This window comes from Crotalus tigris, unplaced genomic scaffold, assembly GCF_016545835.1.
Source record: "Crotalus tigris isolate CLP2741 ecotype Arizona unplaced genomic scaffold, ASM1654583v1 scf7180000017764.6130737, whole genome shotgun sequence".
Lineage (NCBI taxonomy): Eukaryota > Metazoa > Chordata > Lepidosauria > Squamata > Viperidae > Crotalus > Crotalus tigris.
In genome coordinates, this window is record NW_024096618.1 from 2,195,854 (window position 1) to 2,321,034 (window position 125,181).

At 38.8% G+C, this 125,181-nt stretch overlaps 13 protein-coding genes and 1 pseudogene across 23 annotated transcripts; 9 read left to right on the forward strand and 5 right to left on the reverse strand.

Annotated features, from left to right (window-relative positions):
• Positions 1-6,274: 6,274 nt before the first annotated feature.
• On the reverse strand, positions 6,275-8,739 carry LOC120307093 (olfactory receptor 1019-like). The gene is made up of 2 exons (XM_039341380.1): positions 8,266-8,739; positions 6,275-7,235 (listed from the first exon to the last, which is right to left on the reverse strand). Exons 1-2 carry the CDS (start codon positions 8,271-8,273, stop codon positions 6,275-6,277), a joined length of 969 nt encoding a protein of 322 aa, XP_039197314.1. The 5' UTR covers positions 8,274-8,739.
• A 4,277-nt stretch (positions 8,740-13,016) lies between these two features.
• LOC120306997 (olfactory receptor 1019-like) lies at positions 13,017-14,324 on the reverse strand. The gene has a single exon (XM_039341130.1). The coding sequence runs from the start codon at positions 14,319-14,321 to the stop codon at positions 13,299-13,301; it is 1,023 nt and encodes a 340-aa protein (XP_039197064.1). The 5' UTR covers positions 14,322-14,324; the 3' UTR covers positions 13,017-13,298.
• A 6,226-nt stretch (positions 14,325-20,550) lies between these two features.
• Positions 20,551-24,702, reverse strand: LOC120307094 (olfactory receptor 1038-like). The gene is made up of 3 exons (XM_039341381.1): positions 24,692-24,702; positions 20,920-21,807; positions 20,551-20,611 (listed from the first exon to the last, which is right to left on the reverse strand). The coding sequence occupies exons 1-3, from the start codon at positions 24,700-24,702 to the stop codon at positions 20,551-20,553; spliced, it is 960 nt and encodes a 319-aa protein (XP_039197315.1).
• LOC120306992 (olfactory receptor 1020-like) lies at positions 22,710-28,108 on the forward strand. 6 transcript variants are annotated; one of them, XM_039341114.1, is made up of 4 exons: positions 22,710-22,771; positions 23,769-23,864; positions 25,537-25,694; positions 26,376-28,108. In XM_039341114.1, exons 3-4 carry the CDS (start codon positions 25,577-25,579, stop codon positions 27,308-27,310), a joined length of 1,053 nt encoding a protein of 350 aa, XP_039197048.1. In that variant the 5' UTR covers positions 22,710-22,771; positions 23,769-23,864; positions 25,537-25,576; the 3' UTR covers positions 27,311-28,108. The 6 variants fall into 6 exon arrangements, with proteins under 6 accessions (XP_039197048.1, XP_039197050.1, XP_039197051.1 ...); XM_039341116.1 differs by lacking the exon at positions 25,537-25,694 and having other exon boundaries at positions 23,769-25,504; XM_039341117.1 differs by lacking the exon at positions 25,537-25,694 and having other exon boundaries at positions 23,769-25,504; positions 26,379-28,108.
• Positions 28,109-38,318: 10,210 nt separating this feature from the next.
• LOC120306995 (olfactory receptor 1102-like) lies at positions 38,319-43,326 on the forward strand. 2 transcript variants are annotated; one of them, XM_039341127.1, is made up of 3 exons: positions 38,319-38,740; positions 41,828-42,272; positions 43,013-43,326. In XM_039341127.1, exons 2-3 carry the CDS (start codon positions 41,850-41,852, stop codon positions 43,268-43,270), a joined length of 681 nt encoding a protein of 226 aa, XP_039197061.1. In that variant the 5' UTR covers positions 38,319-38,740; positions 41,828-41,849; the 3' UTR covers positions 43,271-43,326. The 2 variants fall into 2 exon arrangements, with proteins under 2 accessions (XP_039197061.1, XP_039197060.1); XM_039341126.1 differs by having other exon boundaries at positions 41,828-43,135.
• A 3,285-nt stretch (positions 43,327-46,611) lies between these two features.
• LOC120306993 (olfactory receptor 1019-like) lies at positions 46,612-50,160 on the forward strand. 2 transcript variants are annotated; one of them, XM_039341121.1, is made up of 3 exons: positions 46,612-47,296; positions 47,399-47,428; positions 48,305-50,160. In XM_039341121.1, the coding sequence occupies exons 1-3, from the start codon at positions 47,289-47,291 to the stop codon at positions 49,263-49,265; spliced, it is 999 nt and encodes a 332-aa protein (XP_039197055.1). In that variant the 5' UTR covers positions 46,612-47,288; the 3' UTR covers positions 49,266-50,160. The 2 variants fall into 2 exon arrangements, with proteins under 2 accessions (XP_039197055.1, XP_039197056.1); XM_039341122.1 differs by lacking the exon at positions 47,399-47,428.
• Positions 50,161-55,236: 5,076 nt separating this feature from the next.
• On the reverse strand, positions 55,237-56,172 carry LOC120307095 (olfactory receptor 1020-like). The gene has a single exon (XM_039341382.1). The coding sequence runs from the start codon at positions 56,170-56,172 to the stop codon at positions 55,237-55,239; it is 936 nt and encodes a 311-aa protein (XP_039197316.1).
• A 4,092-nt stretch (positions 56,173-60,264) lies between these two features.
• Positions 60,265-66,544, reverse strand: LOC120306998 (olfactory receptor 1020-like). 4 transcript variants are annotated; one of them, XM_039341134.1, is made up of 3 exons: positions 66,437-66,544; positions 63,775-63,863; positions 60,265-62,897 (listed from the first exon to the last, which is right to left on the reverse strand). In XM_039341134.1, the coding sequence occupies exon 3, from the start codon at positions 62,887-62,889 to the stop codon at positions 61,966-61,968; it is 924 nt and encodes a 307-aa protein (XP_039197068.1). In that variant the 5' UTR covers positions 62,890-62,897; positions 63,775-63,863; positions 66,437-66,544; the 3' UTR covers positions 60,265-61,965. The 4 variants fall into 4 exon arrangements, with proteins under 4 accessions (XP_039197068.1, XP_039197067.1, XP_039197066.1 ...); XM_039341133.1 differs by having other exon boundaries at positions 60,265-62,900; XM_039341132.1 differs by having other exon boundaries at positions 63,581-63,863.
• Positions 66,545-67,355: 811 nt separating this feature from the next.
• Positions 67,356-68,647, forward strand: LOC120307096 (olfactory receptor 1038-like). The gene is made up of 2 exons (XM_039341383.1): positions 67,356-68,278; positions 68,587-68,647. Exons 1-2 carry the CDS (start codon positions 67,365-67,367, stop codon positions 68,645-68,647), a joined length of 975 nt encoding a protein of 324 aa, XP_039197317.1. The 5' UTR covers positions 67,356-67,364.
• A 10,972-nt stretch (positions 68,648-79,619) lies between these two features.
• LOC120306999 (olfactory receptor 1019-like) lies at positions 79,620-87,131 on the forward strand. The gene is made up of 3 exons (XM_039341135.1): positions 79,620-79,741; positions 84,173-84,342; positions 84,868-87,131. Exon 3 carries the CDS (start codon positions 85,087-85,089, stop codon positions 86,032-86,034), a length of 948 nt encoding a protein of 315 aa, XP_039197069.1. The 5' UTR covers positions 79,620-79,741; positions 84,173-84,342; positions 84,868-85,086; the 3' UTR covers positions 86,035-87,131.
• LOC120307097 lies at positions 81,324-84,936 on the forward strand (annotated as a pseudogene).
• Positions 87,132-90,337: 3,206 nt separating the features above from the next.
• Positions 90,338-95,092, forward strand: LOC120307002 (olfactory receptor 1013-like). Its single transcript, XM_039341139.1, has 2 exons — positions 90,338-90,509; positions 93,094-95,092. Exon 2 carries the CDS (start codon positions 93,110-93,112, stop codon positions 94,043-94,045), a length of 936 nt encoding a protein of 311 aa, XP_039197073.1. The 5' UTR covers positions 90,338-90,509; positions 93,094-93,109; the 3' UTR covers positions 94,046-95,092.
• A 4,923-nt stretch (positions 95,093-100,015) lies between these two features.
• Positions 100,016-102,149, forward strand: LOC120307000 (olfactory receptor 1052-like). Its single transcript, XM_039341137.1, has 2 exons — positions 100,016-100,212; positions 100,896-102,149. The coding sequence occupies exon 2, from the start codon at positions 100,920-100,922 to the stop codon at positions 101,868-101,870; it is 951 nt and encodes a 316-aa protein (XP_039197071.1). The 5' UTR covers positions 100,016-100,212; positions 100,896-100,919; the 3' UTR covers positions 101,871-102,149.
• Positions 102,150-114,470: 12,321 nt separating this feature from the next.
• On the forward strand, positions 114,471-117,387 carry LOC120307001 (olfactory receptor 1052-like). The gene is made up of 2 exons (XM_039341138.1): positions 114,471-114,601; positions 114,981-117,387. Exon 2 carries the CDS (start codon positions 114,986-114,988, stop codon positions 115,922-115,924), a length of 939 nt encoding a protein of 312 aa, XP_039197072.1. The 5' UTR covers positions 114,471-114,601; positions 114,981-114,985; the 3' UTR covers positions 115,925-117,387.
• Positions 117,388-125,181: the final 7,794 nt, after the last annotated feature.

Genomic DNA, 125,181 nt, shown 5'->3' on the forward strand with positions numbered 1-125,181 from the left:
TTGATGGTCCTGGCAGTAGTAGTGGAGGAAACAGGAACAACCTCTAGCCACTTGGAATATTTGTCAGCGAGAAGAAGGAAGAATTGCCCCTGAAAGGGCACAGCATAATCTATATGCACCCATGACCATGGGGTTTGAATTTCCTCCCACCTATGCACTGGGGCCTGAGGCATTTCAGGCCATTACTGTTGGAACGCTTGGCACCCATACACCTGAGCCTCGATGGCTTTATTGAGCCCAGGCCACCAAAGATGGCTGTGCGCAAGCGCTTTCATCCTTACTATACCTGGATGTCCCTCATGCAGAGAGAACAAGATTCTAGACCTCAATGAGGCTGGGATCACTACCCTACTACCCCATAACAGGCACCCCTTGAAAGTGGAAAGTTCATGCTTCCTTCGCCAGAAGCTTTGAAACTCTGTATCTGGACACATGTCAGGCCATCCTGACAACACCCAGGTCAGCATGCACGTGAGCATTTGATCAGTGGCAGTTTCTGCAGCCACATCCCTAGCATTTAGGGGAGATTCAGGCAACTCCTGAATGGAAAGAACATTAATAGCAGGAGCAGGAGCAGCCTCTATCTGTTTAAGAGGTAATCTGCTGAGGCCATCTGCATGGCCCATCTCTTTTCCAGGTTTGTGAATTAGAATGTAGTCATATTCTGACAGGAAAATGGACTATCTCAGCATACGTGGAGAAATAATATGTGGTGTCTGTTTGTTAGTGATAAATAAACCAAGCAGAGGCTTATGGTCTGTGTAGACCGTGAAGTGGTGGCCATATAAGAAATCATGGAATTTCTTTATGCCAGCCACTATGGCCAAGGGTGCAGCCAAGGCTTCTCTGTCAATCTGAGCGTAATTCCGCTCTGCAGATGACAGAGTCCTTGAGTAGTAGGCCACGGGGACTTGTGTCCCATCAGCCTTCAGATGGCTAAGTACTGCTCCCACCCCATAAGGAGATGCATTGCATGGGATGCATAAAGGCAGTTGCTCATTGAAATGTGCTAACACAGATTTAAAGAGAGCAAGGCCTTAACCTCATTGAAACTCCTGACATGGACTTTAGTCCACTGCCATGGAGCCTGCTTGTTTAAGAGCAGGTGTAATGGCTCAGCCACTGCAGCCTTATGTGGAAGGAATGCGTGATAGAAATTTAAGAGCCCCAAGAAGGCTTGCAGCTCACTTTTGGATCTGGGCCTTGGGGCCTGCTGAATAGCTTGCAGCTTGGATTCAGCAAGGTGAATGCCTGAACCCTAAGAAGTCAGTGAAAATGACTCCTATCTTGCATTTATCCTGCTTCAATTTAAGGCCTGCTTTGCAGAAATGCAGCAAGACAGCCCTTAATCTTTCTGCTAAATTTTGAGATGACTCCCCATCATCGAAGTAGGGACAGATCCCAGGAATACCATGAAGTATGCGTTCCATGACACTTTGGAATATGCCAGGGGCTACATTTACCCCAAATTGCAGTCTCTTGAACTTAAACCACCCCCTGTGTGTTACAATCATCTGGACCTCTGCAGATGCCTCATCAACAGGTAGTTGTTGATAGGCCTGTGCCAGATCAAGTTTCGCAAAAATGCACCCTCCTTTGAGGGAAGCCAGAATGTGGCTTACAACAGGCACTGGATATGCATGCTGTTGCAACACTTTATTCAGTGTGCACTTATAGTCTGCACATATGCAGACTTCCCCATTAGCCTTTAGAGGTGTTACTATGGGGGTTTCCCATGGACTAGAGTCCACGGGTTCTAAGATGGCCTGCTAGAGCAATTTGTCCAACTCTGCACCTATCTTGCTTTTGAGGGCAAAAGGCACCCTTCTAGGCTTGACCCTGATGGGCGTGATAGTTGGGTCTAAACGTAATGCAATGGGAGGTCCCTTGTAGGATCCTAGCTCTGAACTAAACACATCAGCAAACTCCTTGCAGACTTCTGCAAGGCCCAATGTTTGCAAGTTGTGCAGCCCAGTCACTTAGATTCCCAGGGCCTCGAACCAATCGTGTCCAATAAGACTCGTGCATTCACCCCCAACAACCACCACATCTAGGAAACCCTCAAAATCCTTACGCTGCACTTTGAGCATGGCCTCCCTCTTTACACTGACCTTGGAATTTTGAAAATCAGTGAGTATTAGATTCAATGGCCTGAGTTTAACTCGAAGGCCACTACTGCTGCAAATCCTTTCGAAGGTGTCAAGTGAAATGATTGATAGAGCGGACACTGTGTCCAGCTCCATCAATAAGGGAACCCCTTGCAACTTCACATTAATGCAAAGTTTTTTCTTAAGGGACTTGTGTGTCCCTGTCCTCAGAATACTCCTGCGCGATGCGCAGAAACCCACCCTGTGTTGGCTGGGGACCCTGGTACCTTTCTGAAGCAATTCTTCCCTAGGGTGGACCTTCTGGTGACTCAGACAGACAGAGGCAATGTGGCCTTGCCTGCCACATGCCCGGCAAATGGCGGAGCGAAATCTGCTCACTTGTAGCGTCCTCCGCACCCGAAGCACTGAAGAGATGCTGGGGCCTTGCCCGGACGTCCCTTTGGCCTTCTTTCAGCTGGCTGGTGAAGTCTGTCCACCTCCTCTTCAGGATCCGCTTCTGATTCTTCTTGAGCATCCTCTTGATAGATGGTAGCAGCAGCTAGAGGGTTCCGGGTGAGCTGCAAAGCCTTCACAGCACTGCCTGCTGCTTCCTCAGCTGCCACCTCTCTTAACACGTCTTGGAATGAGACCTTTTCTTTCACAAAGATCTTCTGTTGTAGGTCTCTACTTCTTAAGCCACACACAAAGTGATCGCGCAGCCTCTCTTCCAGATCCTTGAACTCACAAGGCCTGGCCGCTTGTCTTAAAGCAGCAATAAAGTCCGCAGCAGATTCACCCGGCCTATGGTCTCTCTGCTCGAACGTGTGCCTCCTAGTGATGACAGATAATTTAGGCTGAAAATGTTCCTTCAGCATCTTCTTCAAGTCAGCGTACGTTACTGACTCTACAAGTGCAGGGGCCACCAGATTTTCCGTGATGTCAAAAGCTTCCTGTCCACAGGCACACAGAAGAGTTGCTGCCTTCAGGCCGTCTTCTCTGATTTGATTTACTCTAAAGTAGTTCTCCACCCTTGCTATGTATGAATTCCATCTCTCTGGGTGGGAGACATCAAAATCAGTCAAGCGGCCAATCTTCGACATCATAAGCTTTACGGCCTTCGCTAATTGCCTCCTCTGCAAGCTAATAGTTGGGAAAGGGTCCCTTTGCCGAGTTCACCTCCAGTGACGCTGTACTGGCAGGATGAGTCACGAATGCAGGATGCTGTCTTCCCAATCATCTGGACTTCTGGGTGAGTCCTAGTTCTTTTTCTTGCTTGCAGGGATCCCACCTTCGTCGCCAGTGTTGTGTTTTCCGTTAGTTGGCAATTGACAAAGACACATGGTGAAAACAACAAGCTCTTTATTACTCTTCTCCTACAACCAAGCAAACAGCAAAAGGCATGCAGGCCTTTTATAGGGCCTGAAACCCAGACAGTGTGAACCAATAGGAATTGACCATTTTCATGCCTTGCGCATGCGCACAAGGTTGGCGTCATCCTGTCTGGTCATGGGCAGCTTTTGGATTGCCCGGGACCATTTGCAACAATTCTGAGCCTGCTTTCAGCTCTTGCAGGCTCAGGACACAGCAGTTCCAGTCAGCATAAACCTAGTTAGCATATTTCCTTTAATCACAGCTTTCAATTTAGCCATGTCAGCTAGTTCCATAATCTTCACCCTCTATTCCTCCATTGTGAGTAATGTCAAATCTTTCCACCATTGTGCAACTCTCCTTCCTTCCTTCCTTCCTTCCTTCCTTCCTTCCTTCCTTCCTTCCTTCCTTCCTTCCTTCCTTCCTTCCTTTCTTTCTTTCTTTCTTTCTTTCTTTCTTTCTCTATGCCATGCATCTCACTGATGCAGCTGCTCTGGGTAGCTTATGATATAATAAAAGTAAAAAAGAACTAGAAAACATTTAATAAATATTCTCACTGCAGTTATCATATATGAAAACAAAATTCCATTGCTTTTTCTCACTATCCAAAAGAACTACTTCTGGCTTCAATTGTATATGAATCTGTAAAATTTTCTAAATCAATGTATGTAACTGAATCCATTTTTAAGCATCTAATAAGTATGGTAGAAACTCCCTCTTGTTGTTTACATTTCCAGTCTAAATTTGAAATACCTTTATAAATTTTACAATACATCTTTTTATAAAAATTATCTTTAAGGTTGTAACAAAACTTGGAAATTTCTTCACATTACATCCAGAACAATCTCCCATTATTCCCTTTGTATATTGTAACCAATTTCAGCCCATTTTATCAAACATACTGACCCTTGTTTGTTGTCTGTTCCTTGTTTATTTGCACTGTTATTTCAGTAAAAATCACAATAACATGTTCATCATTTGTGCACAGTTCTGTTTCATATTCAATCTTTCAATATTCAAAACTAAAAATTCTTTTATCTTCATTAAATTTCTCTAGTACATAGGAAAACCACTAACAAGTATGTTCTTCTAGGCCAAATCTTCTTTTCACATCATTTTGCATTCTCCTTGAGAAAATTCTAATATGTCACCAAAAATTAACCATTTGTGTTTAGTTATCAATTATCTTCTGTAATATGCTTCTTGTGCTGAAGCTTCAAATGTATTTTCCAACTTAGCCTAAATTTACATCTATTTCATATACTCATGTTTGCTTTATCATACCATAAATAACTGATATTGATATAAGCTATTATTTGCAATAAAACATTAAATAATACCATTTCATTTCATTTTATTTTACTAAAACCTAGGTTTGGTTGACATTTTGAGGTTTTTCAGCCAAATATGGATTGCCTCTGTGGGAAGTCAGCCCCCCCAGAGAAGGAAATGTTAAAAGGACAGAATATTATATTTCCTCAAAGGATGTTAAAGAGGCAGAAAAGCATGCCCAATTTTTCTTAATAGCCCCAAGTCTCCCTCCCCCAAGCAGAAACCAGCTCTGTAGAAATGCAGATGTAAATAATTCATTCAAGAAGGTTGGAGCCCTCCAGCTAGAAGCTTAGGAAGACAAAGACACCTAAAATCTACATACCCCACCCAAACTCTAAGACAGGACATAATAGGATTAACCCACAAATGCCAAAGGGGCACACTCAGACTCAGTTCAAAGTACATGACACAGGAAATACAAAGCCTCAAACAGGAACAGGAAACAACTTCAAGAGCCCCAGAGGGTATAAAAAACCACTTCCTACATGTGCTCTCTCTCTTTTCTTCCAGAGCCATCTTTCTGTCTGGCTCTTCTCTTCAATAAACTGCAACCTTCCTTTGAAAGCAGTCACCATGTTGTTTATTCCTGGCTTGGACTGAACCTTAATGAAGACTTTTCCTTCAACATCTCAAATCTGAGATGAAGCTGCTGGGATTCCCTTTTTTCTCAATCACTCAGTCTTTGGTGGGAGGGGCCAAAGGTTGTTGTGATTGGCATGGCCAGCAAACTCTGCTGCCTCTGCTCCACTTTTTCCTGCCTTCAATCACCCATTGCATTTTGCACCCTGGCTCCAATCATCTCACCAAGTTACCTTTGTCTTGCTGTTACTTTCCTTTTCTCATGCTTGCAGCCTTCATTTTTCTTGCTCTCCAACACACAAATACAGTTTCTTCTCTTGATACACATACACCCACCAGAAGGTATTATCCCTTTGTAGCTGAAATGCTGCTGTGGTTCAGCTAATCTAATTATTGGAAATCTAAGAGGGGGGGGGAATCTAAAAGGAGAGGAACAGGAACCTTGTACTGACCCCTGGAAGACTTTCTTTCTCAAAAAAACCTAGGTGCAAATCTTCCATGAGGTACAGAAGCTCAGTATGTGACTTCAGAGCAGACAGGGTCTTTCAGCCCAACCTACCTCACAGAAAGGTATTGAGAACATTTATTTCTTTATTTGGGGGGAAATTGCTTATAGTTTAATTACAACAGAATGCCTTCCCCCTCCCCAAAAAATCAGGAAAAAGCCAGTTTGGTGTAGTGGTTAGGATGCTGGCCTAGAAATCAGGAGACTCTGAGTGCCAGTCCCACCTTAGGCCTGAAAGCCCACTGGTTGACTTTTGGCCACTTATTGTCCCTCATAAGATAGTTGTGGGCAAAAGAGGAGGGATGTATATTCACCACCTTGAATTACTTATAAAATAATAAAAGTGGGATAAAAATCTGATGAATAAATAAAGCTGTTGGTTTTTTTAAAAAAAGATATGTATTTATTGTGTCCATGCTCTTTTCCAAGAGCATCTGAAGGCATCCTTCACCTCCTTGTTTCTCAGACTGTAAATCAAAGGGTTCAGCAACGGAATGATAATAGTGTAGAAGATGGCAAGAATTTTGTCACTCACATCTTGGATGGGAGATCTACTACTTGATTTTGGTCGGAAATGTAAAATAAGGATTGCTCCGTGGAAGATGGTAACTGCAATTAGGTGCGAAGTGCAAGTGGAGAAGGCTTTCAACCTGCCTGAAGCTGAGCTGATCCTCACAATGTTGGCAAGAATATACATATATGAAACAAAAACACTTAGCACGGTAGTTGCTTCTACAAGTCCAGCCACATAAAAAATCAGAAGTTCATTTAGGCGAGTGTCAGTACAGGAGAGCAATAGAAGGGCTGTGATGTCACAATATACATGGTTGATCTCAGATTGACAGAAGGACAATGTGAAAGTGAAAACAGTATGGAGAAGGGAATGCAAAAAGCCCAGGAGATAGGAACTTGCCATCAGAAGAATGCAGACTCTGGGTGACATGAGGAGTGGGTACAACAAGGGTTTGCAGATAGCCACGTATCGGTCATAGGCCATTGCAGCAAGGAGAAAGCACTCTGCACTTCCCAGGCCTATGACAAAGTACATCTGCATAGCACACCCAATAAAGGAAATGGATTTTTTATCTTCCAGAAGATTTGCCAAAGACTTACAGGCAACCACAGAGGAGAATAATGAATCTATAAAGGACAGGTTGCTGAGAAAGAAGTACATTGGAGTGTGAAGTTGGGGGCTGGCCCTTATTAAAGCAATCATTCCTATATTGCCCACCAATGTAGCCATATAAAAGATCAGGAACACTAAAAATAGAGTGATCTTCAAGACAGGCTTGTTTGTGAAATTTATAAAGACAAAATCATTGATTTTTGTGGTGCTGTTTTCCTCTGTCATTTTCCTTCCAGACCTGCAAGGTAAAAAAAAAAAAAAAAATGTGGAAGATGAAGAAAAGCAAACATTTTTGAATAATTCATATGAGTGATTCAGAGAATTTGTGGATTCCAAATCTATGGATGACCACGAGTTTGAGTTATATAGAAGTGCAAGGAAATTTATGAAGAATATAGAATGAATTTTACTCAAAATGTAACTTGCATTCTTCTTAAGAGTCTATTTAGAAAATTAGATGGAAAAAGTCACAACAAATTGAGATCTCTTTTTGAGTTCACCAAAAACATTCTTCCAAACAGCAAGTGAAACTTAAACTTTTCTGCCTCATTTTCTTGCTGCCCAATATGCTGGGATATATTTTCTACCTTTCCACCACTTACATTGGTAGGATGGTTGTGGGTAGTGGGAACAATAGTCAAAACATGCAAAAGGCATAAGGCTTTGCATCAAAACATGCAAAGATTGGAGTAGATGGAGAGTTTATGTAAGCTTAGTTGGAAGACGTAGTTTGACCAGATACATGTTTAAACTAAATATATGTTTGGAAGCAGATTTTTAAATATACTGGGGACAGTGAAAAAAAAATACCCATAGTGGGAAATTCATTGTTACTTTTCATATATCATTAATTATTCAACTGTATGAATATAATTGTGTTTTTAAACAGGAAAGAAGGAAGGAAGGAAGGAAGGAAGGAAGGAAGGAAGGAAGGAAGGAAGGAAGGAAGGAAGGAAGGAAGGAATTAATTTAGCCCTTCCAATTATTTGTCTCTGAATTCAAGTTCAAAACTTTCTCCACATTTTTACAATTCAATCTACATGATCAAGCTATTTAGTTTATTTAATAAACACGTGTCGTAATAGGCATTTAAATGCTACTGTTGGGGCTATTAAAAATTCATTCATAAATATTACCTTTGTAATGTTCTCTTTTCTCTCCACTTCCTAAAATTAATAGAGATGAGACTTTCGGTAATGCAAGGGATTAAATGAAGTATTGATTTAATCTGAGAAACAGTGTAATACATATTCCAGAAAATTAAATACCTGATCATTTTAATGAGAATGGAGACTCCTGGGGATCCCGGTCTGATTTGGGCCACTGTTAGCTTTTTGTAGAATAAACAGAAAAGAAGCCCCTGCACAGTCCATATGAAATCCAAGTTTAGTTTAGCTCTAGCTCCTGGCAGGCTCTTTTTTATAGACAGAATTCCTACTCTGCCATTTTGAATTCACTATACAGAACCCTGCTTGTTAGATGACTGAGCCACTGGGAAGCATCATCTCTTCTCCTTTCAAAGCTCTTCAGAACAAAGGCTTTTCTTAGAAATACCCTAAGCCTCAACAATAGGGATGCTGTATCACTATACAAAATGTGTATAAAATCAATGGACACAGGGATGAGCAGACTGCCAAGAACCTCAGAGGGTCAAAACAATTCCAGAATTCAAGGTCCATAGAAGAGTTAAGGCCAGTGAGGGAGACAGCCATCACACCATTACATCATTTCCCAACGCAAAAACATTCTTACCCTGAAGCTCCCTATCAAATATATGAACTGGTGTCATAAAAGGTCTGGTTTATATGCATATCCAAGCAGAAGTGTCTTTCCCCACAGGACAAACCTCATCTCTCCAGGTTCTGGGTGCTTGGAGAACATCTTAGCATCCTTCACAGTCTCTAGAGAGGCTGTGATATTCTTCAGACTTAAAAGTGTCTTAGACTACTTAAGCTAAACTAGAGTTTAGTTAAGCAATCAGTTCTATGTGAGGAAAGAAAAAACACAGAATATATATATATGATAATTTTATTTATTTTATCCCACCTTTATATATATATATGTGTGTGTGTGTGTGTGTGTGTGTGATAATTTTATTTATTTTATCCCACCTTTATTATTTTTATAAATAATTCAAGGTAGAAAACATATATAATAATCTTTCCTTCTCTTATTTCCCCCAAGAACCCTGCTATCTTTTAATAATTTATCATTTTTTTCTTATTTTTTTATTTTTGTTGTATAACACTCAGAGTTAATAGAATGAACGGAGTGGCCTTATAAATTATTGAAACAAAGAAATGTTTACAATGAAGTTTTTGGTGTCCATGCAGTTCAAGCCTGGTAAGAAGGTCAATGTAGATAATAATAATAATAATAATGATAATGATAAAGTTGGAAGGGACCTTGGAGGTCATCTAGTCCAACCCCCTGCTCAGGCAGGAAACCCTATACCATTTCGGACAAACGGCTGTCCAGTTTCTTCTTAAAAACTTCCAGCGTTGGAGCATTCACCGCTTCTGGAGACAGGTTGTTCCACTGATTAATTGTTCTAACTGTCAGGAAATTTCTCCTTAGTTCTAGGTTGCTTCTCTTTTTGGTTAGTTTCCACCCATTGCTTCTTGTCCTGCCTTCAGGTGCTTTGGAAAATAGCTTGATTCCCTCTTCTTTCTGGCAGCCCCTGAGATATTGGAACACTGCTATCATGTCCCCCCTCGTCCTTCTCTTAGTTAAACTAGACATACCCAATTCCAGCAACCATTCCTTATATGTTTTAGCCTCCAGTCCCCTAATCATCTTTGATGCTCTTCTCTGTACTCTTTCTAGAGTCTCAACATCTTTTTTACATCATAGTGAGTAAAACTGGATGCAGTATTCCAAGTGTGGCCTTACCAAGGCATTGTAAAGTGGTATTAATACTTCATGTGATCTTGATTCTATCCCTCTGTTAATGCAGCCTAGCATTGGGTTGGCTTTTTTGGCAGCTGCAGCACACTGCTGGCTCACATTTAAATGATTGTCCACTAGGACTCCGAGATCCCTCTCACAGTTTCTACTATTGAGCAAGGTACTCCCTATACTATACCTGTACATTTGTTTTTTCTTGCCTAAATGTAGAACCTTACTTTTTTCACCATTGAATTTCATTTTGTTAGATAGCGCCCAGTGTTCAAGTCTGTCCAGATCCTCCTGTATCCTAAGCCTGTCTTCTGGAGTGTTGGCTATTCCTGCCAGCTTGGTGTTGTCTGCAAATTTGATGAGTTCCCCATCTATCCCCTTGTCCAGATCGTTGATGAAGATGTTGAAGAGCACTGGGCCTAGAACAGAGCCCTGGGACACCCCACTACACACTTCTATCATAACTTGTTCATTTCTGGGCTGATTGTGGTACCATCTATGGATAATTCAATATACACCTGGCAGAATGCCCATCAGACTATGAGAACACAGGGGAGAGAGCAAGATAGTTAAGGGGGAAAACAGACAATGGAAAAATGGGATAGGAAAGAGTATAGAGGGAATAAAGGGGGGGGGGAATAAAAAGAAACAAAAAGCAATTATTTCTGACTGTTATATTAAGAAAAAACTTTAATATATATTGTGTATATTATTATATTTAATTTTAATATATATTATGTATGCTATATATGTAATATTAAATATGATGCAATATAATTATTATATTTAATATTAATATTAAACATTTATATATTAAATATTTATGTCTCTGTGTGTTTGTGTTTCACATATATATAATACAGGTAGTCTTCAACATACAACCATTCGTTATAATTTGTGACTTATGATGGTTTCTCACACTTATCATCATTGCAGCATCCCCATCGTCCCGGGATCAAAATTCAGACCTTCACAAGCGACTCATGTTTATGACAGTTGCAGTATACCTGGGGTCATGTAATCATCTTTTACGACCTTCTGACAAGCAAAGTCAATGAGAAAGCCAGATTCACTTAACAACCATATTACTAACTTAACAACTGTAGTGATTCACTTAACAATTGTGACAAGAAAGGTTGTAAAATGGGGCAAAACTCACTTAACAAATGTCTCCCTTAGCAACAGAAATTTTGGGCTCAGTTGTGGTCGTACGTCGAGGACTATATATAATGTATATGTAATGGGAAACAGGTCTGCTACAAAAGGATTCTTGAGTCCACTGGGGAAACAACAGAAAGAGATTCTGAGTAACTACATTTAATTTACCCCAGTTGTGAGTTGAGCTGGAGAATTGCTTTGCTCGATTTCTAAGAGTCTGTTACACTACCTTAGAGCGATGATGATCTTCCCAGGAATACAAATGGTTCACACTTTCTGCCTTTTCCAGCTTTGCAGCACATCACAGCAGGTGTTCAGCTCCTTCACATATACCTACCAGAATGTGTTCTTCCTTTGTAGCTGGAATGCTGGTGTCCTCCAGCTAATCCAGCTACTGGAAAGCCCATAGGGGAAACCAAGTAAAAGGAGAGGAAGGAGAGCCTTGTACTGACACCTAGAAGATTCTCTTTTGCATAAGACACAGGTACTAATCTGCCATGAGCTGTGGAAACTTGACTTTAGAGCAGTCCATATTTTTTAGCCTAACCTATCTCACAGAAAAGTATTGAGAAAAATACTTTCCTTGACAGCGGGGAGCAGAGAGAGAGAGAGAGAGAGAGAGAGAGAGAGAGAGAGAGAGAGAGAGAGAGAGTGCAAGTGCCTCTCTCTGTCTCTATCTCTTTCTGCAAATGGCAGAGGAAGCTAGGAGCCGCAGGAGAAGGCTCAAAGAGCCAGATGCTGCTCCAGAGCTGTGGGTTGCTGACCTGTGACCTAGGGGGATGCTGCTTCCAGAGCCTAATAAAGCAAGACGAGGTTGTGTTCAGTTCCTCGAGTTCAGTAATCTAATGGGGCTATACTGCAAATTCAACTTCAGAAATGGCTTGATAGCTGAACTTAGTATTACGGTTATACAAACCCAAAGAGTTACAATTTGAGCAGTAGGGAGAAGGTAAGAAACTAGATCAAATTTTCTGCTCATTCATTGGATGATAAATGAGAAACAAGCCCTCAATTATCTTCTATTTACATGTTTCATAGTTTATCCAGCCCCATCATGACAAAACAACAAAATTCTCACATCACAGAACACTAACAAGGATATCTTTATCACCCCATTTAGAATTAGGTGGTTTTAAAGCCCAAGAAGAAAAGATATTTTTATTTCCCCCTTTCCAAAAATGTATTCCTAGGAAAAATCTACAAGGAGCACACCTGCCAAAGCTGACTTGCTTTCTTCATTGCCTGCATCAACTTCCAGCTTGCAGTTTGTCAAACAGAAATGGGCGGGGGGGGGAGGGGGAGGTGTTGGTAAATTCCTAGGGTGGGGGGAGGCTAAGGAATGCATGAGAGCCTTCTGCTGCCAGAGAGGAGATACCCACCAAGGCCAAGTTCTCAGAGCTACCACCTAGAGTAGAATGTTTTCCCAAAATAAAAGCATTGAGTGTAATTGGTGGACATTGAACTGTGGGCAGCTCAGAGGTGAAAAGGGGGTTTTACCCATGTGGGTTTTCACAGAAAAACCTCAGAGTTGACTTTGCTTAAGCTGTGCCTAAATGGACTTTTCCATAAAGCTTTACTCTTGGTAATTCCTAGGTGTCAGGAGTTTCTTTTCTTGGATGTGCCAAATGGGACAGTTGACAACATGTGTCACGTAGAATGGAAATGCATGAAGAATGTTAGAGGATCCACCAATTGATTTCACAGCTCAGAGTGAAGATATACATAGATTGATTTTTAAGGCTCCCTCCTAATCAAATGACTCTGCATAGGACTAAAAATATCAAAATAACAAATCCATAAAAATCATTTTTATTTTATATTAGCAATTAGACAATTAACTATAAAACACTCATAAACTTGGTGGCACAGTGGTTAGAATGCAATATTGTAGGTTGACTTTTCCCACTGCCAGGAGTTTGATCCTGACTGGCTCAAGGTTGACACAGCCTTCCATCCTTTGGAGGTCAGTAAAATGAGGGGCCCAGATAGTTGGGAGCAATATGCTGACTCTATAAACCACACAGAGAAGGCTGTAAAGCACTGTGAAGTGGTATATAAGTCTACATGCTATTGCTAAACATGAACCCATGATCTCTTGGCCTTGTGCCTAGAGAGAAAAGAGATCTTCAGAGGAGAGCCTAACACTTTGTCATCAAGTACACGGAAAGAAGAATAGTTGAGAATACAGTGAATCATTTATAGCAAAGAACATTCCACTTTTATATTTCAGAAAAAAAATTACAGATTAACTACAAAACCATGGCTCTTCTAAATTAGGAAAGCTGTTGCTTTTTTTAAACAAAAAAAATCTAGTTATTTTGACCCAGGTTCTTCTCCAAGAACTTCTTAAGGCATCCTTGACCTCTTTGTTTCTAAGGCTATAAATCAAAGGGTTCAGTAAGGGGATAACAATTGTGCAGAAAACAGCAAGAATTTTGTCACTCATATCTTGATGAGGTGATCTGTTGCTAGATTTTGGTTGGAAGTGTAAAATAAGGACTGCCCCATGGAAGATGGTGACTACAGTGAGGTGTGAAGTGCAAGTGGAGAAAGCTTTGATCCTGCCTGTGGCAGAGTGAATTCCTATTACAATGTTGGTGAGAATGTATACATAAGAAATTGCTACACTCAGGATGGTGGTTATTTCTACAAGCCCAGCTACATAAAAGATCAGAAGTTCATTGATGTAAGTATCAGAACACGAAAGTGATAGCAGTGCAGTGATGTCACAAAAAAAGTGATTGATAACTGAACCATAAAATGAGAGTTGGAAAGTAAAAATAGTATGTATAAGAGAATGAAAAAGACCAAAAACATAGGAACTTGCCACCAGAAGAATACAGACCTTGGGAGACATGAGGACAGGATACAGCAAGGGTTTGCAGATAGCTACATACCGGTCATAAGCCATTGCAGCAAGGAGAAAGCACTCTGCACTCCCTAGACCTATAAAAAAGTACATCTGTATTGCACATTCAGTATAGGAAATTGAGTTTTTATCTGCCAAAAAGTTCACTAACATCTTTGGAGCAAACACAGAAGAGAAGCATGCATCCAGAATGGATAAGCTGCTGAGAAAGAAATACATAGGGGTATGGAGACAGGCACTGGTTCCTATTAAAGCAACTATTCCTAGATTTTCAATCAAAGTAGTTACATAAATGAGAAAGAATATTAAAAAGAGGATGATCTGCATTTTAGGAATTCTTGTTAAACCTACAAATATGAAGTTCTTGACGACTGTGGTGGTGTTTTCTTCAAACATCATGTCCAGATTTTTTTCCCCATATCTGCAAAAATCCAAAGCATAGATAAGGAAAAGCAACTTTTGTTTTTGTACAACACAAAATGAATGTACAGAGTTTATTGCCATCAGTGAGTAAAGATAATTGAATAACATGATAGAAATCTTTTGGCAATAAATCTTCCCAAATGAATAACTATGTTAGTTTACTGCTTGCAGGCAGCAAAACCAATAAGTAATTTTGAACTAGCTTAAGAATTTAACAATTGTAACCTTCTTGGTATATACTGCTATAAATATTTGTACAACCTCCAGTTATTCAATACTGTGTCACCTGGGTCTCCCTCCTTATCTGCTCCTTCTTCTTCCATCTAACTATCTTTTAACCGTATTCTCTTTTCAGCCAATCATAAAAAGTTCTCCAGATTTCATAGTAGTCTGACTCTGTCTTATCTTTAATTGTCATTGTTAGTCTATTCATTTCTGCACATTCCAGTATTTTCCCAATCACCTCTCCCTCGGAGGGGGGGGGGGGCTTTCAGTGCTTTCCAATTTTGTGCAAACACAATCCTGGCTGCCGTAATTATATGAATAATTAAATATGTTTTCTCTTTATTGTATTTCCCTGGTAGAATACCCAACAGGAATGTTTCTGGTCTTAGTTCTATACGTTGTTGTATCATCGTTTCTATCCATGTTCTAATTATATTCCAATATGTTTTAGCTTCTACACACGTCCACCACATATGGTAGAAGGAACCTGGTATCTGGTGACATTTCCAACATTTCATAGACCTGTCCTTAAACATTTTAGCTAATCTTTCTAGAGACATGTGCCATCTGTAAAACATTTTATACATATTTTCTTTATACGCAGTCACCATTGTCAATTTATAGTTTCTTTCCCATAGTTGCTGCCATCTATCTAATTCAATTGTGTATCCAAAATTCCTTGTCTATTTTATCATTGTCTCTTTCACTTGTTCCTCCTCTAACTCCATATGTAATAGATAACTGTACATTTGTTAATCCATTTTTCTTCCGTTCCTGTGAGTATTTCACCTAACTCTGTTGTCCTCAAATTAACACCATCTACTTTAACATCTTTTTCATATCTAGATTGTATTTGCGTTCTCATGTACCAATCCATCTTTATTCCTTGTTCTTCTAATTGTTGTTTGGTTTTCAACTCCCCCATATCTGCTAGTAAGTCTTTATATCTTATAATGTTTCCCATGTTAAACATATTGGGGTGTATTAGCGCCTCCATAGTTGAGAGCCAATTTGGAATCTTCAAATAATGCTTTCTCTTTACTTTCTCCCAGACCACAAATAAAGAATTCCTTATAAGGTGTCTCTGGAAATAGTTATGTATTCTGTTTTTTCCATACGATATGAAAGCATGCCATCCCAACTGTAAATCATGTCCCTCTAATGTCAGTAATCTTGTATTCCTCAGTAAGATCCATTCTCTCATCCATGATAATGCTGCAGCCTGATAAATAGAAGTATTAATGTAAGAGAAAATTAATCTTATTGTATATAATACAGATAGGGAATTTTGGAGAGAGGAATTGCTCGGACATTACCCCTGAATTTTATCTGAAGAGGGATGAGAGGGAAGAAAGGAGAGGAGAGAGAAAAGAGTAAAGGAGGGGAGAAGGAAGTAGGAAGGTTGGAGGAGAAGAGGAGAAGTGGGGAGAAAGGGGAGGAGAGTGATGAAGGAAAGAGAAGAGGAGAGGAAGAAGAGGGAAGTAGGGAAGAGAAGAAAGGGAGAAAGAAGGTAGAGAAGAAGGAGTGTAGATACAGTGAAAGGGGAAATGGTCGAGCAACACCAAAAGTCATGTGTATGTATTTATTTCATTTTATTAAAAGTATCTTATATGCGAATGTAAAAAGAATGTATGTTAACATCTGATAAATATCATGATATATGTATGGGGGAGAGTTTGGAAAAATAAAAAAAATATTTTAAAAAAAAGAATTTAACAATTGTATTTAATGTACAACCTGATCTGCCTCAGAATTAAATACTCCTGGAGCAAATTTATATTATATAATTGAATAAATATACAGGATTGTTCGTTAATGCTTAAAAACAATTCTGGACTATTATTGGCATGATGCTATCCCTTAAGTTTATGGCGCTGTATTCATCCTGCTATTTAATACAAAACCAACCCTAACCCTAATACAACACTATCTATAGTTTTGGAAAGAGAAGCAAAATCTCCATGCTTGACAGCTATTCAGAACACGTGCTGGATTGAAAACAGAATGAAAAACAAGGGCAAAGGGGAAGACCCTGACTGGAAATGGAAAGGGAAGAAAATGGATATTTTAAATGAAGTAGTTCTGGGAAAAATCAATGGAACTGGATTGTACATAGTCTAACTAATCATTTTAACCTCCCCATATCATACTGTTGTAAAACAAGATGACTTGCTGTATAATAGTTATTTAAAGTTGTTCTACCCCTTTAAGTAATTTCTTTCAGGTTAACAGCTAAAATAACCAAAACTAACATAGTATAAATAAGGTGACCAACTTTTTTACAGTGAAAAGGCGGACACAAATAAATTGAAGAAAAAAATATTGTAAATAAAAGAAACATTTTATTTATTGCAACAATAATACAGAATACACTATAATATGATAAATGCATAATAAAAAACATTTCTAACAATAAGATTTTATATTGTAATTATGCTTACATGCTGCACCCCCACCTGCAGCCTCCCCGCCAGCACTGCTGCCCCGCCGTGTAGAGCGGGTCCCATGGCTTCTAAATCACCAGCTGTGCCAGCTCCAGCCCCGGGGGGCAGCCCGCCGTCAACACATCCCGCCTGCAGTCACCCCGCCTGCAGCTGCCCTGCCAGCATCATCACCCACCCTGCACAGCCCCGTGTAGAGCAGCCCTGTAGCTCCCACAGCATGGGGGGCAGCCGGCCACTGCCGCCCCTCACACCCCTGCCCGCAGCAGCCCCACTGCCCCTGCCTCTTGCGCCTGCAGCCATTATTGCCCTAGCAGGGCCAAAGATCAAGAGAAAGTTACCGTGGTGTCGCCACTCCAGTCTCCTCCAGGTATCTTCAGGACAAACTAGGAGATGGTGTAGTTGGGTAGCAGGGAGGGGTGCAAAGTTCCTGCCAATTCGCCTTCGCTGCAGACAACTTACATGTGCAAAGTTTGCCGGTCGGGTGTTTTGGCACGCTCAGCAGCAATTCCTATTGGCTTTTGAAAACCAATAGGGGGAGTAGCACGGCTCATGCAAAAGTTGAAAAAAAAACCATCAAAAAAGGTGCTGTAACGCCGTTCTGAGCGTTCTATGAGAAGAAAAAAAAGCCCTGCAGATTAGTCTTTAAATATCGAAAAGGAGAATATGTAGGAGGACACTTTTTGAGGGAGGACAGAACTCACAAAAAGAGGACTGTCCTCCCTAAAGGAGGACGGTTGATTCTTAGTTTCTATAATCTATCCTATCTAATCATCAAGGCCATAAATCATAAATTCAATTTTTTTTTGTTTTATGCTAAAAATCCATAAATGGTTTTTAATCAGCAATAAACATAGATATTGTCTTTTCTCCGATCAAAGAATTTAGCCATCTCAGCAAGCTCCATTATCTTTATCAACCAATCCTCCATTGTGGGTATTGCTAAATGATTCCATCTTTGTGCACACAATAATCTCGCTGCAGTTATCATATATAAAAACAAAGCTCCATTACTTTTTTTCCAACTGTATGTCCATCAATCCCAAAAGAAAAACTTCTGGTCTCAATTATATATTAATCTTTAAAATCCTCTGATCAGTGTCCTTTCCAACTTCCTCATTGGCTCAAGGAGGCGATTCGTTCAAAAAGGTTAAGAATCACTGTCCTAGATCACTTTTAAAGTGAAGATCCCTTCGTTCTTGCTCTTTCTACTTGGTAAGATTGTGTTGATCCAACAGATTCCCTTTTGTAATTTCCAATGATTTTTTTTTCTCCAGAACTCTGGCATTAACTTATATTTCTTGCTCTTTCCTCATCACTCCCAACATGCTATATAGCTTTCTTTACAGAGTGAGCAGCAGTTTAAGAAAGCTTACAATAAGGATATACCTCTACACACTCAGGTCCTCCAGTACCTGGAAAAAAATAATCTGTATTCCTTATTATATTTTTGAATAAAACACAGTATTCAATTTAGAACCTTGCACTGATTGAATGGTAGTATGCAGGAGCTGCTGCAAATGAGAGTCTGCTGAGATCTTGTCTTTAAGATTTTTTTTTTATATTTAACTTACACCTATGATAATATGTTTAAAGTACGGGGACAGAGTTTATAGAATGAAGCCAGATGATAGATAGATAGATAGATAGATAGATAGATAGATAGATAGATAGATAGATAGATAGATAGATAGATAGATAGATGGATGGATGGATGGATGGATGGATGGATGGATGGATGGATGGATGGATGGACGGACGGACACAGAAACAGAGATCAAGGCACTATTTTAATCTGAATAAAAGTCAATTTTTGCAACAGAAACATTGCTAAAAGCATCATCAATACCAGACTGCAAATCTGTTTTCCCAGACCACACCTTTTAGACCAGGAATTGAACTACCTTATCTACTGATTCATAAACCATCTTGCCAGAGGAACACTTAATTTGCTAATCCCCATGCAGGACATCTGTGCACTTATCCAACAATTCAGAGCTTCCACAACCTTCTTGGTATTAGTTGAAATAGAAAGACAAAATTGACTATCAACATATTGAAGAGAGCATTTTTCAATATCAAATTGTACAAACAGAGAAGCTCCCAGTTGCTTTATGTCTGGATGGATGATTTACCTGCTAATATAATGACAGATGATCAGACCAAAACAAAGCTGACTCCAATTTCAATTTTATCACTAAAAATAGGTTGACATTGTTAAGAAACATGGCCATCTCGGTGTTTATACCTAGTTGTTAATCATTTACAAACATCTTCAAAGCATTTAGTCCAACACCAAACTCTGGAGCATCCATCTTGCTAGTATGAAAATGATCCATGTATTCCTCCTATATGGTTTTCATAAATTCCTCCTATATGATTATTATAAATTCATCTCTCACTTGACAGTTTGTCCATGATGTCTGTCCTATTCCTCAACCATGAAGATAGAAGCAAAGAATGCATTCAGTTCCTCTGCTATTTTCTTAACCTCTTTTAGCACACCTTGAATACCTCAATCATAACCATTTAGGGCAGTGATGGCGAACCTTTTAGAGACCGAGTGCCCAAATTGCAACCCAAAACCCAATTATGCATCATCAAGTGCTGGGTGGGTGTGGCCCATTGGGTAGACATGGCTGCAGTGGTAATGGCAGACTGGGTGGGACTAAAAAGTTCAATCAATCAATTCCAACTTTGCAAGATCCTTTTTTTCCCCGTGAGAAGTTGAAATTGACTGATTGATTGAACCTTTTTTTTTGTACACGGCGGCAGAGGCCTAAAGTGAAAAGGTTTTATAAAACCCAGCTGAAGGCCTAGGACTGGGGCGACGGTGTGCGTGCCCATAGAGAGGGATCTGAGTGCCGCCTCTGGCACCCGTGCCATAGGTTCGCCACCACTGATTTAGGGTATCTAGATACAAATAATTTACTTCTATAAATTATAAATGTTTATAACTGAACTCTTTACTTTGCAAAATTCCTTTTTCTTCACCAGTCTTCATCAATCCTCTCCAGGAAAACCACAACACCACACTATTATATAAAATTATGCTAATTTAATGGTCAAATTGAGTGCTGTTGTTAGTGACCTGGCAACTGTGAGGTATGACCATTTTGGCAATTTATTTTTATGGTAATGCAGAATACAGATAAATTTATGTGCTCAGGTTGAAGCTTGGAATGAAGCGCCAAGAACTGACCAGTTTAATATCCTATCTAAGAACCTACATACAGAGCTAATTGTACAGGCTATTCAAGTCACCCTGGAAGCTTAATCCAAAGTGGTGTGATTACAGACAGGTGACTCTAATGAAAGAAACTGAGGCAGAAATATGGAGTGAAGAGGTCTTAAAACAGTAGGTAGTATGAGAAACATATCAAATAGATGACAGCAGCTTTTGCCTTTGTAACATAATCATATAGGTGATTTTTTTTGAAAGCTAAAACCCAGTTGGAAGACCTTTATCATGTACCATATAGTTATGTGTGGGTATTTGCATATTCCTAGCTGAAGAATGGGTAAAGACAGAATAACATTCAAAGGAAAAGGATGAGGGAATTAATAATATGGATTGACATGAACATCTCAGCTAGCATTTGATTCCCTGGTATGCTCTCTTTGAAATCGTCTGTCTTCCTAACATCAGAGCCTGGGCTATGGGCTGCTGCAAATCAACAACTAACGTTTATTCCATACTTAGAATGGAATGGATGGGGGTAGTGGTGGGATTCAAATATGTGAACAACTGGTTCTCTGTGTGGATGCTGCTTCTGGAAGTCCATTCTGGGCCTTGGCAACAAAATATTAGCTACCGGTTCTACTGAAGTGGTGTGAACTAGCTGAATCCCACTACTAATGGGGAGGTAACCATTCTTTAACAAAGAACCAGAATTCTCTCTCTTCTTCTCTTCAGGGCCTCTTTCACTTCCTTGTTTCTCAGGCTGTAGATCATAGGATTCAACACGGGAATCACAAGTGTGTAGAAAACTGAAGCTATTTTATCGGTACCTAGGGAATGATTTGTGCTTGGCTGCAAATACATAAAGATCAAAGTTCCATAGAAGATGGTGACAGTTGTCAAGTGAGAAACACAGGTAGAGAAAGCTTTGTGTCGTCCTTGAGCAGAGCTGATTCTTAGGATGGCAGACAGAATAAACACATAAGAGATAAGAACAATAAGAAGGGAAAATATCATATTAAAGCCAGCAAAAACATAGATCAGTATTTGTTTGGTGCTGGTATCAGAACAGGAGAGGGCCAAGAGTGGGAGATCATCACAATAGAAATGGTTAATCACATTTGAAGAACAGAATGACAGTTGGAATGTAACTATGGTGTGGAACAGGGCAACGAAAAAGCTATATATGTAAGGTGCAGCTACTAACTGGACGCAGACTCTCTGGGACATGATGGATCGATAAAGCAGCGGATTACAGATGGCAACGTAGCGGTCATATGCCATCACTGCCAGCAGGAAGCACTCTGTGATCATGAAAGTCAAGAAAGAGCCCAGCTGGGCTGCACAAGCATGGAATGAAATGGTTTTCTTAACTGCTAACAGGTTTGCCAGCATTTTGGGGGCAATAACAGAGGAATAGCAGAGATCAACAAATGCCAAGTGGGTGAGGAAGAAATACATAGGGGTATGTAGCTGTCTGTCAGTCTGAATCAAAATGATTATGCCCAGATTTCCCATTAGAGTGATGCTGTAATTCAAAAGGAAGATGGCGAAGAGGGGCATCTGCAGCTCAGGATGATCGGTGATTCCAAATAAAACAAATTCCTTCACTGTACTCACAGTTGAATTGATATCTGCCATTTATTCCATCACTTCAATTAAGTTCTGCTCAGGAAATGGGTTCAGAAGGAACACACTTTCTTCTTTAATGTTCAGTCAGTTCAGATGACTCTCATACTCAGAGATGATAATTTTTTTTTGTTCTACCTCATTTATTCTACTGATACAGATATCCTAATATCATTTTATCTGCACCATCTGAAATGATTTTAGAGCCATACCATGAATATTTGTTCCCATTATAAAAGCGCATTATATTTCATAAAGCACTTGGATGCCACAGCAATATCAGGAAAATAGCTTATGTGCAATAAGCTATGTTTCCTGTTTGAATAGCTGGAAAAATGTTAGGTTCCATCTATCAATCCATGATGAACATTGGCACTTTATCTTAGCAAGCAAACATCAACACATACACAATAAGATGGACCAGGAAAGCTAAACCACGCTTATATCAGATGTACTAAAAAGTCCAGAATTGGGCTCAAGACTCAACTAGCTGTCTGATAAAGTTTTACATACACATTATAGAATCTTGATCGTTTCTCTCAGGTTGCTTGTTTCTGTACAGAAAAAAGGCACATATTTAGAAAAATTATAAGCCACATGCAAGATTTTTATTTCATCATATGGCTTTTCAGAAGATCTTCTAAGAAAGCAAGGCCACACAAACAATTGATACCTATGAGATTTTCACCTTCAATTTGAACCTCATCCATTTAACATCTCATTGAAAGTTGCTTAGTCAGCAGAATTTGATATAGAACTTAGCTATATGTAATGAAGGCTACTCAGGGTATTTCATCTTGATATTATGAACTGACTCACTTAGCACTATCTGAAACTCACTGCTGTTAGAAAGAAGTATTGGCAATTATCTCATTGAAACAGATCACTCTCAAGGGGGAGGAGCCAAGATGGTGGACAGGCAGCAAAGGCTGTAAAGAGCTCCTCCAAAAGTAAAAGCTTTATTTTATTTTTATTTTAACTTTTTAACCCTTTTTAACATTGCATTTAACCTACTTTTAACCCATTTTAACCTATTTTTAAATCAGTTTTAACCCTTGTTTGACTTTTTATAATAGTCAAAGACTTTTTATAAAGGATATATACTGATATTATGAACTGTCCTGGCTTGTGTTTTGAAAATGAGATACACATTGGGATGTAACTGATTTTGGATGTTGATTTCTCCACATTTTGCATTATACCTTTTTTGAAATTTTGATGGAGCAAAAGAGATTTAGAAAATTGTATTTTAAGAAAAAGGGCATTGAGAAATGGATTTTTTTCTGAGGAAAAATAAATGTTCAGAAATGCATGTTAAAAAAGTTTCAGTACTATTTTTTTTTTTAAAAAAATCCATTTCAATACATAGTGAACATTTTCTTGATTATTATTTTTTTTAAAAAAAAAAAAAAACTTGAAAAAACTTTGTTTTCCAGAAGGCAAGTCTTGGAGAATTTGTGAGCTATTCCAGTTTGAGACTGATGTCTAAAAAACAAACAAACAAACAAACCAATGAATTACTAGGTTATTCCCAGACAAATGCACATTATTTACGCTGAGATTCTCCCCATCTAAATGTGATTGCAAAGGACTAAGAGGCACTTTTTAGCTTGGTGTTTTTCCCAGCCTACCTGTGTCTGCACATTCTCTTCCATCTATTGTTTGCAGATGCTTGTCCTCATCAGGTATCTGCCTAGGTATGAGTGCCTTTGCCTCTCTAATAATCTGCTTTCAGAGGTTTCTCAAGATCTTCTGCTCCTCAGAGATTTTCCTTCTGAGACTTGACTCCTCAGGGAGAGGAGCTGAGCTTGTAAATAATAGATCTATAATGATGGTGAGATGAAGAAAATATAAATTCAAAATGCACATTCTAGATTCTCAAGTGTCAGTGAATTTCTGTAAGCAATTTCTCAACTATTCAAGTGATTATCTACCATATTATTCTAGGTTGATGGTACAAGTATTGATGCCTTAATGTCCCATGAAAAGCTGAGATGAAGACAAACAGAAAGCAAAGCAATTGAGCTTCATGAGCTATCACCGGTCTGTTATACTATAAATCTTTCAACAAATGCCAAGGAAGAGCAAATGTAGGGTATGAAATAGGAATCAGCAAAGTCTTGAAACAATAAAAGAGAGAGTTTTTGCCATGCAAATTATTCCAGTGGTGCAAGGCTACTTACTCAGAGAGTGTTTCTCAACCTTGACTACTTTACAATGTGTAGACTTCAACTCTCAGAATTCCCCAAGCTAACTGGTCTAAGATACTGAAAACTATTACTATTTTACTACTGAAATTATGCATGTTTTCCTCCTACATTAAGAAAAAGGCCACAATTATGACTTCAGCCAAAACTCCGAGTGACAATCAAGACCAAGCAGGACCTTTTAGAAGTAGTAGCTAGCCAACTCCCCATCAGATATTTTACAATGGACAGAGAGGTGGCATTCTTGGTGGGAGATTGTGGCACAGTGCAAGTGCAACTGGGGCTGTACAACACAGAAGCATAGAATGATGCTATTATTTGGCAGCAGTAGATGGGGAGAAGTTGTCCTGGAACACTAGGCAGTATTACGTGACCTCTTCAATATTGAACGTAAATGTCATAACTTGATAAGCAGTTTGAGGTAAAATAAACTACATCTCTTATTTTAAAATGAGGTTGATAACACAAAATGACATTGCTTCATGCCCTTTAGATGCTTCAAAAGAGTTCAGTAAGGATTGGTTGCAATTGCCTTGGTGGGGGAGATGTAATTTCAGAGTCGAAACATAAACTCATGTCCAGATTTGTCCTATTAATGGCCACATTTTGGACTAACTCACAGAGCTGTTAATATAACTTGTAGACTGTATATTAAAAATGCACAGGTTCTTCATGTCTAAATCTTGTCTACGTCAATGAAGACCTCAAGAACTCTAAATCTTGTCTACATCAATGAAGACCTCAAGTACATTTTGAGAATGTACTGTAGACAAACTAAAAATTATTATGCAACACTAGAAAAAGAAAACAGCATTGGATTTGTTGATTTCTGTTGTGATTTGAACTATTTTTTTATTTTTGACAAAGGGACAAAAAAGGTGACTTTCAAATAGAATCAACAATGTTTCACAGTTGTCCTACTTTGTAATATATAAACCTTTAGGACAAAAGTGTCTCTAATTGGGTTCAACAGACAGACATAAATTACTCACAGACACCCCCCCACCCATTTTCATTATTCCGCTCTGCATCAACAAGCATAAAAACAAATGTCACAAGAGAATGAGAACCTTCAGGGAAATTTTAAATCAGAGTTTAAATAAATGGAGCCCTTATCCACTCAGCAATCTCTGCAATGCTGTCACTATTTCATTCCCAAGTAAGCTGTATATTCTGAGAACAGTGTTAACAGAAAGAGGTCTTGGAAATTTTGGCTAGAAGCTCTAGCTTACAGATTACCTGTGTGGGTCCCTCAGAACACAGAAATGGATGCATTGAAATTATAATTATTTCTTCTCCCACTGGAAGCAATAGAAGAAATTCAGGGGGGAAAATCCTATTAAAGATAAGTATTGGAAAAAGTAACTTCCTATTCTTTCTGATAATAATTTAGGAAGTCTTGGTTCCTATCAAACAGTCAATATATTTGGAAAAACCATCATACCCAAAGTTCTGGTATTCTTTCGAAAATAGGGGGTAAGTACATGTCTCCTTCTGTTTATTTACAGAGAATAGATTCTGCTCTGTCATTGGCTACCCTCAGAATAAATGAAGATAAAAGGTTTTTCCAACTATCCGCTGATTATTAACCATGGTGTCCCTGTCCTGATAAACAGCTTGTCTGAATTAACTTGCCAGAGCACCAAGACAATGTTATCAACCAATGGTAATTGTGTACTTAAACTGATCCCTCGCAAGTCACCTTCCAAATGGCAACTAAATGTGATAGAATGCTTTCAGGGACAAATGCAATGTGAGACTCAAGAAGGAGACAGAAAACTATGTTTTCCTGGCCATCTGCTGGGGCATAGCGAAGTGTTACACAGCAAAGATTATGAAAATCTGTATTTATAGTGAGCAGGAAAAGGTAGAGAATAGAAGTAAATCATAGTAGAATAGTAAGGAAGACCATACTCTAGCATGTAGTATCTCATCCTGATGATATTTATGAGATCTCAAGCTGGATATTGTGCTCTAATTTAGTGTTATTAAAAGGAACAATGAGTCTTCTTGATTTGAAAGGAGGGCATAGCCTTAGAGATTGAGTTAAACTCGTCTCTTATACATTTTTTCTCTGTCTTAACACATCTTTACACCACCACATGTTTAAGTGATGGCACTGTATCCAAGGCTAGAAGATATATAAACTTGCATTAGGTTACATTGAAATTTGAAGGAAAAAAATCACATACCCTACAGATTTCAAAATAATGTAGTCTCATTTAAATAATGCACACACTCTATGGGAAAGGCAGAAATTTTATCAGTCCCAATGTTTTAGTTACAAGTAGTAAATTCCAATCTTTGTCTAATTGCATTTTTTTCTCCCAACAATTAATGTACAAAGAAGACATTTCTATGTGGAATCACACACGGGTCTCCAACTTCATTCTCCTGGGCATCACAGATCAAAAGGAGCTACAATTGCCTCTCTTTGTGTTGTTTCTACTGATATATATTATTACCCTGATGGGGAATCTAGGAATGATCTTCCTAATCAAAACAGATTCTCGACTCCACATTCCCATGTATTTTTTTCTCGGTAATTTGGCATTTGTAGATGTCAACTATTCTTCAAGCATTATACCCAATATGTTGGTGTTTCTCTTAACAGAAAGGAAAAATATTGGATTCTTTGCATGCGCCACTCAAATGTTTGTGTTTGTTATATGTGGAAGCACTGAATGTCTTCTTCTGGCTGTGATGGCCTTTGATCGGTATGTGGCTATTTGTCACCCTCTGCGTTATTCAGTGATCATGTCAGGAAAAATCTGTGTCTGGTTGGCAGTTATTTCATATTTCCTTGGCATTTTCTATGCAGTTTTACACACCACACTCAGTTTTTCTTTATCCTTTTGTGGATCAAACGTGATCAATCATTACTATTGTGATATCCCCCCACTCTTGAAGCTTTCTTGCTCTGATACTCACATCAATGAGACTGTAATATTTGCACAAGTGAGTATAAACGGTGTAAGCACTACAGTAACTATTTTGTTCTCCTATGCCTCTATCTTAATCACCATTTTAAAGATCCGTTCTACACAGAGCAGACGCAAGGCCTTTTCTACCTGTTCTTCTCACCTGATTGTTGTCAGCTTATTCTATGGGACGATCTTCTTTATGTATTTACGGCCCAGCTCCACATATTTCTTGGAACAAGACAAAGTGGCATCTTTGTTCTACACAGTGGTAATTCCCATGCTGAATCCTCTCATTTACAGCCTGAGGAACAAAGAAGTGAAGGAGGCATTTTGGAGAATGTTTAGGAAGACAGTCTAATGGTGGAGAACAGTTGTGGACAGCCATTTGTCCAAAATGGTTTAGGGTTTCCTGCCTGAGCAGGGGGTTGGACTAGATGACCTCCAAGGTCCCTTCTAACTTTACTGCTGCTGCTGCTACTACTACTACTACTACTACTACTACTACTACTACTACTATTATTATTATTATTATTATCATCATTATTATTATTATTATCTGTTTCCACAGAGGCTGAAGCTGTGGTCACCAGACAACATTAAGTTCATATTAGTGATATCTGGGAAAGTAGAACTAGTCATTATAGTCCCTCTCAAAAGTATGTTCAAGTACAGCAACAACAGTTAACCTTTGTAGCAATCTCTTTTTGTGTATATAAAGGACAATCACAAAGTCTGATGCAATTTTTAAAAATTTACATCCTGCCAGAATAGCATTCTATATTGGTGATAGAGAAACAACTACAGCTGATAATGAAGTGCAGATTCTAGCATTGCCTCTGATATTCCTTTGTCTCCAGGTTTTCATAGTTCAACATTATCTGAATGTTAATATTATTATACCCCACTGGTCTCTGTAACCTATAGAAATGAAATCTCCAGTCTTACCTGTTTCTATGCTATACAGGAATTGCTCAGAATGAAATACACTAACAACATGCCAGTTCCATGTCAAAATTGTGCTAGTATTATAGTCCAGAGTGTTTCTCAATATTATAAAGGATAATGCAGTGTTGACAATTTGCAGAATATAAGGATTTATTTGAAAAAAGAAATTGTTACTTCTATGATAGATCAATAAAATATTTGTTTGTTTGTTTGTTTATCTCACTTATTTTAAATGCTTTTATGCCAGTTCAGTGAAATGATTGTAAGTGGCTTACAAAACATATACAATAAAATTATAGAATACATAAACAACATCTCAGTTAAAGCATGATCACAATATCATAATTAGCAACACAAACTTCTGCATTAGGTATCTAAACTCTAGCACATTCCTGTAATTGAAAAAAACCAAGACTTTCTGATGGTGGAAAACATAATTTCATATACACATAGGCTTAGGTATATCTTTTTGCAGTTTTGTACATAATTCTTGTCACAAATGTCAAGAAAATTAAATAAATATTATGTCTTCCTTTTCCTCTTTATTTTTCCTCCTACCCAATTGTCTGTGTCCTCCTTTGCCTCTTCAGATATCTGGCACCCACACTTATAGTAGAAGCCTGTTTGACAACTAGGGCAAATGGTGAGAGAGAAATATGGGGATGGGTTTTCACATACTTTTCATCTGGCCTATTGTTAACTCAATGGGTATCTTGAGTTTAAGAGGTGAAGGAACTTTTCCAACTCTTCCTCCACATCAAGTCTTCACTTTCTTCCAGATGTAAAGTAAATAAAACAAAAATACCAGCCAACTGAACCTTGCAGTTTTTTGGACAGCAGTTTCCAGAAAGGTTTGACAATTCCTTCTTAGATTTGAAAGAGGTGACTGACCCAAAGTCACCTCCTTGGTTTTGTGCATAAGATGGGACTAGAACAGTCTCTCGATTTCTAGCCAGTCTTAACTAGTTAATTATCCCAAACAGGCCATTTCTTTAAGCTGTAAGCTCTGATATTCTATTCCCACCCATTTCTTAAGTCTATCTTTTATGGCAAAGATAATTAATGACTTGGCATTAATTGATACATGGACTAAACTCAAACTTCACATCCAAGACTGTCGTGCAATAAGCATCTTCTATTCTGTTAATGGGATTGTTCAGTGTTCTTTCAGCCCTCTGTTTATGATTAGGAGTATATTCTCTAACAAGGACTACTGTGGACTTCACATTTTCAACAGGGGTATGGGCCTTTATTAGTTTCTAAACTGCAAGATGCTGGATAACCCAGAGTCAAGAATCGCAAAAATAACTAGAGACCTCCTAATAGGTAGAAAAGTGCAGGGAGGTAAGATAGGCAGATATTTCATTGTTGTTGCCTGTCTTACTTTTTTAGTCTTGACAAGAAGCTGAGGAAATGAACATGGGAAGACATTTCAAAATATAATCAGCCTTGGCATCATTTATATCTTTAGATACTTCATATTTACCTCATCCCAAATATTGAAAGGTGCTCTGGGCCACCTAACTGGATCATCTAATATCTGCATCAAAACAGGAGGCAAGTTCAAATTTACTAGTTGAGAAAGTTCTTGAAATCCTTATGCCAAGTTTGAAAAAAAAAGGAGTCAGATAATAACCTCAAAGTCCTTATACTTTTCTGGCCCTTTTCTATCATAAAATCTAATTTACTCCAATGTTTCCAGTAAGCAGGTGGAATCCTAAGAAGAGAGATTTCTGATATATATGTAAAGCATCATAAAATATCATTGGTATATATATATATATATATATATATATATATATATATATATATGGTGAGATGAAGAAAATATAAATTCAAAATGCACATTCTAGATTCTGAAGTGTCAGCGAATTTCTGTAAGCAATTTCTCAACTATTTCAGGTTACGTAGTGCTGTCTGTTCCTCTACGTAACCTGAAAGAAGACACCAGCATAATAATCCTACCAGCAGACAAGGGCAATGCCCCGGTGATTATGAACACATCTGACTACCAAACCAAATTAACCAATCTACTCCAAGACTCCATATACAAACCCCTAAACACAGATCCCACCACCTACATGGAAAAAACCACCAGATCCAAAATAAAAGCCTCCCCCATTAGCGAAGAGATCCAGCAAAGAAACATTCCCAGAGAGAAATCATCCAGATGCCGCAAACTTTATGGTCTCCCCAAGATACACAAAGAAGGAACCCCACTCAGACCCATAGTCAGCTCCATAGGCTCACCTCTACAAAACCTAGCCAAATTTCTCACCAAACAACTACAGCCCTATGCAGAATCCATCACCTCACACATAAAAAACTCATTCCAGTTTATAGAGATCATAAAGAAACAAAACTTACAGCCCAGCGACCTACTCGTGAGCTTCGATGTCATATCCCTCTTCACCCAAGTGCCTATCAAAGAAGCCTTGACAGCTATCCAAAACAAATATAACCCCCCCAAACACATCTTAGAACTGACCAACCACTGCCTATCCAACATATACTTCATCTATAACGGACAAAAATACAAACAAACAGAAGGAGCACCCATGGGATTACCCCTCTCACCTGTCATTGCAAACCTCTACATGGAACACTTTGAAACCCAAGCTCTAGAAAAATCGGATCACAAACCCAAACTCTGGCTCAGATACGTAGAGGACACCTTCATAATCTGGCCACATGGGAAAGAAAAACTGGACAACTTCCTCATACACCTCAATAGCCTACACCCCAAAATACAGTTCACCATGGAAACAGAAGCTAATAACCAACTTCCCTTCCTGGATGTCTTAGTCTACAAGAAATCCAATGGCTGCCTAGGACACACCATCTACCAGAAGAAAACATACACAAATCGCTATCTGCACGCTCTCTCACACCACCACCCAGCACAGATCAACTCCGTAGCCAAGACACTCATCTCCAGAACAAAACGCTTAGCTGACGAACAACACCTAAAAAACGAACTACACACTCTCACCAATATACTAACATCCAATGGATTCCAAAGAAATAAGATTACAAACCTAATCCAAAAAGAAACCCCCACTAAAATCCAAGACAGAGAACAAGAAAACGGCAAAGCCCTCCTCCCATACATAAAAGGCACCACAGACATAATCTGCAAGATCCTCCATAAACACAACATCAAACAGCATTCTGTACAAACAGAAAAATATCCACCATCCTAAGAAACCCCGGATAAAATTGAGTTAGAAAATCAAGGAGTATATGAAATCCCATGCACTGCTTGTTCCAACACATACATCGGACAAACCAACAGAAGAATAAGTGCACGCATTGAAGAACATAAGAACTCAGTCAAAAAAGAGGAACCAACATCTTCCCTGGTCCAACACCTTAAAGCCACAGGACATGAAATTGACTTTAAAAATACCAGAACCATTGCCAAAAGTGAACATTTTAATAACAGAATAATCAGAGAAGCCATCGAGATAGAAAAACACCCACACAGCATGAACAAGCGAGATGATACCTCCCGCCTACCAGCCATTTGGAAACCCGCCCTTATTGACAAACGACTCCCTAACACAAAAAATGATACCAGACCCACACTCACAAAAACCACACAGGATGTCACCACCACACATCCACGCAAAAAACAAACCCAAAGCCACACTGATGATGAGGCACGACCACAACCCAGAAGCCAGACCACAGCTGCATCATTAGCCACTTTAAACCCCCCCAATCCATACATGAAGCAAACTGACACCCTCCATGAAGAGGAAGCACGACCACGAACGCGAAGCCAAAAAATAGCCAGGCAGCCCAAAATCTCAAACCCCTCTGCAACTCAGACTAACCTGAGCACAACCAAACAGAACACTCCCCCAGCCAATCAGAGCACAGCCAACCCCCCAGCCAATCAGAGCACAGCCAACCCCCCAGCCAATCAGAGCACAGCCAACCCCCTAACCAATCAGAACACACCTCCACCCAATCAGAACACAGCCAAGCTCCCACCCAATCAGTTCATACCCCCACTGGCAGTTAAAAGGAAGAAACAGCTAAGACCACACATTGCTGCTCGAAGCACGAAGCTGAAAACACCAGCCTGAAGATGACGAATGGGACTTCATCGAAACGTCGCCAAGACACTTCCAATTTTACGCAGGAGAAAACCCGAACAACCAAAGACCTACGTATATATATATATATATATATATATATATATATATATATATATATATATACAACACTTACGCTTGCAGCCCTGTTATAATTATTATTGCAAAATGTCTAACTATGCAGGGAAGTCAAATAAAAAAGAAAAACTAATTTCTAAAACCAAATTTAAAAAGAAATAGAAAAAAGAGGACTTCCTGTGGATCAAGCAGCTACGATGGCTGCTTGATCCTGGGTTGTGTAAAAGCCGCAGGATTTTTACAATCAGCTGTCCTGCGGTTTGAATCTCCTCTCTGGGAGAAAGAGAGGAGAAATGCTGCTCAGGTAGAGGTAAGAGCTCCCCTGGATCCCCATAATTTCAGGGATTGGAGGGTAGAGCTCCCTCAGAGTCTGAGCCATCTCCGCACTCCAGGACGTCTTTGTCCCGAAGCTTTAGGATGAAGCAAGGCGCCGCTCCCACATCTGCTTTTTTGGGAGGCTTGTGAGTACTTAAATGCAGATGGAGCAGACAAGGAGAAACTGCGTTTAAGATTGATTGTGACTTTAACTCCAGCAAGTATCTTCTCCTCTTTTTATTGTTTACTTTCCCTTTTGAAGAAAGGGAAAGTGAAAGGCAAAATGGTGACCGTCTTTCTTGTTTGATTTAGCAACAAAGTTAAAAGTTGGACATAGATCAATGTTTTAAATATAGAGGCAAGAACTTGGTTTCTTTTTTCTCTTTCTCTTTTTCTTTCTTTCTTTTTTTTGTTACTATTTAAAGAACTGTGATTTTATAGGCAAGAATTTTGTTCTTTTGTATTTAAGAGAATGGCTTCAAAACGTTTGCTCCCTGCTCCTAAAGCTTCCATCTCCTCTCCAATGTCTCAGCCTGTTTCTCAGAAACCAAAATCACCCCCACCCTCCCCTCCTCCTGCAATTTCTCTTAAAGACTTACAAGAAGCTCTAAAAAAGAATGCTTTGGATATTAAAGAGGAAGTAAAAGATCTTATAATTGCAGAGAGGGCTATTACAGAAGAACTACTGGAGAAAAAAAAACAAGCAAGTCAGGGAGGACATCCTATTTGCATTTCAAGGTCTTGCTCTGCATATTGAAAGAATTGATGACAAAATGGAGGAGATTACCAAAAATGCAACAAGATTGGAATCTAGAATGGAGGAGGTGGAGAATAAGATAGAAATTACACAGGATGAACAAATTATTTCACAATACAGAGAGATGGAGTTTGCATTGCGTATCAGAGGATTGAGAGAAAATTTTCAGAAGGACTTAAAGAAGCTTATTGTGAAAGATATTGCTATTAATCTTGAATGGAGACCTGAAATAATTGGGAATGAGATAGAAAAATTTTTTAGAGTCAACTCATGGGTTGCTAGACAGAGAAACCTACCAAGAGATGTGGTTATTTATTTTTCTAGAAGATTTATTCGTAATGAAATTATACAGGCTTTTTATAAACAGAAGTTTCAAATTGCAGATCAAGACGTGATAATTTTAAAAGAAATACCTCCCAAGATTCTAAGAGGCAGAAAAGACTTTACTTTTCTGTCTGATGAGTTAAAACATCGTCAAATTCAGTTCAGATGGGAGATTCCAAGAGGAATAGTAGTGAATTATGATGGGACACGTCATAGATTAACTACAGTCTCAAAGGCAAGAGATTTTTATCATTCTATTTTAAAGGCAAGATCGTCTTCACCTTCACAAACAAGGATAATTGAAGAGCCTGTTATGGCAGGAGCCTCTTCAATGATGGTTATGGAATAAGCTGTACAGAACCTTGAGATAAAAGATCAAAGGATGACACGAACTGCCCACAAATGTAAAGAAAAAGAGCAGCAGCAGAAGAGTGGTGATAAGGTAGAAGGAATGGTTACTACAGAGCCTGTGGGAGGGGCAAGACCTAAAAGATCGTTGACAGTTGATCTACAGGCCATGCTCCAGAGGCTCCAGGCCGGTGGAGATGGCCAAGTTCTTGACCTGGAATGTTAATGGCTTAAATTCATCACAGAAACGGAGAAAGATTTTTCATTATTTGAAACAACATAATAATGATTTGATATGTTTGCAAGAGACTCATATAACTTCAAAGGACTCAAAATTTTTGATAAACTCTCGTTTGGGATCACATTTTATGGCTCCAGCTCCAGGGAAAAAAGAGGGTGTTGTAATTTATGTGAAGAAAATTTTTTCACCTAAACTAATTGAGGCTGACCGTGAAGGAAGATATGTCTTTGTGGAATTACCAATACAAGGCAAGAAAGTTCTTATTGTTGGACTATATGCTCCTAATCAACAACAGAATCAATTTTATAAGTTTTTGCATAGGAAGATATCTCAGTTGGATTACAAATCTGTAATTTTGATGGGTGATTGGAATGGAGTTTTAGACTCAACTATAGATAAAAAGAGTTCTTCTAAAACTTTTACTCAAACTAAATTACCCAAAACTTTCTTTGATTTGAAAGAAGAGTTGGAGCCTATTGACATTTGGCGAGAAAGGAACATAAGTGATAGAGACTTCACTTTTTATTCGGATAGACATCAGTCATTTTCAAGGATTGACTTTTTTTTGATTACTAGTGATTTCTTTTCTAGGGTGAGGAAGGTAAAAATCTTCCCCAGGACCTTGTCAGATCATAGTCCGGTGTGGATGGAGTTACATTTGGAAGATGGGAATAGAAGACCCTGGAGACTGAACGAAAATTTGTTTACTCGGGAAGAGTTTGTACAAAAATGTAAAGAGCATTTAAAGGAGTTTTTTGCTTTAAACATGAACAAGGGTACATCGATGCCCATGGTTTGGGATGCCAGTAAGGCGTATATGAGGGGAATCTTGATTCATTTAAATAAAGTTTCTAGGGACAAAAGGTTACAAAGACGTAGAGAAATAGAAGAAGAGATTAAATTAAAAGAAGAAGCGCTTATTCTTAATCCAACTGATAATAACTTAAAGGCTTCAATAAAGATGCTTAGGGAACAATTTAATATGTTGTTGGCAGATCAGGTGGCTACCAATCTGTCTTATATGAGACATAATACTTTTTGTAATGCAAATAAGCCTGGGAGGTGGTTGGCTTATCAGTTACGAAAGAAACAGAAAGCTAGGATTATAGAGAAAGTAAAATATAAAGGTACTGAGGTTTTTCAGCAAAATTTGATTAAAAAGAGTTTTTTAGATTTTTATACAAAATTATATTCAAGTGACAATATAAAGGGATTGGATATAGATAAATATTTACAATCAGCACATTTTCCTAAACTTTCTGAGGAACAACAAAATGGGATGAATTGTTTAATTACTGTGGAGGAAATTGGTTTAGCTATTAAGCAGTTAAAGGTGGGAAAGTCTCCAGGAACAGATGGATTGACATACTATAAGATTTTATCTGAAGAAATGATGGAGCCATTAAAGGAGCTTTTTAATAGTATTTTGTTGGGAGCACAAGTTCCTCCTTCTTGGAAAAGAGCTTTTATATCACTGATTCCAAAGGAGGATCAAGATCTCACAGAGCCCAAGAATTATAGGCCAATATCATTGTTAAATGTTGATTATAAGATTTTCACTAAAATTTTGGCAAATAGATTAATGCAGGTTATGAAGGATTTGATTCATAGTGATCAATCAGGATTTATAACAGGGCAATATATGAAATATAATGTAAGACAAATCATAAACTTAATTGAGTATTTGGATAAGAATAATCAGATTCCTGTGGCTTTTATATTTTTGGATGCTTAAAAAGCCTTTGATCAACTAGATTGGCAATTTTTATTTTCATTGGTAGAGAAAATGAATTTTGGGGATAAGTTTTTATATGCACTTAAAGCTATATATCAGCAACAATCTGAACAAATTGTTGTAAATGGGGGACTGACTGAGACTTTTAATATTGAAAAAGGGACAAGACAAGGATGCCCATTATCTCCATTGTTATTTGTTTTAATGTTGGAAATTTTGTTGATCCAGATTCGAGAATCAACGGTAGTCAAGGGTATAAAGATAAGGAAGAATGAATATAAACTGCGGGCTTTTGCGGATGATTTGGTTTTAATTTTGGAACAACCGAATCAAACAATTGATTGCTTATTAGAACTTATAACACAGTATGGGAATGTTTCTAGTTTTAAAGTTAACAATTACAAGACTAAGATATTACCTAAGAATATGTCAGTTAAGGATAGGGAAAGTCTGATTAAAGCTACAGGTTTTCAGATGGTAAAAAAGGTTAAATACTTGGGAGTATATTTAACTGCTTCAAATGGGAAATTGTATAAGAACAATTATGAACCATTATGGGCAAAAGTACAAAAGGATTTAAAGGATTGGAAAAAATTGCAATTGTCATTGTTGGGGAGAATTTCAGCTGTAAAAATGAATGTTCTATCAAAGTTTCTTTTCTTGTTCCAGATGATACCTATTTTTAAAAAAAGAGGGAAACTTGGAGGAATGGCAGAAGAGTATTAACAATTTTATTTGGGCTTGGAAAAAAACCAAGGGTTAAGTTTAAGATTTTGCAAGACGCCCGAGAAAGAGGAGGACTTAAGGCACCTAATTTGAAATTATATTATGATGCAGCTGCTTTAACTTAGATAAGTGATTGGCTTAATTTAACAAATAAGGATATTCTTTTTCTGGAAGGCTGGGATTTAATGTACGGTTGGCATGCATACTTAATTTTTAATAAGAAAGTCGACCGAATTTTTAAGTCACATATTCTGAGGAATGCCTTACTTCATGTTTGGAAAAAGTATTATTATAGGTTAAATTATAAAATACCTATCTGGGGGATTCCCAGATATGCAATTGAGGGAACCTCCAAGGGGATGAACTTTGATAGAATTTCATATAAAAATTATTAATTTGGTCAGGTTTGGATTGGCATTTAAAATCGCTAGATGTATTAAGGCAAGAAAATATTCTACAGTCATGGTTTCAATATTTACAAATGGTGGACAGGTGGACTGTAGATAAGAAAGAGGGAATAACATTAGAAGATAAACAATTGGTTATTCAGATTAAAAATCAGAGTCAGGCCCATATAAAAAGAATTTACAATGTTTTATTAGAGTTAGACTCGGAAACAGAATTGGTTAAAGACTGTATGATTAAATGGGCTCAAAATATACAGGAACCGATTTCATTGGATTTATGGGAGACAATTTGGACTAGAAATGTTAAATTTACACAAGCTCAAAATTTGAGAGAAAATTTTTATAAAATGTTTTACAGATGGCACTTAGATCCTAAAAAATTATCTTGTATGTATCCTAACATACAGCCCAAATGTTGGAGATGTGGCAATAAGAATGCGACATATTTTCACATTTGGTGGAATTGCAAAAAGGTAAAGGCTTTTTGGATTATGATTTGGTGGAACATTCAAAAGATTTTTAGAAAGAAGATAAAGTTTACTCCTCAACTATTTTTATTGGGTATTTTTGTGGGTCTAAATGACAAAGAAACTACTTTAATGTTGAATTTATTAACTGCAGCAAGGTTAATAGTAGGTTCATATTGGAAGAAAGATTCCTTGCCTACCTTAGAAGAATGGATATTTAAAGTTTCTAGTTTTGCAGAAATGGCAAAAATTTCTGCTTATTTGAAGGATTATACACAAGAAAGATATATTATTGTATGGAGAAGATGGATAGATTATATTCAGAAAAAGTATGGAACTATAAAGTTTCATTTACTTTATGAGTGAATTTTATAGTAAATGTTATAGAGATTTGTTTATGATGTTATTGGAGTTAAAGGTTAAGTATGATATTTTTTTCTCTTTTTTCTTTTTCTTTTTCTTTTTTATTGTCAACTTTGTCATTAATAACCCTGTATTCTGCTCTGGGAAGTGAGGGGAGGGGGGTTGGGGGTGGGTGGGTGGAAGAGTGGGTGGTAAGGAATAAAATAAAAATAAAAAAGAAATAGAAAAAAGATACCACTTATGTGCATTTTGACATACCACTTATGTGCATTTTGACATACATTTATGAAAAAAGGCAGACCAAGCACTTCTGATTTAGCAGGTGCATAAATCATAGTAATCCAAAATGTATGATTTTATGAAAAGTATGCTGCCTTCAGCTTTTGGAGGAAATGTAGGTAAGAAATCAAGTAACTAAATCAATATTCTGCTGAAATACAAACTTTGTAGGGGACCTCAGAATGGTTTAAAAATTCAGAAGGGAATAAATTAAATTCCTTTTAACTTCTCTAAGTTGCTTCAGAGACTTATGCAAGGACATATCATACTAATTCAGATCAGCAAACTTTTTCTGTTTATGCTAAAAACTGCAAAAAAGCAGGGATTGAAAATTAGAAACCAGCTGTGAACTTAAAACAGTTGAGCATAAGCGTTAGGAACCACATGTGGTCAGGCAGATTAATGAAGAAAATAAAGCAGTCGTTTTGGTATTTAAATAATATAATTAATCATGGGATTGATTATTAAAATACAGTTATTGCTCGCATTAGATTCTGCAAATAAAATTGACCAAAACTTATGATTTTTACTGCCATTATTATTATTATTAAACAAACCATTATACAGCTGGGGAAAAAAGGCTGCTGCCTAGAAAACCTGTCAATACAATTTGGTTTTTAAAGCATAAGAGAATTGAGTGTCTCTTTCTTCTTACTCCAACTGTGAATTATATTAAATTTCTACAAGGATTGTTTCCAAGGTAAGTAAATATTTGCTTTATACTATGTTAGTTTTGGTTATTTTAGCTGTTAACCTGAAATAAATTACTTAAAGGGGTAGAACAACTTTAAATAACTATTATACAACAAGTCATCTTGTTTTACAACAGTATGATATGGGGGGTTAAAATGATTAGTTAGGCTATGTACAATCCAGTTCCATTGATTTTTCCCAGAACTACTTCATTTAAAATATCCATTTTCTTCCCTTTCCATTTCCAGTCAGGGTCTTCCCCTTTGCCCTTGTTTTTCATTCTGTTTTCAATCCAGCACGTGTTCTGAATAGCTGTCAAGCATGGAGATGGATGGGCGCAAGAAAAGTTCTGAATTTTATACAAAGTCTTGTTTTTCTTATTCTTCTTATTCAGTTCTAAAAACAAAAGCAGTGCAATAGTATAACTAATTTTTTTTTAAAAACCCAGAAAATATTTGGAGATGGTAGTGGGGGGAAATGCAGAAATCAAATATAAGTATTGCATGTAGCTGGATTTCTGGTCCCCAGAACGTATTCATTCTGCAAACAAAAGGTGTTATCAGGTTGTAGTTCACCTGCAACAGATTTTATTTTGTCATTAAAATCTGCCATTTTTTGAAACTAAGGAAATTGTAATTGTTCAATGATAGAAGATCATCTCTACCGGGATGTCTTTATTTAATGGTGATATTTTGCTTACATTTTAGAAATTTAAAGAAATTCCAGTAACTTTAAAAATGTTTGTGCGTACATATATAAATGATCATGTGTTTCAGGCTTATTCTTGGCTTTTCTAATTACCGACTATTACCTTTCAGTTTTGCTCAGAAATAAATCTGAACACATTGAGTTGCTTATTCAGAAAATTATGAAAATAGATGAAAAAACGTGGATGCAAATATCTATTAATTTGATGACTGTGTGTTAAACTAAACATCTCTTAATTTTGCTTCTCTTTCTAAAACTATAGATAGTGTTGTATTAGGGTTAGGGTTGGTTTTGTATTAAATAGCAGGATGAATACAGCGCCATAAACTTAAGGGATAGCATCATGCCAATAATAGTCCAAGATTATTTTTAAGCATTAACCAACAGTCCTGTATATTTATTCAATCATATAATATAAATTTGCTCCAGGAGTATTTAATTCTGAGGCAGATCAGGTTGTACATTAAATACAATTGTTAATTTTTTTTTTTTTAAATAATTTTTTTTATTTTTCCAAACTCTCCCCCATACATATACCGTGATATTTATCAGATGTTAACATACATTCTTTTAACATTCATATATAAGATACTTTTAATAAAATGAAATAAATACATACACATGGCTTTTGGTGTTGCTCGCCCATTTCCCCTTTCACTGTATCCACACTCCTTCTTCTCTACCTTCTTTCTCCCTTTCTTTCCTTCACCACTCTCCTCCCCTTTCTCCCCACTTCTCCTCTTCTCCTCCAACCTTCCTACTTCCTTCTCCCCTCCTTTACTCTTTTCTCTCTCCTCTCCTTTCTTCCCTCTCATCCCTCTTCAGATACAATTCAGGGGTAATGTCCGAGCAACTCCTCTCTCCAAATTTCCCTATCTGTATTATATACAATAAGATTAATTTTCTCTTACATTAATACTTCTATTTATCAGGCTGCAGCATTATCATGAATGAGAGAATGGATCTTACTGAGGAATACAAGATTACTGACATTAGAGGGACATGATTTACAGTTGGGATGGCATGCTTCCATATCGTATGGAAAAAACAGAATACATAGCTATTTCCAGAGATACCATATAAGGAATTCGTTATTTGTGGTCTGGGAGAAAGTAAAGAGAAAGCATTATTTGAAGATTCCAAATTGGCTCTCAACTATGGAGGCGCTAATACACCCCAATATGTTTAACATGGGAAACATTATAAGATATAAAGACTTACTAGCAGATATGGGGGAGTTGAAAACCAAACAACAATTAGAAGAACAAAGAATAAAGATGGATTGGTACATGAGAACGCAAATACAATCTAGATATGAAAAAGATGTTAAAATGGATGGTGTTAATTTGGGGACAACAGAGTTAGATGAAATACTCACAGGAGCGGAAGAAAAATGGATTAACAAATATACAGTTATCTATTACATATGGAGTTAGAGGAGGAACAAGTGAAAGAGACAATGATAAAATAGACAAGGAATTTTGGATACACAATTGAATTAAATAGATGGCAGCAACTACGGAAAAGAAACTATAAATTGACAATGGTGACTGCATATAAAGAAAATATGTATAAAATGTTTTACAGATGGCACATGTCTCCAGAAAGATTAGCTAAAATGTTTAAGGACAGATCTATGAAATGTTGGAAATATCACCAGATACCAGGTTCCTTCTACCATATGTGGTGGACGTGTGTAGAAGCTAAACATATTGGAATATAATTAGAACATGGATAGAAAAGATGATACAACAACGTATAGAACTAAGACCAGAAATATTCCTGTTGGGTATTCTACCAGGGAAATACAATAAAGAGAAAACATATTTAATTATTCATATAATTACGGCAGCCAGGATTGTGTTTGCACAAAATTGGAAAGCACTGAAAGCCCCCCCCCCTCCGAGGGAGAGATGATTGGGAAAATACTGGAATGTGCAGAAATGAATAGACTAACAATGACAATTAAAGATAAAACAGAGTCAGACTACTATGAAATCTGGGGAACTTTTTATGATTGGCTGAAAAGAGAATACGGTTAAAAGATAGTTAACATCAATTTAGATGGAAGAAGGAGCAGATAAGGAGGGAGACCCAGGTGACACAGTATTGAATAACTGGAGGTTGTATAAATATTTATAGCAGTATATACCGAGAAGGTTACAATTGTTAAATTCTTAAGCTAGTTCAAAATTACTTATTGGTTTTGCTGCCTGCAAGCAGTAAACTAACATAGTTATTCATTTGGGAAGATTTATTGCCAAAAGATTTCTATCACCTTATTCAATTATCTTTACTCACTGATGGCAATAAACTCTATACATTCATTTTGTGTTGTACAAAAAAAAAAGTTGCTTTTCCTTATCTATGCTTTGGATTTTTGCAGATATAGGGGAAAAAATCTGGACATGATGTTTGAAGAAAACACCACCACAGTCGTCAAGGACTTCATATTTGTAGGTTTAACAAGCAGTCCTAAAATGCAGATCATCCTCTTTTTAATATTCTTTCTCATTTATGTAACTACTTTGATTGAAAATCTAGGAATAGTTGCTTTAATAGGAACCAGTGCCTGTCTCCATACCCCTATGTATTTCTTTCTCAGCAGCTTATCCATTCTGGATGCATGCTTCTCTTCTGTGTTTGCTCCAAAGATGTTAGTGAACTTTTTGGCAGATAAAAACTCAATTTCCTATACTGAATGTGCAATACAGATGTACTTTTTTATAGGTCTAGGGAGTGCAGAGTGTTTTCTCCTTGCTGCAATGGCTTATGACCGGTATGTAGCTATCTGCAAACCCTTGCTGTATCCTGTCCTCATGTCTCCCAAGGTCTGTATTCTTCTGGTGGCAAGTTCCTATGTTCTTGGTCTTTTTCATTCTCTTATACATACTATTTTTACTTTCCAACTCTCATTTTGTGGTTCAGTTATCGATCACTTTTTTTGTGACATCACTGCACTGCTATCACTTTCGTGTTCTGATACTTACATCAATGAACTTCTGATCTTTTATGTAGCTGGGCTTGTAGAAGTAATCACCATCCTGAGTGTAGCAATTTCTTATGTATACATTCTCACCAACATTGTAATAGGAATTCACTCTGCCGCAGGCAGGATCAAAGCTTTCTCCACTTGCACTTCACACCTCACTGTAGTCACCATCTTCCATGGGGCAATCCTTATTTTACACTTCCAACCAAAATCTAGCAACAGATCACCTCATCAAGATATGAGTGACAAAATTCTTGCTGTTTTCTACACAATTGTTATCCCCTTACTGAACCCTTTGATTTATAGCCTTAGAAACAAAGAGGTCAAGGATGCCTTAAGAAGTTCTTGGAGAAGAACCTGGGTCAAAATAACTAGATTTTTTTTTGTTTAAAAAAAGCAACAGCTTTCCTAATTTAGAAGAGCCATGGTTTTGTAGTTAATCTGTAATTTTTTTTTCTGAAATATAAAAGTGGAATGTTCTTTGCTATAAATGATTCACTGTATTCTCAACTATTCTTCTTTCTGTGTACTTGATGACAAAGTGTTAGGCTCTCCTCTGAAGATCTCTTTTTTCTCTAGGCACAAGGTCAAGAGATCATGGGTTCGTGTTTAGCAATAGCATGTAGACTTATATACCACTTCACAGTGCTTTACAGCCTTCTCTGTGTGGTTTATAGAGTCAGCATATTGCTCCCAACTATCTGGGCCCCTCATTTTACTGACCTCCAAAGGATGGAAGGCTGTGTCAACCTTGAGCCAGTCAGGATCAAACTCCTGGCAGTGGGAAAAGTCAACCTGCAATATTACGTTCTAACCACTGTGCCACCAAGTTTATGAGTGTTTTATAGTTAATTGTCTAATTGCTAATTTAAAATAAAAATGATTTTTATGGATTTGTTATTTTGATATTTTTAGTCCTATGCAAAGTCATTTGATTAGGAGGGAGCCTTAAAAATCAATCTATGTATATCTTCACTCTGAGCTGTAAAATCAATTGGTGGATCCTCTAACATTCTCCATGCATTTCCATTCTACGTGACACATGTTGTCAACTGTCCCATTTGGCACATCCAAGAAAAGAAACTCCTGACACCTAGGAACTACCAAGAGTAAAGCTTTATGGAAAAATCCATTTAGGCACAGCTTAAGCAAAGTCATCTCTGAGGTTTTTCTGTGAAAACCCACATGGGTAAAACCCCCTTTTCACCTCTGAGCTGCCCACAGTTCAATGTCCACCAATTACACTCAATGCTTTTATTTTGGGAAAACATTCTACTCTAGGTGGTAGCTCTGAGAACTTGGCCTTGGTGGGTATCTCCTCTCTGGCAGCAGAAGGCTCTCATGCATTCCTTAGCCTCCCCCCACCCTAGGAATTTACCAACACCTCCCCCCCCCCCCCGCCCATTTCTGTTTGACAAACTGCAAGCTGGAAGTTGATGCAGGCAATGAAGAAAGCAAGTCAGCTTTGGCACGTGTGCTCCTTGTAGATTTTTCCTAGGAATAGCTCATGGCAGATTAAGTACCTGTGTCTTATGCAAAAGAGAATCTTCTAGGTGTCAGTATAAGGCTCTCCTTCCTCTCCTTTTACTTGGTTTCCCCTATGGGCTTTCCAGTAGCTGGATTAGCTGGACGACACCAGCATTCCAGCTACAAAGGAAGAACACATTCTGGTAGGTATATGTGAAGGAGCTGAACACCTGCTGTGATGTGCTGCAAAGCTGGAAAAGGCAGAAAGTGTGAACCATTTGTATTCCTGGGAAGATCATCATCGCTCTAAGGTAGTGTAACAGACTCTTAGAAATCGAGCAAAGCAATTCTCCAGCTCAACTCACAACTGGGGTAAATTAAATGTAGTTACTCAGAATCTCTTTCTGTTGTTTCCCCAGTGGACTCAAGAATCCTTTTGTAGCAGACCTGTTTCCCATTATATATACATTATATATAGTCCTCGACATACGACCACAACTGAGCCCAAAATTTCTGTTGCTAAGGGAGACATTTGTTAAGTGAGTTTTGTCCTATTTTACAACCTTTCTTATCACAATTGTTAAGTGAATCACTACAGTTGTTAAGTTAGTAATATGGTTGTTAAGTGAATCTGGCTTTCTCATTGACTTTGCTTGTCAGAAGGTCGTAAAAGATGATTACATGACCCCAGGTATACTGCAACTGTCATAAACATGAGTCGCTTGTGAAGGTCTGAATTTTGATCCCGGGACGATGGGGATGCTGCAATGATGATAAGTGTGAGAAACCATCATAAGTCACAAATTATAACGAATGGTTGTATGTTGAAGACTACCTGTATTATATATATGTGAAACACAAACACACAGAGACATAAATGTTTAATATATAAGTGTTTAATATTAATATTAAATATAATAATTATATTGCATCATATTTAATATTACATATATAGAATACATAATATATATTAAAATTAAATATAATAATATACACAATATATATTAAAGTTTTTTCTTAATATAACAGTCAGAAATAATTGCTTTTTGTTTCTTTTTATTCCCCCCCCCCTTTATTCCCTCTATAGTCTTTCCTATCCCATTTTTCCATTGTCTGTTTTCCCCCTTAACTATCTTGCTCTCTCCCCTGTGTTCTCATAGTCTGATGGGCATTCTGCCAGGTGTATATTGAATTATCCATAGATGGTACCACAATCAGCCCAGAAATGAACAAGTTATGATAGAAGTGTGTAGTGGGGTGTCCCAGGGCTCTGTTCTAGGCCCAGTGCTCTTCAACATCTTCATCAACGATCTGGACAAGAGGATAGATGGGGAATTCATCAAATTTGCAGATGATACCAAGCTGGCAGGAATAGCCAACACTCCAGAAGACAGGCTTAGGATACAGGAGGATCTGGACAGACTTGAACACTGGGTGCTATCTAACAAAATGAAATTCAATGGTGAAAAAAGTAAGGTTCTACATTTAGGCAAGAAAAACCAAATGTACAGGTATAGTATAGGGGGTACCTTGCTCAATAGTAGAAACTGTGAGAAAGATCTCGGAGTCTTACAGGACAATCATTTAAATATGAGCCAGCAGTGTGCTGCAGCTGCCAAAAAAGCCAACACAATGCTAGGCTGCATTAGCAGAGGGATAGAATCAAGATCATGTGAAGTATTAATACCACTTTACAATGCCTTGGTAAGGCCACACTTGGAATACTGCATCCAGTTTTACTCACCGCGATGTAAAAAAGATGTTGAGACTCTAGAAAGAGTACAGAGAAGAGCATCAAAGATGATTAGGGGACTGGAGGCTAAAACATATAAGGAATGGTTGCTGGAATTGGGTATGTCTAGTTTAACAAAGAGAAGGGCGAGGGGGGACATGATAGCAGTGTTCCAATATCTCAGGGGCTGCCAGAAAGAAGAGGGAATCAAGCTATTCTCCAAAGGACCTGAAGGCAGGACAAGAAGCAATGGGTGGAAACTAACCAAAGAGAGAAGCAACCTAGAACTAAGGAGAAATTTCCTGACAGTTAGAACAATTAATCAGTGGAACAACCTGTCTCCAGAAGCTGTGAATGCTCCAACACTGGAAGTTTTTAAGAAGAAACTGGACAGCCGTTTGACTCCTCTGATGAGACCTGTACAGTATGGTTGAACCTCTGGCATAGCTCTCATCTTCCTCAGAGTACACAAGCCCCACAACCACGTCAAGGTAGTGCCTCACTGGGGGTTATTATTATTATTATTATTACTATTATTATTATTACTATTATTATTATTATCTACATTGACCTTCTTACCAGGCTTGAACTGCATGGACACCAAAAACTTCATTGTAAACATTTCTTTGTTTCAATAATTTATAAGGCCACTCCGTTCATTCTATTAACTCTGAGTGTTATACAACAAAAATAAAAAAATAAGAAAAAAATGATAAATTATTAAAAGATAGCAGGGTTCTTGGGGAAAATAAGAGAAGGAAAGATTATTATATATGTTTTCTGCCTAGAATTATTTATAAAAATAATAAAGGTGGGATAAAATAAATAAAATTATCACACACACACACACACACACACACACACATATATATATATATATAAAGGTGGGATAAAATAAATAAAATTATCATATATATATATATTCTGTGTTTTTTCTTTCCTCACATAGAACTGATTGCTTAACTAAACTCTAGTTTAGCTTAAGTAGTCTAAGACACTTTTGAGTCTGAAGAATATCACAGCCTCTCTAGAGACTGTGAAGGATGCTAAGATGTTCTCCAAGCACCCAGAACCTGGAGAGATGAGGTTTGTCCTCTGGGAAAAGACACTTCTGCTTGGATATGCATATAAACCAGTCCTTTTATGACACCAGTTCATATATTTGATAGGGAGCTTCAGGGTAAGAATGTTTTTGCGTTGGGAAATGATGTAATGGTGTGATGGCTGTCTCCCTCACTGGCCTTAACTCTTCTATGGACCTTGAATTCTGGAATTGTTTTGACCCTCTGAGGTTCTTGGCAGTCTGCTCATCCCTGTGTCCATTGATTTTATACACATTTTGTATAGTGATACAGCATCCCTATTGTTGAGGCTTAGGATATTTCTAAGAAAAGACTTTGTTCTGAAGAGCTTTGAAAGGAGAAGAGATGATGCTTCCCAGTGGCTCAGTCATCTAACAAGCAGGGTTCTGTATAGTGAATTCAAAATGGCAGAGTAGGAATTCTGTCTATAAAAAAGAGCCTGCCAGGAGCTAGAGCTAAACTAAACTTGGATTTCATATGGACTGTGCAGGGGCTTCTTTTCTGTTTATTCTACAAAAAGCTAACAGTGGCCCAAATCAGACCAGGATCCCCAGGAGTCTCCATTCTCATTAAAATGATCAGGTATTTAATTTTCTGGAATATGTATTATACTGTTTCTCAGATTAAATCAATACTTCATTTAATCCCTTGCATTACCGAAAGTCTCATCTCTATTAATTTTAGGAAGTGGAGAGAAAAGAGAACATTACAAAGGTAATATTTATGAATGAATTTTTAATAGCCCCAACAGTAGCATTTAAATGTTCATTAGGTGTTCATTAAATAAACTAAATAGCTTGATCATGTAGATTGAATTGTAAAAATGTGGAGAAAGTTTTGAACTTGAATTCAGAAACAAATAATTGGAAGGGCTAAATTCCTTCCTTCCTTCCTTCCTTCCTTCCTTCCTTCCTTCCTTCCTTCCTTCCTTCCTTCCTTCCTTCCAATTTAAAAAACACAATGATATTCATACAGTTGAATAATTAATGATATATGAAAAGTAACAATGAATTTCCCACTATGGCTATTTTTTTTCACTGTCCCCAGTATATTTAAAAATCTGCTTCCAAACATATATTTAGTTTAAACATGTATCTGATCAAACTACGTCTTCCAACTAAGCTTACATAAACTCTCTATCTACTCCAATCTTTGCATGTTTTGATGCAAAGCCTGATGCCTTTTGCATGTTTTGACTATTGCTCCCACTACTCACAACCATCATACCAATGTAACTGGTGGAAAGGTAGAAAATATAGCCCAGCATATTGGGCAGCAAGAAAGTGAGGCAGAAAACTTTACGTTTCACTTGCTGTTTGGAAGAATGTTTTTGGTGAACTCAAAAAGAGATCTCAATTTCTTGTGACTTTTTCCATCTAATTTTCTAAATAGACTCTTAAGAAGAATGCAAGTTACATTTTGAGTAAAATTCATTCTACATTCTTCATAAATTTCCTTGCACTTCTATATAACTCAAACTCGTGGTCATCCCTAGATTTGGAATCCACAAATTCCCTGAATCACTCATATGAATTATTCAAAAACGTTTGCTTTTCTTCATCTTCCACATTTTTTTTTTTTACCTTGCAGGTCTGGAAGGAAAATGACAGAGGAAAACAGCACCACAAAAATCAATGATTTTGTCTTTATAAGTTTCACCAACAAGCCTGTCTTGAAGATCACTCTATTTTTAGTGTTCCTGATCTTTTATATGGCTACATTGGTGGGCAATATAGGAATGATTGCTTTAATAAGGGCCAGCCCCCAACTTCACACTCCAATGTACTTCTTTCTCAGCAACCTGTCCTTTATAGATTCATTATTCTCCTCTGTGGTTGCCTGTAAGTCTTTGGCAAATCTTCTGGAAGATAAAAAATCCATTTCCTTTATTGGGTGTGCTATGCAGATGTACTTTGTCATAGGCCTGGGAAGTGCAGAGTGCTTTCTCCTTGCTGCAATGGCCTATGACCGATACGTGGCTATCTGCAAACCCTTGTTGTACCCACTCCTCATGTCACCCAGAGTCTGCATTCTTCTGATGGCAAGTTCCTATCTCCTGGGCTTTTTGCATTCCCTTCTCCATACTGTTTTCACTTTCAGATTATCCTTCTGTCAATCTGAGATCAACCATGTATATTGTGACATCACAGCCCTTCTATTGCTCTCCTGTACTGACACTCGCCTAAATGAACTTCTGATTTTTTACGTGGCTGGACTTGTAGAAGCAACTACCGTGCTAAGTGTTTTTCTTTCATATATGTATATTCTTGCCAACATTGTGAGGATCAGCTCAGCTTCAGGCAGGTTGAAAGCCTTCTCCACTTGCACTTCGCACCTAATTGCAGTTACCATCTTCCACGGAGCAATCCTTATTTTACATTTCCGACCAAAATCAAGTAGTGGATCTCCCATCCACGATGTGAGTGACAAAATTCTTGCCATCTTCTACACTATTATCATTCCCTTGCTGAACCCTTTGATTTACAGTCTGAGAAACAAGGAGGTGAAGGATGCCTTCAGATGCTCTTGGACAAGAGCATGGACACAATAAATACATATCTTTTTTTAAAAAAACAAACAGCTTTATTTATTCATTCATCAGATTTTTATCCCACTTTATTACTTTATAAGTAACTCAAGGTGGTGAATATACATCCCTCCTCTTTTGCCCACAACTATCTTATGAGGGACAATAAGTGCCCAAAAGTCAACCAGCGGGCTTTCAGGCCTAAGGCGGGACTGGCACTCAGAGTCTCCTGATTTCTAGGCCAGCATCCTAACCACTACACCAAACTGGCTGTTTTTCCTGATTTTTTGGGGAGCGGGGGCATTCTGTTGTAATTAAACTATAAGCAATTTTCCCCCAAATACAGAAATAAATGTTCTCAATACCTTTCTGTGAGGTAGGTTGGGCTGAAAGACCCTGTCTGCTCTGAAGTCACATACTGAGCTTCTGTACCTCATGGAAGATTTGCACCTAGGTTTTTTTGAGAAGGAAAGTCTTCCAGCGGTCAGTATAAGGTTCCTGTTCCTCTCCTTTTAGATTTTTTCCCCCTCTGAGATTTCCAATAGTTGGATTAGCTGAACCACACCAGCATTTCAGCTACAAAGGGATAATACCTTCTGGTGGGTGTATGTGTATCAAGAGAAGAAACTGTATTTGTGTGTTGGAGAGCAAGAAAAATGAAGGCTGCAGCATGAGAAAAGGGAAGTAACAGCAGGACAAAGGTAACTTGGTGAGATGATTGGAGCCAGGGTGCAAAATGCAATGGGTGATTGAAGGCAGGAAAAAGTGGAGCAGAGGCAGCAGAGTTTGCTGGCCATGCCAATTGCAACAACCTTTAGCCCCTCCCACCAAAGACTGAGTGATTGAGAAAAAAGGGAATCCCAGCAGCTTCATCTCAGATTTGAGATGTTGAAGGAAAAGTCTTCATCAAGGTTCAGTCCAAGCCAGGAATAAACAACATGGTGACTGCTTTCGAAGGAAGGTTGCAGTTTATTGAAGAGAAGAGCCAGACAGAAAGATGGCTCTGGAATAAAAAAGGGAGAGCACATGTAGGGAGTGGGTTTTATACCCTCTGGGGCTCTTGAAGTTGTTTCCTGTTCCTGTTTGAGGCTTTGTATTTCCTGTGTCATATACTTTGAACTGAGTCTGAGTGTGCCCCTTTGGCATTTGTGGGTTAATCCTATTATGTCCTGTCTTAGAGTTTGGGTGGGGTATGTAGATTTTAGGTGTCTTTGTCTTCCTAAGCTTCTAGCTGGAGGGCTCCAACCTTCTTGAATGAATTATTTACATCTGCATTTCTACAGAGCTGGTTTCTGCTTGAGGGAGGGAGACTTGAGGCTATTAAGAAAAATTGGGCATGCTTTTCTGCCTCTTTAACATCCTTTGAGGAAATATAATATTCTGTCCTTTTAACATTTCCTTCTCTGGGGAGGCTGACTTCCCACAGAGGCAATCCATATTTGGCTGAAAAACCTCAAAATGTAAACCAAACCTAGGTTTTAGTAAAATAAAAAATGAAATGAAATGGTATTATTTAATGTTTTATTGCAAATAATAGCTTATATCAATATTAGTTATTTATGGTATGATAAAGCAAACATGAGTATATGAAATAGATGTAAATTTAGGCTAAGATGGAAAATACATTTGAAGCTTCAGCACAAGAGGCATATTACAGAAGATAATTGATAACTAAACACAAATGGTTAATTTTTGGTGACATATTAGAATTTTCTCAAGGAGAATGCAAAATGATGTGAAAAGAAGATTTGGCCTAGAAGAACATACTTGTTAGTGGTTTTCCTATGTACTAGAGAAATTTAATGAAGATAAAAGAATTTTTAGTTTTGAATATTGAAAGACTGAATCTGAAACAGAACTGTATACAAATGATGAACATGTTATTGTGATTTTTACTGAAATAACAGTGCAAATAAACAAGGAACAGACAAAAAACAAGGGTAAGTATATTTGATAAAATGGGCTGAAATTGGTTACAATATACAAAGGAAATAATGGGAGATTGTTGTGGATGTAATGTGAAGAAATTTTCAAGTTTTGTTACAACCTTAAAGATATTTTTTATAAAAAAAATGTATTGTAAAATGTATAAAGGTATTTCAAATTTAGGCTGGAAATGTAAACAACAAGAGGGAGTTTCTACCATACTTATTGGATGCTTAAAAATGGATTCAGTTACATACATTGATTTAGAAGATTTTATAGATTAAGGGAGGACAGTCCTCTTTTTGTGAGTTCTGTCCTCCCTCAAAAAGTGTCCTCCTACCTGTCCTCCTTTTCGATATTTGAAGACTAATCTGCAAGGCTTTTTTTTTCTCATAGAACGCTCAGAATGGCTTTCCGGCACCTTTTTTTGATGTTTTTTTTTCAATTTTTGCATGAACTGTGCTACTCCTATTGGCTTTTGAAAGCCAATAGGAATTGCTGCTGAGCACACCAAAACACCCGGCCAGCAAACTTTGCTCATGTAAGTTGTCTGCAGCGAAGGCGAATTGGCAGGAACTTTGCACCCCACCCTGCTACCCAACTACATCATCTCCTAGTTAATCCAGAAGATACCTGGAGGAGACTGGAGCAGCGATGCCACAGTAACTTTCTCTTAATCTTCGGCCCTGCTAGGGCAATAATGGCTGTGGGCACAAGAGGCAGGAGCGGCGGGGCTGCTACAGGCGAGGGTGTGAGGGGTGGCGGTGGCCAGCTGCCCTCCGTGCTGTGGGAGCCTGCTGCCCTCCGTGCTGTGGCCAGCTGCCCTCCGTGCTGTGGGAGCCTGCTGCCCTCCGTGCTGTGGCCAGCTGCCCTCCGTGCTGTGGGGGCCTGCTCTACATGGGGTTGCTCAGGGTGGGTGGTGGTGCTGGTGGGGCAGCTGCAGGTGGGGTGTGTCGACAATGGGCTGCCCCCTGGGGCAGGAGCCAGGGCAGCTGGTGCTTTGGGAGCCGCGGGGCCTACTCTAAACAGCGGAGCAGAAGTGCTGGCGGGGCGGCTGTGGGTGGGGACGCGGCATGTAAGCATAATTACAATATAAAATGTTATTGTTACAAATGTTTTTTATTATGCATTTATCATATTATAGTGTATTCTGTATTATTGTTGCAATGAATAAAATGTTTCTTTTATTTACGAAATTTTTTCTTGAATTTATTTGTGTCCTTTTCATTGTAAAAAAGTTGGTCACCTTATAGAAACAAGAGAATAAGTTGTAACCATAGAATAAGGGGTAAATTTATATTTGTACTTATAGCTGCTGTAAAGAAAATTGGAAGCTACATTTTTTTGCCCTTTTTGTTTTCTTCTTTTTTTTACTTTTTTTACTTTTTTGCACTTTTACCTTCCTCTTTGATTTCTTCTTTTTTCTAACTTATATTAGTTTGCCTAAGTTTTCAACTTCCTTTTTAAAACTCTTCAATAAAAATAATAGAAAAAAGATATGATACAGAGACAGAACCAATTAAAAACTGTATGATAAAATGGATACGGAATTTTAAAGAATCAGTTACAACACGACAATGGGAAGAATGATGGACTAAAAATCTTTAAAATTTACACCAACCTGTAACTTTAAAAAATGGCTACAAAATATTGTATAAATGTTATACAACTCCATCCATAATAGCTAAGATAGATAAATCATATAGCAATAAATGTTGCAAATGCCATGACAGTGGACCTGTTAAAAAAACCCTGAAGCAGTGGAAAGATATGCATAGTACAATGCAGATTTTTTTTTTAAATTTAAGTTTGAAATGAAATCACAAATTTCTTTATTGAGCATAGTTTCAAAAAATCAACTAGAAAGATCATAATTTAATGATACATAGAAAAAGAGATGATGGCTTGTTTCAATTTTAGGGGAAAAAAATAGATGTGTGCAGCCTCAGGGATGAAATTTATTCGTGAGCATAAAAGGGCCATGTATCTACTAATTAGTGACATTGGTATCTGTTTTTAAAGCAGTCCAAAATGATAACTTCTTGGCAAGACCCTTGGCAATCATATTAATGGGCATTTGGTTCAAAAACTTCTGGATGTTCAGAAAGGTGTGTTATGTTTGAATATGGTTGGGTCACATTGAATGTGATTTTATTGACTGGTTTCACTCCAAAAAGTGACAGGTAATATAAAAGTGGGATTTTGGATTTCTACTTTTACTCCCTATCATTGAGAAATGCAAAATGTGGATAGGGGAGCATAAAATATTTAAAGAGAATTCTAAATTCTGACAGGCAGAAACTTTTTTTGTACTGAGTTAGAAAGGGTGGTTTCAATTTTTTAGGAATGTTGCAAACCCTATTGGTAAGAAATGCATTTGTGGCTCCTAGTTCATTCAAATGCTCTGATCTATATATTCATTTTAAGTGCATGCTGGATAATGAGATCATTGCATATGCATACCAGAACTTAATAACCATTCCCTAGACTGCACAATGTGAAGGAAACTATGGGCAAGCTGGTTTTCACCTGTTCCTCAGTGATTCAAACCTGCATCCACCAGAAGGCAAACTGATATTTTTCTTCAACAAATTAAACTGCATAACATTTGTACAGAGGAAAAAAATAGCTTCTCCCCTAATGTTATATCCTGAAATCATATTCTCAAAAATGTATGCATTCATTGGATTGTTGAAGGCAATGTAAGATTTTATTTTATTCTCCCATTACTCACTCAGATACTTAAGTAAATATTTAGAGAATGATAACCTAAATAGCCATACAAATATTTAGGTTTAATAATAATAATAATAATAAAGTTGGAAGGGACCTTGGAGATCATTTAGTCCAACCTCATGCTCAGGCAGGAAACCCTATACCATTTCAGACAAATGGCTGTCCAGTCTCTTCTTAAAGATTTCCAGAGCATTGGAGCATTCACAGCTTCTGGAGGCAGGTTGTTCCACTGGTTAATTGTTCTAACTGTCAGGAAATTTCTCCTTACTTCTAGGTTGCTTCTCTCTTTGGTTAGTTTCCATCCATTGCTTCTTGTACTGCCTTCAGGCACCTTGGAAAATAGCTTGACTCCCTCTTCTTTGTGGCAGCCCCTGAGATATTGGAACACTGCTATCATGTCCCCCCTCGTCCTTCTCTTCATTAGACTAGACATACCCAATTCCAGCAGCCGTTCCTTATATGATTAGTCCCCTAATCATCTTTGTTGCTCTTCTCTGTACTCTTTCTAAAGTCTCAACATCTTTTTTACATTGTGGTGACCAAAACTGGATGCAATATTCTAAGTGTGGTCTTACCAAGGCATTGTAAAGTGGTATTAACACTTCACATGATCTTGATTCTATCCCTCTGTTAATGAAGTCTAGCACTGTGTTGGCTTTTTTTGGCAGCTGCAGCACACTGCTGGCTCATATTTAAGTGATTGTCCACTAGGACTCCAAGATCCCTCTCACAGTTACTACTATTGAGCAAGGTACCCCCTATACTATACCTGTACATTTGGTTTTTCTTGCCTAAATGTAGAACCTTACTTTTTCACCACTGAATTTCATTTTGTTAGATAGCACCCAGTGTTCAAGTCTGTCCAGATCCTCCTGTATCTCAAGCCTATCTTCTGGATTGTTGGCTATTCCTGCCAGCTTGGTGTCTGCAAATTTGATGAGTTCCCCATCTATCCCTTCATCCAAATAATTGATGAAGATGTTGAAGAGCACTGGACCCAGAACAGAGCCCTGGGGCACCCCACTATTTCGATATGTGTTATTGACAAGATCACATTGTGTCTTTTTGTGGCATTATGTTGTTACAAGTACCAGCAAATCCAAGTTTAATGCTTCCTGTGAAAACAAATATATATCCATGGAAAGGCAGAATTTGAAAGAAGAGTTATTCTTGCAGGTCTAATTTAAATAGTGATTTTATGACCTGGGTCAGAATTCATTCAGTCTCCTGGCTATGTGCTCAGCTCTTAGAGAACACTATTTCAGACAAGTAAAGTTGCATGGATAATGTATAAGTATCTACACTTTTGCTAATCTAATATTGTTCTTTCAAGTTACAGCAATTTTTCCAAAATTTTCTGAAATGCCTCCTTCATATCTTTGTTCCTCAGACTGTAGATGAGAGGGTTCAACATGGGAATCACCACTGTATAAAACAAAGATGCCACTTTGTCTTCCTCTAGTGCATATGTAGAACTGGGCCGTAAATACATAAAAAAGATTGTCCCGTAGAATAAGCTGACAACAATCAGGTGAGAAGAACAGGTAGAAAAAGCTTTGGATTTGCTTGCTTTGGAGTGGATCTTCAGAATGGTAGACAGAATACAGGCATATGAAATCAGAATAACCACTGTTGTACTTATATAATTTATACTTACTTGTACAAATATTACTATCTGATTAATGCGAGTATCAGAGCATGAAAGTTTTAGCAGTGGAGGAATATCACAGTAAAAATGATTGATCACATTTGGTCCACAAAAGGGTAGACTAAAGACACACACAATATATAAAACTGAATAACAAATGCTTAGAACATAAGAAACAGCTACTAGCCAGAAACACCATTTTCCTGACATGATGGCTGAATAATTCAGTGGGTTACAGATGGCCACATACCGATCAAAGGCCATCACAGCCAGCAGGAGACATTCACTGCTCCCGCAGAGAACACAAAAAAACATTTGAACTGCACAGCCAAATATTCCAATAATTTTCTTCTCCATTAAAAAATCCACCAACATTTTAGGAGTAATGGCTGATGAATAACTTGCATCAGCAAAAGCCAGATTACTAAGGAAGAAATACATAGGGGTGTGAAGCCGGGCATCAAATTTGATTATAAAAATAATCCCCAAATTTGCTACTACAGTAATAACATACACAATAAAAAACAAAATGAATAAAGGGAGTTTGAGTTCAGGCTTACTTGTAATACCCAGAAAAATAAATTGAGTGACTCTTGAGTGATTGAACAAAGACTTCTCCATCTATCTGAATTTCCTGTTGAGGATTAAAAAAAATAAACAGATTTATTAATATACTGATCTGAGCCGCAGAAATATATACTCCTATTCTTCAGTAGTACTATACTGACTCAATTCAGACCATTGCATAAGTAAAACAGAAAATTAAGCTATCAATAGGATATTGATACACTGCATGTGCACTAAACATACTTTATTTATAATTTTACCTCTTTTGGGACCTTTAGTGTTCTTAGATGTTATGTGTTGGGGAAATTAAAACCAGGAAGGAAATCTTGACACATCTCATGGGTGTACATTTAGATCAGATCAAGAAACCTGCAGTCTAAGGTTCAATGTAGCCATAGAGTCTCCCTGAGTGATGTGCAGCATTTTATCCTAACTGTGGCCCTCAAATAGCAATCAGATTCTTTTGGTATCAGAAGTTTATTTGCTTATCAAATCTAATTGCAGCATAAAAGCAAGGAGTTCTTTATAATTATGCAAGTGATGAAGCTGCAGAGGGAAATATTTGCCCTATCTACCAACTGTGATCCCCGTGTGATCCTCCCCTGCATGGCAATTGCCCTTGAAGAAAGCATCCCAGAAGATCCATCCAAAGTAGAGAGAGGATTCTTTGCAAGTTTAATTGCTGCATTGGGAAATTTCTTACTCTGGGAATAAATGAGATTTATTGTGGCTCAGGAGGATTCATTTATAGGTGTAAATAGAGAAAGTAGAAGTGTTTGGATGTGGAATTGTCCACTTTTAACTTTTGCCCCCTTCATTTGGGAAAATGTTTGATGTGCATTTCTCAGAAGACTAATCACAAGGAACGGAACCATCAGAGCAAAACATATTTGGTTAACATATATGGTGGGATACAGACATAACATGCCAGGTGAATGAGATCTCATCTTTCTTCACAAACTATATATTAACTACTTCTGCTTGGTCAAATTATAATTTTTGGATCAACATACCAACAATCATATCATGTAAACTATGTTGCTTTGTAAAAAGTGGACACTCCAATTTTCTGGCTAAATTTTGTTAAGAAAATTCAGTGGAATATGCCTTTATTCTGATCTTCTAATTAATCTATGCATTTAGCAATAGGGGGAAAACTCCTTTAACATTAAAAAAGACAGCATGACTCTTAACATCTGCTTACCCAAAGCTTACTTACAGTATAAGCCTTCTGTGATCGTGGCATATACATTTTCCTTCATAATATCTCTACTTCTTGAGTTTGTACTTTCTTTCAGAAGTAAGACCCTCTGAATGCTGAAGTTTTAATTCAATGTTATGCTGTTTGTTCAAAACAAACTCAACAGGGAACACACATCATTTTGTCATAATTAATGAATATTGATCCAACTGCAATTGTGTAAGTATAGCTATATTCAAGCAATATTTAATGATTCCCTATGATAAATCAAAACTATTAAACTTAGTAAACGTGCAGTCTAAATTATTGTTGGATTAGCCCAAAACCAGTGGTGGGATTCAGCTGGTTCATACCACTTTGGCAGAACCAGTAGCTAATTTTTTGTTGCCCAGCCCAGAACGGACTTCCAGAAGCGGCATCCACACAGAGAACCAGTTGTTCACATATTTGAATCCCACCACTGCCCAAAACCCAGTGCTTTTTTTCTAAAAAAAAAAAAAAAAAAAAGTGCCGGAACTCACACACATCATATAACCTGCCTTGCCTATCCTACAAGGTTCCATCTAAAAAAGGTGCCGGAACTCCGTTCTGGGCGTTCTATGAAAAAAAAAGCCCTGCCAAAACCTATTCTACTCTCTTATTCCTAGAGTGATTACAATGATTAATAGTTTGGTTTAGTCAGTGGTTAACGCACTAGGCTAGAAAGCAGGAGACAGTGTGTTCAAATCCCACTTTAACCTTGAAAGCCAGATGGCTGAATTTGGACCAGTCACTTTCTTTCAGCTAGGATTATTGTGGTGGGGAAAACAAGAGGAGGAAGGTATGTTGAATAGGGTTGCCACTTCGAGTTATTTGTAAAAATAATAATAAAAGCAGGATATAAACAAACAAACAAATAAATACATGCACACATACAAACACTAAAGCAGTGGTTCTCAACCTTTCTAATGCCGCGATCCCTTAATACAGTTCCTCATGTTGTGGTGACCCCCAACCATAAAATTACTTTTGTTGCTATTTCATAACTGTAATTTTGCTACTGTTATGAATCGCAATGTAAATAACTGATATGCAGGATGTATTTTTATTGTTACAAATTGAACATAATTAAAATATCCTCCCCTTCTGCTTGCAAGGAAACCTGACCTTAACTTGTACTGAGGAAAGCCAATGTCTGCTCTGGGCCTGACTCGGAAGCCCCTCGGACCTCACTGGAGCAGAGAAGCACCCAGCCACCTGCGGGAAGCTTGGCTTGGCCCCGTAGGGGTCTTCAGCCTCCCCTCACTCCCTTCAGGGGTCTGGGCGGAGCCCTTAAAGCCCGGAGGCTTTAGCAAGGGGGTTATTGTTATTATTATTAGCTGGTTATTGTTTGCATCCCGGGACGCCCAGTTTGCTTTGGGCGGGCTCCTGAGAGGGGACTCCCGTCTGACTTCATCAGCCCAGGAGGGGTGCACATGGGGTCCCCCCAACACCCCCCAGCTATGGCCACTCTTTGCTCAGCAGCAGCGCTGCCGCTGCCACTGCTCTTCGGCAGAGCCTTTCCTCCCGTAGGGCATGGACCGCGGACCGGCACTTGCCTGCCTGCTTGCATATCTTCCTCCCTCCCTCGGGGACTCCTGGGCACCCGCCCTGTGCCGTCAGCTCACCAGGACCGCAGCCCCAATGCTGCAGGTGTGGATGACACAGAGCCTGGCCGGCTGCTACTTTCACACACAGCGCCAGCCGCTGCCCCACCAGAACCACCTCCGCCGCCGCCTGTCCTGTGCAGCCCCGCTGTGTGAAGCAGGTCCCACAGCACCACCCGCACACCACACTGATGGTGCAGCACTTGAATTCACTGCCCGAGCCGGACACCAGTGGGGGGCGGCGGGAGGGTGCGGATGGCAGGCAGGCCCAGGCGGCAGCAGGCGTTGTGGGCCAGGCGCTCCCGGGCAGCCATGTAGGCTCAGGATGAGGCAGCGATGGCGCAGGTCCAGCACTGGCCAGGCCAGCCTCCCCTCACTCCCTTCAGGTGTCTGGGCAGAACCCTTAAAGCCTGGAGGCTTCAGCAAGGGGGTCTCTCTCCAGGGTCAGCGGTGCCACTTGCCCCAGACTGTACTTAGAGATGCCCAAGAGAGGCCGGTTATTGTTCGCGCCCTGGGACGCCCAACTTGCCTCGGCCCGGCACTTGCCTGCCTGCCTTCCTCCCTCGGGGATTCCCGGGCACCCGCCTTGTGCTGTCAGCTCACCAGGACTGCGGCCCCAATGCTGCAGTCACCACTGCCCCACCAGGACCACCTCCGCCGACACCTGTCCCGCGCAGCCCCGTTGTGTGAAGCGGGTCCCGTGGCTCCCATGGCACCACCCGCACACCACATCGATGGCACACGAGGTGAGCACACTTTTTTGGCAGGGCAGAGTTAAGTGCTGCTACCCACCTCCCACCCCTGGTCCTCTTTTACTTACAAGTAGTAGAGTAGAAGATGGTGTTCCATAGTTGCTCAGCAATGATGGGTGGAAAGTTCCTGCAAACTCACCTTTGCTGCAGACAGACAACTTGCAGCAATGTTTGCCGGCTGGGACTTTTGATGCGCTCAGCACTCCAGAAACAGCCTTTAACGGCCAGGTCTGGACAATTCCTATTGGCGTTCGAAAGCCAATAGATTAAGAGTCTATTCAAATAGAGTCTATTCTATTGGCATTCGAAAGCCAATAGAATAGAGGGAGTAGCACAGCTCATGGAAAAGTTGAAAACATCCATCAAAAAAGATGCCGGAACGCCGTTCTGAGCGTTCTATACGAAAAAAAACACTGGTCTTTGGCGACCCCTGTGAAACGGTTGTTCGACCCCCAAAAAGGTCTCGACCCACAGGTTGAGAATCGCTGAACTAAAGAGAAACATGTACTATATTTAAATAGTGTCCATGAGAAAGAAAGAAAGAAAGAAAGAAAGAAAGAAAGAAAGAAAGAAAGAAAGAAAGAAAGAAAGAAAGAAAGAAAGAAAGAAAGAAAAACGTTCTTTGGCCATGAGATTTACAGAGTTTGTTCTAAAGGGGCATACATTTGGACATGACAATGATTATTCAGATCTTGGTTATAACCCATCTTGACTATTGTAATTACAATTGGCCCTCAAATAGTCCAAGAAAGGAGGACAGTAGTTATGTACCTCAATCAAATACATATTTAATGTTTTTTTTTAACATAGCAGTATCATCTGTCACCAAAAGAACATGAAGAATTTTGGAAACTAACTTCAAGAACTCAGCTTACCAGCTTTCTTTCCATGCCATGCTTTAAGAAAATAAAATAAAATTTACATTTATGCAGTCACCTTTGTTCCATAGAGCCTCCATTTATTCTGCTGTCTGCTATTTTCTGTGTTAATCCCATGTTTTTGTGCTGTTTTTTACGCTTCTAAATGCTGTTTTATTTGATTCATTTTTTATTTATTTTATTTATTAAATACTACTTGACTCCTAGCAACTCTGGGTGGTTCACAAAGTACAATCACAGGAAAAAATAGCAAGAAAGCAATACAACAATAAGACAGAGACTAAAGATGGCAAAAGTTGGACAACTATAAGAAACATACCCATGCTAGCCCAGAGAATCTTGAACTGTCCAGCCCAAGGCCTTGTGCAAACAGCCAGGTCCTCCAAAACACCAATAAGAGGATACCCACCTGGAGCACTTATTCTAGTGGGCAGGTGCTGTACACAGAGAGAGAGGGGGGGGGGGATCCTGATTTGCAGATCTTCTTTTTAATTGAAGGAATCCAGAGGATACCTATCCCATAAGATTGATGGGAAATAAGCATTCCCTCAAGTGATCAGGTCTTATGCCATGTAGGGCTTCGTAAGTAACAACATTATCTTCAATCACATCCAAAAGCATTTTGTAACTATTTGCTATTTTATGGACAGTTTGGTATAATGGTTAAAGACACAAAACTAGAAACTGAGATCATGAATCCTAGTCCTGTTTTAGGCATGAAGCCATCTGAGTTACTTCGAGGCGGGTCACTCTCTCTCAACCCTAGGAATGAGGCAACGTCAAGCCACTTTCTGAAAATGTTGCCAAGACAGCTGTAAGACTTTATCCAGGCACTCATCTTTAAAAGGACCTAATAATAATATTTATGATATTTACTATATTTGAGGTTATTGCTATTTGCTGAATTTAGAACAAAACAGGCTCCCTGGCTGGAAACATGTGATGTATAGATGTCTTACCTTTGAAAATAAATAAGATTTTGTAGACAATCTTTAATGGAGAAAAATAAGGTCCACAAATATTTTGTTATCATACATGCCTTTTAGGTGTGCAAAAATCTATATTATGTTTCTGAAATACAGTGACATAATTCCCCCCCCATGAAACAATCATAAACAAATACAACTATAATAATCTTGAGTTAAAAATGGTACTTGGAGGTACCATACATGAATACATGGAGGTACTATATATGAATACATATATAAATTACTATATATGAATATATAGGGATAATAATAGTAGTAGTAGTAGTAGTAGTAGTAGTAGTAGTAGTAGTAGTAGTAGTAAAGTTAGAAGAGACCTTGGAGGTCATCAAGTCCAACCCCCTGCTCAGGCAGGAAACCCTATACCATTTCGGACAAATGGCTGTCCACAACTGTTCTCCACCATTAGACTGTCTTTCTAAACATTCTCCAAAATGCCTCCTTCACTTCTTTGTTCCTCAGGCTGTAGATGAGAGGATTCAGCATGGGAATTACCACTGTGTAGAACAAAGATGCCACTTTGTCTTGTTCCAAGGAATATGTGGAGCTGGGCCGTAAATACATAAAGAAGATCGTCCCATAGAATAAGCTGACAACAATCAGGTGAGAAGAACAGGTAGAAAAGGCCTTGCGTCTGCTCTGTGTAGAACGGATCTTTAAAATGGTGATTAAGATAGAGGCATAGGAGAACAAAATAGTTACTGTAGTGCCTACACAGTTTATACTCACTTGTGCAAATATTATAGTCTCATTGATGTGAGTATCAGAGCAAGAAAGCTTTAAGAGTGGGGGGATATCACAGTAGTAATGATTGATCATGTTTAATCCACAAAAGGATAAAGAAAAACTGAGTGTGGTGTGTAAAACTGCATAGAAAATGCCAAGAAAATATGAAATAGCTGCCAACCAGACACAGATTTTTCCTGACATGATCACTGAATAATGCAGAGGGTGACAAATAGCCACATACCGATCAAAGGCCATCACAGCCAGAAGAAGACATTCAGTGCTTCCACATATAACAAATATAAACATTTGAGTGGCGCATGCAAAGAATCCAATATTTTTCCTTTCTGTTAAGAGAAACACCAACATATTGGGTATAATGCTTGAAGAATAGTTGACATCTACAAATGCCAAATTACCGAGAAAAAAATACATGGGAATGTGGAGTCGAGAATCTGTCTTGATTAGCAAGATCATTCCTAGATTCCCCATCAGGGTAATAATATATATCAGTAGAAACAACACAAAGAGAGGCAATTGTAGCTCCTTTTGATCTGTGATGCCCAGGAGAATGAAGCTGGAGACCCGTGTGTGATTCCACATAGAAATTTCTTCTTTGTACATTAATTGTTGGGAGAAAAAAATGCAATTAGACAAAGACTGGAATTTACTACTTGTAACTAAAACACTGGGACTGATAAAATTTCTGCCTTTCCCATAGAGTGTGCATTATTTAAATGAGACTACATTACTTTGAAATCTGTAGGGTATGTGATTTTTTTTCCTTCAAATTTCAATGTAACCTAATGCAAGTTTATATATCTTCTAGCCTTGGATTCAGTGCCATCCCTTAAACATGTGGTGGTGTAAAAATGTGTTAAGACAGAGAAAAAATGTATAAGAGATGAGTTTAACTCAATCTCTAAGGCTATGCCCTCTTTTCAAATCAAGAAGACTCATTGTTCCTTTTAATAACACTAAATTAGAGCACAATATACAGCTTGAGATCTCATAAATTTCATCAGGATGAGATACTACATGCTAGAGTATGGTCTTCCTTACTATTCTACTATGATTTACTTCCATTTTCTACCTTTTCCTGCTCACTGTAAATACAGATTTTCATAATCTTTGCTGTGTAACACTTCGCTATGCCCCAGCAGATGGCCAGGAAAACACGGTTTTCTGTCTCCTTCTTGAGTCTCACATTGCATTTGTCCCTGAAAGCATTCTATCACATTTAGTTGCCATTTGGAAGGTGACTTGCCGGGGATCAGTTTAAGTACACAATTACCATTGGTTGATAACATCGTCTTGGTGCTCTGGCAAGTTAATTCAGACAAGCTGTTTATCAGGACAGGGACACCATGGTTAATAATCAGCGGATAGTTGGAAAAACCTTTTATCTTCATTTATTCTAAGGGTAGCCAATGACAGAGCAGAATCTATTCTCTGTAAATAAACAGAAGGAGACAAATATGTACTTACCCCCTATTTTCGAAAGAACACCAGAACTTTGGGTATGATGGTTTTTCCAAATATATTGACTCTTTGATAGGAACCAAGACTTCCTGAATCTTACAGAAAGAATAGGAAGTTACTTTTTCCAATACTTATCTTTAATAGGATTTTTCCCCCTGAATTTCTTCTATTGCTTCCAGTGGGAGAAGAAATAATTATAATCTCAATGCATCCATTTCTGTGTTCTGAGGGACCCACACAGGTAATCTTGTGGGACTGCTGTAAGCTAGAGCTTCTAGCCAAAATTTCCAAGACCTCTTTCTGTTAACACTGTTCTCAGAATATACAGCTTACCTGGGAATGAAATAGTGACAGCATTGCAGAGATTGCTGAGTGGATAAGGGCTCCATTTATTTAAACTCTGATTTAAATTTCCCTGAAGGTTCTCATTCTCTTGTGACATTTGTTTTTATGTTTGTTGATGCAGAGCAGAATAATGAAAATGGGTGGGGGGGTGTCTGTGAGTAATTTATGTCTGTCTGTTGAACCCAATTAGAGACACTTTTGTCCTAAAGGTTTATATATTACAAAGTAGGACAACTGTGAAACATTGTTGATACTGTTTGAAAGTCACCTTTTTTGTCCCTTTGTCAAAAATAAAAAAATAGTTCAAATCACAACAGAAATCAACAAATCCAATGCTGTTTTCTTTTTCTAGTGTTGCATAATAATTTTTAGTTTGACTACAGTACATTCTCAAAAACTCTACAGTTCTTGAGGTCTTCATTGATGTAGACAAGATTTAGACGTGAAGAACCTGTGCATTTTTAATATACAGTCTACAAGTTGTATTAACAGCTTTGTGAGTTAGTCCAAAATGTGGCCATTAATAGGACAAATCTGGACATGAGTTTATGTTTCGACTCTGAAATTACATCTCCCCCACCAAGGCAATTGCAACCAATCCTTACTGAACTCTTTTGAAGCATCTAAAGGGCATGAAGCAATGTTGTTTTGTGTTATCAACCTCATTTTAAAATAAGAGATGTTATTTATTTTACCTCAAATTGCTTATCAAGTTATGACATTTACGTTCAATATTGAAGAGGTCACGTAATACTGTCTAGTGTTCCAGGATAACTTCTCCCCATCTACTGCTGCCAGATGATAGCATCATTCTATGCTTCTGTGTTGTACAGCCCCAGTTGCACTTGCACTGTGCCACAATCTCCCACCAAGAATTCCACCTCTCTGTCCATTGTAAAATATCTGACAGAGAGTTGGCTAGCTACTACTTCTAAAAGGCCCTGCTTGGTCTTGATTGTCACTCAGAGTTTTGGCTGAAAATTCATAATTGTGGCCTTTTTATTAATATAGGAAGCAAACATGCATAATTTTAGTAGTAAAATAGTAATTAGTTTTCAGTATCTTAGACCAGTTAGCTTGGGGAATTCTGAGAGTTGAAGTCTACACATTGTAAAGTAGTCAAGGTTGAGAAACATTCTCTGAGTAAGTAGCCTTGCACCACTGGAATAATTTGTATGGCAAAAACTCTCTCTTTTATTGTTTCAAGATTTTGCTGATTCCTATTTCATACCCTACACTTGCTCTTCCTTGGCATTTGTTGAAAGATTTATAGTATAACAGACCAGTGATAGCTCATGAAGCTCAATTGCTTTGCTTTTTGTTTGTCTTCGTCTCAGCTTTTCATGGGACATTAAGGCATCAATACTTGTACCATCAACCTAGAATAATATGGTAGATAATCACTTGAATAGTTGAGAAATTGCTTTCAGAAATTCGCTGACACTTGAAAATCTAGAATGTGCATTTTGAATTTATATTTTCTTCATCTCACCATCATTATAGATCTATTATTTACAAGCTCAGCTCCTCTCCCTGAGGAGTTAAGTCTCACAAGGAAAATATCTGAGGAGCAGAAGACCTTGAGAAATCTCTGAAAGCAGATTATTAGAGAGGCAAAGGCACTCATACCTAGGCAGATACCTGATGAGGACAAGCATCTGCAAACAATAGATGGAAGAGAATGTGCAGACGCAGGTAGGCTGGGAAAAACACCAAGCTAAAAAGTGCCTCTTGGTCCTCTGCAATCACATTTAGATGGGGAGAATCTCAGAGTAAATAATGTGCATTTGTCTGGGAATAACCTAGTAATTCATTGGTTTGGGGTTTTTTAGACATCAGTCTCAAACTGGAATAGCTCACAAATTCTCCAAGACTTGCCTTCTGGAAAACAAAGTTTTTTCAGATTTTTTTAAAAAAAAAATAATAAAATGTTCACTATGTATTGAAATGGATTTTTTAAAAAAAAAATAGTACTGAAACTTTTTAAACATGCATTTCTGAACATTTATTTTTCCTTAGAAAAGAATCCATTTCTCAATGTCCTTTTTCTTAAAATACAATTTTCTAAATCTCTTTTGCTCCATCAAAATTTCAAAAAAGGTATGATATCTCATTTTCAAAACACAAGCCAGGACAGTTCATAATATCAGTATATATCCTTTATAAAAAGTCTTTGACTATTATAAAAAGTCAAACAAGGGTTAAAACTGATTTAAAAATAGGTTAAAAATAGGTTAAAATAGGTTAAAAATGGGTTAAAATAGATTAAATGCAGTGTTAAAAAGGATTAAAAAGTTAAAATGAAATAAAATAAAGCTTTTACTTTTGGAGGAGCTCTTTACAGCCTTTGCTGCCTGTCCACCATCTTGGCTCCTCCCCCTTGAGAGTGATCTGTTTCAATGAGATAATTGCCAATACGTCTTTCTAACAGCAGTGAGTTTCAGATAGTGCTAAGTGAGTCAGTTCATAATATCAAGATGAAATACCCTGAGTAGCCTTCATTACATATAGCTAAGTTCTATATCAAATTCTGCTGACTAAGCAACTTTCAATGAGATGTTAAGTGGATGAGGTTCAAATTGAAGGTGAAAATCTCATAGGTATCAATTGTTTGTGTGGCCTTGCTTTCTTAGAAGATCTTCTGAAAAGCCATATGATGAAATAAAAATTTTGCATGTGGCTTATAATTTTTCTAAATATGTGCCTTTTTTTCTGTACAGAAACAAGCAACCTGAGAGAAACGATCAAGATTCTATAATGTGTATGTAAAACTTTATCAGACAGTTGAGTCTTGAGCCCAATTCTGGACTTTTTAGTACATCTGATATAAGCGTGGTTTAGCTTTCCTGGTCCATCTTATTGTGTATGTGTTGATGTTTGCTTGCTAAGATAAAGTGCCAATATTCATCATGGATTGATAGATGGAACCTAACATTTTTCCAGCTATTCAAACAGGACACAAAGCTTATTGCACATAAGCTATTTTCCTGATATTGCTGTGGCATCCAAGTGCTTTATGAAATATAATGCGCTTTTATAATGGGAACAAATATTCATGGTATGGCTCTAAAATCATTTCAGATGGTGCAGATAAAATGATATTAGGATATCTGTATCAGTAGAATAAATGAGGTAGAACCAAAAAAAAATTATCATCTCTGAACTGACTGAACTGACTGAACATTAAAGAAGAAAGTGTGTTCCTTCTGCACCCATTTCCTGAGCAGAACTTAATTGAAGTGATGGAATAAATGGCAGATATCAATTCAACTGTGAGTACAGTGAAGGAATTTGTTTTATTTGGAATCACTGATCGTCCTGAGCTGCAGATGCCCCTCTTCGCCATCTTCCTTTTGAATTACAGCATCACTTTAATGGGAAATCTGGGCATAATCATTTTGATTCAGACTGACAGACAGCTACATACTCCTATGTATTTCTTCCTCACCCACTTGGCATTTGTTGATCTCTGCTATTCCTCTGTTATTGCCCCCAAAATGCTGGCAAACCTGTTAGCAGTTAAGAAAACCATTTCATTCCATGCTTGTGCAGCCCAGCTGGGCTCTTTCTTGACTTTCATGATCACAGAGTGCTTCCTGCTGGCAGTGATGGCATATGACCGCTATGTTGCCATCTGTAATCCATTGCTTTATCGATCCATCATGTCCCAGAGAGTCTGTGTCCAGTTAGTAGCTGCACCTTACATATATAGCTTTTCGGTTGCCCTGTTCCACACCATAGTTACATTCCGACTGTCATTCTGTTCTTCAAATGTGATTAACCATTTCTATTGTGATGATCTCCCACTCTTGGCCCTCTCCTGTTCTGATACCAGCACCAAACAAATACTGATCTATGCTTTTGCTGGCTTTGATATGATATTTTCCCTTCTTATTGTTCTTATCTCTTATGTGTTTATTCTGTCTGCCATCCTAAGAATCAGCTCTGCTCAAGGACGACACAAAGCTTTCTCTACCTGTGTTTCTCACTTGACAACTGTCACCATCTTCTATGGAACTTTGATCTTTATGTATTTGCAGCCAAGCACAAATCACTCCCTCGGTACCGATAAAATAGCTTCAGTTTTCTACACACTTGTGATTCCCATGTTGAATCCTATGATCTACAGCCTGAGAAACAAGGAAGTGAAAGAAGCCCTGAAGAGAAGAAGAGAGAGAATTCTGGTTCTTTGTTAAAGAATGGTTACCTCCCTGTTAGTAGTGGGATTCAGCCAGTTCTCACCACTTCGGCAGAACTGGTAGCTAATATTTTGTTGCCAAGGCCCAGAATGGACTTCCAGAAGTGGCATCCACACAGAGAACCAGTTGTTCACATATTTGAATCCTACCACTGCCCCCATCCGTTCCATTCTAAGTATGGAATAAACATTACTTGCTGATTTGCAGCAGCCCATTGCCCAGGCTCTGATTTTAGGAAGACAGACGATTTCAAAGAGAGCATACCAGGGAATCAAATGCTAGCTGAGATGTTCATGTCAATCCATTTTATTAATTCCCTCATCCTTTTCCTTTGAATGTTATTCTGTCTCTATCCATTCTTCAGCTAGGAATATGCAAATACCCACACCTAACTATATGGTACATAATAAAGGTCTTCCAACTGGGTTTTAGCTTTCAAAAAAAATCACCTATATGATTATGTTACAAAGGCAAAAGCTGCTGTCATCCATTTGATATGTTTCTCATACTACCTACTGTTTTAAGACCTCTTCACTCCATATTTCTGCATTTGATATGTTTCTCATACTACCTACTGTTTTAAGACCTCTTCACTCCATATTTCTGCCTCAGTTTCTCTCATTAGAGTCACCTGTCTGTAATCACACCACTTTGGTTTAAGCTTCCAGGGTGACTTGAATAGCCTGTACAATTAGCTCTGTATGTAGGTTCTTAGATAGGATATTAAACTGGTCAGTTCTTGCCTCTTCATTCCAAGTTTCAACCTGAGCACATAAATTTATCTGTATTCTGCATTACCATAAAAATAAATTGCCAAAATGATCATACCTCACAGTTGCCAGGTCACTAATAACAGCACACAATTTAACCATTAAATTAGCATAATTTTATATAATAGAGTGGTGTTGTGGTTTTCCTGGAGAAGGTTGATGAAGACTGGTGAAGAAAAAGGAATTTTGCAAAGTAAAGAGTTCAGTTATAAACATTTATAATTTATAGAAGTAAATTATTTGTATCTAGATACCCTATATCAGTGGTGGCGAACCTATGGCACGGGTGCCAGAGGCAGCACTCAGAGCCCTCTCTGTGGGCATGCACACCAATCCTAAGCCTTCAGCTGGGTTTTATAAAACCTTTTCACTTTAGGCCTCCACCGCCGTGTACAAAAAAAAAAAGGTTCAATCAATCAGTTAATTTCAACTTCTCATGGGAAAAAAAAGGATCTTGCAAAGTTGGAATTGATTGATTGAACTTTTTAGTCCCACCCAGTCTGCATTACCACTGCAGCCATGCCTACCCAATGGGCCACACTCACCCAATGGGTCACACCCACCCAGCACCCAATGATGCATAAATGGGTTTTGGGTTACAGTTTGGGCACTCAGTCTCTAAAAGGTTCACCATCACTGCCCTAAATGGTTATGATTGAGGTATTCAAGGTGTGCTAAAAGAGGTTAAGAAAATAGCAGAGGAACTGAATGCATTCTTTGCTTCTATCTTCATGGTTGAGGAATAGGACAGACAAACTGTCAAGTGAGAGATGAATTTATAATAATCATATAGGAGGAATTTATGAAAACCATATAGGAGGAATACACGGATGATGTGGGAGGCACCGTTTTATGGTGGTTCTCCTCCTACCTCTCTGGCCGGTTGCAATCGGTACTGGTGGGGGGGCAGAGGTCAACCCCGAGGCCCCTTGAATGTGGGGTGCTGCAGGGTCGGTCCTCTCCCCCCTCCTATTTAATATTTACATGAAGCCGCTGGGTGAGATCATCAGACAGCATGGGATGAGGTTTCATCAGTATGCTGATGATACCCAGCTATATATCTCTTCCCCGAGCTCTCTCAGTGAAGCGGCTGATGTGATGGGCCGTTGCCTTGAAGTCGTGAGGGTCTGGATGGGGGGTAACAGACTCAGGCTCAATCCTGACAAGACCGAGTGGCTTTGGATGTTGCCTCCCAAGGATCATGTTAACTGTCCAGTGTTGACTCTAGCAGGGCAAAATATACCCCCTTTAGAGCAGGTTCGCAACTTGGGTGTCCTCCTTGATCCATAGCTGAAGTTGGAACATCATTTGACGGCTGTGGCTGGGAGGACCTTTGCACAAGTTCGTCTGTTGCACCAGTTGCGACCCTACCTGGACCGGGAGGCTCTCCTTACAGTCACTCATACCCTTGTCACCTCACGCTTGGACTACTGCAACACGCTCTACATGGGGCTACCCTTGAAAAGTATTTGGAAACTACAGTTGGTCCAGAATGATAGCGAGTGATAGCGGGTGTTCCTCGGTACACCCACGTTACACCTATCCTCTGCGAGCTGCACTGGTTGCCTATTGGTCTCTGGGTCCAATTCAAGGTGTTGGATATTACCTTTAAAGCTCTATATGGCTCAGGGCCAGGCTATTTGCGAGACTACCTACTACCTCATAGTTCCCTTCGTCCGGTTAGATCCCACAGACTGGGCCTCCTTCAGGTCCCGTCGGCCAAGCAGTGCCATTTGGTGGGGCCGTGGGGGAGGGATTTCTCTGTGATGGCGCCCATGTCTTGGAACCAGCTCCCCCCGGAGATTAGGACCGCTTCCACCCTGTTGGTTTTCCGCAAGCTGCTTAAGACCTGGCTTTTCTGGCAGGCCTGGGGTTTATAAAATCTGACCCCTGGATGAATGTTACTGTATTGTTTGTCTTGTTAAGTTATATTGTGTTTTTATTGTTAGCCGCCCGGAGTCCTGCGGGAGTGGGGCGGTTTATAAATTTTAATAAATAAAAATAAAAAAAAATAAAAAAATAATTTTCATACTAGCAAGATGGATGCTCCAGAGTTTGGTGTTGGACCAAATGCTTTGAAGATGTTTGTAAATGATTAACAACTAGGTATAAACACTGAGATGGCCATGTTTCTTAACAATGTCAACCTATTATTAGTGATAAAATTGAAATTGGAATCAGCTTTGTTTTGGTCTGATCATCTGTCATTATATTAGCAGGTAAATCATCCATCCAGACATAAAGCAACTGGGAGCTTCTCTATTTGTAACAATTTGATATTGAAAAATGCTCTTTTCAATATGTTGATAGTCAATTTTGTCTTTCTATTTCAACTAATGCCAAGAAGGTTGTGGAAGCTCTGAATTGCTGGATAAGTGCACAGATGTCCTGCATGGGGATTAGCAAATTAAGTGTTCCTTTGGCAAGACAGAAGGTTTATGAATCAGCAGATAAGGTAGTTCAATTCCTGGTCTAAAAGGTGTGGTCTGGGAAAATAGATTCCCAGTCTGGTATTGATGATGCTTTTAGCAATGTTTCTGTTGCAAAAATTGACTTTTATTGATCTCTCTGTTTCTGTGTCTGTCTGTCCGTCTATCTATCTATCTATCTATCTATCTATCTATCTATCTATCTATCTATCTATCTATCTATCTATCTATCTATCATATGGCTTTATTCTATAAACTCTGTCCCTGTATTGTAAACTTATTATCATAGGTGTAAGTTAAATATATAAAAAAAATCTTAAAGACAAGATCTCAGCAGACTCTCATTTGCAGCAGCTCCTGCATACCATTCAATCAGGTTCTAAATTGAATACTGTGTTTTATTCAAAAATATAATAAGGAATACAGATTATTTTTTTCTAGATACTGGAGGACCTGAGTGTGTGGAGGTACGGTATATCCTTATTGTAAGCTTTCTTAAACTGCTGCTCACTCTGTAAAGGAAGCTATATAGCATGTTGGGAGTGATGAGGAAAGAGCAGGAAATATAAGTTAATGCCAAAGTTCTGGAGAAAAAAAAAATCATTGTAAATTACAAAAAGGAATCTGTTGGATAAACACAATCTTACCAAGTAGAAAGAGCAAGAACAAAGGGATCTTCACTTTAAAAGTGATCTAGGAGATCTGGGAATATGTGAATTGAGAGATGCAACTTCTAGATTCCTGCATTCTTCTCCTCCGAGCTAACTTTTGTTAGCAGCAACATGGGATTACAACACAGAATGTCAATAATGGAAGACATTCAAAACCAGAAAGAAAAAATAAGAGATCCCTGAAGATGGTGAATTGGGAAGAAATTAAAAAAACAAGGCTGATTATTTTCACTCTTATGATTTCACATTGATGGCAAAGCATTTCCATGTACTTATCCCTGCTACATTTCAACAATATAAAAAGATGGTTTTTACAAAGTGTAAACATGGCGTTTTGTTTCATGTTTTTCCATGGTCTATTCTCCCAACCCATATTTTCACAAAACTAATAACTGTGCCTATTCATGGACCAACTAATTATGAAATTGATACGTTAGACATAGTTCTTCTAGTAGTATCCTTTTGACTTTCTTCCATCCTTTAATTTCTTAGTCCAAAGTAAGTATTGCTGCATATCTTAGTTTTAATAAATTCATTCATTAATATAAAGTTGCAGTCATGACTATTATTAGCATAACATTCATATCAAACAACTAGCAGGTGGGGCTTCAGATTCTAGGACCAGAAAACTCAAATCTTCCACGATCCTTTTATCTCCACCTTCTATAAATCCTCCATCAGTTATGCTGGGTAAAGGTAACAGAACTTGTCAACTTGTAGAAGAAGAGATTTGGTTCCATAACCTAAAAGGGCATCCACAGTAGAGAGATGAACAGCTATGTGACTCGTTTTACTTTCATTGCGACATATGGAATCAAGGGACCAAATTTAGATCAGACAATCATGGCTGCCATCTTGACTTTTCTTCCACACACTGATGCCCCTAATTTGGTGTCTTCCCTTCCCAATCTGTACATGTAATGTATCACAGCTCCTCAAGATCTTCATTCCTTTGCTTCAAACTGTATGATTATCTTCAACCACCACGTATTCAGCTATACATATAAATGCCCTTAGCTAGAACTAAAACCTTCTTTCAGTTGGGCCTCCTTCCATGTGTGCAGGAATGCAATTATAACCTCTCATTTCTATGTCAATTTTACCTTTTAAAAGGTTAGCATACAAACTGTAGGCTGGGTACTATCCAGATTAATTTTATTAGAAAAGAAGTTTCTAACTAACATCAGCATGTTAAAAATGGGCCAAAATCATTCAATTATATATTGGGAGAAACGCACTTTAATAGTAGTTCTAGAAGAGCAGATATTGCACCTTATTATAGGTGGGGCTTTTAAGAGAAAACTACTTTTGATAGCTGAAGAATTCTGAAAAATGCGACCCCCCCCAAGTTTGTATCTACTGTACTTTTTGCCATTCCTCAACTGTATTGCATATTTGTAGCTACCATGTTTCCTGTGTTTAAAGTAGTGAATGCTCAAATCAGCTTGCTATTCATGAATACAAAAAGTACAGAGAAGAGATTTAAGCTCTACTATAGGCCATCCATTTTATAATTCTATCAGAGCATTTTTAAAAGCAAATTATGAAAAACTTGCATTGGAACTGTGGGAAACCTGATTTTCTTTCTGGTTTTCCAGAACAAAAATATTTAATTGGAGTTAGATATTCATTCTTCTGCACAGATTTTCTTTAAATAACTTTGGGACAACTGATATATCCAGGTCATTATAGGACCTAGATGAGACAAATGTGACAATTCTGTGGAAATGGTAAATTTGCAGTTAAATGTTTGTAAATTAGTGAACTGGAAAAGAAGTTGAACCAGTGATTGTTCCATCTATCCGTGGGCAGAGTACTAATCATCTGTGGAGACTTCATCTCTAAATAATATTAGAGAGCTGGCAAATTAGATGGTGCTGGATAAGGATGTTAGGAAGGAATTTGCAGTATTTTCTGTAGGCAGGATAGTTATAGTTATGGCCTTTCTTTGCTAATAAGAAAGGATGATGTTCAGGAACAGCCCTGTTTGTAACTAGCAACTTGTACAGTTGCTTGTGGCAGCCCTATGAGACTTCATTAAGATAAGCTTATGACAGCATGAAAATATGTGTTTACTCCAGAGAAGGCAAACAGGTGAACATATAATTTTGTTATATGTTATAAGGATTGAGTTTTTTGTTGTTTATACAATCTTATTATTTTTAATTGCAACATAGAAAACTCTGTGGCATACTTCTTAATTATTCCCTGTGAACTTTATTTTTTTTTCCTGTAGCAAAATAGTCCTTAGTGTATACTCCACACTTAGAAAAGAAATTATGTAAAACGTGTTTAAAGAGCTTGGATGAATGCTGTAAACTTTGCACTAATGAATATATACAGATAAATATCTTTATATAAAAGTAAATCATTATCACCCAGATACATTGACTTGCCCAATTGACATCCAAAGTTCCTTTTAAACTTATATAATTAAGTGTCATTGGTTTCATTTTGACTCTTTTGTAAAATTGCTCATTAATGGATAATGATAAAAAGCAACTATCACACTTAGTAATAATGTTAAGGTAAAAGGCAAAACAAAATAAACTTGAAAATAATAAAGAAGCATTAAAGGGAATGATTTTCAAATAATCATTAAATATTATAGAATTCTTTAATAATAACAATTTGATAATATCTATAATACCAAGTTAAGTCTTGGAATCATATTGATCAGACAGCCCATAATATTATTATAAAGTCAAAATATGTAAAATTTATAGACATGTTTTCCATCCAAGATTTTAGCTCAGGTACAGTGTGGACTTTCTACTGGAGTAAAGCAACCTTCTTAGCTGCTACTTATGCCTATATATCCAAAGTTCTTCATGCTTTCATCAACTCCAAATTTTCAAAATATAATTTAACAAGTCATTCACATACTTGATTTTTATGTCATTTCCCTATCCAATTGGCTACCTTATTAAGCGAACACAAAACAGGTCCATAGCTTACGAATTACAGCCCCTTCCCATCTAATGATCTCCAGTATACGAAAATTGAATCATAATCATTGCTTTACATCTTCTGAGGATAAACTCAAGGAAAAGAATTCATGGAAAACTAGATCTCCCTGAAGGAGCAGAGAAAGGGTGGGACTAGAGGAAATAGATGAATATCTAAAGAAACAAAATTTACAATTTATTCCAGTACAGGTAGTCCTCGATTTACAACCACAACTGAGCCCAAAATTTATGTTTCTAAGTGAGACATTTATTAAGTGAGTTTTGCCCCATTTTATGATTTTTCTTGTCACATTTTTTAAGTGAATGACTGCAGTTGTTAAATTAGTAACACGGTTGTTAAGTGAATCTGGCTTCCCCATTGACTTTGCTACTGATCAGACGGTCGCAAAAGGTGACCACATGACCCTGGGACATTGCAACCAAATATGAACCAGTTGTCAAGCATCTGAATGTAAATCATGTGACCATTGGGATGCTGTAGCAGACATAAGTGTGAAAAATGTTCATAAGTCACTTTTTTCAGTGCTGTTGTAACTTCGGTCATTAAATGAACTATTATAAGTCGAGGACTACCTGTAATACATTGTTTCCCATAAACTCTACAAAAATGATTTGCCAACAATCTTCAGGGTTAAATTGTCCCATAATGTTAGCTTCTCATAAGAGCTTGGATCAAATATGACTCTCCTCTCTGGCATATTCCAAACAATGTTTCAACTTTTAATGCAAGAGAAGCAATAAGACGGTGGCTAAAATAGAAGTAAAATACTATCAAGATATTATTAAGAAGGCAAATATCCTTTATACAATTTTTCATCACTGCATTATTAAATTAATAAGCTTTCAACATATTAACTAAGTTCAACTATTACACTAGGTCATAAAGCTTTTTCACAAGGCCTTGAAGCCATGGTTTTATCAATGGGTCTGGAGATCCCATTCAAAGCCAATCAAGTAGCTTGTTTTTGTTGGCACCATCATGTGGTGTGAGGGCGGGGGTGAGGATAAATTGTGGGTTTTTAACCTTGGATTTTTAATGTTGTATACTGCCCCGAGTTGGGTGGCTATATAAATTTGCTAAATAAATAAATGTTGATTTTTCTAATTTATTAAGTACAAACCAACTAAACTGCATTATGGCTATATGTACCCAATTGCTGAGAAGAACTGGATGTTAGAGAAGATATTGTTTTTCTTTCTTCCCATGAACATCTAAATCAATCTCTTCATATAATGTATTTGCTTGTCCCTGACAGTTGGAGCTAATGGTGCAGAAATGAAGTACGGGAATAAAAGGGTGGGTGAATGCTTACAGAAGGAAGTTGGTATAAAGAATATTCTACCCCTTTCCTCCTCAAGGGATTTTTTTGAATAGTAGAGAACATTGCATCAGACCTACCATACTTAGGGAAAGGAAATAATCAAGAATACGGTTCTGCTCAGATAGCCTCTTTTTAGCCATGAATGAATACTCACCATGACCATAGGGCAAATCCTTCAAACAACGGCTTCACAATATCTGAAAGTATTATATTAAGTACCTCTTTTTGAATTGTTAATGCAGCTATTGCTTTTTCTGGGATCATGTGGCTGCTTCATAAAGGGCTTTCAGCTATCTCTAAATATATACACCACTATGAGAATTAAGCAAACCAATACATTCGCAACAGGCAGTCCATGACATTGGGAGTGAGTCAACATACTCATATTGATTATGTCCTCAATTACTTTAAGAACAGTAGAAAAGCCCTACTTTTATCAATACAAAATTCAGGATGGCAACCAGCTGTCAATGGGAAGGCCCCCAGCATGAAAGGCCTTTTCTCCTTCCCAATTGCTACCAATAAATTTCTTTCACTGGTGTTGATATTAGTTATCTAAACATTTTAATTAATTCTAACCACCTTCCCTTTAAAAGGGAAGAGACACTTGATAAAAATCCATACAATACTATTTATAATCCCCCTCCCCCCAATGTGGTTGCTTATGATGTTTTGTGGCTAAATGCTGATGGATTATGATAGAGTACAAAATGGATTAGCTTATCTGAGAGGAAATTATAATTGATTTGATGAGTGTCAAATTCAGGCCTAGAATGAAACACCAAATAAAGGAAGTAGGAAATAGTCTCAGAGGTCCCCTAATCCAGTCTCAACATCTAGAGTCTCAACATCTTTTTTACATCGTGGTGACCAAAACTGGATGCAGTATTCCAAGTGTGGCCTTACCAAGGCATTGAAGAGTGGTATTAATACTTCACGTGATCTTGATTCTATCCCTCTGTTAATGCAGCCTAGCACTGCATTAACAGAGGGATAGAATCAAGATCACGTGAAGTATTAATACCACTCTTCAATGCCTTGGTAAGGCCACACTTGGAATACTGCATCCAGTTTTGGTCATCACGATGTAAAAAAGATGTTGAAACTCTAGAAAGAGTACAGAGAAGAGCAACAAAGATGATTAGTGGACTGGAGGCTAAAACATATAAGGAACGGTTGCTAGAATTGGGTATGTCTAGTTTAACGAAGAGAAGGACAAGGGGGGACATGATAGCAGTGTTCCAATATCTCAGGGGCTGCCATAAAGAAGAGGGAATTAAGCTATTCTCCAAAGCACCTGAAGGCAGGACAAGAAGCAACGGGTGGAAACTAATCAATGAGAGAAGCAACCTAGAACTAAGGAGAAACTTCCTGACAGTGAGAACAATTAATCAGTGGAACAGCCTGCCTCCAGAAGCAGTAAATGCTCCAACACTGGAAGTTTTTAAGAAGAGACTGGACAGCCATTTGTCCGAAATGGTGTAGGGTTTCCTGACTGAGCAGGGGGTTGGACTAGATGACCTCCAAGGTCCCTTCCAACTTTACTACTATTACTATTACTAGGTCATATGCCATTTGGCAAAAACTCAGAACCAGACTAAGTATTAATAGTGTCTATTTACATAATCATAGGTGACCTTAGACCACACATTAGCTAAAAGCAGTCAGTGCTTTAGGCCAGGTCTAACCTGCTTGTTTACAAAAGCTCTTTCATGAGTTCATCATCTCTGAAAAGGAACACAAAATCACCACCAGTTGGTAAAAATTATAGTTATTCATTCAAGAAATATAACAGCATGTCTATCCTACTACACTACCTCTTAAGTAAAGAATACCCATATATACCTAAAAGAAGTACAAATGTATGTATAAAGACTTTTCTGGAATTATATTTTCAGACACAGTTAGGATTATCAGTCATGTAAAACCTTTGTGTAAACCAAAATATGTTTGTACTTTGGCTTCAAACCTTCCCTAGAGGATAGATTAGAAAAACATGGATGGGTTTCTCTCTCTTTAAACATCTTTGAAACAGAGCATTTTAAAAAGGGAAGGTTCCTACAACCTTCTGAATGTAGGTATTTCATGCTATAACAAGTGAACCATCACAAAATAATCCAAATTCTTGATCTTCTCCAGATAAAGATAATTCTTTCTTTGAAGTGAACTTCTGCCCAGTATTCTAGCCTTGGCTTTAAATAATAGATAGCAATAAAAAGCTTCACAACTTAAACAGAGGTTTGAAAATTGGTGAATTCTGAGGAACTCAACAGAAAACTCACCCATTTTTTTCCCGTGTGCTAACTGATCAGTTTTTCAGTGGATAGTAGAAAACAAAGGAATGCTCCTTTGCAGCAAAACACAGTGGAGAAATGCTGCTCTTGAGCAGGTTCAGGGTGAGAAGAGATAAGCTTCCATCTTTCCCAGTGACCTTGCTTGAGATTCCCAGTTTCCTTGAAGAGTTCTATCTTACAGTAGTGTCTTTGCTCTTACAATTGGTCAGTTCTCTGTTTGTTTTTAAAAAATCAATACCATTTTCCTTGATTGATAATCAAGCATCATTAACAATTATGTCTACAAAAACCATTTCTTTCTAAAATTAATGTCCATGTCTCAAAGCAATGATATTATTATTGGAACATGATCAGGAATTATGGTGAAGTCAATATACTATTTTTCAAATAAATCAGTCCTGGATCAAGACATCAAGAAAATAATCTAAACGTGAATGTCATTAATAAAATACCATTCATATGGTATTGATAAAAACATTTATTCTTGTTTGGTTAAATTTAATTGTCTCCATAACAAATTGATATAAGTTGTTATATAGATGTATTATATATGTAGACATATGAATAGTCCTGACAGCATCTTCTAAGAAAGATTGTGCATTGTATTGGGTATTGATTTGGATAATTTGGTGGAATATTGTCAGTTGCAAATGACTTTTTTATGTCCATCTAGCAATATTTTTACTGGGACAAAATTTCAAGAGAAAGTGAATCTCTTTAATTAACTTGGCAAAAGTAGAAGTCCTTTGAGTAATTAGTTTTTAATGGCTTCCTGTGAGCAATACTTGTGTCAGATGTCTGGGGCTCTGAGACAGGAAAATAAATACCTCCAATTTATGTGTCTGAATAATTGAAGCACATGAAAACAACAAAGGATGGGCTAACATCTTCTAAGCATCCTCTTTGACCGTCTTCTCTGAGCATCCTCTGACTAATCCACAGTAAAGCATGAAGATTCCTACCATAATTTCCAGGTAGGATATAGTTTTTAGAGAAAGTGAGGCTCGGGAAATCTAAATTTTGAGACAATATAAGAAATGATGCAATGAGAAGGCTCTTCTTGATGAAAGCCAAGAAATTAGATAGATAGATAGATAGATAGATAGATAGATAGATAGATAGATAGATAGATAGATAGATAGATAGATAGATAGATATGCTGAGATGTCAAACTAGTCTTGAATGATAATCAAACATCTCCTGAATAATAACTGTTGCTAAGAAGGGTAAGCAGCAGCTATATGAACAACTTCTAAAATGCTACAAAGTAGCAAAAGTAGTGTAATTGAAATGCCTCAGTGTTTCATATGCTTGTCATTAGGGCATTCACACAGTCCTTGCATCCTTTTTTCCATGCAAAGCTAATATTTCAGTGTTTTGTTTTAACACAGAATATTTGCATCAGCAGAAATGCCAGGCTGGAAGTAGTACTAGAATATTTGAATGATTACAATGGTCCAGGTTATAACAGGGAAAAAAATCCAATGGTCTGTTCCATTCTTGTAGATCTCACAAGGAAGATAAAAAGATTCTCCAAAATAAGATTAGCTCAGAAGAGGAAGAAATGTCAGGAAGAAATGAATGCCACTTGGACAATATGGACCAGATGTTCCTGTCTGATATCTTCCAAAAATATTGGAGTCAGACCTGCATCTCTCAGATTTTGATGAGAACTGTGAACCCAGCACATTGGGAAGGCAACCAATAGAAAAGTGTTGATAGAGAGTTCTCTCTTGCTCTCTCCCTTCCCCAACCCTGATTATATTTGTAGACCTTTAAGTGACACATTCACAACACAGAAAACTTCTAGTTTAGGAAAAGAAAGGAGAAGGAAATGTCATTCACAGTTATTTAGTTAGAAGCCCACTGCCATGATTCATCTCATATATTATGAGCAAAAAGGGACTACCTACCCTGTATATTCCCAATCAATTGTGCCTAATGCAGAAAGTAATTTTTGAATCTACTTCCTCAATCTTAAATTCTGTGGCCACAATACTCTATGTCAGTGGTTCTTAACCTGGGCGATACTGCCCCCCAGGGGACGATTTCATTTTTCAGGGGGGTGATGGAACAAAAAGGGGCAATGCAGGGGCAAAGGAACGAAAGGGGGGCGATATGGGGACGATGGAGTGAGAAGTTTTGGAAACACTTTTGAGATTTTTTGGTACAGTGAATCGCTGTATATCTGTCATACAAAAACGTCAGATCACTCGCTATTAGTGGATTGAATTGTGTTTTCAAATGTTCCTCCAGCTAGCTTCAGTACAGAATGCCGTACATATGTAAATACGCATCGCTTAACTTCATGCATGTTCTGCAGGAGCCTCTACCCATACAGTGGTGCGCCGTTGGCCAGAATGGGCAGTGATGGAGGGGGGAGCGCTTCTTTTGAAACATTGCATACTGAGTGACTGTCCCCTGTGACGTCAGCTGTAATGTCAACATAACTGTTGAAACTAGGTTTATCGACATCCATGTGTGTTTTTCTAGTGTTCCAATGCAGTCGAAAATTTAATTTGCAGGTAGTGCCTTTCATTTCAAAGACCTCTCAACATGGCCGAGAAGAGGAAGTGTCACTAATATTCGATGGAATACCTAAAATTGGGATTCATTCCATCTCCTTCCAACGTACAGCTTCCATTTTGTCTTCTTTGTGAGAAAACATTTTCTCACAAATGAATCGATGAAGCCTTCCCGACTGAAAGACCATTTGATAAGAATTCATTCAGATAAAGCCAACAAACCAGCATCGTTTTTCCAATCCTTAAAGGCCAAGTTTGAGGGTCGCAGCACTGTTGGGAAGTTATTTGGAAAATCGTCACTCAACGCCAACAAGGGGCCCATTTGTTTCTATGATGTATCTTTGTTGATAGCAAAATGTGGCAAACCTCACATTATTGGAGAAACGCTGATTTTTACCAGCAGTGAAACAGATTGTTGCCACCATGTTGAGGCCCGGCGGAAGCACTATCACGCAATCGATTCCTTTGAGCAATGACATCGTATCAAAAATAATTGATGAAATGGCTGCTGATGTGGAAGAAAGGCTTACTGACACCTTGAAAAATACAGAATTCATGATGCAGATTGACGAGTCAACAATTCGTGAAAATGAAGCCTTGTTATTGGCTTATGTCCATTTCATGAACAGAAATGAAGAGATCGGTAAAGAACTGTTATTTGTTAGAAATTTAGCCAACGACACAAAAGGTTCTTCGATATTTAGAAAGGTTGAAGAGTTTTTTAATGAGAAAAACATCCCTTTGACAAACGTCGTGGCATGTGCAACCGATGGAGCTGCATCCATGGTTGGATGATATCGCGGATTTCAAGCTCATCTAAAATTGGTTGTACCTGGAGTTATGACTATCCATTGTGTCGTTCATAGACAGCACCTTGTCTCAAAAAATTTGAGTGGCCGTTTGCACGAGTCTCTACATTATGTCATTAATGCTCTGAATAAAAGTAAGTTGAATGCCTTGAACAACCGACTTTTTCACAAGCTTTGTGAAGAAAATGATGAGGAGTTTGAATGTCTCCTTTTGCACACCAAAGTAAAGTGGCTTTCAAAAGGAAAGTGTTTGCGGCGATTCCACGAACTTTTTGACACAGTTGTCGAATTCCTTGAATCCATTGACTCAAGTCTAAGCAGTTCTCTTAAACTTCGATGTCTGGGTGTAGCTAATCTCGCTGATGTTTTTGACAAGCTGAATGAAGTGAACGTAAAGCTGAAAGGAGATAAAATCAATTTTCTTAAGGCCAAGGGAGTAATCTGCTCATTTATTTCCAAATTGGACCTCCTTGCAAGCAATATGAGTCACCAAGAGCTGTATCAGTTCCCAAACCTTGGTAATGAACGTGAACTCCAAGGAGAAGATTTGGACATTTTTTGCTGCCACCTGAAGCAACTAAAAGAAGATATGGAAACCAGATTCTATGATCTGATAAATCTGGAAGTGCCCAGTTGGGTGCTAAATCCTTTCACAGCAGACTTTGCACAACTTCATTCCAAACTGCAAGAGCCACTGACAGGTCTAAAATATGACTTTGAAACCCAGTCACATTTTCAGAGTTACAGCTATGAAGCTTTTTGGGTGAAAATGAGGAACACTTACCCAATATTGTGGGAGGAAGTTAAGTTGCTTCTTTTAGCCTTTCCTTCCACTTACTTAGTGGAGAGGGGCTTCAGCGCCACCCAACAGATCCTTTCTAAGTCAAAGAACATGTTGAAGATCTCTGAGCATGGTGATTTAAGATTGTGATTAACAAAAATGGTTCAAGAAATTGGCATCAGCTCACCAAGCACAATGCAGCCATTGATGTTCTTTTTTTTTTTTTTGCTTTTTGTGTACATACATTTTTTTTCATTAATAACTGTCTGAACTTTTATCATTGTATTTGCTTGCATTGGATTTCACATTCCATTTTGAGTTTTTGGCTTCGTTTTCAAATTTTTGTTGTGCTTTGTAAAACATTTTGTGTGTCTCTTTGTATTGTACTTTTTTAGTGTGCACTCCAGTTCGATATCATATTTTCTTTGTGTCTTTTTAATCCTTTTTAGAGTGTGTGTGACTATATATACTTTCCTCGAATCTTAATTTAGTTTCAGAGTTTTCGTCTTGAAATTCTTAGTTCCTGCATTGCTGTTTGTTCTTATGGCCTTTTTATATTTCTTTTTGCGTCTTAAATTTCACTTGTAATTCAATCATTAAATGTTACTGTTTTTCTTTTTGGGCATTTCACTTTCTTGCAATTGAATTTTGTTTTCAGTGGTCATTACATTTAAGTGTCTTGAATAAATAAGATAATGAAATACATGTATCACAAAGTTTGGGAATAAAGTGATGGGTGCCACCAAAGTTTTCCACACAGTTAAGGTATGGGAAAAAGATAGAAATAATTATTTGCATCGATATGTCCTGATGATAATTTTAAAGAAAACAAAAAAGGTGTTTGCATAAATTGAAGAATTATTTCCTATATTGTGATTGAGAGGTTATATTGGGGGAGGGGGGGATGACAACTTCCTCATTGGCTCAAGAGGGCAATTTGTTCAAAAAGGTTAAGAACCACTGCTCTAAGTCACAGGTGTCAAACTCGCTGTGTCACATGACATGTCGGAGCTGGGATGGGGGTTACATGATGCAGCCAGCCTGTGGACTAGCAGTTTGACATCCCTGCTCTAGGTCAAAACTTCTTTTTGGTACTACATTCTGTCACTGAGGGCTAGATGAAATTGCTATTGAATTTCCTTCAGTCCTTTCCTTTGGCTAGTTCAGAACTAGCGGATAGAAATCAAATAATTTTACTGCCTTCTTTGAAAGACAGATGTTATCCTTGATAGTTTGAAGAGTTACCTCTGGATATATATACACAAGTGACCAAGGATTGTTTGGCTTTAGCTTTCTTTAAACAGGAAACATAACTTGCACACTGCCAAAAATACTACTTGGTCACCCCTAGAAAGTGCTGCAAAGGAGAGAGATTCATGATGTTGCGAGCCCTAAGGCAATTTTGCTGCTAAAAGAAGAGAAAGCCAAGAAATGTACTGCCCTTCACTCCATTTTAAAAAGTAAGTCCAACCTTACCCCAGCTGTCAGCCTTCAAAAAATTTACAACTCTGCTGATAAATTCTGCTTAGGTTTTTCAAAAGCAAAAGAAAACCATGGAATTTGGGACATTGCAGAAAAGACTTGTAAGATAAGTTAAGCTAAACTAAGAGCAAATTAGTAATTTAGCAGCTATATACATTAGAGGAATTTCTGTGCATACAGAATCTCCATGCATTATAGGCACTGTGAAGCGGAATATAAGTCTTAAGTTCTATTGGTATTGCTACATAGGATATATGCTTTCTGTTTGATCACACGGCCTGAGAAGGCTAATAATTGTACTCCCATATGTATAGAGGCTCTAAATTGGAAAAGTCTAGTTTAAACTGTACAAAATAACTATTTATATTTGCTTTCACTGAAAGTTTCACTTCCATAACAAGAAAGCTAAATCTTGCAAATGCTTAATTGTTAAATTCTTTTTTAATTTTAAATAATTCTGCCATTTTTATGGAATAAAGAACTGCTTTCTTTTCTTGATACAGTACCATAGAATGAGTCAAGTTGTGCTGCTTCTGAAGATGCCATCAACAGAAAGAAGTGAAGGGGACTGAGATGAAGGTTATTGGCATCTCTGCTTAGCATCGCAAAAGCTTCTTGCTCTATTTTTATTTTCTTGAGTCTATAATAATTTTTTTCTTTTCCTGAGCTGGGTTTTTTATTTCACCTCAGAATCTCATCTCATCACCTCTTCCTCTCCCTCCATGAAGATGGCTGGAGACAACCACACACAGGTGACAGAGTTCATTTTCTTGGGGTTCACAGATAATCCTTACCTAGAAATTGTCCTCTTTGTGGTGTTCCTGACCATTTATCTGGCAAATGTGATAGGAAATGTAGGCATGATTCTCGTGATTCTGCTTGATGAACAGCTCCACAGCCCCATGTATTTTTTCCTTTGCCACCTTTCTTTGGTGGACCTTGGTTATTCAACAGCCATTGCCCCACGTATGCTGGCTGACTTCTTGCGACAACATAAAGTCATCTCCTTCTCCAGCTGTGCAACACAATTTGCCTTTTTTGTGGGCTTTGTGGATGCTGAGTGTTATGTCTTGGCAGCCATGGCTTATGACCGCTATGTGGCCATTTGTCGTCCTCTCCATTATAGCACAATCATGTCAAAACAAGTCTGTTTGGTGTTGGTGGTTGGTTCCTACATAATAGGTCTTATAAGCTTGGCATCCCACACTAGTCTGACTTTCAGCTTAGATTACTGTGGTTCCAATGTCATCAATCATTTCTTCTGTGAGATTCCTCCACTCCTGGCATTGTCTTGCTCTGACACTTATGTCAGTGAGATCCTCCTCTTCAGCCTTTGTGGATTCATCGAATTTAGCACCATCCTCATCATCCTCATTTCTTACATCTTCATCTTTGCTGCCATCTTGAGAATCCGCTCAGCTGAAGGCAGGCTCAAAGCCTTCTCTACCTGTGCTTCTCACCTCACTGGGGTCACCCTCTTTTATGGGACAGTGATGTTTATGTATCTGCGGCCACCATCCAGCTACTCATTAGATCAGGATAAGTGGGCCTCTGTGTTCTACACTGTTGTCATCCCTATGCTGAATCCCTTGATTTATAGCCTAAGAAACAGAGATGTGAAGGAAGCATTTAGAAGAGTTATCAGCAAGAAAGTTTTATCCCATAAATAACTATCTCTCAGTTATAACATGCTAAATTAAAAATGTCATGGTGCTTGTTGCATGTAAGGTTCCATATTAGGAATCTACAGTTTTATAGTTGAAAAGCAAATGATAGGGAGGTTTTCACCATGATAATCAAGATTTTGATGTAAGAAAATTTGGCTTCATACTGTGGTTTCTAAGAATAATATTAGACTTAAAACAATAAACCTATATCCTGTCATTTTTGCTGGTAAATATGTTTATTTCACTCCAGTCAAAACAACAAACTCCAAATAAGAATTAATAGCAACTGATTTCCAAATGCTTTACCTTTGAAAAACAACAAATTTATTCTACTTTCATTTTAATGTTAAATGGGGAGGGGGGCGTATGAAAACAATTGTTTCAAGGCTAGTAAATAGTGATTTACATTGTCACTTGGCACCCAAGTACAATATTAAGGAAAAGTTAGTTATGCTTACCTCCCACTGAAATTAATATATAGTTAATTACAATTATATACAGCAGGGGTCCCCAACCCCTGGTCCGTGGACCGGTACCACAACCGGTCCACACAAAGAAGCAAAGCCTTATCCATGGCTTAACTTTGCCATGGCTTCAACTAAACCACAGCTGAGTATGAAACAGATCAGATCAGCTTTCCAACCCTGCTTATACTGCGGAGACACAAGCCTACATCTGCTTTCAAACTAGGGCAGTACTCTTACTGATAACAGAACATCATCAGCCCTTGACAACAAGATGTTGATAGTAAGGAAATAGAAGTTACTAATCAATGGTTGATCTAGGTTCAACTCCAGGCATATCCTATCTCATAAAATGTGTTATCCTGGTGTTCAGTTGACTCTCAGAATGAAGGAAGATCATGTATTGAGGTTAATCTTCATGTTCTATTTGCTGTGGCATGAGGACACCCCACTAGCCATTTTTACAGGACATGTCATTACAAGCTGTTCTGCATCTCATTGTACAGTAACACATGTTTTAGATTTTAAAGCTTTTGCACCTACATACTTTTTCTGAACAGAAAGTCCAGATTGGATCCATTCAATTTTTAAAATCCATTTAGAAATTTGGCTCAGATTCACACATCTCTAATTACTCTTTTCATGGGAACCTCACCAAAGCAATTAATGATCACAGGTTATTAGATATGTTCACTGCTTTGAGTTATTTGTAAACAATAGTAAAGGTGGAATAAAAATCAAATAAATAATAAATAAATAAAATTGATGTCTGAGGAATAGCATTACATTTTTGAATGTATATTTTATAAATATGAAATCTTATGCAATAATCAATCACTGCATTACATACAAGTTTGTGGACATGAAAAGGATGCCATAGCTATAAAAAAGTAGAGAAGAGAACTAGGGGATTAGCCATTTTGGACCTAGTTCTCACTAACAGAGATGAAATGATAGAAGGTGTTGAAGCCATAGGAACCTTGGGAGGAAGTGATCATGCAATATTGGAATTCAACATTATGGAAGCACAAGCAATAGAACACAGTCAAACTAGAGTCTTGGACTTCAAGAGAGCTAATTTCAATAAACTTAGAGAGAGTTTGGGAAGGATTCCATGGATGAGAATCCTCCAGGGAAAACAACTCAAGAGGCTTGGGAAATTTTGAAAAGTGAGATAATAAAGGCCCAGTCTAGCACAATACCAACAAAGAGGAAAAATAACAGCTCTCAAAAGAAACCAGTGTGGCTGCATAAAAAACTCTCTGATCAATTGAAAGATAAAAAGGACAAGTATAGAAAGTGGAAAGAGGGACACATAACTAAGTCAGAATATCAGCAAATAGCCCGAGCCTGCAAAGATGAAGTGAGGAAAGCTAAGGCTCAAAATGAACTAAGGTTTGCAACCAAAGTCAAAAATAACAAAAAAAGCTTCTTTCAACATGTAAAAGACAAGAAAAAAGTGAAGGAAATGATTGGTCCATTAGTGGGTGAAAGTGGCAAGAAGGTGACAAGCAACAGGGAGAAAGCAGAACTATTTAACTCGTTTTTTGCATTTGTCTTTACACAAAGGGAAAAAACAGACCAACCTATCAAAAATAGTCCCATAAAAACAAAATAGAAATACAAGTTAAGATAGGCAAGAAAATGGTAAGTGAACACCTGTCCAGCCTAGACAGTTCAAATCACCAGGACAAGATGGATTACACCCCAAGGTTCTCAAGGAACTGGCAGATGTGATCTCAGAACCACTGAACTATATTTTTCAAAGATCCTGGAGCACTGGGGAATTACCAGAGGACTGGAAAAGAGCTGATGTAGTTCCCATCTTCAAAAAAGAGGAAAAAAGGACCCTGGAAATTAACAGACCTATCAGCCTGACCTCAATACCTGGAAAAGATAATCAAACAACGAATCAGCAAATACCTACAGCAAACAAAGTCATTACTAAAAGCCAACATGGGTTTGTCAAAAACAGATCATGCCTGATAAATCTTATTGCATTCTTTGACCAAGAGACAAAATTAGTGGACCAGAGGAATGCTGTGGATATAATTTACTTGGACTTCAGTAAGGTATTTGATAAAGTAGATCACAACCTACTACTTGATAAGATAGAAAAATGCGGGTTAGACAGCATCACCACCAAATGGATCCGTAGCTGGTTGACCGGCTGTACTCAGCATGTGGTCCTCAATGGAACTGCATCTACATGGAGGGAAGTGTGTAGTGGGGTGCCCCAGGGCTCTGTTCTGGGCCCAGTGCTCTTCAACATCTTCATCAATGATCTGGATGAGGGGATAGATGGGGAACTCATCAAATTTGCATACGACACCAAGCTGGCAGGAATAGTCAACACTCCAGAAGACAGGCTTAGGATACAGGAGCATCTGGACAGACTTGAACACTGGGCGCTATCTAACAAAATGAAATTCAATGGTGAAAAAAGTAAGGTTCTACATTTAGGCAAGAAAAACTAAATGTACAGGATAGTATAGGAGGTACCTTCCTCAATAGTAGTAACTGTAAGAGGGATCTCTGAGTCCTAGTGGACAGTCATTTAAATATGAGCCACCAGTGTGCTGCAGCTGTCAAAAGAGCCAACACAGTGCAAGGCTGCATTACCAGAGAGATAGAATCAAGATCACGTGAAGTATTAATACCACTTTACAATGCCTTGGTAAGGCCACACTTGGAATACTGCATCCAGTTTTGGTCACCACGATGTAAAAAAGATGTTAAGACTCTAGGAAGAGTACAGAGAAGAGCAACAAAGATGATTAGGGGACTGGAGGCTAAAACATATAAGGAACGTTGCTGGAATTGGGTATCTCTAGTTTAACGAAGAGAAGAACGAGGGGGGACATGATAGCAGTGTTCCAATATCTCAGGGGCTGCCACAAAGAAGAGGGAGTCAAGCCTGAAAGCAGGACAAGAAGCAACGGGAGGAAACTAAGCAAGGAGAGAATCAACCTAGAACTAAGGAGAAACTTCCTGACAGTTAGAACAATTAACCAGTGGAAGAACCTGCCTCCAGAAGCGGTGAATGCTCCAACACTGGAAGTTTTTAAGAAGAAACTGGACAGCCATTTGTCCGAAATGATATAGGGTTTCCTGCCTGAGCAGGGGGTTGGACTAGATGACCTCCAAGGTCCCTTCCAACTTTATCATCATCGTCATCATCATCATCATTAAGATTTACCCTAGTTATTCTGATTTTCTTTTTAGATTATTTTACCAAGATAAATTTATAAAACATACATAAATTGTGTGAGTATGTGTGTTGATGAATCAAAGTCTACCAAAAATAAAGCTCTGTTAGCCAATAGACATTCTAAAGGAGACCATCACATTAAAATTTAGAAACATTAGAGAAAATGTTACTATACTTAGGAATGTTTAAAGGTCTTACATCAAATGAGTAAGAGTTTACAGGAAAAAATGGCAAGAAATTAGATCATTTAATGAAATTTATAAAGAGAACAGATAAAATTACAAATGGAAAAAAAATATAAAAGTACAAAAAGAAATATCTAGTAGAGAATGGGTTTAGGGAATGGATACTCAAGTCTATTTTCACATCAATAAAAAAGTTATTTGTTATTTATTTGTCTGTTCATATAATAGTTAACTTTAATCACAGCATAGCTTTGAAGTTATCTCCAATTAAAGAGGTCCCTTAGATGGTATTCTTGTGAGACAATATGAACTTCTAAATAAATATCACTCAGCATTTTCCAAACAGCATTTTTAATATAATTGGGTCCATGTAGAATTTTTTTCCTGAACTTCATTTGATAAATTAGTTCTGGGTTCAGGAAGCAAGAGAATTTGTTGTTCTGAATGTATATAATTCCAGAACTTACAAGCAAATTGTTGTAACATATCAGAAGTACCATCAAAAGTCAAAACTGGTCTTGATGAAGAGACTAGTCTCCAAATAGATCCAGCTTGAGTCTAAACAGAGAAGAAAGAAGGAGAAACAATCTATCTTTACACTTCCTTATATGACTACAGGTTTGTAAGAGGAGTGAATGTTAAATGCTATGATTTAACAAATAAAATTAAAAAAAGAAAATAGATATTTTATAAGTCTATGAAATTAAGAGAAAGAAAAAGGATATGATGTATGTGAGGGAGAGTAGACTTATATTGTGCAATAGAATTGAAATTCACATGGATAGAAGTGGAATTATGCATTTAAGTATAAATGAAAGAACTAAAATTTATGTCAGAATATATGAATTTGTGTCATCTAGTGTGTAAGACTATGGAAATCCACAGGTTGACACCAGTTACATATTTTGCTCCAATAAATGGTAGTAATTGGAAAACCAAAAGTGAGATTTGTGGAAGTTGTACAATCTTCTTAATAAATGCAGTCCAGGGAAAAATTATTCTGCTGGGTGACATGAATGGATGTATAGCAGGGAATGAAGAGAATAAAGAAAAAGTGGACCATCCGAGACCTAGGAACAAATCAGAATGCTTGCCACAAGAAATGGGCATAAAAGAAAAGTATTCTTTTGTTTTCAAAAAGATAATTGCAAAGAATGTATTTAAAGTGAGCAAGTAATGGCTAAGATCAAAAAGACAGAGAAAATGCAGAATTAATTTCATGACATTTAAATGGAGGAGGGGTTAAAGAAGATTAAATGATTCTACCTACAATCAAAAGAATATAAAATACAATGATTTTCATATAGTCATACAATTTTCATACAGTCATGCAATTTTCATACAGTCATACAATTTTCATACAAAATTATACAATGATTTTGGTGAAATAGAAGTGAGTGAAGACTGGAAGGAGTACTTTAGACATTTATATAGGAAAGATAATAATATACTAAAGAATGGGACTGAAACACTTTATTCTCTGTTTGTTTAGCTGCTCCTTCAGCTACTGTTTTTTCTTGCTTCTTAGGTTCAGGATCACCTTTTCCCAAGAATGCTCTGTGCTTGTCAAAGAATTCCATTGCTTTAAGTGGTGTGTCCAATCTGTATCTTTTCGTGTCCCAGTAGATTAAGATCCCTTCTGGAATCAACTATCTAAAATTCACTCCTTTTTTAGCCAATTTCCTGGTTAAGAACTGATAATCTCTTCGGGTCTCTCTTATTCATCTAGAAATTTGTTTGAGAACTACTACTTCTTTCTCTTTGTATTTTAATGGTTGATCTCTTACTTTTCTCAGAATCTCATCTCTTATGGATCTTTTAAGAAATCTAACATGGACTTCCCTGGGCACTTTATTTCTTCTAGCATAGTTTGAATTGACTCTATAGATCTGATCCAATTCTTCTTCCATTTGGGTCTTCCCCATTCCTAAAACATCTGCAAGTAACTCCATTATCAGATCCAAAAGATCCTCTTACTTGTCTTCTATTATATTTTGGAATCTTAAAAAATATGAGGCCTGCTCCATTTCTATGACTGCCGACAAATCTTCCAATTCTCCATTTATTTGGGCCAATTTTTCATTTTCATCTTTTAAGGTTTCTAATTTCTGATAAACTTCAACTGATTTCTCTTCCATTTTTTGAATTCTTTGCTGATTGTCTGTAATCATCTGGTTAAACTTTTCAATTTGGGAATCTATATTAGTAATTTTTTGATTCATTTTGTCAAGATCATTTTTCAACTTTTCATGATTTTTCGTCGAGGTTGCCGTCTGGGTTGCGATTGCTTGCAAAATTGCTTGGGTATCTTTTTGCTGGACATCCATTTTTTCCTGCTGTAGCATTGTGGTAATTGACTTCTGATATACTGGACTTGCAGAAGTTGAGGCAGTTGACCTGCATTTCTGTTCTGTCTTCCACAGTGCTGCTTTTGATAGGTTGGACTATTTTTGTATAAAGACAGGTGCAAAGAAGGAATTAAGCAATTCTGCTTTCTCCCTACTGCCCGTTACCTTCTTGCTATCTTCTTTCCTTAATGGATTGAACATTTTCTTGATTTTCTTCTTTTTCTTTACATATTTTGTTATTTTTGGCATTTGTTGCCTTACTTCTATGCCTTAGCTTTCCTGACTCCAATCTTGCAGATCTGGGCTAATGCCCCTCTTCTCATTTTTATACTCATCCTTTTTGTCCCTCAGTTTGTGAGAGAGCATTTTGTGTAACCATGCTGATCTCATCTGGAGTCTCTCTCTCCCTCCTCCCCTCCCTTTCTCTCTGATGTATTGTTTTTGTTTGTGGAAGTCAGTTCTCCTAAAGTCTAAAACAGTCATTTGACTTTGTTCAGTTGCCTGTGCCTGCATTATGGTGAATTCTCTGCATTATGGTGAATTCTAGTATGACATGTTCACTCACCCCCAAAGTTCTTACTACTGAAATGTCCAAATCCTGAAAAGAAAAAAATGTACTAGTTGTGGTGAAGACATTAAGTTCCACTAAGCAGAAAGAGAAGAAACTGATGGTTTCCGTTTCCTTATCCAAATATTCATTTTATTGTTAGGACATAATCAAACATAGGTGTATTTGTTTCTAAAATTGTTGTGTGAGTTTTTAAGGGAAATTTTTATTTTTTGCAATCTGCATGTTAAAATATCGAGAATTTAACCTAACCTGATGAAATAATGGCAGCATTTTTTCTTAACAGTTAATCCTAATATTTCATGGAGAAAGAAAATCACACTACAGTGATGAATTTTATCCTTTTGGGATTCACAGCCAATCCAAACCTGCAACTGATTCTGTTTGTAATATTTATATTAATATATATAGCTAGCCTCACAGGGAACATCACACTAATGGCACTTATCTGTAGCAGCCCCAATCTCCATTCACCTATGTATTTTTTCATTGGAAACTTATCTTTCCTGGATCTCTGGTATTCCTCTGTCTATTCCCCTAAGATCCTGGGAAATAGCATCTCTGAAGACAAGCGCATTTCGTTTGGAGGTTGTGCTACTCAGTTCTTCTTCTCTGCTGGTCTTGCCTACAGTGAATGCTATCTTCTTGCAGCCATGGCCTATGACCGATACATGGCCATTACAAACCCACTGCTGTATGCCACTCATATGTCCAGAAAGTTATGCACAGGACTGGTGACACTCTCATATCTCAGTGGTTTCATCAATGCTACAATAATAACTATCAAAACCTTCACTTTGAGCTTTTGTAATGGAAACATAATTGATGACTTCTTCTGTGATCTACCTCCATTAGTCAAACTTTCTTGTAATGTGCCTGAGAGCTACCAATCAGTGCTGTTCTTCATTCTTGTCTCTAATGTAATTATACCCCTGGCACTTATTCTTGCCTCATATGTCCTCATCCTGGCAGCCATCTTGAAGATACGTTCTACTGAAGGGAGACTGAAGGCCTTCTCAACTTGTGCCTCTCACTTAACAGCTGTCACTTTGTATTATGGCTCCATCCTCTTCATCTACTCACGCCCAAGTTCCAGCTATGCTTTGAAGAGAGACAAAGTTGTATCTGTCTTCTATACGGTTGTGATCCCAATGATAAATCCTCTCATCTATAGTCTCAGGAATGAGGAAGTAAAGAAAGCTCTGAAAAAGAAAGCAATGAAGTGGAAGATATCTTAAGTAAATATGAATGAAAAACATATGCTTGTACTTTATTGCCCTGAAAATATTAGTATAGTTTATGCTGCATTAACGTATAGATTTATACTCAGGAAAAAAAATTACAACATTTTCCTGTAGGATTTATTCCTTCTACATTAATTGCCTTTTCTTTTATTTTCTTTTTTTCTTTTCATTTTTCTGTTTTTCTTTTCTTTTTCAAATAAGCTGTTCTTGCATAGAACAATCCTATACATTAAATATCCTTTAGCTAGCCTGGATAATCTTAACATTATTCAGAGAGCTCTGACTTATCTAATGTCTTACTGCATAGTCCAAGTATGGCAAAAGAATTGTTTCCATCTAATTACAACCCCAACTCTTTTTCAGCACCAGTGTTAACACAACATGGTACTTCAACAGTAGATTAAGGGGGCAGGAACACATTGGATTTATATCTTCTCCTGCGTCAATTCTCTTCCCCATTCCCAGCTTGCCTCTTTTTATTATTTTCTGAGTAGGGAATCAACAGACTCAGAAGCTCTTAGAGAGAGTATCTAATTTCCTGACCATCACTCCATTTTCAAACTCAGGACATACACACACATTATTATAATCCTTTTCCCTTCTGCAGTTGTATAGTTCACTGATCTTTTAATTCAGTTTTGGGGACCAGAAAAACACAAGACGGTTAAATGATTTATAAATGAAGCCTACATTAAATAATTTTGAATAGATTTAGTTAAAAAGCTGGTGAATTGATGTCAGCTATGTGAAAAGTGGAGCTGATATTTCGAGCCATAAATAGGCAAGCTCTGTCAATCCTCACTTTGGGTCTGTGTGCTCTGTGTCTCTTCATTGAAATTCCACTCTGGTCACTCAGATTTGCACATGAGGGTTAGTAGCAAAGTCATGGACCAATCACAAAGTATTTCTTACCCATTTCATATTTTTGCTTATAACTCTGGTTACCAGAGTAAAATTTAATTATTATTATAGAAATGTATCCATACTTGTCTTTTATTTCAGCTAATATACTTTTGCAACAGGATAGGAATATAAATTCAATGATGCCTATGTACTTTTTAATACAGAGGCTAAAACGATAATAAAACGATAAAAATTAAAACAAAGGCTTTGCTCTTTTCTTTCTTGAACAAAACAATGTTTCGTAGCTTTCTTTTTCTCCTCTTTCCTTCCTCCCTCCCTCCTGCCTCCCCTCCCTACACCCAGCAGGAGGATTCAGAACAAAATTCTACCTAGGAAGGTTCTTGTCAGTGGAATTAAATTTATGAACCCACAATAAGATCATACACCACCATGGTTAATTGGAGAAAGGGCAGCAGTGATTGGCCTCTGTTATCAAAACCTAATCAGATAAAAAAAATGGGGGGGTGAGGTTCCTGTGTCAGAAATCTAGTGGGCTGTGTTTTGGATTGTGGAATGCTCTGTGCACTGTCAGCTTGGTTCTTGCTTGCAGCTGCTTCATTATGAGACCAGGCAGCATCTTGGGTGCATTTTGAGTGTTGCAGAATCTGGCGCTCCAAGAGCAGGGAGATGAAGTCTTCCAAGAGGGTTCAAAAGACTTCTGAATTGGATTATACTACTGAAAAAGGAGCAGGTTCTACTCTTGGGTTTTCAAGGATCCTGCTCCAAAATGGAGGCCATGGCCAGGAGCATCTTTGCCTTGATTTGGCTGCTGCATCACAGGAAATCATTCCAAGAGCAGGCTGTTCTGGCATTAGTTACTCAACACCTTGGGGAGCCCAGAAGACTGGCAACATGCTTCAGGTTGGGCAGAGCAGTCTCAGCTCTGGACACTGGAAGTGCAGAAGCCCGGCTCCAGTCAAAGCTGTTCGAAGTCCAGTAGGTCAGTAAGGTGACTGAGAAATGGTAGACCAGTCTCTCCAAGCGAGGCATCAGAGGTCCGGTAGACTGGTCCCTGCTCAGTCTATCAGACACCAGGTTAACTTGTCCTATCTGGCTGACAGAGGTCCGGTAGGCCGGCCTGCCCAGCATCTCTGTGAGCCTAGTAGACCAGACTCTACTCGGGGCAATGAGAGTGCAGTGAACTTCCCAGATCAGTGAAGTTTCCATATTTTGTGGCTTTGGTTAGAGGCAACTAATTCCACATGCTGTAGGAAATGATATCTGTCAACACCCCAGTTCTCCCCAAAAACCTCTTCATCAATGGACTGCCTTGAGTCAGTCTCAGGTTACTACATCATTAATATATGACCATTCATACTTTCATATAACAGTTCACAATTAATACATGGTATATTCAAGACACAAATACAAATAAATACTGAATATATAATTATTAATAACACCTTGGATGAAATAGTTATGTCATATAAGGAAAATTGTAGCTCATCATTCGCACACCCTTGAAAGTCATATTTATTATTTCAAATGTATTTCTGTTGTGTCCTGAGGCTGCAAAAGCAGGCTCGGGACTTTGCAATGGTCCCAGGCTGTTGCAAGCTGCCTGGGACCAGACTGAGTGGTGCCAGCCTGCGTGCATGCACAAGGCGCGAAAGTGCGCCATTCTTTGTTACCTTTTTGCCCGTGGATTCTATTTAGAGGCAGAGAGGCCTGCGAGCCTCTGAAATGTATCGGAGTGAGCTGAAGGAGAATAAAGCTGTTGTTACCATCAGAATGTGTGCTCTTCTTTCACCATTGAGTCAAGAACTTAATACTGGCGACGAAGGTGGGATTACTTGCAAGCTGAAAAAAGAAGACTTGTAAAACTTACCCAAGGAGTCCTTGAAGAAAGGAAGACGGCGTTAAACTCAGCATCTGGCCTGCCAGTACAGCATCACTGGAGGTAAGCTGGCTGATAGACCCCTTCCTAGAAGTAAGGATGGCGAAGATAGGCCAGTTGTCCGAATTCAATGTTACTCACCCAGAAAGATGGGAGCCTTATGTCGCTAGAGTAGAAAATTACTTTAGAGTGAATCAAGTTAGAGAAGATGGCTTGAAGGCCGTGTCTTTGCTGTGTGTCTGTGGCCAATATGCATTTGAAATTGCAGAAAATTTGGCAGCCCCTGCTCCTCTAGAGTCTGTCACGTATACAGACTTAAAGAAGTTATTGAAGGAACATTTTCAACCAAAGTTATCTGTCATTGCGTGGAGGCACACATTTGAACAGAGGGATCAGAGAGCAGGTGAATCAGCCAAAGAGTTCATTGCAGCTTTGCGAAGAGCAGCCAAGCCCTGTGACTTTAAAGATTTAGAAGAAAGGCTGAGAGACCGTTTTATATGCGGTTTGAGAAACAGAGACTTGAAACAGAGACTCTTTGCAAAGGAAGATATTTCATTCCAAGATGCCTTGAGAGAGGTCACAGTGGAGGAGGCAGCAGGTGGGGCGGTCAAGAACATGCAGCCCATCAGGAACAATCCAGAAGCAGCATCCATGCATCATGAGGGAGTCCAAGAAGGCTCGGAGGAAGATCCTGAAGATGAGGTGGATCATCTCTACCTATTCAAGGAAGGAAAACAGAAGGAAGGCAAAGAAAAAGCTCAGCTGCGTCCAAATGCTTCGGGTGCGGAGGTCACCATAAGAGGGTCAACTGCAGGTTCCGTTCTGCAATCTGTAGAGTGTGTGGCAGGCAAAGCAACATAGCATCTGTTTGTCTGGGCCACCAGAAGGCACAACCTCGAGAAGAATTGCGTCTCAAAGGTACCAGGGTCCCCAGCCAAAACAGGGTGGGTTTCTGTGAATCTCACAGAAGTATTTGTAGAACAGGCACACACAAACCACTTAAAAAGAAACTGTCACTTAAGGTGAGGTTGCAAGGAGTTCTATTGGTTATGGAACTGGACACTGGGTCTGCTCTTTCAATCATTTCCATTCACACATTTAGGAAGATCTGTAACAAGCAAAAGAAGATCTGTAACAAGCAAAACTTAGGCCATCCAATATAATCTTAACAGACTTTCAAAATTCCAAGGTGTGTGTAAAGGGGGAGGCCACCCTTACAGTACAGCACAAGGATTTTGAAGGTCCATTAGATGTATTGGTTGTTGGGGGTGAACGAACGAGTTTTATTGGATTCGATTGGTTTGAGGCCTTGGGAATCCAAGTTACAGGGCTACACAATTTGCAAATGTTAGGCCTAGCAGAGGTCTGCAAAGAGTTTGCAGATGTATTTAGTCCACAACTTGGGTCTTACAAAGGGCCTCCAGTTTCCTTGAAACTTGACCCTACTGTCACACCCATTAGAGTTAAAGCAAGGAGAGTACCCTTTGCACTTAAGGGGAAAATTGATGCTGAACTGGATAAATTGATCCAGCAAGGTATTTTAGAACCTGTTGATTCAAGTCCATGGGAAACCCCCATAGTTACGCCTCTCAAGGCTAATGGGGACATTCGCATCTGTGTAGACTACAAATGCACATTAAACAAGACATTGCAACAGCATGCGTATCCTGTACCTGTAGTCAGCCATATTTTGGCTTCCCTCAAAGGGGGGCGTGTTTTTGCAAAGTTAGATCTGGCACAGGCATAACAATTACCTGTTGATGAAGCTGCTGCTGAAGCACAGACTATTGTGACTCATAGAGGGGCATTCAAAGTCAAGAGACTACAATTTGGAGTAAATGTAGCTCATGGAATATTCCAAAGTGTTATGGAGAACACACTGAGGGATATTCCTGGAGTTTGCCCCTATTTTGATGATGTCCTTATTGCTGGAGAATCTACTCAGAATTTAGCTGAGAGGTTGAGGGCTGTTTTGCTTCGTTTCAGGAGAACAGGCCTAAAACTCAAAAAAGATAAATGTAAGATAGGAGTCACTTCTACAGATTTTCTGGGATTCAGAATAGATGCCAGGGGCATTCACCCTGCTGATTCTAAATTAAAAGCCATACAGCAGGCCCCTAGGCCTAAGTCTAAAGCTGAGCTACAAGCCGTCCTAGTTCTCTGGAATTTTTACAACGCTTTCCTACCTAACAAGGCTGATGTAGCAGAACCACTTCATAGGCTTTTAGACAAGCAGGCAGTTTGGCAATGGTCCCAGGTACACGAAAAAAGCTTCAATGAGGTCAAGGTCTTGCTTATATCCAATGATGTGCTTGCACATTTCAATGAAAACTTACCTGTCTGCATTGCTTGTGATGCTTCCCCTTATGGAGTGGGGGTTGTACTTAGCCATTTGAGAGCTGATGGAACTCAGGTTCCTGTTGCATATTACTCCAGAACTTTATCCTCTGCTGAGCGAAATTACGCTCAGATAAACAGAGAAGCCTTGGCCATTGTAGCTGGAATTAAAAAATTCCATGATTTTTTATATGGCAGACATTTCACGGTCTTCACTGACCATAAGCCTCTGCTGGGGTTGTTTACCACTAACAAACAAACTCCCCATATTATCTCTCCCAGAATGCCGAGATGGTCTATTTTTTTTTTGTCAGCCTATGATTTTTCATTGATTCACAAAACGGGTAAGGAAATGGGCCACGTTGATGGCCTAAGTAGATTACCTCTGCAGCTGGTAGAAGCTGACCCTGCTCCTGCCATCAATATTCTCTCCATTCAGGCATTGCCTGAGTCTCCCCTAAATGCCAGGGATGTGGCTGCAGAATCAGCCACAGATCTAACGCTTGCTCGTGTGCTTTCATGAGTTTTATCTGGATGGCCTGAGAGTTGTCCAGGTACTGAGTTCCAAAGTTTCTGGCTCAAAAAGCATGAGTTATCCGCTTTGTGGATAACTTGAAAGCCTCTGAGTTGTGTCGGAGTGAGCTGAAGGAGAATAAAGCTGTTGTTACCATCAGAATGTGTGCTCTCCTTTCGCCATTGATTCAAGGACTTAATAATTTCAACTTCTCAAAAGTTAAGTTAAAATTTTAAAGGAGACTTAGTAATTAAACACTGTAAAGTTGTAATGCAGTTCCCATTTCTTTTAATGGAAATTAATAGAAACCATTTATTTAAAATCAGAACTACTTAGAGAATAGCAAATTTTTCCCAATAGAAATAAGATCTCTTGCACAGACCAAAAGGCAGCTGATGAAAGGCTGTGACTAAATTAAGCAGACCTGGAGCCTGGATCTGGAAGATGGCTGCATTTCTTCCCAGATGCAAAGAATTTCCTAACTCATTTCATATAGAAGAAACCCACTTATAACCAGAAAAGAAGGACTGTTTTACTGTATTGTAATACCTTTCAGATCAGAATAAATAGGTAAGTTCAGGCTGTCTGGAGTCTTTGGGGTTTTATCAAAATAGGGTGAGAATTTTAAAACAATTCTGTATTAAAGATGGAGAAAGTTTCTTTATAAACATAATTCTAATATAAATTACTGATAAACCATTGTGCTATATTCTACATTCAGGGATGATTAGGAAGTGGATTTTTTTTTCATTATTTTTCAGCTATCTAAGGCATAGAAATATAATTACATGAAGATTTCTCTTTCCAAACTTTAACCATTTGATTTTCTTTTCCCAGGACCAAATCTTTAGTTTTTCTTCACTAATATAATTTAAGATCACAAACTAGTTTCCCATCTTTTAGTACCTAAGGTTTTTTGTCCTTTAATAATAATAAGGAAGAAAAAATAATAATATTATTTTCACACCATATGAAGGTGACTTTTCATTCTGGATCCATGTGTTCTTTCACCATGTCAGTTTCGATTATTTGTATCTTTGGACACTTATAGAATGAAGAATACCCCATGTGGATGTTTTATTCAACTCTCTCCTGCATCCACACTGGGTGTTGATTCTTAATATTAATTTTAATCAGGTTCAATTTTATTTTGATTGAAATCATAACTCATTTATCATCCTGAATATCTAGTTCTTGTTTGCGTCTTTCCATTGGTCAGATATTATATGATTCTGATTACTGCATTCTTTCAGTTTCCACAGTGTTTCTATGATTCAATGGGAAACGGCTCACATGTGACAGGATTCATACTCAGAGGACTGACTGATGATCCACAGTTGCAACTCATCCTCTTTGTGATACTTTTTATTCTTTATGCTATCACCTTGTTGGGGAATGTGGGCATGATTGTTTTAATCAGGATCAGTCCTCAACTCCACACACCAATGTACTTTTTCCTCACTCACTTATCATTTGTGGATATCTGCTGTTCATCAGCTATCACTCCAAAATTCCTATGCGATCTTTTAAAAGAGAAGAAAAGTATTTCTTATGCTGGTTGTTTTACTCAAATTTACTTTTATGGTGTAGTTTCCACTGCAGAGTGTTTCCTCCTAGCTATCATGGCGTATGACCGCTATGTAGCCATTTGTCACCCTCTACTTTATCTGGTCACCATGTCCCAAATAAAATGTGTTCAACTAGTAATCATTTCCTACATTACTGGGCTCCTACATTCCTTAGTGCATATCATTCCTGCATCTCTGTTGTTTTTCTGTGGACCAAACATCATTAAGAATTTTTACTGTGAGGGTCCTGCACTATTACAACTCGCCTGTTCAGATATCAGTTTAAATAATCTGTTGAAATTAGTATTTATTGGCTTCACTTTAATGGCAACAATCCTGGCTATTCTCACATCCTACACTTATGTCCTGATCACCATTTTAAAGATGCACTCTGCCAAGGCTCGGAGGAAAGCCTTCTCCACATGTACATCGCACCTCATGGTCATCACCATTTTCTACGGGGGTCTTGCGTTTGTTTATGCACAACCTGGCAAGTCTCATTACACTAATCAAATAGCTTCTGTGTTGTATGTAGTAGTGACTCCGATGATCAATCCCTTGATCTACAGTCTGAGGACCCAGGATGTAAAGGTTGCCTTCAAAAAACTTCTGGAAAAACAATTGCATTCCTTTTTTATACCAAACACTGAGCTACATTAACATATAGAAATATAGAGGAATATATATGTATATTAATAGTTTGTGTTTCTGTGTGTGCTATTTTAAAAATCTCAGATATAATAAGAATGATGAGACATAAATTCCAAACTGGAATTCTAATATGCTCATAAAGAGCAAGACTGTGATTTTAAATCTTCATGTTAAAAACAAATCATTTCAACCAAGATTTGGTCTGGTCTGTCTTCTGTGACATTTTGACTCAATTATTGCTGCTTCATTTTATGTGCCATAAACATTTTGTTGCTTTTTGTAATAAAATATATCCACAGGTGGTCTAGATTACGTCTTGTGTCTAGTTCTGGATTTTCTTTCAAGGATCACTCAGTGGCTGCTTCATGCAAAACCCTAAATTGCAATCTTCTCACAGATGTTTGTGTAACAGGTATGCATTTAAAAAGAACACTAAATGAAAACAAACATGGCAGTGTGGAAACTATCATTGTGCTCTGTGTCTCTGGATTGAAGTTCCCCATGCTGATCACTCAGATTGGTACACAAGGGTCACCATATGGCTATGGACCATCAAGACAGAATTGCAAATTATTTCTTACCCATTTGATATATGAATGTTTTGGCAATAACCATAGGGTTTTTTAATATGCTGAAGGATTATGTTTTGTTCATTTTGGTTAGTAAAACAGAAATTAATTATTCTTCAAGAATTTTACCTATACAATTAATTGCTTTTATTTCAGCTAATGGATTGTTGCAACAGGGTAGGGATATAAATTCAATGACACCTATATAATTTTTAATAACCAGTAATGAAGTATCACTTTAAAGAAGCAACAATGATAAGAAAGATGATGTCCTTTTTTAAAATTCTTTAGCAAAATGATGTTGCATAACAGGCAGATTCAGAACAAAATTCTACCCCGGGAGATTTTGTTGTAAAAAGGAAGGAATCTATAGCTATTATTCTAGGAAAACACACCTTTAAAATCCTGCTTACCAATTTGGGGTAAACTGCTACTTTGTCTGGTGTTGGTTCTATGAAGACAATGGAATTTCATGATGGCATCAGGCAAAACCTCAATTTATCAAGTTTGATAAATTATAACGATTACTGTTAAGTACTTCGTTCGTGTGCGAATGATGAATACACATGGAGAAGTTAAACAGCTCTTTATTCCTCTTACAACAACAACCGAACAACGGCAAAAGGCGCGCAGGCCTCTTTATGTGTCCAGAGACCCAGACAATGGCAAACAAAATAACAGAGTATTTTCACACCTTGCGCATGCGCACAAGGCCGGCGCCACTCAGTCTGGTCCCGGGCAGCTTTTGGAATGCCCGGGACCAATGCAATGTCCCGAGCCTGCTTTTGCAGGCTCAGGACACAACACCCCTCCCCCCTAGATGGAACTTACCTGCGCACACACATGTATGTCATACATTGAAAGGATGTTATATAGTTTCATTAATCAATGCAAGGAATGTGGAATACTCGAGTCTGCCCTCAGGCAAAACCCCTTCAACTTTGTTCATGCAATAAATGTATCCGAAATCAAAAAATAATACAAAATAATCTACCGTTATTCAGGGGCCTCATGAACAGAACCCTTGTGACTTGACAGCAACTTCACAAATTCTCTAAGATGTTTGGGTGGGCACTTGGCCTGCTGCGACCTTCTAAGGCCAGGAGAGATTGCCTGGCCCACCTGCTAGCCTACCAGGCTAGGCAGGCCAGGACTTTGCTGCCCAAAATATTCGGTTGACCCGCTCATCTGTTGGCTGGCTGGACCCTCTAAGTCCAAGCCAGCATACCTTGGAAGGGTGGAAGTCCCCGGGTCCACAATAGACCCTTCTTGGGAACACTTTTCCTCGAACCCAAGGCCAGCAGATGGAGAGTGCTGAGTAGCAGAAGTGCCCCAGTACTCTATGGCTCCCAAGCACGTGCCCAAGGTGCCAGAGTCAGGAATTGCCTCCATGGCAACACCCTTTGCTGGTGACCTCCTTTTGGGAGCAATTGCAGAATTTGTCAAGTGCCCCTGCTTAAATTCTTTTTCTCTTGCTGCTTGTGATTTGTGTGGATACCCTCGGTCAGTCTCCCTATCTGGAGCACTATCTGACATATATGAACACTGTGGATACCCCCGGTGTGACTCCCTGTCTGGAGTGATTATGGATGTGTGGGATGACCCCCTATCCTGTGAATTCCTGTTAGAAGCACTTGCGGAACCTTGGGATGAATCCCAATTAGCCTCAGTAGTGGCTAGTGATGGCCTGTTAGGTCTGTGAAACTGAGCCTCAGAATGCATGTTATGGTCCTCCTCCCCTCCCCCCCAGAGCAGAGCCAGGAGCGGAAGGGTGAGAGTCCAGTCTCCAACACAGTTGGTCTATGTGTCTGCAAAGAACGTGGCCGTCTCCCAAGGCAACTTCGTATGACAGTGGCCCAGAGACCTTGCAGACCACAGCTGTGACCCAGAGATGACCAGACCCATAGTTTCGTGCCCAGACTGGATCATCCACTTGGAGTCTCCTAGGTGCCAGCGGTTGTGACACTGTGAAGCCACCCGGTCAGGGTGCAATCTGTCCAGTTTAGTGATGAGGCAGTGACCCCAGTGGAGTTCAGCAGGGCTCTTCCCTGTGGCAGTACATGGTGTGGTTCGGTGTGCAAGAAGGAAATCTGCTAACCTATGATGCCAGTTACTGTAAGTCAGTTTCTTGAGGGCATCTTTGGTAGTGCGCACCATTCTCTCTGCCAGTCCGTTGGAGGATGGGTGGAAGGGAGCCGATGTTGCATGCCGGATCAGATTGGCCTGAAAAAAAAAGCCTGGAACTCAGAAGAGATAAATTGAGGGCTATTGTCTGAAACCAGAACATCTGGAAGACTGTGTGAGGCAAAAATTCCTCTCAACACCTGGATGATCCTGGCAGTAGTGGTGGAGGAAACAGGAAAAACCTCTAGCCACTTGGAATAGCTATCAACAACAAGCAGGAAGAATTGCCCCTGAAAGGGCCCAGTGTAATCTATATGCACCCTAGACCATGGGGTTTGAGTTTCCTCCCACCTATGTACTGGTGCCTGAGGCATTTCAGGCTGAGACTGTTGGCACACTTGGCACCCGTGCACCTGAGCCTCGATGGCTTTATCGAGGCCAGGCTACCAAAGATGGCTGCGCGCAAGCGCTTTCATCCTGACTATACCAGGATGTCCCTCATGCAGAGAGATCAAAATTCTAGACCTCAATGAGGCTGGGATCACTACCGTGCTACCCCATAACAGGCAACCCTTGAAAGTGGAAAACTCATGCTTCTTGAGCCAGAAGCTCTGGAACTCAGTATCTGGGCACTTGTCAGGCCATCCTGACAACATCCATGTCAGCATGCATGTAAGCGTGTGATCAGTGGCAGTTTCTGTAGCCACATCCCTAGCATTGAGGGGAGACTCAGGCAACTCCTGAATGGACAGAATATTAATGGCTGGAGCAGGATCTGGCTCCAGTTGATTCAGGGCTAATCTGCTCAGGCCATCGACATGACCCATTTCTTTTCATGGTTTGTGAACTAATGTATAGTCATATGCTGACAGGAAAATGGGCCATCTCAGCATACGGGGAGAAATGATATGTGAGGTCTGTTTGTTAGTGGTAAACAAAGCCAGCAGAGGCTTATGATCAGTATAGACCGTGAAATGGCAGCCATATAAGAAATCATGAAATTTCTTTATGCCAGCCACTATGGCCAAGGCTTCTCTATCAATTTGACCATAATTTCGCTCTGCAGAAGACAGAGTTCTTGAATAATAGGCCACAGGGACTTGTGTCCCATCAGCCTTCAGATGGCTGAGTACAGCTCCCACCCCATAAGGAGATGCATCGCATGTGATGCAAACAGGCAGTTGCTCATTGAAATGTGCTAAAACAGCATTAGACATGAGCAAGGCCTTAACCTCATTGAAACTCTTGTCATGGACTTTAGTCCCTGCCAAGGAGCCTGCTTGTCTAAGAGCCTATGTAATGGCTCTGCAACTGCAGCTTTATGTGGAAGGAATGCATGGTAAAAATTTAATAGCCCCAAGAAGGCTTGCAGCTCACTCTTAGACTTAGGGCTTGGGGCCTGCTGGATAGCTTGCAATTTAGTTTCAGCAGGGTGAATGCCTTGAGCATCTATCCTGAATCCTAAGAAGTTAGTAGAAGTGACTCCTATCTTACATTTATCCTTCTTTAGTTTAAGGCCTGCTTTATGAAAACGAAGCAAGACAGCCCTTAATCTCTCTGCTAAATTTTGAGATGGCTCCCCAGCCATGAGGACATCATCAAAGTAGGGACAGACCCCCAGGAATACATCGAAGTGTGCTCTCCATGACACTTTGGAATATGCCAGGGACTACATTTATCCCAAATTGCAGTCTCTTGACCTTGAAGGCCCCCCTGTGAGTTACAATAATCTGGGCCTCTGCAGCTGCCTCATCAACAGGTAGATGTTGATAGGCCTGTGCCAGGTCAAGCTTCGCAAAAATGCGCACGCCCCTTGAGGGAGGCCAGAGTGTGACTTACTACAGGCACTGGATAAGCGTGCTGTTGCAGCGCCTTATTCAGTGTCCACTTGTAGTCTGCACATATACATATTTCCCCATTAGCCTTTAGAGGTGTTACTATGGGGGTTTCCCATGGACTTGAATCCACAGGTTCTAGAATGCCCTGCTGGAGCAATTTGTCCAGCTCAGCATCAATCTTGCCTTTGAGGGCAAAAGATACACTCCTAGGCTTAACCCTGATGGGCGTGATGGTTGGGTCTAACTGTAGTGAAATTGGAGGCCCCTTGTAGGATCCTAGCTCTGAACTAAACACATCTGCAAACTCCTTGCAGACTTCTGCAAGGCTCAACATTTGCAAATGGTGCAGCCCAGTTACCTGGATTCCCAGAGCCTCGAACCAATCAAGTCCAATAAGACTCGTACGTTCACCCCCAACAACCACCACATCTAGGGGACCTTCAAAATCCTTATGCTGTACTCTAAGGGTGGCCTCCCCCTTAACACACACTGTAGAATTCTGAAAATCTGTAAGTATTAGATTGGATGGCCTGAGTTTAACTCAAAGGCCACTGCAGCTACATATCCTTTTGAATGTGTTAATAGAAATAATGGAGAGAGTGGACCCAGTGTCCAACTCCATTGATAAGGGAACCCCTTGCAGCCTTAAGTTAATGGAAAGCTTCTTCTTAAGGGGCTTGTGTGTTCCTGTCCTTAAAATACTCCTGCACGATGCGCAGAAACCCACCCTATGTTGGCTGGGGACCCTGGTACCTTTCAGACACAATTCTTCATGAGGTTGGACCTTCTGGCGACCCAAACAGATGGATGTGATGTGGCCTTGCCTGCCACACACTCTGCAAATGGCGGAGCGGAACCTGCAGTCAGCTTGCTTGTGGCGTCCTCCGCACCCGAAGCATTGACGAGATTCTGGGGCTTTGTCTGGACATTTCCTCTGCCTCCTTTCAGCTGGATGGTGAAGTCTATCCACCTCTTCTTCAGGATCTGCTTCCGATCCTTCTCGAGCATCCTCTTGATGGCGGTAGCTGTCTCTGGAGGGCTCCTGTTGAGCCGTAGGATCTTCACAGCCCCGCCTGCTGCTTCCTCAGCTGTCACCTCTCATAGCGCATCTTGGAAAGAGACATCTTCTTTAGCAAAAATCTTCTGCTGTAAGTCTCTGTTCCTTAAACTACATACGAAGCGATCTCACAACCTCTCTTCCAGATCCTTGAACTCACAAGGTCTGGCTGCTCGCCTTAAGGCCGCAATAAAATCAATAGCAGATTCACCCAGCCTCTGGTCTCTCTGCTCGAATGCGTGCCTCCAAGCAATAACAGATAACTTTGGCTGGAAATGTTCCTTTAACATTTTCTTCAAATCAGTATATGTTACTGACTCCAGAGGTGCAGGGGCCACCAGATTCTCTGCAATTTCAAAAGCTTCCTGTCCACAGACGCACAAAAGAGTTGCAGCCTTCAAGCAATCTTCTCTGATTTGATTTACTCTGAAGTAATTCTCCACCCTTGCAATGTAAGAATTCCATCTCTCTGGGTGTGAGACATCAAAATCAGACAAATGACCAATCTTCGCCATCATACTATTACTACCTTCACCACTCACTCCTCTACAAACTTCAGTTTGGGGAAAGGGTCCTTTAGCCGAGCTCACCCTCCAGCGACACTATACTGGCAGGCTGGGGCGCTGATTCAGATGCTGTCTTCCCTCTTCAGAAGGAAAAAAATTGTTCAGGATGCATGGTAAACTCTGAAAAAATGAAATATTAAAGGCCCAAACAAAAACAATATCACAGAGAAAGAAAAACAAAGGACACCAGACAAGACCAGAATGGTTGAACTGATAGCTCTCTGACAAATGGCAGGACAAAAAGGACAAGCACAAATGTGGGAAGAGGGATATATAACTAAAAGGAATGCCAGCAAATAGCCCAAATTTGCATGGTTGAAGTCAGGATAGTTCAGATTAGGAAAGACCAAAGACTCGCATCAAATACCAAAAAATAACAAAAAAAGTTTCTTTCAATATATAAGGAACATGGACTTCCGGTGGATTTTGCGTGCGTGATGGCGGCTACTTTGTAGCCGTCCTCCTGGGTAAGTGTAAGAACCGCTATGAACAGCAGATATCAGCTGTTCAGCGGTTCAAAATCCCCCTCCCGGGCAAAGGGGGGGGGTAGAGAGTGTCTGAATAGTGGTAGAGCCTCTTTCGCACCCCCCAAGTTTTTTTTGGGGGGGGGTGAAAGGAGTGCTCCCACGGAGTTCAGACTTGTCTCCGCTTCCCAGCTGTTTTTGTCCTCAGGGACAAAACGAGCCGCCGCAAACACCTCCGTGCTTAAAGAGAACTGGTGAGTTTTTTTTTTTTTTAAATGGACAGAGCTGAGTAGAGGATTTAGTTTTTGCTTTCTTTGACTTATTTGGATTTTAAGTTTTAAGATTTGTTTCTATTTTTATTCTCTCTTTTTATTTTTTTTCTTTGTTGAAAGGGAAAGTAAAATGGCGATCGGCAAACTCCTCGGTGTTTTTTTTTTCTGGAAGTTAGAATGCTGACCGGCAGGCTTTTTGGTGTTTTTCTTTCTTTCCTTTCCCTTTCTCTTTTTATTTCCTTATGATTGGAATGGTTGTTTTTGGTATCTCTAAGTATTTTTTTTGGAACGGACTTTTTTTATTTAATTATTTTTTTTTTCTTCTCCCTTTTTTTTTCCTTTGAACTCCCTTTTTTTTTATTGTAATGACCCTTTTTTGAAGGACTTTTTTTCTGTTTAATTTTTTGTAATTTTTAAGAAGGAGTAAAACTTTTTTTTAATTCTTTTTCTCTTCCTTTTTTTCCCTTTTTTCTTTTTATTATAATGACCTTCTTTGGAGGGAGTTATGATTTTTGAAGGAATTTTTATAATTTCTTAAGAAGGACTAAAGGTTTTTCTTTAAGATGGCTCCAAAGCGTCCAGGGATTTCTACAGTTTCTAAATCAACAGTTTCACCCTCTTCTGGGGGTCAGCTAATAACTATGAAGGACTTGCAAGACATGATGGGAGATGTTATAATTCAAATTAGGGCAGAAATGAAAAAGATTTTAGAGGAAAACAATAAGATCTTGAGACAAGATTTTGTTTTGGCTTTAGAAGGTGTTGCTTCTGTTCTTGAAAAGGTGAACTCCCATGTGGAAGAGGTAGCTGAAAAAGTGGACATAATGGAGGGGAAAATTGAAAGTATTGAAAAAGAAATGGAAAATGAGATTCTTATGCTTCAATATGGACAAATGGAATATGCCTTAAGAATTAGAGGCCTGGGAGAGTCTTTGCAAGGAGATCTGAAGGAGATGGTTGCAAAGGACTTTGCATTGATTCTGAATAAAGAAAAAGAGGGAATACTTAGTGAAATTGAAAAATTATTTAGGGTTAACTCTGTGGTGGCAGCACAGAAGAATCTGCCACGAGATGTGGTAATTTACTTTGGTAAAAGATCTTTACGCAATGAAATTGTGCAAGCCTATTATAAGAAGAGATTTCAAATTGCTTCACAAGATGTTATAATTTTTAAAGAGATCCCATCTAAAATTTTAAGAAGAAGAAAGGAGTTTGCTGTTTTAGCAAATGAACTTAAAAAGAGAAAAATTTCATTCAGATGGGATGTTCCGATTGGAATGGTGGTGAATTACCTGGGGACATGTTATAGACTTAATCCTGTTTCTCAAGCAAAAGATTTTTATACTTCGGTCCTGGGGGTATGTGCATCGCCATCAATTAAGTTTAAAGCTTTGGAAGAAAAGAATGTAGAATCACAGTTTGAAGAGCCTATATTTATGAAAACTGGAGAATCTTTGTGTGAGAGGCCTCAACAAGTCCAGGTTGAGGAGCAGAAGACAACTTGTGCAGTATATAATCCCAAAGAAAAGCAGCAACAGAAGAAGGTTAAGGAAGTTTCATATTTAGTGGTTTCTGACTCTCTGGGAGATGTTAGACCTACAAAGTCTTTGGAGCAATCTTTAAGGGTGGAATTGTTGCCTGAAATGGAAATTGAGAAATCTCAGTCTGAGGGGCATCAACAAGAGAGGAACGGGCAGAGGATAACTTGTACAACTTACAATTGTAAAGATCAATACAAGGAGGACTTTAAGGAACCCTTATTGGCTTCGGAGTCGATGGGAGATTCAGGAATTTTGGAGCAGTCTCCTAAGGCAGAACTTGCAGCATTTCTTACGAGTTTGATACAATAATGGAGAAGGGAAATGGAAGAATGGAAGAATGGAGAATGGAAAAAACTGGAATGTGAATAATTAATAATACTAATATAATTGAGATTGATAAGGATGTAGTATTTTACGGATGGAATTAGTTATTGGTGAAGATTGAAATGTTTAATGTGTTTATTAACTTTGTTGTTTTAAGTTTTGAACCTTTAATGATAATATTGTTTAAAATTGTGTTTTGAAGGGATTATAATTTGCTTATTTTAGTGAGTGGATTCTAATGTTTTAAATTTTAAAAATTTGTGGTTTTGGAGGGAGTTTATATAGAGTGATGATTGTATTTAGATTGGTTTAGGATTTAAAAGTGTTTTTAGTTTTTAAATATTATTATTAATATTTTTAAGACAAAATAATTTGTTTAATTAAATGTGCTTAGATTTGTTTAGGACTTATAGGTTTTTTAAGTTTTTGTTTTTTTTTTTTTCTTTTTGGATAGGAGAGAAGATTATGAAGATTGAAGGAAATATGGACTTACTTTAAGTTCTTTAAGAGTATTTAGCTTTAATGGTATAACAAAGATTTGTATGTTTATTTTTTCGTTTTAGGATAAAGAAAGAGGGAGAAATTAGATTTTATACTATAGATATAGATATTCAAAGAAAGTAATGTTTAAATTTGTGTTTTTGGAGGGAGCTTATATAGAATGATGATTGTATTTAAATTTGTTTAGGTTTTAAAAGTGTCTTAAGTTTTTTTTTTTTTTTTAATTAAGCCTGTACTCAGCTCTGGGAAGTCCAGGGGAGGGGTTGGGAGGTTGGGAAGGGGGGGGGTGAGGTAGGGGGGGGTATGGGAAGGGGATTTGTTTTTGTAAAATGTAAAAATTTTCAATTAAAAAAAAAAAAAAAGAAAGAAAATAGAGCAAGTAGACCCACAGCCAGGATCCCTTACCATTTTCTCTCTTAGTCCTTCAAATTCGGGAACCTACCAGTGTGTTGCTAATAACAGTATTGGTGCAATAATCAGCAGGCCTGCAACTGTGTCTGTAGCATGTAAGTTATATTCTGATTGATGGTGAAACTGTACACCTCATAAAATTTTTATTCTTCCCATTGAAAAAAAAATATATAAGGAACAAAAAAATTCAATAAAATTATTAGTTCACTAATGGGAGATGATGGCAAGAAGGTGACAGGCAACAGGGAGAAAGTGGAGCTGCTTAATTTCTTCTTTGCATCTGTCTTTACACAAAAGGAAAAAAATAGCCCAACTCATAAAAAGCAGTACAGTGAGAGACAGAACAGGAATGCAGATCAAAATATGTTTAAAAAATATATCCACTTTAGACAAGTATGTAAGTAAGGTATTTGACAAAGTAGATCACAGCCTACTTCTTGCTACAATAGAACAATGTGGTACCACCAGAGATGGATTTGCAGTGGGCTGAATAACCACACTCAGCATAAAGTCCTTAATGGAACTACATCTATATGGAGGGAAGCATGCAGTGGGGTACTTCAAGGTTCAATTTTGGGCCTAGTGCTCTTCTATTCATAAATGATCCAGGTCATGGTATAGAATGGGAACTCATCAGGGAAACTGCCAACACCTTGGAAGATAGACTCATTGTTCAGAAGAATCTTGATAGACTTGAGCATTGGGATCTATCCAGTAAGATGTAGTTAATTGGTGAGAAAAGCAAAGCCCTGCACTTAGGCAGAAAAAAACAAATGCACAGCTATAGAATAGGTGATCCATGGCTCAATTGTAGCAACTGTGAAAGGGATCTTGATGTCCAAATGGACAGTGACTTAAATATGAGCCAGCAGTGTGCTGCAGCTGACAAAAAAAGTCAATGCAGTTCTAGGCTGCATGAATAAAGGGACAGCACCAAGATCACAAGAAGTGATAATACTGCTCTATACTGCACTAGTGAGGCCATACTGAGTCAATACAAGAAACACTGGTGGAACCTCATTAAAGACAGATCCAACCTGGAACTAAGGAGAAATTCCTGACAATAATCAATGGAACAGCTCACTTCCTGGAGTTGTGGGTGCTCCATTGTTGAAGTCTTCAAGAAAAGATCGAACAACCATTTGTCTGGGATGCAATAAAGTCTCCTGCTTTGGCTGGGAAGTTGGACTAGAAGACCTCCAATGTCCCTTCCAGCCTTATGATTCTAAATACAAATCAATATATATGCAATCACTCATAAATAAAGGTAGTCCTCAACTTACAACTATGACTGTTCAAAATTACACTGGCACTGAAAAAAGTGATCTATGACTGTATTTAACACTTATGACTGTTACATCATCCCCATGGTCATGTGATCAAAATTCAGATGCTTGGTAACTGGCTCATATTTATGACAGTTGCAGTGTCCCAGGGTCATGTGATCACTTATTACAGTGGTGGCGAACCTATGGCATGGGTGCCAGAGGAGGCACTCAGAGCCCTCTCTGTGGGCACATGCACTGTCGCCCCAGTCCTAGGACTTCAGCTGGGTTTTATAAAACCTTTTCGCTTTAGGCCTCCGCCTCCGTGTGCAAAAAAAAAAAAAAAAAAAAGTTCAATCAGTCAATTTCAACTGCTACGGGGAAAAAAAGATTTTGCAAAGTTGGAATTGATCGATTGAATTTTTTAGTCCCATCCAGTCTGCTGTTACCACTGCAGCCACGCCCACCCAATTGGCCATGCCCACATAATTGGTCACACCCAGCCAATGGGCCACACCCACACAGCACTTGATGATGTATAAGTGGGTTTTGGGTTGCAGTTTGGGCACTCGCTCTCTAAAAGGTTCACCATCACTGACCTATTATGACCTTCTGACAAGCAAAGTCAGATTCACTTAACAACCACATTACTAATTTAACAACTGCAGTGATTCACTTAACAACTGTGGCAGAAAAGATTGTAAAAAGGGGCAAAATTCATTTAACAACTGTCTCACTTAACAACATAACTTTTGGGCTCAATTGTCATCATACGTCAAGGACTACCTGTAATACTGTGAACAGGGAACAAATCCATAGATGAAATACCTATGTTATATTGTGGAAAGTATAGAATATACTAGGTAACCTGTGATCTTCTGGGTCCTCAATGACATTTGGTATCATCTCTTGAACAAGATGCCCCCTTTCTTTCCACAAGGCAAAATTAGGTTGACCATAATTTTTATATCCCACTGCCAGATGGTCATCTAAAATGACTAAATATCATAAATAGAAAAATAATTGTAGTGGCAAATGAACTTTAATAATAAGTCAATAATTTATTACCTAAACAAACAAATAGAATGCCTATGTGTAGGCAAAAAGCAGGAATAATTTCCAAGTTTCAGCTGATTTCCCCATTGACTTTGCTTGCGGGAAGCTGGCAAGGAACATGGAAAACGTGTTTACAGGACCGCAGGGATGCTGCAGCAGCCATTGTGAATAAAACATGTCTGAACATCCTGATGTAATGGATCCCAGACTGTTTACATTCTTTCAGGAATGAATTTTAGGTACCTTGTTTGTAAAATTGTGCTATAATGCACAATTGTGCTATAATGCATTTGAGGGTACAAACAGATAAACAATAAAAGTTTTAGTAGTATGTCTGTTTGCACACCAACCTCATCATATTAATTACTTCAGCTGCATTTCAACTTCTCAAATGTAGAATAAAAGTTTCAAGGAAACATATTAATTACACATCTAATAATTGGAGCTTCCAGGTGAGGAACTAAAAGTTACCATGCAGCCGCCATTTCTAAAAAGCATTTGTCTAAGATTAGAACTACTTAGGGAATACCAAGGTTTCCCAGTGGAAAATATTCTCTTTCAGAGACAGCCAAGAAAGTGCTCTGACCAAATTAATAAGAAGACCTAGAGCCAGATGGAGCTGGAATATATCTGGATTTCTACCCACACACAAGAATTTCCTAACTCACTTCACATAGAAGCAATCCACCCACAACCAGAAAAGAAGGAATGTGTTAAACTATTGTAGATGTGGTTGAGTTCAGAGTAATTCGGTAAGTTGAGGATGTTTGGGGGCTTTTGGATTTATCAGGATAGTATAAGAATCTCAAAATTGTTCTGTATTAATGATGGAGTAGCTATTCTTTATACATATAATTCCAAGCCTTCCTTCTAAGGACTTATTTTGGATCACAAATGCTAGCTTCCTATCGCTTATGGCATTCAATTTGATTGTTCTTCAATAATAATCATGAATAAATCATATTTTAATATATCATCAGAATACTGACATACCTAGTTTTATCTTCTTAGAATCTAATTTTTAATCCTCCTTCCAAGATCTTATTTCAGATCACAAAAATGGATCCTTATGTAGGTGAAATATTTAGAGAACATGTAATATTGAGTCCTGTATTTCTTTTATTTTCACAGTGTTAATGGGAAATAGCACATGGGTGACAGAATTCATACTCACTGGGTTGACAGAGGACCCACACTTGCAGCTGATCCTTTTTGTGATATTTTTTGCTATTTATGCCATCACCTTGATGGGAAATGTGGGCATGATTATCTTAATCAGAACCAGTCCTCAACTCCACACACCAATGTATTTTTTCCTTACCAGCTTATCTTTTCTGGATACCTGTTATTCAACAACCGTCACCCCAAAGTTGTTATCCAATTTTTTAAAAGAGAAGAAGTCAATTTCCTTTGCAAGTTGCTTTACTCAGCTTTACTTTTATGCCATATTTGCCACCACAGAGTGCTACCTCTTAGCTATGATGGCCTATGATCGCTATGTGGCAATCTGCAATCCACTACTCTACTTAATCACAATGTCGCAAAGAAAATGCATTCGGCTGATAGCAATTTCCTATATTGCTGGGATCATTAATGCTTCTATACACATAATCGCTATGTCTAAACTATCATTCTGTGGCCCTAACTTCATTAAGAATTTTTATTGTGAGAGTCCTCCCCTTCTTGCTCTTTCCTGCTCAGATATCAGTCTTAACGATCTGCTGTTATTTGTATTTGTAGGACTCAATATAACAATAACAAGCCTGACTATTCTCACTTCATACACTTATATCCTGATCACCATTTTAAAGATCCGTTCTGCCACGAGCCGTAGAAAAGCTTTCTCCACTTGTACATCTCATCTTATAGTTATCACCATTTTCTATGGCTGCGGTGGCTTTATGTATGCACGGCCAAGCTCTAGGGAGAATTATAACCTAGATCAAATGGCCTCAGTGTTCTATGTAGTGGTGACCCCCATGCTCAACCCATTAATCTACAGCATGAGGAACCAGGAGGTAAGGGGTGCCTTCAGAAATATCCTAGGAAGAAAATGTCATTTTCAATACTTTTAAGAATCATTGCTTTTTGCCAAAATTTAGTGTTACATAAAGTTGTTCCAGTAGTAAATGTTTTTTAGCATTGTGTCTTATTAAACAATAAATCACTAGGCTGTATAGTTTTCCTAGAGCTCTAGTATTAATTATATATTTGCTTTTAAAGTAATGTAATAAATACATTTAAAATTTCTTTAAAAATTATGCAATCATTGTGTCTTAAATGTTAAGACACAATGATTTTAGAATGTAGAAAAATCTAGTTCTCTCTTCCAAATTTCTTTTATCTTGCTAATATTTTTTCTTCATTGCGTATGAAATGGCATTGTTGGTTTATTCTGTAAAAAAGTCTTGATCTGGCACATTCAAATCCATAGAAGTTTCCAAGGCAGTTGATATTACATTTCACAGAGCATGACTGTGACAAATACTTTAGCTGTATATATTGCTATTTAGACATAGTTTTTTGAATCCTTCAAAATTCTAGGTTTGATGAGAATCCATTTTTATAATATGTTCCAGAAATTTAATTTGTAGTATATTGACTTTTCCTATATGTAATGAGGCCCCAATGCCCATTATATATTTTTCAGAATGTATTATTTAATCTATCTACCAGTTATTTGGTATTATCAGAAGCTTCACAAAGCCAGCATTTAAAGGACAAATTATTGTAATACCTTCAGCAATTTTGTGTCACAGTTGCCATCAAAATGATTTCATCTATGATCCTGGGCAATCCATTTCTGTTTTTAGAATAGCTATAATACAAACCTTATGAAATAAATCATTCCCAAATAAAAATAGCCATATAATCATTAAGTACAAAAAGCACAAATTTCAGTTCAGATCAAGTTCAATGACTTGTGGGACAACCCTACATAATCTCTTATTCATTTGTTGAGCCCTTCCTTAATTTGACTAAGATTTAAATCCCAAATCTCCCCATTCTCCAACACCAGAAGTGAAGAAAATGCTATACTATTTTTATGTTTCACTTAACTGAATAAAATTTGCAGGAACAGAACTTCACTAGGAAATAAAATAAAATTACTGTCAAGATTTATTGTTATGTCTATTCTTAACTTTTACTGGAATAACATTCTGATCCAGTCTGCTTTGGAAGATTCCTGCTTCCCAATGAGTCTGATCTGGTGGAGTTAATTCATATTTCAAACCTCATCTGAAGTTTACAGTTAACTATGGCCTAAGTAGGCTAGATTGTTTTAGAGACCAATTAAAATTAGAATCCTTACCATAGTGCGTTTTATGGAAACAACTCAGGGCAGAACAAGGTGAATTTCTCTTGCTCTGTAATCAGAGTTTTTCTGGGAGCAAGAAATAAAATAACAGCACTTGTGATGTTTGCAGGTAGTGACAAATGTTGGTGATTGGCTCAGTCTAAGTGAAAGAATGAGTATGGGTACTGTAGACTACAATTTTCATTTAATTATGGCACAAAGTTATGATTATGCTGAAAAAAGTGACTTACAACTTGTGCTCGAAGTTAACGACCATCAAACCACCCCCCAACTCTATGTGACTGCCATTCCAGCACCTGGCAATTGGCTCACACTTACAAGGTTTGTGGCATCTTGTGGTTACGAGATCACAATTTGTGATGTTCTCAGCCAGCTTCTGACAAGTAAATTCAATGGGGAAACTGGACTCACTTAACGATTGTGTTATTCACTTAACAACAACAATTAATTTCACTTAATAACCGTGGTAAAAATGTTTCTGAAATTGGGTTCAGTCATGGGATGACTCATGTAACAACCACATTGCTTAGTGACCAAAATTCCGGTCTCAGTTGTGGTTGCAAGTCAAGGACTACCTATCTGTAGATTTTGCTAGGATATTTAGGATGGAATTGAAAAGGATTTCAGTTTTCTGTGATCACGATTAGGTAGGAAAAAATGTGTCTTCTGAATCATGATCATGCAAAGGATGGCTTAGCATCCCTATCTCCCCCAAAGCATTTGTCTGTTACTCTCCTGTATTCTGCTTTTTCAAGAGATAAGTCAGTTAGCTATTGTTGAGTCCTTGGTTAATGGCAATAACTTCATGAAGCATCTCGTAGTTTCAGGAGCCTCTTTATTTGTTGTTCTGTAGCCCCGTTACAACTCAGAGGCACACAAGCCTCTCAGACTCTCTTAAAGACAATCCCCGGGCCAAACGGCAACATTTAGGCGCACTGCGCGCCTCACGCATGTGCGCGAGTGCCAGCGCCAGCCAGTCTGGTCCCGGGCAGCTTGCAACTGCCCGGGACCATTGCAACATCCCGAGCCAGCCTTTACAGGCTCAGGACACAACACCCCTTCCCCCCCGGCTAAGACTACAACTACATGAATAGTTACACGCGACCTCAACACGAGCGTGGTGTGCCACCCTTGCTCCAATGGTGCCGGGCTATTGTTCTGGAGATTAACTCCCCCAGTGCCCATATTTCTAGTTTTTCCACAGAAACTTCCTCTTACTGTTTCTGCTTTGCCAGCAGAGTTACAAAATCTTCAAGATACTTAGGAGATCTTTTAGCTCTCTGTGATCTCCTTAAGCCCTGACAATCTCCACTTACATTTTGCCCCGGGGATGACATGGATTCGCCCCCTTTCTTGAACCCTGGTGGTCCCCATGGACCGTGCCCTGTCGCCTAGTCTGCTTGCTTGCCCACCAGGCTCGTCAGACCAGGACTTTGTTCTCTCCATAACCTGGTTGACTTGCCTAGTTGCAGGCTCTCTCGCCCCTCTAGAAGACTGCCACTGGTGGGCAACTCTGTAAAGCCTCCCTGGCCCATACTGGACCTCTCATGAGGCTGCCTTCCTCCACTCCCCAGTTCTAGTCTGGGGGTTCCAGTACTGTCCCAAAACTCAGTTACCCCCTCAATTACGCCGGAGATGTCAGAATTTGGGTTTGTCCTTCTGACCACCTCCCCATGTGAATGCCTCCTTCTGGAAACAGTAGCAGTGCTGGGCCAACTAGACTGATTGTGTGCCAGGTCTCTTGCAAGGTGTGAGTTATTAGGATGCTCCCGGTTATTCTCCCTGACTGGAGTGCTGAATGGTGTTAGTGAATAATGATTATGCCCCCGGGGTGACTCCCTGGCTGGAGTAGGTACTAGTGCCCGTGTGCTAGCTGGTTCCCACGAATTCCTGTTTGGAACACTCGCGGAATCTTGTGATAGGCTGTCTGTGGCCTCTCTGTTGGTGCCTGGCTGCTGCCAACACCCCTCCCTTTGCCTGTAGAGGTCCCCCTCCCCCCCCCCGGAACAGAACCAGGAGTCTCTGAAGGTAAGTCTAGTCTTGTACTCAGCTGGTCGAGGAAACCTCGTAGGACACCTTGCAAACTAGAGCAGGAACCCACAAGTGACCTGGCCCGTAGTTACGGGTCCATACTGGGGCACCCACTTGCAATTGCCTTGGTGCCCTGGGTTGTGTACCCCTAGGAGGCAGTCTGTCCGGGTGTAACTGGTCAAGTTTAGTAGTCAGTTTGCGCCCCCATCGAAGTTCAGCCGGGCTTCTCCCAATAGAAGTTGAAGGTGTGGTGCGGTAAGCAAGGAGAAAATCTGCCAACCTGTGGTGCCAGTCCCCATAGGTCAGTTTCTTTAAAGCATTCTTGCTGATGCGGACCATCCATTCAGCCATACCGTTGGTGGAAGGGTGGAAAGGCGCAGAGGTGGCATGACGAATCATGTTGGCCTGTAAGAAAGCTTGGAATTCGGAAGAAGTGAATTGAGGGCCATTGTCAGACACCAAAACATCCGGAAGCCCATGTGCAGCAAAAATCCCCCTCAGTACTTGAATGGTCTTTGCAGTGGTGGTGGAAGAGACAGGTACAACCTCAAGCCATTTTGAATGGCTATCAACCAGGACCAAGAAGAATTGACCCTGAAAGGGCCCAGCATAATCAATGTGCACTCTAGACCATGGTGACTGCGTTTCCTCCCATCTATGTACAGGAGCCTGGGGCATTTCCAGGCGTGAGCGCTGACAAAGGTGGCATGCGTGCACCTTAGCCTCAATTTCCCTGTCTAACCAAGGCCACCACAAATGGCTGTGCGCAAGCGCCTTCATTCGTACAATGCCAGGATGACCCTCGTGAAGGGAACCTAAGACTCTAGACCTCATTGAGGTAGGAATGACAACTCTGCTGCCCCACAGCAGACAACACTGAAAAGTGGATAATTCATGTCTCTTAAGCCAGAAACTCTGAAACTCAGTGCCTGGACAACTCTCTGGCCATCCAGACAAAACCCAGGATAAGACACGAGAGAGTTTAAGATCTGTGGCTGATTCAGCAGCCACATCCCTGGCATTTAAAGGTGACTCAGGCAGTGCCTGAATAGAAAGGATGTTGATGGCAGGGGCAGGATCAGCCTCTACTACTTGCAAGGGTAATCTACTGAGGCCATCAGCATGGCCCATTTCTTTGCCAGGTATGTGAATTAAAGAAAAATCATAGGCTGACAGAAAGATTGACCATCTCAGCATCCTGGGGGAGATGATATGGGGAGTTTGTTTGTTTGTGGTAAACAACCCAACAGAGGCTTATGATCAGTGTAGACCATGAAATGTCTGCCATATAAAAAATCATGGAATTTTTTAATTCCAGCAACAACAGCTAAGGCCTCCCTGTCTATCTGGGCGTAGTTTCGTTCAGAAGAAGACAAGGTTCTGGAGTAATACGCAACAGGAACCTGAGTTCCATCTGGTCTAAGGTGGCTGAGTACTGCTCCCACCCCATAAGGGGAAGCATCACAAGCGATGCACACAGGGAGAGTTTCATTAAAGTGTGCAAGCACATTGTTGGATGTGAGTAAGGCCTTAACCTCATTGAAGCTTGCTTCATGTGCTTGTGACCACTGCCACACTGCCTGTTTGTCCAGAAGCCTATGAAGTGGTTCAGCTACATTAGCCTTGTTAGGAATGAATGAATTATAGAAATTCAAGAGGCCCAGAAAAGCTTGTAGTTCAGCTTTGGACTTAGGCCTAAGAGCTTGCATGATGGCTTTTAATTTGGACTCAGCAGGATGAATCCCATTGGCATCAATTTTGAACCCCAGAAAATCTGTAGAAGGCACCCCAATTTTACATTTGTCCTTTTTGAGTTTGAGGCCCGTTTTCCGGAACCGCAGCAAGATAGCCCTCAATCTCTCAGCTAAATTTTGAGTGGAATCTCCAGCAATTAAGACATCATCAAAATAGGGGCAAACCCCTGGTATACCCCTTAATGTATTTTCCATTACGCTTTGGAAAATTCCAGGAGCCACATTTACTCCAAACTGTAGCCTTTTGACTTTGAATGCCCCCCTGTGTGTTACAATGGTTTGTGCTACAGCAGCAGCTTCATCAACAGGCAACTGTTGGTAAGCTTGTGCTAAGTCAAGCTTTGCAAAAACACGTCCCCCTTTGAGGGAAGCCAGAATATGGCTGACTACAGGTACAGGATAGGCATATTTAGAGTGCATTTGTAATCTGCACAGATGTGAATGTCCCCATTAGCCTTAAGAGGCGTGACTATGGGAGTTTCCCACGGACTGGAGTCAACAGGTTCTAAGACTCCTTGCTGAATCAATTTGTCCAATTCAGCATCAATTTTCCCTTTTAAAGCAAAAGGTACTCTCCTTGCTTTTACTCTGATAGGAGTGACAGTGGGGTCCAATTTTAAGGAAACTGGGGGCCCTTTGTATGTACCCAGCTGTGGGCTGAAGACATCTGCAAATTCTTTGCAGACTTCTTGTAGACCTACTGTTTGCAAACTATTAAGTCCTGTAACTTGTATTCCCAAGGCCTCAAACCAATCGAGTCCTATGAGACTCGTGCGCTCACCCCCCACTATCAATACATCTAATGGACCTTCAAAATCCTTATACTGTACATTAAGGGTGGCCTCCCCTTAACACACACTTTGGAGTTTTGGAAGTCTGTTAGCACTATATTAGAAGGCCTAAGCGTGGCCTGGAACCCACTACCAGAACAAATCTTTCTGAATGTGTGAATGGAAATGATTGAAAATGCAGACCCAGTGTCTAGTTCCATGACCAATGGAACTCCTTGCAACTTCACTTTAAGTGACAGTTTCTTCTTGAGTGGCTTGTGTGTGCCTGCTTCTTCGTGAAGCACAGAAACCCACCCTGTTTTGGCTGGGGACCCTGGTACCTTTCAGGCGCATTCTTCTCGGGATTGTACCTTCTGACGGCCCAGGCACACAGCTGCAATATGGCCTTGCTTTCCACATGCTCTACAGATTGCAGAACAAAACCTGCAGTCGGTCCTCTTGTGGCGACCTCCACACCCAAAGCACTTGGGAACAGCTGAAGACCTTTCTTTGATTTCCTTCTGCTTCCCTTCTTTGGTTGGGTAGAGATGATCTACTTCTTCATCAGGGTCCTCTTCCGAGCTCCCTTGGACTCCCTCAGGGTGCACGGAAACAGCTTCTGGAGTACTTCTGATAGGCCTCATATTCTTGATTGCCCCACCTGCTGCCTCTTCTGCAGTAACCTCTCTCAAGGCATCTTGGAACGATAAGTCTTCTTTAGCAAAAAGTCTCTGCTGCAAGTCTCTGGTTCTCAGCCCACATACAAATCTGTCTCTCAGTCTTTCTTCTAAATCTTTAAACTCACAAGGCTTAGCTGCTCTTCTCAATGCAGCAATGTACTCTTTAGCTGATTCACCAGCCCGTTGATCCCTCTGTTCAAAAGTATGTCTCCATGCAATAACAGACAAGTTGGGCTGAAAGTGTTCTTTTAGTAATTTCTTTAAATCTGTGTAGGTAACAGATTCAAGAGGTGCAGGGGCTGCTAAAGTTTCAGCAATTTCAAATGCATCTTGACCACAAACACACAGCAGGGTGGCGCCCTTTAAGCCATCTTCTCTCACTTGATTTACTCTGAAATAATTTTCTACTCTGGCCACATAAGACTCCCATCTTTCTGGATGCGTAACATTAAACTCAGAAAGTCTTCCTATCTTTGCCATCTTTGCAGTAGTACAGGAAGGGTCTATCAGCCAACTTACTCCCAACGACGCTGTATTGGCAGGCAGTTGCTGAATTTAACGCCATTTCCTTGCTGCTTCAGGACTCCAGGGTAAGCTTACAATTTCTTCAATTAATTGTAAGGCATCCTACCCTCGTCACCAGTGTTGAGTCCTTGGTTAATGGCAATAACTTCACGAAGCATCTCGTAGTTTCAGGAGCCTCTTTATTTGTTGTTCTGTAGCCCCGTTACAACTCAGAGGCATGCAAGCCTCTCAGACTCTCTTAAAGACAATCCCCGGACCAAACAGCAACATTTAGGCGCACGGCGCGCCTCGCGCATGTGCGCGAGCCCCAGTGCCAGCCAGTCTGGTCCCGGGCAGCTTGCAACCGCCCGGGACCGTTGCAACATCCCGAGCCTGCCTTTGCAGGCTCAGGACACAACAGCTATGTTGGTCAATAGTAACTTTAATGTAATTCCAGAAGAGTCCATGTCACAACCATAACCTCCTTGTAACTACAATATGGTATATAGCATGTCCTACCTTCTCCACGTACAAGGTCTGTTATGTTTAGGAGAAGAGAAGAAAATTAAGTGTTTTGTATCAGTCTATGAACAAAAAACCACAAACTACAAGATACAAGAATCTGTAGGAACAGCTGTGTTCATACTTTTTTTATTATTTTACACAGTTCTTTTTTTACACACTCAGAGGTTTCCAATGGCAAAAAAGAATAACATGAACAGGAAAATATCAGAACTGAGCAGAATAGCATTGCTGTTTCAGGTTGTATTATACTCTATTAAGACTTAAGAGATCAGAATCTACCCTAATGTAAGAACACATCAGAGCCCAGAATCGCTGGCAGTCAGGCACATTTAATTTATTATAATTATGATTGTATATTATATATTATCATATTTTGTACTGAATTGCATCAGGTATAAAACCATTTCATGTGACAGCAGCATCCAAGTATTCAGAAGGTACTTGCTAATGGATGATCCCCAACACTATCTCCTTCTATTTTTTTGTTTTCAAAAATAAAAGAATAAAATAAAATAAAACACAGAAGTAACAGGGAAATGGAAGTGCCATATAATTCAATATAATATTTTATTAGAATTGGGTTGTATATTACAAGTCCTGTTTGGACTAACTCAAGAATTTATGGTCAATTAATTCAGCAATCTGCTGTGAAAGGTACTATGATTTAAAATATGTGGAACTGACTAATCTGTCATTGTGCCTACCTGATTTGCCAAAAGATGAAAGATTAATTATTTGCAGAATCTCTAAATTCTTATGGTCTGTACCAGGGGTCTTCAAACTTGGTCCTTTTATGACTTGTGGACTTCCAATTCCCAGAATTCCTCAGCCAGGGCCAAGTTTGAAGATCCCTGGTCTATAAGAACTAGAATGGGTGCTTCTTCTGATAGCTGGTCCCCATTGCTGAAAGGCATTTTTACTGCAAACAACTCTTTATTGAAAATGTCATAGCTCCTTTCTGCTAGGAGAGTGCTCTAAAGAAAAGGCATATATACAGCAGTGTGTATATATGCCTCCTCTGCCTGGAGTAAAATTGCTCATATCTTTTCATCTGAGGTATCTGTACAACACAGGGTGGGAGGGGTCAGGATGGCAGATGAGAGGCAAAGAGCTGTTTTAATTCTTGAAACACCAATTGACTAGGAGAGTTGTTGAGTCCTTCTTAGGACCTGGGAGAGTGATTTTACAAGTTCAGCAAAATTCAGGATGAATTTTGTGTATAAGTTAGCAAAACCCAGAAGATGCTACACTTCTTTCACATTACTGGATAGGACAGAGTATTCCACAATAAAATAACCTGTACCTTTGCTGGATCCATGCAGATCAAATGTACATTTTTCTAGTTTGGCAAAAAGGTTGTTGTCCCACAATTTTTGCAATACATTTCTGGCATGAGTGACATGCAAGAAGAGAACTTTGGAGTAAAACTAATGTCATCCAAATTCATTATAACATACTTATCTGGATTTTCTGAAAATGTGTCATTCATACCCCTATAAAAAAAAGCTCCATGGCTACCTAGGTCAAAAGACATATGTGTATATTCAAATTGTATCTTGTATAGAAGGCTGTTAAATACTCATATCTTTCTTTCATTCTGATTAGGTTGTAAACATTGCTCAAGTCTAGCTTTGAAAAGATGTGCACCTTTTATAGCCACTCTAGATCTGAGATAAGTGGGAGTAGTGCTTTTTTTGTAAAGAAAAAAGGTGCCGGAACTCACACACGTCATACAACCTGCCTTGCCTA

What these genes read in the sequence shown, in the direction of transcription:
- LOC120306997 (XM_039341130.1), bottom strand. Translation starts at nt 14,321, where the DNA reads ATGATGTTTGAAGAAAACACCACCACAGTCGTCAAGAACTTCATATTT.
- LOC120307094 (XM_039341381.1), bottom strand. An exon ending in GTGAAAGAGGCCCTGAAGAG is followed by an intron (nt 20,612 to 20,919) that starts AAGAAGAGAGAG and finishes ACCAGGGAATCA; the next exon opens with AATGCTAGCTGAGATGTTCA.
- LOC120306992 (XM_039341114.1), top strand. Translation starts at nt 25,577, where the DNA reads ATGAAGATAAAAGGTTTTTCCAACTATCCGCTGATTATTAACCATGGT. An exon ending in GACAATGTTATCAACCAATG is followed by an intron (nt 25,695 to 26,375) that starts GTAATTGTGTAC and finishes TAATGTACAAAG; the next exon opens with AAGACATTTCTATGTGGAAT.
- LOC120306995 (XM_039341126.1), top strand. Translation starts at nt 41,850, where the DNA reads ATGATGTTTGAAGAAAACACCACCACAGTCGTCAAGGACTTCATATTT.
- LOC120306993 (XM_039341121.1), top strand. An exon ending in GAAAAGAGAACATTACAAAG is followed by an intron (nt 47,429 to 48,304) that starts GTAATATTTATG and finishes TTTACCTTGCAG; the next exon opens with GTCTGGAAGGAAAATGACAG.
- LOC120307095 (XM_039341382.1), bottom strand. Translation starts at nt 56,172, where the DNA reads ATGGAGAAGTCTTTGTTCAATCACTCAAGAGTCACTCAATTTATTTTT.
- LOC120306998 (XM_039341131.1), bottom strand. Translation starts at nt 63,698, where the DNA reads ATGAAGATAAAAGGTTTTTCCAACTATCCGCTGATTATTAACCATGGT. An exon ending in GACGATGTTATCAACCAATG is followed by an intron (nt 62,901 to 63,580) that starts GTAATTGTGTAC and finishes TAATGTACAAAG; the next exon opens with AAGAAATTTCTATGTGGAAT.
- LOC120307096 (XM_039341383.1), top strand. Translation starts at nt 67,365, where the DNA reads ATGGCAGATATCAATTCAACTGTGAGTACAGTGAAGGAATTTGTTTTA. An exon ending in GTGAAAGAAGCCCTGAAGAG is followed by an intron (nt 68,279 to 68,586) that starts AAGAAGAGAGAG and finishes ACCAGGGAATCA; the next exon opens with AATGCTAGCTGAGATGTTCA.
- LOC120306999 (XM_039341135.1), top strand. Translation starts at nt 85,087, where the DNA reads ATGAAGATGGCTGGAGACAACCACACACAGGTGACAGAGTTCATTTTC.
- LOC120307002 (XM_039341139.1), top strand. Translation starts at nt 93,110, where the DNA reads ATGGAGAAAGAAAATCACACTACAGTGATGAATTTTATCCTTTTGGGA.
- LOC120307000 (XM_039341137.1), top strand. Translation starts at nt 100,920, where the DNA reads ATGGGAAACGGCTCACATGTGACAGGATTCATACTCAGAGGACTGACT.
- LOC120307001 (XM_039341138.1), top strand. Translation starts at nt 114,986, where the DNA reads ATGGGAAATAGCACATGGGTGACAGAATTCATACTCACTGGGTTGACA.